This window comes from Takifugu flavidus, chromosome 9 (assembly GCF_003711565.1).
Source record: "Takifugu flavidus isolate HTHZ2018 chromosome 9, ASM371156v2, whole genome shotgun sequence".
Classification (NCBI taxonomy): Eukaryota; Metazoa; Chordata; class Actinopteri; order Tetraodontiformes; family Tetraodontidae; genus Takifugu; species Takifugu flavidus.
The window spans coordinates 7950102-8090168 of NC_079528.1; the positions used below are offsets into that span (position 1 = coordinate 7950102).

General features: G+C 50.1%; 8 protein-coding genes, 2 long non-coding RNA genes and 4 other non-coding genes across 14 annotated transcripts; 5 read left to right on the forward strand and 9 right to left on the reverse strand.

The window, feature by feature from the left end:
• Nucleotides 1-29566: 29566 nt before the first annotated feature.
• leprotl1 (leptin receptor overlapping transcript like 1) lies at nucleotides 29567-32566 on the reverse strand. Its single transcript, XM_057043557.1, has 4 exons — nucleotides 32398-32566; nucleotides 31714-31789; nucleotides 31334-31520; nucleotides 29567-31206 (listed from the first exon to the last, which is right to left on the reverse strand). Exons 1-4 carry the CDS (start codon nucleotides 32411-32413, stop codon nucleotides 31090-31092), a joined length of 396 nt encoding a protein of 131 aa, XP_056899537.1. The 5' UTR covers nucleotides 32414-32566; the 3' UTR covers nucleotides 29567-31089.
• Nucleotides 32436-37820, forward strand: srp72 (signal recognition particle 72). Its single transcript, XM_057043487.1, is given in 21 exon segments — nucleotides 32436-32568; nucleotides 33069-33182; nucleotides 33675-33795; nucleotides 33913-34033; nucleotides 34146-34289; nucleotides 34393-34504; nucleotides 34583-34614; nucleotides 34784-34908; nucleotides 34984-35041; nucleotides 35156-35287; nucleotides 35356-35484; nucleotides 35558-35630; nucleotides 35741-35805; nucleotides 35867-35962; nucleotides 36163-36266; nucleotides 36334-36411; nucleotides 36497-36634; nucleotides 36713-36750; nucleotides 36832-36991; nucleotides 37063-37165; nucleotides 37168-37820. Coding segments are annotated over 21 exon segments (2130 nt in total). The 5' UTR covers nucleotides 32436-32450; the 3' UTR covers nucleotides 37237-37820.
• A 433-nt stretch (nucleotides 37821-38253) lies between these two features.
• Nucleotides 38254-39474, forward strand: LOC130531472 (snRNA-activating protein complex subunit 1-like). Its single transcript, XM_057043520.1, has one exon. It carries the CDS (start codon nucleotides 38294-38296, stop codon nucleotides 39389-39391), a length of 1098 nt encoding a protein of 365 aa, XP_056899500.1. The 5' UTR covers nucleotides 38254-38293; the 3' UTR covers nucleotides 39392-39474.
• A 359-nt stretch (nucleotides 39475-39833) lies between these two features.
• arl9 (ADP-ribosylation factor-like 9) lies at nucleotides 39834-41974 on the forward strand. Its single transcript, XM_057043536.1, has 4 exons — nucleotides 39834-40199; nucleotides 40315-40492; nucleotides 40579-40754; nucleotides 40915-41974. Exons 1-4 carry the CDS (start codon nucleotides 39969-39971, stop codon nucleotides 41089-41091), a joined length of 762 nt encoding a protein of 253 aa, XP_056899516.1. The 5' UTR covers nucleotides 39834-39968; the 3' UTR covers nucleotides 41092-41974.
• Nucleotides 41975-47959: 5985 nt separating this feature from the next.
• hopx (HOP homeobox) lies at nucleotides 47960-51299 on the reverse strand. The gene is made up of 2 exons (XM_057043559.1): nucleotides 50978-51299; nucleotides 47960-48224 (listed from the first exon to the last, which is right to left on the reverse strand). Exons 1-2 carry the CDS (start codon nucleotides 51125-51127, stop codon nucleotides 48147-48149), a joined length of 228 nt encoding a protein of 75 aa, XP_056899539.1. The 5' UTR covers nucleotides 51128-51299; the 3' UTR covers nucleotides 47960-48146.
• Nucleotides 51300-56214: 4915 nt separating this feature from the next.
• Nucleotides 56215-68130, reverse strand: sec24b (SEC24 homolog B, COPII coat complex component). Its single transcript, XM_057043457.1, is given in 25 exon segments — nucleotides 56215-56941; nucleotides 57543-57646; nucleotides 57861-57953; nucleotides 58036-58140; nucleotides 58277-58414; nucleotides 58879-59054; nucleotides 59309-59419; nucleotides 59492-59665; nucleotides 59736-59894; nucleotides 59972-60095; nucleotides 60315-60521; nucleotides 61415-61470; nucleotides 61600-61718; nucleotides 62044-62156; nucleotides 62292-62401; nucleotides 62483-62609; nucleotides 62836-62938; nucleotides 63018-63202; nucleotides 63288-63451; nucleotides 63698-63778; nucleotides 65794-65922; nucleotides 66534-66674; nucleotides 66777-66998; nucleotides 67001-67375; nucleotides 67859-68130. Coding segments are annotated over 25 exon segments (3525 nt in total). The 5' UTR covers nucleotides 67953-68130; the 3' UTR covers nucleotides 56215-56826.
• Nucleotides 68131-69255: 1125 nt separating this feature from the next.
• On the reverse strand, nucleotides 69256-69327 carry trnad-guc (transfer RNA aspartic acid (anticodon GUC)). Its single transcript has one exon. It is a non-coding gene; the product is annotated as a tRNA-Asp (tRNA).
• A 728-nt stretch (nucleotides 69328-70055) lies between these two features.
• Nucleotides 70056-73200, reverse strand: LOC130531469 (uncharacterized). The gene is made up of 3 exons (XM_057043517.1): nucleotides 71222-73200; nucleotides 71053-71124; nucleotides 70056-70959 (listed from the first exon to the last, which is right to left on the reverse strand). Exons 1-3 carry the CDS (start codon nucleotides 71700-71702, stop codon nucleotides 70340-70342), a joined length of 1173 nt encoding a protein of 390 aa, XP_056899497.1. The 5' UTR covers nucleotides 71703-73200; the 3' UTR covers nucleotides 70056-70339.
• Nucleotides 73201-74174: 974 nt separating this feature from the next.
• On the forward strand, nucleotides 74175-74245 carry trnag-gcc (transfer RNA glycine (anticodon GCC)). The gene has a single exon. It is a non-coding gene; the product is annotated as a tRNA-Gly (tRNA).
• Nucleotides 74246-76618: 2373 nt separating this feature from the next.
• On the forward strand, nucleotides 76619-77540 carry LOC130531887 (uncharacterized). Its single transcript, XM_057044064.1, has 2 exons — nucleotides 76619-77277; nucleotides 77371-77540. Exons 1-2 carry the CDS (start codon nucleotides 76701-76703, stop codon nucleotides 77538-77540), a joined length of 747 nt encoding a protein of 248 aa, XP_056900044.1. The 5' UTR covers nucleotides 76619-76700.
• Nucleotides 77541-80576: 3036 nt separating this feature from the next.
• Nucleotides 80577-80648, reverse strand: trnad-guc (transfer RNA aspartic acid (anticodon GUC)). The gene has a single exon. It is a non-coding gene; the product is annotated as a tRNA-Asp (tRNA).
• An 813-nt stretch (nucleotides 80649-81461) lies between these two features.
• On the reverse strand, nucleotides 81462-81533 carry trnad-guc (transfer RNA aspartic acid (anticodon GUC)). Its single transcript has one exon. It is a non-coding gene; the product is annotated as a tRNA-Asp (tRNA).
• Nucleotides 81534-90129: 8596 nt separating this feature from the next.
• Nucleotides 90130-94990, reverse strand: LOC130531518 (uncharacterized). Its single transcript, XR_008952122.1, has 2 exons — nucleotides 93790-94990; nucleotides 90130-92426 (listed from the first exon to the last, which is right to left on the reverse strand). It is a non-coding gene; the product is annotated as an uncharacterized LOC130531518 (long non-coding RNA).
• A 10480-nt stretch (nucleotides 94991-105470) lies between these two features.
• LOC130531521 (uncharacterized) lies at nucleotides 105471-106749 on the reverse strand. Its single transcript, XR_008952125.1, has 2 exons — nucleotides 105806-106749; nucleotides 105471-105707 (listed from the first exon to the last, which is right to left on the reverse strand). It is a non-coding gene; the product is annotated as an uncharacterized LOC130531521 (long non-coding RNA).
• Nucleotides 106750-140067: the final 33318 nt, after the last annotated feature.

Consider the following 140067-nt stretch of genomic DNA (forward strand, 5'->3'; position numbering starts at 1 on the left):
CGTTTCCCACCGCTGTGAAATTGCACAGATTTAATCAGCGTCCCTCTGCGTTACAGATGTTTGAGCTCCTTCTGGATCTGCTGGAGTCGCTGGTGCGCCTGACAGCGTGGTTCCTTTATTCGCTGTGGAAACATCTGCCGGGTTATAATGTGGTAAGATCCGGGATTTATACTCCGACGGAGCTCAAAGAGGTCGCAGACAAATTGAGAGTCTTCGCTTGGCTTCTGTTCTGGCAGCACAGCGATGAAACGGCGCCGCGTTGGTCCGAGCGAGAAGGTTCCAGGTTCTCCCTGGGTCTGCACGGCTTCTCCAGAAGCCTCCCACATTCAAGACATTTGGGGGGAGTTGGTGACTCCAGATGACCTTCGGTGTGAATCTGAGTGTCGTTCCAGCAAAAAGTCTCCATCTCGAGCTTGGAGGCACCTGGGAAAAGCTCCAGCTTTCCCAAAGTTCTGGAAAATGTATTCAACTCATGCTGGTTACTTATCAGGCCCACGTTGGTGGTCCTTCACCTTCTCATCTTGGTGACCTTTCTTCTTAGAGCTCAGTTGTTTTGGACCTGGACCTCTTTGTCCAACCACTTTTTTTACTTGAACACAAACAATCTGAATCTTATAGAAATTAACTCACGCGGCATTTTTCAGATGGTTCAGGAATTCCAGGCGAGCTGGACTGAGGTACTTTTTTGGCGAAGAGATGAGACGATGGGAGGAGTTTTTCCCCTGGTGGAAACACGCTGAGGGTTTTATAGTCCTGCATGAATGAGGGAAGATGTTAATGTTGATAACTGGAGTCCGACTCTGACAGAGCAGGCAAGCTCCAGCTGTGGGCGAGTCCGCCGTCCGCCACCAGGAGAGTTTTGGGAACTGAAATCGACGTATTGCCGTGTGAAGGCAACGTGGGGAACCTCGTAACGTTGACGTGCTGGACGAGGCCCCTGCGGCAGACTTTAAGGATGCGACGCGCTGGGCTTGTAAACGATTATATGGACCATCAGGAACCCAAATCTGCGCTCAGTCAGACGGCCGCTGCCAGAGAGCGTCGGATCCTCCACCTCGTCCAAGAAACACAGGCTTGAAGGCCTCCAGCTTCCCTTCAGGTTCTCTAAAATAGATTTATTCAGTGTCAGATCCTGAGCGTCCTCCGCCTCAGCTATAGCTTGGACCTCCTAATTTGGGAGCCGTGGAGGCCGCGTCTGGCGTCCTGACATTTGAGGTTCCCGAGGCCGTGACCACCAGGGTAATCGCTCCCTCTCCTCTAAGACTGCAGCCATTGTCTGACACCGGCCGCGGTCGTAAGTCTTTGGCTAATCATGGCGAACGCATCCGCCTAGTTTATGAATCTTTGGCGCCGCCGCGTTTTGACATCATGTTTGAAAGCAGAATCTGAATTTAAAGGAGCCAAAGTGGAGGAAAACGGAGCCAAACCCAAACCGGAGCGTCCAGAATTCATTTTGTGCTCAATTGTTCTCAACAAAACTGGAGTACTGGACTGACCCGGACCGACCCTCCATCGGGCCAGTCCCTGCTAATGTTCTGTTCTGTTCTGTTCTGTTCTAGTCCACTCTCACAACCACGTGTCTAGCGCAGGCCTCTGTGATTAGCGTAGCTTTGCGTTAGCATGTGCCTGGAAGCAGGTATCCTGGCTCCCCGCCAGATGACACATAATTAACAGAGTGCTGTGTTTGCTTAACCCTCACACAGCCGAGCGGGAGGGGGGGGGGGGGGGGGGATCGGGTGCTGGAAGTGTTGCCGGTGATTGACAGCTGCGTCTCCGGCTAGCGCCGGCCGCCAGGTGCAGATGGTCGAACCTGATTTTCGTCTGCACGTCAGCATCTGCGGAGCGTCATTAACGGAGCTCCTCGCCGATGAAGTCACGGCAGCTGTTCCGGACTTCCTGTAAAACCGGCGATCGGGGGACGAGAAGGTGAACAAAGAAGGGGCAGAGTGAGGAGTGCAAGACGGGATTAAAGGGATCGCACGGAGGCGAGGATCACCTGTGGAACACCAACACCAAGGTGTCAACCCTATAAAGGAAGTTAGCTTAAACCAGGGGTGTCCAAACTTTTTGCAAAGAGGGCCAGATTTGATAACGTGAAGATGCCCGGGGGCCAGTAGATCCTTCTGATGTTTTTTTAACCAGAAAAGTTACATGCAAATGTACACTATTATAAAACAATTATCATTGTGACAATTCTCTTTATTTTTCAAATGGCAGTGTAACCAAATATAAGCCGCTCAGGCAGACGTGAACAACTCTAAAAACACAATTCTGCCTTTAATTCATATCTGGAGAGTCAGATAACATTGAACACTGAACTGTATGGAATACCTTAAATTTCCATGAGTTTGATAAATCTAATGCAAAGTTGTCTGTTATCATTCAAGTTTAAAACAAGTAAATTTTGCTCTTGTCTTTTACAAGATCTACAAGAAAGGAGGAATTACATTTTAGTGATTTATTTATTCTGTTAGTGCCAGCGGGCCATAAATAATACATTGTAAGACTGAAGGTGCGGGCCGTATGAAATCTTAACGAGGGCCGTGATTGGCCCCCGGGCCAGACTTTGGACAGCTCTGGCTTAAACCCAGTCACGACTGCTAGCAAAGCAACGGCTGCAGACTGAAGAGTTTCAGGCTGCTTCTGAGAAACTTCCTTGGAAATAACGTGACATCCCGTTACTGGTGCCAAGGCCATCGGAATGTGAGCGCAGCCCCAGTATTTGCCCCCCCCCGCCAGCCCCGACCCTCACGTCTCCACCTTTTGTCCCTCTAATCTGTCAGCTGCTTGAAGGGCTTCCACCACCTTCTGGTTTGCGGTCGGAGGGCTGCAGAGTGAGCTCACTCGCCAGCCTTTTTATTTTCAGAGTCCAGATGAGGTGAAAACAGATGGTTACCCCCCTCGCAGTGAAAGGAGGCGGAGCCCGCCATGACTCAGCACCCCCAAGTCCAGGTTCTGGTGGAGGTCGGGAGGAGTGGGGGGGGGGGGGGACTTTACCCCACAGAGGAACACGGGGGGATCAAATGTTGCGCAGAAGAGAGACTTTTTTAATTAAAATGTTCATCTCGGTCTGTTTTGGAAACTCTTGGAGTCGCTTTGAGTCGACACGGTTCTGTTTTGTCAGTCGGGGATTCGTTTGATGATGAACTCCGTCAAAAGTGCCTAATCTTTTGATTTTCATGCTATTTGTGATAAGCGCCTGGACATGCTAATGACGTCCTGAGAGATGGACACAGAAATGGGAGAGATGGTGTCCACGTTTGTGGAAGTGAAGACAAGCTGCGTTCTGTTGTAACAACATGTTAGCGCAGTTAGCTTCTTTTCCTCTTTTGAACCTTTGAACATGATGCTAAAACTCGCTGCTGTGTAGCATAGCATGCTAGCTTCTGTCCGTAGGTGAAAGGGGGAAACAACTAGGCGCCTAATTCACTGTTAAATAGGAAATGTAATTTTCATAATAACCCCAAAAATGTCGAACTTTTTGACATTAATCAGCCAGTGTTAGCGTTAGCATGTGGCGCCAGCTCAGAACAGGAGAGCGTTGAAGGCTGAACTCCAGCAGGTCTGCAGGCGAGGCAACACGATCCAAAAGCAGCGATGCGCAACTCGGCGGGACGATGATTAAACGAACGCGCCGCGACGATGTCCAGACGGTGAAGCGGCTCCGTGACGGGAAGCAGAGCCGCCGACTGAGACGCATTACATGATTGTGCTGGAGCAGAGACGCGGACGGTTCCGCAGCCCGAACCGGGACGACTCCGCCGTTCACACGCGGCCTCAACAACGAACCGTTACAGACGCAATCAGGAATTCCAGCTGCTTCCAACATCAGATCTTTCCCCCCCATCCGATGGATGGAGGATTTATTCCGTTATTTATTTATTTCCTTGTTTTAAGCATCGTTGCCTAAATCGCCGCAGGACTACGATCGCCGGATTCAGGCGTGTTCGGGCGCCATCGTCTACTTTTGGTTATTTTCTGATGCTCAGAACGGCGTGAGGCCGAAGCAGCGAGGCGGACGACGATTTCAAGTCTGAGACCGAATCAAACCCACTTTGGATCCTCTCAAGTGGAAGAAGAATGAAAGAAAAATAGGTCCAGAATCGACCTGAGGGCACCTGCTCAGCTGGAGACCAATCAATGGGCGCCGACCGTTGGCGACGGTGGCGAATCGCTGTGAAGCCATCAACGCGCACGGGCTCGTTTCACATCCCATAACAGCCGCCGTGACTCCGCGGCAGAAATATCTGCGCTCGACGTCCCCGGAGAGAATGGAAAACGGAGTTTCCAGGAGTCGGCGTTGATGTCATTGAGCGTCTACGCCAGGGTCCATCCATCCACATCGGGATGGAGACAGACGCGGGACTTAGAGCGAGAAATGGAGGTTTTCCGCCTTTCTGAACGCCGAGAAGTGACCGAGTTCTTCAGCCGAGGCTGTGTGGGAGGAGTCTTCAGGTGATTGTCGCCCTCAGGTTAGCTAGCGAGGCGAAAAGTACATCAACAAGGTTCCAGGTTCTCATCATTAGCTCCCTGTTCTCTGGAACGAGTGTGTTAGCGCGGACGCTAGTGCTCTGCAAACGGGCCTGGCGGTATTCCAGGGTTTATGTTTTAGCTAATCTGGAATTTGGCCATCCCTCCGAGCTGGATTACGCTGCGGCGCCGCAGGGAACCCGCGGAAGGGAACACGTGTCAGCTGGGACGGATGAGGTCAGGCAGACCCCTCTGGTGGGGATCTGAACGTCGGAGCGAGCGCTCCGGTCCGGAGTTAGCCGAGGGCAATAAATCGAATGAAAACGGAACCAACTCAAAGGGGAAACTATTCATCCCAGCCCCATAACTCTTCCCGCTCCTTCCCCCCATTATATTTTACGTCTGAGCTCCTTTTTTTTTTTTTTTTTAACGTTCTGATTGCATTAGCAGGCCTCAAAGAGACCTTGGAAGAACAAAGCTGCCATGGAAACGGGCCAGCTGGGAGGAGGGGGGACTCTGGTATCGCCGAGGGTCCTGATGAGAACAGGCTCGGCGTGAATTACTCCGCGCAGGTGCTGCTTTTACGGCCGTCGAGCGACGGAATTCATTTATCCCGAGATCCTCCCGCTTTTTTTTCCCTGTACTTTTTATTCCCCCCCCCCCCAAATATTTGTCCGGTTTTTATTGGCGATATCGGCGCGGTTGCAGTTGCAGCAGAGCACGTGCGCAAAGTTCACGGCCTTGGGGATAATATTTCTGTCACAATGGGTGCACAGGTAGTAAACGTGCACAGCGTGTCCGCGCACGTGGGTGGAAGGAAGAGAGTTTTTAATATAAATGGAGTCGCCTCGATTTCCTGTTTTATTGGAGGAGGTAAAAAAGAAATCTGTGTAAATTGACCGTGTTGGATTATTAGTGAATCAGCAAACTTGGGGGGGGGGCAGGATGTGGGGGGGGGGGGGGGGGGGGGGGGGGGGCAGGATGTGATTCCAGCATCATGAACCAGGATGAAAATGGGTTCATTTTTTTTGTTATTTTCTTTACGAGTCGTTCGTATTTTCCCACTTTTATCTCACAATGTCCTCATCAAATTATGTCCACCTTCACAAAGTTATGAATAAATTGGAAATAATGACACTAGAGCAGGTTTTTAGTCACTGCGTTGCTATAGCGACGGCTTCTGGTCTCAAGCTGCTTCTCCAACATCTCTTGTTGTTATTTTCTTGCATGAACTAACGTATATTAGTTAGCATATAAGTCCCTTTCACTTATAACTTAATCATTTAACCTAATCGCTAGCTAAGCTAGCTGGCTAGCTAGGGACGGGATCTCCACAGCAGCTCATCACTGTCCATCGGGAAATCGTGTGAGCGCCGGATCCCTTAATCTGCGATGCCGTGTTCAGCCTCGCCGCGGCCATCCGCTGAACCCGCCGGTTAGCATCCGCTAAAGGTTATTTCAGTGACAAGTGAAGCCATCTGCTCCTCAGAAAACTGCACAAAGCTTTAAATCAGATCAGACAGGAGAAGCTGGAGGACGTTAGCGAAAACCAGGAAAATCTTTTCTCTATAAAATATAATCCAATTTCTCCAGAAGTTTGTGGGAAAAGATGTTTTTTTTTGTTTTAGGCCCCACCTCCAGCTGGGTCTCTGACATGAAGTACGATGCTAACCGATTAAAGAATATCCTGATATTGACTGGAAATGGCTGCTACAGCAACAAAAAAGAGTCTGTCAGTGTTGGAACAAATGTCTTTAAAATAATCACGTTAAAAAACACGTGAGAAAAAATGACTAAGCTAATTACTTAGCTGTAATTAGCTTAGTCATTTTGCTAAAATAGTCCTGCAGACAAAGATTTGCTGTTGATCACGGACGTTGCCCTCCTCCCTCCCTCCTCCCTCCCTCCCTCCTTTCATCCATCCCTCCCTCCTTTCATCCATCCCTCCCTTCCTCCCTTCCTCCTTCCCTCCTTCCTTCCCTCCTCCCTCCTTCGCTCCCTCCCTCCCTTCCTCCCTCCCTCTGTCCTTGCCTCCCTCCCTCTTTCCCTCCTTCCCTCCCTCCTTCCTCCCTCCCTCACTCCTTCCCTCCCTCCCTCCTTCCCTCCCTCCTTCCCTCCCCCTCCCTCCCTTCCTCCCTCCCTCTGTCCTTCCCCTCCTCCCTCCCTCCCTCCCTCTCCCTCCCTCCTCCCTCCCTCCTTCCCTCCCTCACTCACTCACTCACTCCCTCCCTCCCTCCTTCCCTCCCTCCCTTCCTCCCTCCCTCTGTCCTTCCCTCCCTCCTTCCCTCCCTCCTCCCTCCTTCCTCCCTCCCTCCTCCTCCTTCCCTCCCTCCCTCCCTTCCTCCTCCCTCCCTTCCTCCCTCCTTCCCTTCTTCCTCCCTCCCTCTGTCCTTCCCTCCTTCCCTCCCTTCCTCCCTCCTCCCTCCTCCCTCCTCCCTCCCCCTTCCCTCCCTCCTTCCCTCCCTCCTTCCTCTCCCTCCCTCCTTCCCTCCCTCACTCACTCACGCCTTCCCTCCATCTCTCCCTCCCTCCTTCCTCCCTCCTTCCCTCCCTCCCTCCCTCCCTCCCTCCTCCCTCCTTCCTCCCTCCTCCCTCCTCCCTCCCTCACTCACTCACCTCACTCCCTCCCTCCCTCCTTCCCTCCCTCCCTCCTTCCTTCCCCTCCCTCCCTCCTTCCTCCTTCCTCCCCTCCTTCCCTCCCTCCCTCCTTCCCTCCCTCCCTCCCTCCCCCTCCCTCCCTCCTCCCTCCCTTCCTCCTTCCCTCCTTCCTCCCTCCCTCCCTCTCCCTCCTTCCCTCCCTCACTCCTCCCCTCCCTCCCTCGCTCCCTCCCTCCCTCCCTCCCTCCTCTCCCTCCCTCCCTCCCTCCTTCCCTCCCTCCCTTCCTCCCTCCTTCCCTCCCTCCCTCCTCCCTCCCTCCTTCCCTCCCTCCTCCCTCCCTCCCTCCCTCTCTCCCTCCCTCCCTCCCTTCCTCCTTCCCTCCTTCCTCCCTCCCTCCCCCTTCCCTCCCTCCCTCCCTCCTCCCTCCTCCCTTCCTCCCTCCCTCCTCCTTCCCTCCCTCCCTCCTCTCCCTCCCTCCCCTTCCCTCCCTCCCCCCTCCCTCCCTCCCTTCCTCCCGTAGCGATGACTTCATCAGAACCCGTCCGTTCCGTTCCATCACTCAGTGTCGTGGTTGCGGCGCAGAGTTCACGGACGTCCCGGACATGCTGTTGCTACGAAGAAGTCGAGGAAATTACGGCAATTATCGCTCAACCGGATCCTGGTCCTGTTTACGGCCTCACGGCCGGCGTTTCTCCTGGTTGCCTCCATCCAGAGGAGAGGGAGAGGAAGTATCAATAAGGCCTGAATAAATTATTTCTAATCGGTTGCAGAGAGCGCTAATGCTAGAGGGCGGGAGTCAGCGGGGGGGGTGAAGAGTGCGCTAGGTCATCGGTAGATGGTACTGTCACAGAGGCACAGAGCTAGCTTGAGCTAAACTCACCTTGCTAGCGTTGATCACTGTCAGCTGAGAGCTTGTTTCCAAAGGTTCTACCTCAACAACTCTTATTTTCCGTGGTGATATCAGTTTACTTCGTTATGTCTTCTGGATTTTCTGCAGCCGTTAGCATTTTGCAGCTAATTGTCTTGTTTTTGGTCGGTTGTCAGGTTGATGCGAACAGTGATTAATCTGAAAAATGATTCCTGCTTCGGTCCGGAATGAATCGGATTTAAAGGCGGCGTGTCCGCTGCTGTAGGGCCGCTTTAAAGGGAACAACATGTCCAGTGGAAACAGCTAACCCAGAAAAATTAGACTCATGGTTAAAGCGAACAACTGCCCCCGCTGCCAGAGGGGGTAATTACACTGTCTGCTCCACGCTAGCGACAGAGGTAGCATTTAATAAAAGGCCTGTGCTTATTTCATATTTTTTAAAGAAGACGTCTTTCAACGGCGGCTAATTTGTCGACTCCGACGGGCCGAGCGGCTCAACGGCGGGTTTGTTTATTTAGCATCGCGGCGCGCAGCCACATTCTCGCCAACCGCAAGATGAAATCTTGATTTGCAGTTATGCGCGGGGCTGCGCAGATAATTGGATATGGAATAGTTTCCATCCAAGTGGTAACCGGAGCCGAGGCCTGTGAACCGGGAGGAGGGCTGGACTCCTTCACTCCCCAGAATTTACGTGAGCTGCTGCTCCCAAACTGCGATTCCCCGATAATTTCTCCTCGTGTATTATTGTTGTCGGCTGGACTCGGACCAGCGCCAAGTGGCACCGTCCGCCGGGTTAAACGCTAGCCGTGGCAGATTTACGCTCCTTGAGCGGAAGCCCGGGCGGCTTCTGTCTGTCTATTTAATGTTATTCCCTGTTAGCCTTCCAGGTGGTGCTGGAGTCTTTCCCAGCAGTGAGGAGCAGGAATACACCCAGACAGGTCAGGCTGGACACACACACCTCCACCCTCCACAACAACACACACACCACAACACACTTACAGCCGCACAACAAAAACATTTGGTTGGGAAAGCCTTCAAAAACCCCTCTGGAGGGCAACTGTCGGGCTAACTTCTTCCATATGCCCTGGAACCGGTGCTGGAAGAGCATCCAGCGGCTCCTGATGCACCATCATCGGCTCTTTCGCAGAGGTGCCCGCGAACATCTGGAAAACCCGAAGTAAATCCACCTCATTTTCTTCCTCATCTGCTTTGATCTTGCTGCCTTTTATTCTGCGCTGACTCCGCCCACTGCGGCGCTCCGATGGGGAGGTTCTGGTGACATTTGATAACCTGCGTCAGTGCGCCTGGACCGAGGGCGACGCCACCTGGCCGACGCGGCGGTTAGCTTTGGCGGCTACACCGGGAGCTGGAACGACGCCTCACGCGTGGAATCGAGACGGCTTAAAGTGGCGAGACCGTTCGTGCTCCTGGTTCTGTCGGGCAGAGCGATGAGCTGAGGCTCAAAATGTCTGTCGCTATGGCAACCCAGGAGCGGCAGCTAACGCTGGCAAACCTTCACGCCCGGAAGGGGCGGGGCTTTGACACCAGAGGCTCGCGGTGAACTTGAACTACCAGGTCACCTTCAGGACGGGCCGACGGGGGTCGACGAGGTGAATCACTTCCCCGATGACCTCACGAGCGGCTCCTCTTCCGTAATAACGGAACGTCGCACAGTTTCATTTTTCCGGCTCCGTCTGCGGCCGCCGTTGCATCAAAGGCAACGAGAGACGAACACGAGCTGAACAAACACACGGGGGGACGTGAATGAAGAGAGAAGCCGGACCCGCTGAGGGTTCCTGTCCAACCCAAACAGACAGTGTGCCAGGGCCGGGGCCCCGGCCCATCCGTCCTGGAAGGGGACGTCATTCCAAACGCCTTTGATTCCCTACAGGTGGTAATAAGGGTGTAATTACAGAGGGATACCCTGCTGGTGCCCAGCAAACAGCCAGTTGGAGAACGGAACCAGTAGGCCGGTGTTTGTCTTCAGGGTAAACAATGGGTTCACCCACATTCTCAAATATTCCACAACTTTTCCTGGGAAAAAAAGGGGGATTTTTGCACAGAGCCTGGTGTTACAGCGATTTGAAAAAGCCCCCAGAACTCTGGAGCCGCCTCCCAGATGTGTCTGTTGGGAAGGAGTCTGAAATACCAGGAGGTGGTTGTGGAGCGTCTCCATTGGACAACAGTTGGTATTCCCAAGATTCCATTCAAAGCACACGGATGTCACTGTGCTCTCATCATCACCATCCCGTCCAGGGTCCAGTCAGGAGCGGTCTCCAGGTCCCACGATGAGCACGTCTCCATCCCCGTTGCTGATCGAGCTCTTCCGAGAACCTTCCCGTCCGTCCGCCTACTGATTGATCGTACGTGTAATTCCGTGTCCTGGTCCCTCGGCGTGGTCTCACGCACACGTCCACATTTCTGTCTTTTCTCCCCCTTTTCAATATATCTGGAGTGTTTTAAACACAGCTGCAAACAGGCGCAGATACAGACGCACACACACACACGCACACTCACCACACACACACACACACACACTCACCACACAACACACACCACAACACACACACACACACACACACACTCACTCACCACACACACACACACACACACACACACACACACACAACCACACACACACACACACACCACACACACACACACACACACACGGTATGTATCGGTATTTATTAGCAAATGTTTGGGTTCAAAGGCAGTGACTCATATCTACACCCTCCTCGTACACGTCCACCATCCGTCCGTCCGTCCGTCCGTCCGTCCCTCGCTGGGTTTCGTCAAACTTTTATGGTTTCCATGTGTGAATGAGGTAATTACACGCCGGCGTTCGCCGCCATCACGGTTATACGTCTCTTTGACTCTGGTTCACTCCCCAAAACGAGATACCGTCGGCGCTGAAACCGATCATCTGTCCTCCCCCTGACGGCCAACGACAGATTCTCTTTGGATTTAGCGTCTGTGCTAACAGATACTGTGGTGCAGCATCATAAGCTAAGCTAATAGCGTTGCAGCTTTTTTTCCCCAGGAAAGCCTTTCAGAGTAAACCGCAAAAGACTGACGGGCTTGAGGTTTGACTCCAACATTGTCCTCCGGCCACGGCAACAACAGCAACATCTGGACGGATGGGGAAAAACCTGTGGGAGAGACATCAACGACATGTGAAATCAGCTGGAAACGAGCAGACAGCTCATAATAAACAAAGGCTAATATGTCAGCCCGGCGTTGTTGAATGAACGTTTAAACATATTGCGCAATATTACTTTCAGCTTTCTTTCCGGTGCTGTAGCCAGGAAGCTATTAGCATAGCTTTGCCTAAAGACGGTGAGGGGCTAGCCTGTCTAGGGTCGACATTAAGACGCACGTTTAGGAACGTGACGTGTCTTGAACGCAACGTGCGGATTACAGCCTGGCTGGATTTACGGTCGGGAATATTTGTGGTTGGGATTTTCTCCACGGGTTGAAACGCTGGAGGTGATCGCCGACGTTTGTAGCGGGGACGTTTGCGCGGACGTCTCTAGCGTCCCAGGAGCGGAGGGCGGCGACGAGATGAAACGACACACGTCTCCTCTGTCTCCTCCGCGGGTCCGTCCCCCTCCGACGGGCCGCAGCCACCGAGGTAGCGGCTCCGCGGCGCTCCAATTCGGCCCATATGGGACGGACCACAGAGCTTCTCACGTCCTAAATCAAGGCTGCAGAAATCAGCCTCCTTTCACGCTTTCCTGGGGCCACACAAGGCGGGATGGCTTCGCCCCGCCGTTGAGGTCGGCTGTAAATCCCGCTGAGGTCAGAGGTCAAGTGTTTTCATCATCCAAAGGACTATCGTTTACAGGTCGCTATCGACGGCAGGCTCGGGAACTGGGCGCAGATTCAAGGCAGGAAGTGAAGAAGAGTCGGACTTAAGTGGCTGGTTGCCCGGCTGTGGGGTTCTGGCGCTGTTTCCACGTCCCGCCCTCGATACCGTCCGGTTCCACCCGGCTGCTGCGGGTTTGATAAGCTGGGAGGTTTTTGGGCCTGGACGGCCGATACTTCTCTCATCCGACCAGCCTATCAGAGGAGCCGGAATGTTCCCGTCATAGTAATCCCACACAAATGGTCCGATAGAACCCTGCGGTCTGGACCCGGACCCGGCACACACCAGTCACACCAGTCTCCCCCACATGAACTGGTGTCCTCTCGTTAGCATGTGAGGGATGTTTGTGTTGTTATTGTCTGTCCAGCCAGTGGGGACTAATGTAGCCGCTAGCAGTTTTATTTTTATTCTTTTCTGTGTCATTTCATGTTTCTGATTTAATTTTACGAGGACAAAAGCATGACGGAGGATATGTGGTCGTAGCTCAGAGAAACAATGCTGTTATTGAGGAAGTGGGGGGGGTTTACAAGGTCGGATGTTGTGTTTGTGGCTTTGTCATATTATAGATCACAAAAGCAACAAACTTGCTCCAAACCCGGGACATCAGATTCAGACAATCTGAATAAAGAAGCAGAAAAGCTTTAAAAAGGAGGAACGAATCTGCGGCTTCGTCTCAAACTCTCAGTTCTAAACGATGTTTCTCGCATGGAATTCTGTTCTGAGCGCTGTTTTTGGAATCGCCTTCCTTTGTAGAGCCAATAATGTGATAAATGACTTCCCTCACGCGTTCGCTGCCCTCGCAGGAGATTTCCTGCCCGACTCAAAATAACATTTTAGCATTTGGAGGCTCTTCGGGGTTAGCGATGCTGGCGTTAGCGATGCTGGCGTTAGCGATGCTGGCGTTAGCGATGCTGGCGTTAGCCCTGAAGATTGACGCTAATTGCTGGTGACGTTTCTAAGGGTTGGGAGACATATCAGAGCTGCCCCCCCCCCCCTTCCCACCGTCCCGTGACCCCCGCTCACTTAACGTATATCTGCTAATCGATCCCCAGCCGGCACCAGAACCCCCTTTATTAGGGGTGTGGAGGACGTTGCGCCATCGTTACCAACAGAGGGCTCATGTGGTGGCCTTAAATGACCCGAGGGGGGGGCAGAGGGGTTAATAAAAGCAACAAAGGATGAAACTGTAGATCGCTCAACGAATCGAATGTTTGTTTAGCGCTCGAATGGGCCCGCCAAGTTGCTGGGGGTCAAAGGTCACCGTCCGCCCAGAAGAAGGAGAGGAGGCGTGGAGGATCAGTTGGAGCGTGGCGCTCCGGTCCTCCGTTGCTTCGGCGGCGTCATCGTCGGTGTGGAACGTGTAAAATCTGTGATAAAGTGAGACTAAAGTCCGATTTCGAGGGGGGAAATGATCCGGGTGATAAACGGCTGCCAAGCTGAGAAGCTTTTTCCCCCCAAACGGGGAATCTCACCGCAAAAAAAAGCTGTTTTCGCTCACACGTTAAACAACTGTGACAAGGTAATATTTCAGCCCCACGATGATGATGGATGAAACGTCCACGAAGACGCCGCCGACGTCTGACCGGGTTCTGCGAGCCGTGAGTCGGGTTTCCAGAGGAACGCTGCCGGTTGTTCCAGTCAAAACCGCAAGAATCCGACCTGGAGCACCGACGGAGCCTCGGGGTTATCGGCCAACGGGGTCGGAGGCATCTGATTGGTCAATAAGACGGGGGCGGAGTTTGACACTTTGACCCGCTGCTCGTGCTTTGGGGGGGCTTCATGTGAGGTGTCGGGTTCATAGTCAGGCACATGTTGGCCTGATTATCACAACCAGAACTGGATAACGGGTCGGTAAACTTTCACCCAATTTTTGTCTGTTTTTAGGGGGGATTACCCATCAACCCCTGCAGCGTCACGCTTATCCTGTCTCCCTCCTGCCTCCTCAGGTCTGTTTGTTGCTCTTGGTCGGGCTTCTGCTCCGGACCCGTTCGACGGCCACCAGCTGGACTGTGGACCAGAATACACAAACGTCGCCGGTCGGGTTCCGGCCAGAGGTGCGAGGCAGGTCTGAGGGCCGTCAGGTAAAAAGTCTGCGGCTTCTTTCTGTTTAACTTTCCTCGGATAAAGCGTCGCGGACGTTCAGGAAGACCCTCCGTCGTGTGTATTTGTTCAGGGAGCTCAGACAGAACCGGAGGACGGCAGAACCTTGATTCAGAAGCTCCGGGGTCAGTTTAAGCAAACAAACACAAACTCGGGCCGGTTCTTCATCTAGAGGAGAACGTCTGAGGCCGAGCGAAAGTGCTCCGTTATGTTGGTCTATGAGGTCTTCAGGATGAACTGGTTTGTGCTGGAAACCGTTAAAAAAGCCCAACATGAGGCGCGGAGCTGTGCTTCTGGTCCTTAAACAATTAAATATTTTTTCCGACAGCGACATTTTCGCCGCTCAAATCCCCGAAACTACGACGTTCTCTTCCTCCCATCGTTGGCTCGCTGCCGTTTAATGTGGAAAAAAAACTGACCAGCACGTTAGCTGACATCAAAAGAGAGGTTCAGCAGAGGGAAAGTAAAGCTAATGTGGTTTGTGCTAAATGACCTAATCACGGCCTCTCGTTAAAGAACCCATGTTTGCAATTCAAGCGTCTTGTCATCTATAATCGTTTCCAGTCCCCCTTTTTCATGGTATTAATGTGGAGAGGTTAATTCTATGAACAATATTTTAGCTCTTTTTACTGGTACTTTCCTCTCCGCTTGGGGGAGGAGCAGCATTTGGTTTGCATTTGCTCGTTGTATAAAACGCTGCCTTGTTTATGGTGTTTATCACATTACGGCTACGCTAGCTCCCACCAACCAGTTCCGAGTGGTCGAGTCGAACCTAAAAATACAACCTTTAACACCCCGCAGGCTCGCTCTGGCCCCAAATACCAAATAAAGACCAAAACCTTCAAAAGAAAAAGGGCTCGTTTGGCCAGAGAATGAGGTCAGCTTTTCCCTCTCTGCCACAGAACTCCATTGTTGTCCTCCACTAATAAAATCTATATTAACGTGCTCTTTATTAACACGCAAAGTCCTTCCACGTAGCCTGTCAGTGCAGATCTGCTGTGCTATCATCAACATTCTCCAGACGTTATTCAGTTCCAACGTCGTCTTTAAAAAATAAGCCAGAATTTATTAATTAGTGAGTGAATGCTAATGTTGCTAACAGAGGTCGCTCAGTAATACCAATTAGTTCCTCTAGGGGCAGACGCTTCAGTCTTTTTCTGTAGTTATTTGCCTTTTTTGCTGCTAAAATGATGTGAACGTTTAAACTAAGACACCGGTTATGAGCTAATCTGGGTTTGGGTCTTTTTGTGGGATTATTTGACAACATAAATAATGCAGTTCGACGTGTCTCCGCGATGGCATCACCGGGTGAACCTCAGCCAGCAGCTTTGGTTTGAAAGGTCGCCTCCCCCTCGTGTCTCCGGGTGTTAAACACACCACATTTCGTGCGCCAGAAACCCCAAAAGCCGACGTGCGTTTAAAACAAAAAAAAAATCCGTCAAGTATTGTCATCAAATGAAGTTGTTTGCATTCAGTGGAAATCCATAAACTGTCATCTGGTCCAGCTTAAACCGCTTCTGCACCCAACCGGAGGAAAGGTCGGATACAGTTTCACTTTTATTTGACGCGGAGGGAACCCCGCGAGACATTTGGAACCTTCCAGCCTGCAATTTATTTGGAAATCACTGTGAAATTTGTGCCTTTTCCAGCTTTGATTCAGGGGGGTTAGAAAAGATCTGGAACGTTTTCACACATCATCTCTGATGGAGGAGAAGTTTAAGGCCACCCGCCTCCCTGGATCAGCCTCCATCTTTCCCCCTTTAATCTGCCATCTTCTCTAAAGCGCACCCACATAAGTGAACACTTATTCCTCCCAAATCAGGGGCCGGCTGGTCGCCATCACCACCGATTCATGTGGCCCCGCTTTTCCCATCACGGCCTGGTGACTCTGCTCGTTTTATTGTTTCCGGACTCCTTTTATGCTTCTGCATGAGTCGTTTTCCATCCGTGTCACCAAAGCAGGATTCTTTGAATGACCCGGTCGTAGGTCTGCAATTACGTACTTAACGTCTTTTAGACTATTTGCTTCCGAGTAGCTTATTCCGATCTTCTTTATTTGTGCAGCAGCTGTTAGAATAAAGATTGTCTCTAGGTGAAACGTACAAGCAACAGTGGCAGGTAAAACTCCCTTATAACAGGAAGAAACCTTGAGCAGGACCCTCCTGATGTTAACTATGTTAGCTGTGGTCCTGATCCCTTCTTGATCCTAAACGCTCCTTTTGACCGAAATAGAAAGTATTTCCCTATTTTTGTGTGTGCTCTGCTCAGTTTAAAGACTAAAACAAACACAATATTTATATTAGCGTCCCCAGAAAGCTGATCAAAACAGAGAAACAGACCAAACGATCACAGTTCTGAACGTATTCCTTCACAGCAGCCAGCCGTCCAATCAGAGGACTGCAGAGAGTCATGTGACTCCGCCCCCCCTTCCCCGGTCACAAATCAGCCCAGAATCCTCCTGAAACCATAAAAGCAGTATAATATAACCACAGCGTTGACTGTAAAGCCCAGTGTGGCACGGTCCTGTTTCTGTTGCGCTGCTTTTACACCGTCCAAATTTACCTATTTATTACGAATGCTGGGGAGAGGGTCGGTTTTCGTGGCCCCCCTGAAAACACTGCAGAAGCCGTGAAGACCAGAACCTTGTAAAACACACACATGCGCTCAGACTCAACTCCACACCCAGACCCGCGGCCCCCTCCGGCGAGGCCCTGACCTGTCTGGGGTTTCCTAGACAACCAGCATCCCCTGGCACCAATCTGTTTGGCTTAATTGACAATGAAATGTCTGGATGGGGGGAAAAAAATCAAATTTTAGACTCGGTCATAAAGGACTCTCTGAAAAAAGAGCCTGTGCAGATGAATGGCTGTGCTTTCTTCTTCTGCGGGGTTTTGTTTTTCTTCGGGGAGGCTCCGGAGTTTTTTGGACTTTGCCTCTGAGGCAATTTAATGGATGTGGAGAAACAGCGGCGCAGAAAATAGCATCGCAATATGTTTTCCTCGTGTCTTGGAGCCAAATTTAGGTCACCGGCACAAATCGGGCCTTCTGCGGCTTCTCTGGCGGGGCAGAACCCGAACAGCGAGGAGCCGTCTGTCCCCCGGGAAACATGCTAGCCGGCTCGTGACGCTGTCCGGGGTTGGACTAGACGCATATGGTGGGTGTGAGGACGGGACTCTGCCGCGTCCATCGGCGTTGTCCTAGCCTGACGGGGCGGCGGGTCTCGTCTCGCGCTCCGTTTGCTCACGCCGGCTTGTTTTGACAGCGTTGCTTCGGCTGTTTTGACAGCGGCTCACTTGCTCCAAACTCTGCAGCCATTCGGGTCTTTTTTTAATTTTCCGTTGTTTGTACGAGAATCGTCTGCTAATTAGCCCGCTGGCGTTCGTCCCTTTGGTTGTTTTAGTCTCCGGCGATGCTGAGCCAACCCGTGCTGGACTTGGAGGAGGGCGCCTCTGCCCGGTTCTGCACGTTCAGACCCAAAAGAGGACCTGGATGATTTAGAACCTTAAAAATCGACCTGGACCTGGATGCCACCTGTCTACAGGGTCTTCCTGACTCTCAGGATGGCCTCCAGCCTCCTCTGTGACCCTGAGGTCAGCACCACTTCACCACGTGGGTCCAGGTGGAAACCCAAGAAAAGTTCCCGGTTTTGTGGTAAATCAGCTGCTGTCACGCGGGGGTGAAGCTGTTAGATCTAATATTAGTGGCGTTTTCAGGCCGTCCGTGACCTCGGGTCCACGGCCGTCAGCAGAAAAACAAAGCCGTGTAACAGAATACTTTAATCTGGCTCCACTCTGGGCCTCCGTCACTCTCAGAACCACCTGTCAGTCATCGGACCAGCGTTTCAGGATTCACAAAGGAATACACAACTCCAAAACACAGCGAACGGAAGCGGAAGACACACGAGGGGCAGCTCAATTCCAACACCACCACGTCGACTCGGGAATTACCTGCTCACATAACGACGGACGCAGACGTAGCGATTGTTTACGGGACGATCCCGTCGGCCATCAGCCGGAATCCTGGAGGGAAACATGAAGAAGGACAGAGCAAAGAAGCCTAAGAAAACGCATCTGTGCATAATTAATGAGCCTAATGTAAATGTTTATATGTGACTGTCCCTTCAGAGATGCATAACGCATTACTGGCTGCCCCCCCCCCCCTCCCCCCACCCCCACACAAGTTCATGGAGAGTGTACGAAAGCAAAAACACACACGTGTCAGGCATCTATTCCTATTTACCTAACTACGAGCACATTTATCCGCTAATATCATCCATGGCTGCGCTGCAGACTGCGCTGATTCGAAACACACGTTTGGAAGTGTTGTTCCTGGATGTGAGGATGGTCTTTGGAGACGCTCCAGCAGGAGTTTGGGGTGAAAGCGAACCTTGGGCCTCCAACTGGGGACGAGCTGGGCCTCGATAACTGCTTTTGGGATGCTTTTACATTTGTTGTCATACCTCATTCTGGTGGAGGACCTGTGTGTGTGTGTGTGTGTGAGTGTGTGTAGCGTCTAGTATCTGTTGACAGCTGCAGACAGGTGGGAAACCTCACAATCACATCAGGCAGGGGCCGTGGGTGCGTGCACGTGCATTCTCCGGATGCGCGTGCACGTGTGTGTCCTACACGTTTGGCTCGGCTGAGGTGTAAAATGATCATAACACAACACATAACAGTTAGTCGTCGTGGCGACGCATCTGATGGTGGTTTACCTGCTCCCAAAGGTCGTGTGAGGAATAGTTGGAACCCGGTTTTTGCCTCTGAAATCCGATTTCACATCGGCGGATTCCTATAAATCTCTTTCGCTCGCAGTTTCCTCAAGAAAGAGGGCGTTCCAGGTCAAACGAGCGGGTTCGCCGTGGTTCCTGCAGAAGCTCTACCAGCAGCTTCTGAGTCTCCAACTTCAGACCTGCTTCCCACATTTCCCGCCTGTATTTTGGGAACGCGTCCGTCACTGCCTGCTGCGTTTCATATACATGAAAACTTGTCCCCTGAAGTGAAAATAACCCCAGGAGCAGTTCTCTGAATACAAGAAGCTTCTCAGGAACTCCTCTCATGAGTTTTATCCCCCTCACAGAACAGAAGAGTCATATTTGTGGGTATTGCGATTGTGCGCTTTTCCTGGTTGCTGTTTATGGGAGTCGTAAATATGGAGTGTGGAGATTATTGCCGATGGGTAGAAGACGCGGCTTTGCTCCGTCCCTGGGTGCTTGTTGGTGGAGCAGCCTCAAGTCCAGGCTCCACGGCTCCCATTTGATGTCACTCAGTTTGATGTTTTGTGCTTTTAAGTGCGACACTTTGCTGATTTCTGCGGGTTTGTCTGCTTTGAAGAGGGCGCGGAGGTCTAAAGTTGGCCTGGATTTCAGTCCCTTGATGCCCTTTAGGGGAGGGCGGCCTTTTCGTTAGCTTTGCCTGGTGTGAGGACGGGTGTCAGGTGTCAGGACGAGAGCGGCAACCACTTCCAGAGGCTGAACTGGGACGGACAGATGTGTTTCATCCAGGCGTCCTGCGGCAGAAGAATCCTCACCTGCAACCGTCAGCATCCGTCTTCACGTGGTCGGCGCTCACACGCAGGGGGAAGTGCGAAGCATTCGCTTTTCGTGTTATCTGTAACTCAGAGCCGGCCTCGTAAATGTCCGCCTCCCTGGGGGGTTATTTTACGCTGAGATAAAAGAAAATCATGAAAGTTATCTCAAGCCCGACTCACATTCCAGCTCGGAGGACTGTGCCGAGCGCTGCTCCGCTAATGGAAGACACATTGGAGAGACGCGTCCCCTGTGCCAAATGGGTTATTTGCTCATGTGACAATCCTGGTGCAACAGCGCCCCCTAGTGGTCGGGCAAACTGCCGGGACCGTGAAGTTATTGAAGTCATACTTCGCATTAACGTGGTCCACAGGTCTTCATTCTCCATCCCTGAGCGTCCAGCGCCCGTTGATCTGTTGGGGGGTCAAGGGTCTTCCTCAAGGACCCACGGCTGAGGTGTTGAGGACTGGATGGATTCAGGAGACCTGAGCAACAGGTTTCAATGCCCCAGCAGGGAAAATGGACCCACCCCCATTGTGTTTTTTTTTCTTTTTTACAGCACTAACATAACAGCTGGGTGTCTAAAACAGGCAGTGAATGAAGACAAGAGGCAAAAAGTCCAGGAAATAAATGGCCTGGCACACAAGAGGCATTTCAGGGGAAATAGATCGCAGATGTAGCTGCCCAAACCTAAAAAGGAAATGTTTACAACCTGGTGCACCTTGTACACCAAATTGGTGCCAGCAGTCAGGCCTGGGATCCCATTATTCTGGGATTACGTCAAAGCAAAGAATTCCACGATGGTCGAAAGTGCCTCCAAACACAAGCTGAAAGTCATCAGCTGGCTGGAGGAGACCTGAAGCAGAAGGCTTGTTGGTTCCCAGGGGTGTTGTTGTTGTTGTTGGCAACACAAACACAAGCGTATCCTCGTCATTTTCAGGACACACTGGATTTGTTCTCAGAGTTCCATGAAGAAACCACCTCAGTCACCAGCAGTCGGCGGGGAAAAAATCGCCATATTTCCATGAGAAAGATGAGAAATTCATCCATTTAGTTTGGAAAGAAAAGCATTTGGGGTCGTCAAGTCAGTCACGTAGAAGAATTCCTACCTGCTGTCAGATGGAATTACACCGTTTCTGAGGAACCGCCTGGAACCGGACTGTCGTTCTGTGATAACTACATCAAGCAATTACCATCGAATTCATGTCGGTATGTTAAAGCAAAGCAGCTGACTGTTGGTCTGCCAGGAACGTTCACAACGATGCTCCTCGTGCCCAGAAGGTTCTCATCCGCAGCTCATCGGATAATGATGATATAACAGGACCTCTGGAATCTCCTCGGGAGCCGGGGGCATCCTTTCAACGTCAGCCAGGCCAGAGTTCACGTTCCGTTCCACCGGAGCCGGACCTTTCAGCATCTCCCGCTCAAGGAGCGACGCGCAAACACGAAGCAGTGGCTCGTTCTTCCGCCGTTTCAGGAACCAGCCGCTGGTTTTCCTGGAAAAAAGGGACATTCCGGCGCAACCGTGCGAGGCGGCGCTTGGGAACGGGCAAATTATGGTTTGTGGGAGAGCAAACACGCATTCGTCAAAGGTGATAGTCAGCAAATTCTTTGTTTTTTTTATCCAGATTTCACAATTAAAGTATTTTTTGCGACGCGATGGAGTCATTTCTCGTCGGAGCGCCGCTGCAGACTAAACAGGGCGCCGCGGCCGCGGCTCGGCCCGTCGAGGTTTCCTCCAGGACACGTTTTGGAGGGAGGTGGCCTCCCGAGGAGGAACTCCCAGAGCGCCTGTGAGGTCCGGATGACAACATGATTTGCGGCGACAACTCTCCTTGTCTCGCATATTTGGCTCCATTTTTGAGGTTCTAAAGTTTTTATCTGCGCTTTCGTTTTTCGTCGAGGTTCCTTCGGGTGAGATCATCGAAAGTGGATTTAATAACTTGAAGATCAAATTAAACTTTCACACGCGTCCATCTGGAGCGCACATCTTCCTGGAACTCTCCCGCAATTAATCAAAACATTAGCTGGTGATATTGACAATCTAACAACAATGAAAAATGGCGGCGGCGGCGGCGGCCAACGAGCGCCGCCAGGGTAAATACGAGCTTGTTCCTCAACGTAAAACACATCTGTCTTCTAGAACATCGCTGCTGGGCTCCGTCAGACAGTAAAGGGAGGACGGTCCTCCCCTGAGACGGCCTCGGTTCTGTGTTCCACCTGTTCCACTGAGCGTCTCCGTCGTCATCCTTCGGTCACATGGCCAAGGAGGAGCGGAGGGCTTCACAGCTACAGGGACGATGAAGAGTCGCTCTGAGCTGTCAAATCATTTAATCGTCTCCATGGCAACTTTAAATACAGAATCCTCCCTCTCTGCCTTTGTCGTACCGAAGACAAATCTCATGTCAAACAGTGCAGACCATAATAACCGTGTTTCACGTGCCAGCCATCGTCACGCGCTGTTTCCAGATCTGTGTCCGGCTGCTCCTGGCAGGTTCCACCGGTGCCCAGCGGTTTCATAAACACCCCGACCCCAGAATGGGCTGCGGCTCCTGGAGCTGATCTCAGCAGCTTTGAGGAAATCCTGGAATTCCAGCCTGGCGTAGCGCTCAGTAGCGCCTCCTTCCTGAGTCACAGCACCTAAATTGAAGATGGCAGCCTTTGTTTCATCTCCCAGCTCGCTGCCAACCTCAGCTGCTCGTTCAGTGTGAAACTACATTAACTCCGTGTTGCTAAAGCAGCCGAGCCACCCACAATTACAATTAAAACAATTAAAAACAATTACAAAGGTTAATTGAGCAGAGACGTTTATAGCGTCGGTAACGAAACATTGTATATCTGAGGCTGTTGTTGAAAGTATGTGCAGATGTTGCCGAATTGCTGTATATGTGGTGCAACACTGCCCCCAGCGCCGCTGGTGGTACTGCAGCTCAGCTGCAGCTCAGCTTCTGATGTGAAAACTCCACCCAACTCTGTACAATATCTAAAAATAAATCTTCTAGAAAAAAAAAGACACTGGTAATTACCAATAATCCATTTGAAGTTACCAAGAAAATACGTGATTTTATTTTATCTTTATCTTTGATATATGGTGAGTTTAACTTTCCGACCCTAATAACATCACAAACACCTCGTGCTGTTTGTGCTGCTTTATCCTTTCCTGCCAAAATAAGAAAAGAAAGTACCTGAACTCCTCACGCTCCTCTGCCAGGTTTACATTTTCTCTTATCTTTGCTATCGCCGCGGTTCGCGGTCAGGAGTTCAGCTTTAAGGGTTGTTTAAGGTAAGAATTTCTGCCGGTAGCTGCCAAGACCCTCCTCTGCCGAGCAAGACCCTCAAAATCCTGACACCTAACCCTTGTGTGTGTTTACTCACACAGCTCTTAAACATTTATATACTCATCCAAACAGTGTCAGGAGGAGAAACCACATTATCCCCCTCTGGTTCGCATTAGCATGCGGCCGAGCCGTTTGCCTCTTCCACCGAGGGAGGGAAAATAACGTCCCGAAACGTCCACAGCAATCAATTTGACAAAACCAAACAGTAAATACAGTGTACACAGAGGACACGGCAGTAAACAGCAGCTGGAGGAGCTGGATTAAGCTCTGATCTCTGAGTCCGTCTCTCGCGTCGACTTTGTTTTTCGCTTTAAGCTTCGGCCCACAAACAACTGCCGGTTGGACAAATGCGCCGCGGCTGGAGACAGACAGATATTTCCCCACACGGAGTCGCGGCTCTCGTAAATATTTCCTGAACGCTCTCCATTCGCAGTGACGGAGCCTTTTCCAAACCCATGTGGTGCCATTTAGGGTCCATAGAAGCTACTTTTGTACAAGCGAGTGTCCCACAAGTCAAGACTCGCAGTCTCGGTTTTAACAGTTCTCCCTTTCTAACGCTCATATCCTGGTGTTAAATATCTATAATGTGTTTTCACTGGCTGTGGTGACGGAGGGCCATAAAAATGCTCTTCTTGTTACACCTATAATTGTTCTATTAATAACAGCTATAACTCCGGAGGCCCGCTCTTCATGGAAAGGTGAAACTGTATTTATTGTTTGAAGATGTGACCTGTTTCCAGCCGCCACACACTGTTAATCTCTGGCTACGCCTCTGCCAGCCCGTTTATGTCAGTCTGCAGGCGGGCCGGTGTCCCCGGGGCGCCGCCACAAATCCGGGGCCACACCTCTGTAACAGGATGGACGCCATCGCCGTGGTCATTACCCCTCCATCAACCCTGCAGCCGCACAAACCTCAAACGTACGCACGCACTTTTCTTCAGCGGCGCCGCTATTTTAGAGCCACTTCAAGGACCACCTCGAGTGCTACCTGAAGTCCAGACCTCAGATGGCGTTTTAGACCTTTATGATATTACTGCCGGAGCCAGATCCATCTGGTTCATGGACCATCAAGCTAGTTGGGGTGCTTTTGGAACATGCTAAGCATTTTCTCCTCCCTGATGTTTTTTATGTAAGAATAAAGCAGTCTAACAGAGGAGGGATGAAAGGAGCTGCTAAACATGCTACCAGTTTAGAGCCTCTAACCTAAACTATGCAACCTTTGAATTGAGACCGGGATTGTACACTTTACCAGTGGTTCTCAACTGGTGGGTCGCGACCCAAAAGTGGGCCGCGGGCCCGCTCTGGGTGGCCCGTGATGTCTTATTTCTGACAAAATAGTGCTGCTGAGGCACTAGCCATGGTAACCAGCATTTGATTGATGCTCATTGCTCATTTGTGATCCTCGGAGGTCAGAGGGCAGAGTGAAATGTGACCCGGAGTGCTCACATGCGCCAGAATATGTGGGACCGGTTGAGAGCCCTGCTCTCTACGAAGACTTTGTTTCTCAGCCTTTTATTTATACCAAAATGACTCGTCCAGAAGTTTCCACACCCTCATAATCCACGAAAGCTTTATATATTTGACACACATGCGGCAAAGTGAGTGTAAAAGAGGAAACTAAGCCGAGCGTGTCGGTTTCGTGCAAAGGCATCTTCCTTAATATCAGGGATTAACGTTGCTGCTCACTCACAGGATCACACGGGGACAGTTAATGAAATTCCGAGCTTCAGGAGATGACGAAGGTCCCGAAGTAAATCCCAGACCGAGAAAACTTCATCTGGCAAATTACAGGATGGAAACAAGAATTTAGCATTTTTAGCTGCAGTAAAGCCTCATAATTGATTTTAAGTCCTCGGCGCGAAATTTGCATCCCGCCTGCGACTGGCAGAGTTTTGGTTCGGATTAAGGAAAAAGGTTTTGGTTTTTATTAAATATGTAAAACGCAGCCGGCCTTCGTGACTCCGGCCCTCGTCGCCTTTATCAGCCCGTCATGGAAACTCCAGCTGTTGGTCAAACAAATTCAATTGGACGGGACATTTTTCCCCGTTTGTCTGAATTCAGAATCTCATTTTGTTAATGTGAAACGAACAAAAACATCCCACAAACTTCCTTTACTCCACAGATGCGTCTTCAAGTCCCGCCCCGGGAGTGCTGCTCCAGCCAATCAGAGAGCTCCGGAGGCAACTAACAGCCGATTTGCTTTCAGACCGTTGACGAAAGTTCCTGAAGATGCAACCGAGCAGAAAATGGGAGTTAAAAGATCTCAGATGTGGAAACGGTCAGAGCGCCTAAACAACATGTTTGTTGTGTCCTCTGCAGGCCAGCTGCTGCTGAGAAGATCCACTGGCACCACTACAGACGGAACATTCTCAGGTGGCCCTGTCCTGGTTGTAGGCGATGATTACAAGGTCTGGAGAACAGACAATTACAGGGGAACCAGGGGAACATGTGAGGAACACGTGTGAAGGCTGAAGCTGGTTCTCTGCAAGACAGGTGAGCAGTTGGTGGGAAACACATCCCTTCATCTTCATAGCAGAAGGTGGAACACGGCTCTCCTGGACAGGGGTTAGGGCTCGGGGCTGGTCCAACAGGAAGGACCAGTGTGTGAGGTCATCTCACGTCCTCTCTGTTCTCCTGCTGACCTCCCTCCATGTCCACTAGATTAAGGTTGCAGTGAAGGAGGATTCTCTTGTCTGCAGAGTGGGAACCATCTGATAGTTTTATGCCGGCTGCTTCCTCCAGCAGCTCCCGCTACTCCAGCCCCCCCTCCCCTCCCCCGAGCTGCAGAAACCTGCCTCATCTGCACCCAATCACAATAATTATCCCAAGAAATGTACTGCTGAGTCCGTGAGAGATGAAGGGAACGAGGCGCAGAGGCACCGTCGCCTCCCTCCTGTCCTGATTAGTCAAGGGAAGAAGATGCAGGGACGGAGACATCTGCAGCCTCCACAGAGAGATGGGGGGGGCAGATGTTTCTGCAGCCCAGGAAGGAACAACGACCTCTGAGGGTCCCGTCAGGCGTCCAAACCGCCCGTCCTGCTTCTCCAGGCGCTCAAAATTCCTCCTGTGGGACATTTTCAGAAACGTCCGTCAGAACTTTTACGCCAAACACACAGAACCTAAGTAAGGCAGCAGTGCACATCCTCCAGGAACCGGCAGCTCACAGGCACGTCTGTGTGGAGCTTCGGCCCCTGGGGGCCATGAACATTCATTAATGAACCCTGATATTACACAAACACCATCATCATCATCATCATCATCATCACTCACTCACAGGCCTCCCCTTATTAAAAAGACATCAAATAAGTCAGTAAATGTGTGTTTAGGTTCAGATTAGATGTTTCTTGTATTCATTAATCCGCCCTCGCACTGCTGTGACTTTGGCTGCACTTCCACTGATGAGAGAATCTAAATCTGCTCAGTTCTTGAGGTTTTGGAACGTTAAATCCCCCCAAACAAACATCAGCTGCAGCCGCCCTGAAGAAGTGTGGTCGGTCCGGCTTTACTGCCCCCTGGTGGCCGCTCCCAGAGGCGCCTTTAACCTAAATAGGTGGACAAAAAGCATTTTTCTGCCACTTTTCTGTCCTCCTGCTGCTCACGTCTTCATTTTGGGGTCGGTTCAAGACCGACTGTTTGGCTGAGTGCTTTATTGTTGGAGCTTTGATGGATGAAAAAGATGACAGGAGTTAGCAGCAAACAGGAAGTTAGCGGCTGATGTGACCTCACCGGCACTTTCTCAGACAGGCCTGATTACGATTCGGACTTTTCTGTCCGACCACATCAGAAGAGGTTTCTCTGGTTCCTCTGGGTTTTGGTAGCTCCACTCAGATGAGTTTTAAGCTTTTCCTAATAAACCTTTTCCAACTCTTCAGCCCCCAGCGCAACTTTTGAAAGCTCCTAAAAGCTCCAAATTTATCCAGCAGCTAAACTCCTTGAACACATTTCAAACAGTGGTCAGAAGACGGCGTTCCGAGGTGTGGACAGAGCCGCTCGGCCTCTGCGTCCCACCTCCAGGACGGCGGCTCAGACGTGCTGTAAATTCCTGGTGAACGGTGACGCCTGTAGCAGGGGCCAGAGTGGAAAATGTGTAAAAAGTAATGGGAGATGAGGAGAATTTGGATTTTAAAGCAAACAGGAGTCCAGACCTGATTTCTGGAGCTCGCCTTCTCTTCCTCTGTGGACTCGGAGCTTCTCTTCATCTGTCAGGGATCCGTTTGCACCCCCCTCCACTGAAAATATGCTAACTTGCGCCGCTGATGAAGCAGCGACGTCGCTGTTGGCGACAGGGTTGTTTGTTCAGATTGTCCTGAGACGGTCGAGCTTCTCCAACCACCTTCTCCTCACAGACAGGATGTTGCTTCTCTCCAGACCAGGACGCCATCAGTGAGAAAGCAGGAAATATTGCTGGCAGCGACTCCCAGACATGCTAATAATTGTTCTCATGAATTCTCGCTCTGACAGGTGTGTTTTGTTCTCCTGGAGACTTTTTTATTTCTGGAGTTGGACTCGTTGCCTTTTGATGGACTGGTTAAAACGGGGGCCAGTAAAACAGCGAGTATTGGAGGCCAAGTGTAAATAAAAAACCCTGACAGGCTGCAGGAATGTCTCACTAATGCCCAGACTCAACACACATTCATAAAAACCAGTGCCAACACAACCTGAGTTAGTGTGTGCGCTGGGGTGGGGGGCGTTTTTTGTTTTTTTTAATGGCTCACATACATAAATCTGAACTTTGTGGTTTTGGGTTTCGTGAAATTAATTGTTTGGAATCCAGCAGCAGACTCGTTGTTCGGCTCTGGCTTTTTTTTAATTATTTTTCGTATTTTTTTTGCTTCCCCTGAATTGGCTGGCTGACACAGTGACCTAAACTGGCCTGAGAAAAGCAGCATTCATCCATTACTTGTGATGCGGAGCGGCTGCCAGCACCGGGATGCTGCGCTGCACCGTTTCAGGGTGGCTGCACAACATCTGCAGCACTGACGCAAGAGACATCCTCCACATTCGTTCTAAAACCATTAAAGGCCGATTATTCATCTGCTCCCGACACCTTCTGTCCAATCCTGACACCTGCTGGTCACAGGAGCAATTACAACGTTTACGAAGACCAACTTTGACCTTTGTTGACACATTTTAACCATCAAACGTGTCGAATTGGAGCCGAGTTGACGATCACGCGTCCATCAATTGTGTCGGATTAACTGTCAGTTGTTAAACTGGTTCAGAAACCTTAAGACCGCACGAGTGTAAACCAGGTTCTTCCATAAATCGACCATCATCCAGTTTGACTTTGATCCAAAAGGAGTTCAGAGTGGTGGTTTTCATCACAAATTAAATGTTCGAGCTCACAACAGCCACAGGAAGGGAGCAAAATAACATATTCTGTGAATTACTCTGTAGAGTCGTTCAGCTCCTTCAGTGAGCAGCCAGAATCCCAGAAAAGGTTGGAGACCGTTGCCAAGAGCGTCACATTAACCAGTGTTTACTGGGAATTCCAGGATAATTTCAGTGAGAGGAGCACAAGCGAAGCGCCTGAGTGGTCAGATTTAAATGACCAGATTATAATTAGGGTCTAACTCACGGAAATCTGTATTTTCTATCAAACAAAAAGTCTATTTTCGTTCCATCAAACGTGCAGTTCCTACGGTGGCCGGTAGGGGGCGAGCAGACAAACAAACATACCAAATTTACGGTTTGATTATTCAGGCTGAGCTGCTCAGAGATTATTGGCTTTAATTATCCTTTTGTCTAATGAGACATCAGATCCTGTGAGGGACCCTGAGGCCAGCGGAGGGTCATGGAGGGTTGACCTTGGTGACCTTGGCTGCTCCTTCCCGCCAGAATAAACGATGGTTGGCTGGTTTCCTGGTCAAGTTCTTCAGAATCTCACGTCATGGCGAAATACCTCATGTTCTCACCTGCACAGGTGCGTTGGCTGTGTCACGCCTGTTGACCACTGAAGGTCACAGCAGGGCGCCACCAGCTCCCGGAACCCCACAGGAGGCCAGAACCCTGCGCAGCTTCCCGTCCTCCTCTCTGGAGCGGACCCAGTCGGCTCGGACCGCCAAACCACAGCTTTCATTAAAAAGCACAGCCCTGCTGAACGGGTTCTGGTGAGAGGTAATGAAAACGCGTGTTTCTGTCTCCGCAGCACCAAATAACCATCGTGTTTCAGACCGCAGCTCTGAAAGTGGAGGCTCGTCTGTCGGCCGCTGACAGTTCTGGCAGCGGTTCTCCTCTCCGGAGGCGGAAGGCGTTCCCAGCAGCGCCCACCTCATCACCGGACTGGGGGAATTTCATTTCCGTGACATCATCATCAGCCTTCGAACAGCCAGCAGCGTTTCTGTACGTTAGTTATTTCACCTCCGCGTCACCTTCGCGCTTGTTTTCGGCTGTTTTAGACTTGACCTGTGATAAATTAACCTCACCTGTCTTTGACCACGCCCCCTTTGTCCAGAACAATCGCTTCTGTCATGTTTTTTTAATTTAATCTGTTTTAAAAAAGGGACAATTTGAGTGTTTTATATTGTAGTTTCCGGCGGCTGCGGTTATATTTGACACCAGCAGGGGGAGACAAATCCCAGCAGCGCTTTCGGGGCGAGCAAACGTCATTCTGGCATCTTTAACCACAATAAAAACACCTCTACGGATATTTTATAGGATTTTTGACACTATTGAACCTTCAAAGCATATTGTGCTCGTAAACATTTCAAATCTCATCATACTCAGTGCTGCTACGTGCTTGCTGGCACACTTAAATGAAACTAACAAACTAAAGAATCACTGCACTCGTTCAACAGAGGATGTTTGAAAATGCTGTTTATTTTTAAAAAAAAGAGAGAGGAAAAAGGAAAAGAATCGACCCACCATGCTGAGCTCAGCCGCATGAACACAACAGTCGTAGATGCTGCACATCGACACAGAAGCATCAGAAATAAATAAATATCAAACATTCGCCAGAACCAGAGAGAACAGAGTCAGAAAGGGGACAAACCCGTCCGAGGTTCTCGGGAAGAACACTGAAACGGAAGGAAGTGTTTGTCGGTGAACTAAAGAGCTGCCGCGGTCGTTGGCGCCTCCGTAACCATCAGCACACGTTCGCTGCACATCGTTTCGTTCTTAATGTGGATCCTTAATGAGGAGCAAAACCCCTTTTAAAGGCCTCTCTCGCAGCTCCTCTAAGCTCCGCCCACTGGGATGGTGTCAAAGGTGAGCAATGAAATCTGTCTTCATTCGTCTGAATCTGGCTTCATCGTGTCGCGTTGATGCTAAAATGAACTTTAGAGGCGGTAGAAGCCTTTCAAAACCATCAATGAGCCAATTTTATCATGCTAAGCTATGCTAACTAATACTTCTATCTGCTCTGATCCAACAGCAAAGTCACGAATCTGACAAACAGGAAAAAGCCTCCGCTAATGAAGCCAAGCGGCTAACGGAGGAGCTGCAGAAGAACCTGCAGCACCAACGCTAATTCACAGGCTGTAAAAGAGCAGAAACACCTTCTAAAATAGCGACTGCCGAGGAGATCGAGGCCAAAACCGGATGTATTTCTGGAGACAAACGCGTCAATACTGAGATTCCCGTCACGCTAAAAAGCTTAGAGGCTGATGTAAAGCAGCCCGGGTCCTGTCCTCCAGCTAATCCTGCACGAGCTGCCAGCGACGGCGGACTCTCCAAGCCTTCCTGACCTGACGGGGCGGCGCTGATCCAGACTGGGACTGAGGTAAGAGCTGTCATGTGCAAACTAACGCGTCATCACCCGGCCAGGTGAACTGGTTCTGGGTGGAGACCAGAACCTTCGGCCCAGAGATGTGGGAGCAAAAACTAGAGTCACATTTGGGCTCGGAACAGGAAGCGGAGGAGGGGGCTGGTTTTCTGTGCTATCACGTTAGCAGGAAGCTCATTTTAAGAGGTGTTGGGAAACTCTTCGTCACGTCTCTGCACTCGGCTCATCGCTGGGACTCGAACCCACATCCATCCGTGCATCAGAGCAGCTTCCTCAGCTCATCCCTTAGTGTTTGTCAGCTTGTCCGATTCTAGTCTAACGTGACGTTTAGTGTTTGTTCATTAGCGCTCGTCAACACTGAACTGGTAAAACATACAAAATGAGTAAAAACCCAACACAAATCTGCAGTTTTTTTCCCTCCATCCCACATTTGTTGGTTGAACAAACGCAGGTGGTAGAAATAAAAGTATTGCACTGGTTTGGAGTGTCTATGGATGGGCCACCGCCGTATAAATAAAAAGAACCAAACAGTAATACCATAATAATATTCATTTTAACGCTAATAAAAACACCGTAAGCTAACGACTCCTCCTGCTCTTTTACCACTGCTGCCAGCTGAAGTCGTCGTTGGAGCCGAAGACCAGGAAGAAGCCCAGGATGGTCCCGAAGATGACTACGTTCCCCGTTAGCACGAGGGCACACGCCCCCCAGGCGATCTGCAACACATCAGTGATTCAGGTCAACACGGGGAGGGGGGGGGGGGGGTCAGACCCAAGTCAAGGACAACTAGTTCCCCTTTGTTCTGAAAGAGCTGCACTTGGTCCCACAGCGATGACGACTTACAACGTCAGCTCTGGCGAAGATGACGGGGAGGCCGAAGGCCGAGATGACGATGCCCGTTGTGAGGAAGATGGCCAGCTCCTTGCAGGCGTTGCTGGCCGAGTCTGTGTCATCCACCACTCTCCTGGAGATGCAGTACGGGATCGGGGAGAGGATGTAGAAGAAGAGGAGGAACAAAGGCCAGTATTTGCTGCAGACAGAGAAAATCCAGATGAATCCTCACACACGGGGTCTTCACCAACTCAGGGGTTCACACACGTATGTGAGCCTGATCTACAGACCGGAGCTGCAAGATTAGATCTGTCATGTCTGTTCCTAGACCAGTGTGTGTGTGAGTGTGTGTGTGCGTGCGTGTGTGTGTGTGTGTGTGTGTGTGTACTTACTCATACGCAGGCAGGGCACATCCCAGCATGAGAAACATGAGGCCAATGGCTCCTCCAAAGGACAGGCTGATGAGAGCTTTACAAAGACAGAAAGAGGGGAAATAATCCCAAGCATCCCTCTGAACAGTGCAGGAGAGCATCACCCTGGGAGCCCCCCCGAGCCCCCCCCACCACCACCACCACCCCCTCATCATGTGATGAATCTGCTGATTTCACGTGTTCACAGCCACGTTAACGGTGGAAACCCTCGACTGTGTCGCACGGAGCCGCAATAGACTCATATTAGCGGTTCAGCCTGCGTGTTTGCGTGTTTGCGCGTTTGCGTGCACGAGCGCAGCATCACACACGGCGCATGTGTTATTACTGAAGTCAGGTGCAGCTAGCATTAGCATCGTACATGTAACTACCACGCTGTTACATTATCAGGAAGGGCTGAACTGCTGCAATATGCTGGCGGGTTTGGCGCCGTGTGAGGTTAACATATGCAAACAGTGGCACTTTTCTATTTTAAGAAAGCTAAAATCTCAGCTAATGCTAGTGTCTACTGGTCGTAACACAAAGTACTTTACCGCTACCGCTAGCTAGCTAGACACCACAAACGCATATACTTCAGGGTTATTCTCAACCTAGCTGAGGTGGACTTGGTGTGATAAAAAAGTGGGGTGAAAAGTGTATCTGCTTTACCTTTGATCCCAGCCATTTCTCCCGGACAAAAGCTCGACACGCAGCCCCGACGAATGACAACAGAGTCCCGACGCTCAACTGTCGATCCCGACCAACCTCCAACCCTTCATGCTGCCTTCAAGTGCTGTCGGAAAACACAGCACCATCGTCGAATTGTAACACCAAATTGTAGTAAGAGATCTGAAATGTTAGGAGAATATCCCTCAGCTAGAAGCGTTAAAGCAGTCAAGTGTTTATGAGTCCTATTAACGTGTAAAAAGATTTTTTTCTAAAAATAAAAAAATGCTGTTTAATATAATATGGCGTTAATTGTTTTGCTGGTATTTTTATTGCATTGGAAGTGTTTTTCCTAAGTTTCTAGAGTACTTATTTCCATAATGATATGTTCCCTTCACATCATCACTGGCCGTATTTGACAATAAGCGTCGGCTGCGTCACTTAGCTTTACCCTATTCAGTCTCGTGGCCGCGAACGCATCACTTTAACGCCATCGCTACCTAAACATTCAGTCGGAGTCCAAAAATGCAAGGAAATGGACATCAACACCAAGCCAACGTCACGCTCAATATTCAATTGTTATATCTAAATTTGTATATGTTCAGGGTGAAAATAAAAACTCATATTATGTTAACCCGGATGTGCTTGCCATCCACTTCCGTTTTCCTGTCCAGACCAGTCAGCCAAGATGGCGAGCGCAGGGGTCTTGGTGGCCTCGCTGTGGACTGAAGTAAATCGCTGCGGACAGAGTGGCGACTACACGAGAGCCTTGAAAGCTTTGACTAAAAGTAAGGGTCCGTGGGGGACTTTGTTAATGCGAGGCACCTTCAAAATCGTCGTTCGACGCACATTTTGTCTCGGCTGTAGTTTGTAAAAATCCCCGGCTAAGCTAGGGCCAGCTGCATGACCAGCTGTTAGCGTGCCGCTAGGCTAACGGCGCTGACACTTACTTGTTGGCTCTTGACTACTCTGCCGAAGCATCTATTTCATAAAGCTACCTGGGGCTTTATACGTCCACCTGGGATCTTGTAAACTAGTGGCTGACTTGTACAAGTTATGAGGGAATTTTAAAAAGTTTGGCATTAGAAAGGGGCGACCCATTCTGATAAGTGACGTGTCCCTAGCTTCTCTGGGAACTTCTCGTCGGAGGCTCTTCGTGGCTCTCTCAGCGGGCACCAAACCTCAACACCTCACGCATTCCTTTCCTTGGCTTCCTTTGAAACGTTTCCTTTGACGCATGTTGCTGTTTTAATTGCTGCTGTGCGTCTCTTGTGTCGTAGTTTTGCATGAAAACAAAGATGACGTGACGGCCCTTCACTGTAAAGTCGTCTGCCTTGTTCAGAATGGGAGCTTCAAAGAGGCCCTGAATGTCATGAACACCTACTCCAAAGTTCTCGGCAGGTAAACTGTTGGTACTCACCCTCTGTGACATTTGGTTGGGACACTTTGCTGCATGTCATGTGAGGCACGACCCAAACTCCCCTAATATAATATGATTTTCATCGGTCGTTCCCTCAGCGATGTTGTGTTTGAGAAGGCGTACTGTGAATACCGGCTGAACAGAGTGGAAAGTTCTTTAAAAACCATCGAAAGTGCTCCCGAACAGACAGACAAGCTGAAGGAGCTCTATGGCCAAGTGGTAAGGCTCTTTTTTATTGGAATAATGCCGAGCGTGCGTGTGTGTGTGTGTGTGTGTGTGTGTGGACACAAACTGATGGGAACCAACGGGGACCGTCTCCGGGTTTGTGCAGCTCTACAGGCTGGAGCGCTACACTGAATGCAGATCGGTTTACACGGACCTGATCAGGAACTCTCAGGATGAGTATGAGGAGGAGAGAAAAACCAATCTGGCCGCTGTGGTGGCCTCAGTCAGTCAGTGGGAGAACGCTCCAGCGGTGAGCCTGGTGCCAAATTCATGCTTAAGTTCTGTATTTTGAGCGTCAGCTGGGATGTTTAAACACCTGGTGGGTTTTTATGTATTTATATTGTTTCCTCCAGGGGATTCTGGACCTCCCTGAGTCGACCTATGAGCTGTGTTACAACGCTGCCTGCGCTCTGATTGGCCAGGGGAAACTCCCAGAGGCCTTCAGCAAACTACAGCAAGCAGAGGGTCAGTGGTTCCCGTCTGTCGCCTTTCATCAGGTTATGAAGCAGCGTTAACAGGAATTCGCATCTCTTCCTTTCACAGAGTTTTGCAGAGTCTCATTGGCTGAGGACTCGGTGAGTGTTGCCCTTTTGGGGTTAGAAGTTTGGTTTTCTATGAGAAAAACAGCCCAAGCGAACGTGATGAGAGTGGCGTTAAAGGAGGGAGTGAAACGAATGTTCATCCTGCTTTTGTTCCATCCGAGCCTCCCAGAATTGACGCCGCGCTCCTTGATTGTCCTTGCAGGACGTGACGGAGGAGGACATCAATTCCGAGCTGGCCGTCATCCATTCTCAGATGGCGTACATCATGCAGCTCCAAGGTCGGGCGGACGAGGCGCTGCAGCTCTACAACCAGGTCATCAAGCTCAAGTGAGTGTCGGGTCGGTGGCGTTGAGACGTGTTTTGGCAAAAGCCGGGCTCCATTCAGCGTTGTGTCGCCTGCAGGCCGTCGGACGTGGGGCTGCTCGCCGTAACCGCAAACAACATCATCACAATAAACAAGGTGGGTGCCGGTGAAACGCGGCAATTATCATCCTGTAGCCAAACGCCTCCGCTTTATACGTCTGTGAGACTCGGAACGCGTCGCAGGTCACGGTTAAACTCTTGTTTTTCGCAGGACCAAAACGTGTTCGACTCAAAGAAAAAGGTCAAACTGACAAACACCGAAGGTGTCGAATACAAACTGGTGAGGAAGCAGCTCCAGGCCATCGAGTTCAACAAGGCCCTCCTGGCCATGTACACTAACCAGGTATGTCTGCCGCACGGCCGCCGGCGGGGCAGATTTCACCGCTGACGCCCTGTTGCTTGTTGCCCCAGGCTGACCAGTGCAGGAAGATGTCATCCAGTCTTCAGGCCCAGAATCCAGGTCACCCGCTGCCGGTACTGATCCAGGTGGCTCAGCTGTGCCGGGAGAAGCAGCACGGCCGAGCCATCGAGCTGCTCCAGGTAGACCCCCTGCTGGGTTAGCTTAGCACGCCGCTTTAAGGTCAGGCTAACGTGTTTGTCTCCGCTCCTCCAGCAATTCTCAGACAAACATCCGGAGAGCGCGTCTGGCATCAAGCTGACAATGGCACAACTCTATTTAGCACAAGGTGACCCGAGACTTTCAGATGGTCGTTTTAATTCACCCGGTCGCGTTTGAATGCTCCTCAGTTTGGCTTTTGGATCGGGGCTCGACGCTTTGCTGTGTTCTGCTCCTCAGGCCACGTAACGAAAGCGTGTGATGTCCTGCGGTCCATCGAAGAGTTCAAGCACAAAGCAGGAATGGTGGGTGTGAGAGACGCTTCCGGTGTGCGTGTCCAGGATCTAAACTGTCGTGGGTCTGTAGGTTTCAGCTCTGGTGACCATGTATTCCCACGAGGAGGACATCGACGGCGCCATTGAGGTTTTCAGACAAGCTATCGAGCATTACCAGTCGGAACAGGTTCGTGCCGCGGGTTTATGAACCCTCCACCATGATCCCGACAATTATTCAAATGTCTCTAATTCTGTTTGCTCACTCCATCTGAAAATGGGTCGCTAACAGGTGCTGCACTAGCTAGTTGTGTTAGCAAACTAAAAGAGTCTCGGGAGAATGTTACAGGTCCTCCACAGGTTAAATGTCGTGTGTTCTCTTCTCCACAGCCGGGGTCTGCTGCTCACCTGGCGCTGGTACGAGAAGCTGCCAATTTCAAGCTAAAATATGGGCGGAAGAAGGAAGCCATTAGTGACCTGGAGCAGCTGTGGAAGTGCGTAAGAGCAGAAGAATCTAGTGAACAGAAACATGTTAACTGACACCTTGGTTCTGTTCCACAGGCAGAACACTAAAGACGTTCACACTCTGGCTCAGCTCATCTCGGCGTATTCCCTGGTGGACACCGATAAAGCCAAATCGTATCCCTTTTCCTGCCGCCCCTTATCACAATCGGTTGAATTTTGTCGCCGTGATGTCAGTCGTTTCTTTAGCGCTCCGCTCCAGCCTCAGTAAACACCTCCCTTCTGCCGACACCATGGCTCTAAAGATCGATGTGGACGAGCTGGAGAGCTCCCACGGAGCCACCTACGTCAGGAAGAAGGCTGCCAAGGCCACAGGGGAGAATCCTCCCAAAGAACAGGGGTAACGCCTCCACTTGCGGGCGATTAGAGAACCGCCTGACTTTAGCATCGTTACGCTAACGGCCGCTTCTCTTTACAGCCAAGGGGAGATCAAAAAGAAGAGGAAGAAAAAGAAAGGTACGGGAGACCCAACGCAAACCTCCGGCTTCGGACGCTTGCTGTGTTTGATCCAGTAAGATTCCTCCTGATTTGTTTTAGGAAAACTGCCCAAAAACTGCGACCCCAAGGCGACCCCTGACCCCGAGAGGTGGCTCCCCATGAGGGAGCGCTCCTACTACAGAGGCAAGAAGAAGGGCAAGAAGAAGGAGCAGATAGGAAAAGGCACGCAGGGAGCGACGGGAGGAGCCTCATCGGACCTGTGAGTGACCACCGGCGCCGGCGTCGCTGCCGCTTCCTCCGCTGCCGATTTACTCTCTCCGTCTTTTCCAGGGACGCCAGTAAGACGGCCAGTAGCCCCCCGACCTCCCCCAGACCCGGATCTGGATCCACTACAGCGGCCGGCAGCAACGTGGTGCCGCCTCGGCAGCAGAACCTGCCGCTCCAGGAGCCACGCGGAAGAAGGCACCACCGAAGAAGAAGAAGGGCGGCAAAGGAGGCTGGTAACGGGACAGACGGCAGGAGGCAGAATGTAGTCCAGACGGGATGGAGAAACGAGCTTTTTTATGCTTTACTTTCACTGTTTTGTTTTTTTTTTTTTTAGGCCATTTAAAACATTTCCCTCTTTTCTTTATCGTCAATATTTAAAGGACCATTTTTTTCACATGACCTTTTGAGGTCACAACAAAACGAACTATATGAAACTAATAAAACCTCCACCCTCCATTAGCAGGACGAGAAGTACAGTTTCTGTATTTTCCCTCTTTTTGGCTGTCATCATCGTCATCATCGTCGTCGCGGTAACATCTGTTTTTCAGAAGTTTTAATAACAATTGCATTTATAACCCTCCGGTCGTCTCTCAGTTTCACTTATTCTGATCAACTTCGGTGAGTTGAAGTTCAGTTTAGTAGAATTGACTGAATATTTTCATTCTGAATCCTCCCCCAAAGATTTACAGGTCGGACTTTATTTATTTTGCAGCCCACGTGTTTGTCTAGATTTAATCAAAACTGATTTTAGTTGTGCATGTTTCATGACAGACAGATGTCCAATTTTCTTAAGTCTTAATAAAGCAGAAAAGTCCGAAAAACCTGACGTTTCATTCGTCACATCGTTGGCAATCTAAAAACTTTATGCCGTTTTTGTTCCACTGTGTCCAGTGAATAAGAGGGAAGGAAAATATTTACTTCAAAATATGCGGTTTCCTTTCAAAATAAAAGCACCTGTAATTTTGTCAAACAAAATCTCAGTGTCTATTCAGACAGTGTTAAAGTACCGGTAAATTAGCTGGTTTGTTTTGGGGGTTTTTTTTAAACTGTTGTTTTAACATCAGATTTATATTTTTGTACATCAATAAACAAATATATTATCTTGAGAAATCCTGGAATAAACCTACACGGTCCAAAATGACAAAAGCGATGGAATAACAGATTCGACCTAAGTGGTCAAATATCCGACACTGTGACGCTGCCCGCGAACGCATCGCGGTGGTTTTTTTTTTGATTGATTAGTTTCCAATAATCGAGGTCACCTGCTGGGAATCTCAGCCGCCGTTTGGTCGCCATGCCTCCGAAGAAGCTTCCCTACTCGGATTTCTTTGATGAGACTCTCACACGGGACGTTGAGGAGCTCCTGTCCCGGTTCCAGGGGGCGGACTCGGTCCGGTACTCGGACTTCTCGCTCATCTGGAGAGAGATGCGCTTCGCGGACGTGTTTTTAGGTATTTGCCGCTCTGGTGAGGCGAAGAGCTTCACCAGGGTGTCGCTGGCCACGGCCATGAAGTACTTCCTGCCTCCTTATAGCTTCCAGATCCGAGTCGGAGGGCTGTACCTGATGTTTGGGTTCTACCACACCCAGCTGGTGGTTCCACCTGTGAACATCCGCTTGGCCCTGAAGGACATTACTGCAGTGCAGAAGTTCCTCGTGGATTCCCTGGACGCTGGTCATTATGACATCGTTTATATTTATGAGAAGCTTGTTGCAGCCAGAGCCTTTCATTACACCGCCATGCCGCATCACCTCCACTTCCAGAAGCAGAAGAAACCAAAGAAGGACCCGGTGTGCTCCTCGTTTCTTGGAAGGACCTCTGCAGTTCATGATCTCTTGTCTTTGGACCTCCTGGAGGAGCTGAGCAACGTCCACATCCATTACACCAAGCTAAAGGAGAGCACGGTGGAGGTGGGCTCCAGCGTCAACATGAGCCAACGAGACTTGGTCCCCCCCCTGGAGAAGTGCATGAAGGAGTTTGTGACGTGGCAGCAGAAGACCTTCTCACAGGGCCAAAATGACCAAAACACGGATGATGAAGGTGATGAGAAGCAGGAGAAGAAGAAGAAGAGACAGAGCAAGGCAGAATCCAGCAGCAGGGTTAGTCTCCTCCAATCCATCAAGCAGAAAAGCTTCCAGAACTTGCCGGTGGCTTCAAAGTCCAGGAGGCACCGCCAGACCCAGGTGGTGGACTCACCTGGCTCCGGTGCAGAGCAGGTCCCAGAGGGGCGGAAGAAGTGGCAGAGGCCCCCGTCTCTGCGGGCTCGGACCTGGAAGAGCCTCGGTGTTCCAGAGGAGGAGACGAAGACCCAGGCCTGGCTCCTGAGTGCTCCGGAGGAGTGGGAGAGCAGGAGACTGAGAGGAACGTCCAAACGCCAGCACGCAGACGCCTGAATCTCCATTAAAGAAACATTTTGCTTTTCAAAACTTCTGTAAAAATTTTTTAGTTAAAATAAATGTATTTCTTATTCAGCACATTTCCACTTCTTTTGTTTAATTCACCCCCCCCCCCCCCCCCCCCCAAAAAAAATGGAACGATTTTCTAGAATTTGGACGTTTTTTCTAGAAAGTGAGTTAAGTGTTTTCATTCCACTTTTAATTTCAGTCATTTCATATAATAATGCAAACAAACCGTAACAATGCAAGGAAATATTTTTTTAAAAAAACAGAATTTCGGGGGACAATTATCATAAACCTAAGTTTGAAGGCAACATTTAAAACGTTTAAAATTCCATATAAAATGCAATTTAAGATTTTTTTAAACGCTTCGTCGCAGTGGCGCCACCTTGTGGTGGAGATCTAAAGCACAACAACAAATCTACGACCGGAAGTGTGACTCGGCGAACTTCCTGTCAGGTAATCCACTTGTTGAAGCGCACGAAGTGGGTGGAACTTCAACAGAATCCAGGCTATGTGAGTTAAAACCGGTCATTAAATCCTCAGTTTGGAAGCAGAACCGAACGCGAGCGCCATGTTCGGTCTGAAAGGAGCGGGTCTGGCCGGAGCCACCGTCGCTCTCGCGGGGGGAGTCGCCTATCTCGTCTGGGTCTACGCGACGTCTTCCCGGGGGAGGAGGGCGGTAAAACAGCCGGGGGGAGGAGGTGAAAGACCCAGAAGGAAAGGAGAGAGGAAGGAAGGAGAGGAGCCGCTCGTTGCCGCCGCTGCGGCACCTGTTGCCGCTTCAGCCCCGGAAAGCTCGGAGGTGAGACGGCGTCCGGAACCCGTGCACGACCTTTCAAAAGAACCGTTAAATCTGTTCGTTCTGCAGCGATTTAAGGAGGGGTTTTTCATCCGTTTTGTTCTTGCCTACGCTTTAGTCCAGACCCCTGAACTCATCTGCGACCCAGGTCCTGGTTCTGGGTCTGGATGGAGCCGGAAAAACCAGCCTGTTGCGCTACTGGTCCACCGGCAGCCTGGAGCAGGACGTCCATCCGAGCGAGGGCTTCAACGCCGTCTCCATCAACAGAGACGACGTCCACGTGGAGTTCCTGGAAAGTGAGCCAGGGACTTTGTGTTTGGATCAGAACCAGAGCAGGGTGTGTGTTTGACATCAGAAGTCACGTGACTCTTGTGTTCTTCAGTTGGAGGTAGAGAGGACCTGCGGCCCTACTGGCGGATGTACATGCCCAGGGCTCTGATGCTGGTGTTTGTGGTGGACGCCTCCCGCCCGCAGCTCTTCCCCGTCGCCAAGCAACACCTACACGAGCTGCTGGCGTCCGACCCCCGCCTGCCTTTAATGGTTCTGGCCAACAAACAGGTGAGCGTGACAGGGAACCACTCCATTCAGTCCGTTCAGCCTCCGTTTGTCTCGTGTGGAGATGAACGACGGTGAAATAACGTTTCCAGGAAGCAGGAAGCTCCGCGCTGCTCCCGAGTCACTCAAACACATCTTGTCTGTCTTGTCGCGCCTCTTTCAGGACCTCCCGGGGGCCTCCGGCATCACCGACCTCCACGACGCTCTCGGTCTGTCGGAGGTCGGGGAGCGCAGGTTGTTCCTCATCGGCACCCACGCCAAAAAGGGCCAAGCGGAGCCCGGCTCAGGCACGCGGGACGCCTGGGATCTGATCATCCAGCTGGTTGGGGACGCCAGATAATTCCCGTCTTTGCTCTCCGGTCACGCGTTCACTTGATTCTTTTTTTTTTTCTTCACTAAACTGGTGCCTACGGGAAGATGAACCCGCCTGTTTTCACAATTTCTCTCCACCAAAGAGTTCTTTGTTTTCCTTCCCTCCGTGTGTTCCGCTTCAACGTGTCTGTTACTGTATCTTGACGTAGAGCCGGTCCTGGTAGTCCGGCCAGGTTTCCTCTTGTACCAGGCAGACCAAGGACCTGGGACCCAGGGGAAACCGGCTGTCTGGTGAGACAGAACACCCGGTTCGGTGTGGGACCGGGTCACGGCTTCGCTTCAGACTGATTCAGGTCACCTCAGTTCACAGAAAAGTCTCTTAGAAGAGATTTTTGAGTCCCAGGAGATGTCAGATCTTCCCTAAATGTTGGACTGTGATTTTTCCTGAGGAATTGAAGCCACCTGAGACCTTTTGGTGCATTTTTGTCCCTAAAGTCCAAAGAAAAGCTGCAGATTCAGGTCAGTGGTGCCTTTGAAGGACACCTCCTCTCCTAATCTTTATTCCTAATCAGGGTCATGGAGCGTGCTGGACACCTTCCCAGTACTTGAACTGGTCTGGTCCGGAATAAACCACTCCCGACATTTCAGTTCCCGAAAGTTCAACATCTGAATTTTAGCTGTGAAACTGTTTTGAGGGTTTTTTTGTGTTTGTTTGTTTGTTTGTTTGCACTTAAATACGGAGCCTAAAATGGGAATTTACTTCCAATCAAAGGGAAACCTGTCGGCCTTTCCTCGATGTCCCTTTTGATGTTTGCACACCGTCTTTTATTTCATCTTAATTCCAGCTGTTTGAAAAAGCACATTTTACCAGGTGTGTTGTTTTCTTAATAAAAATGTCCCACCTGGTTGAACCCGCGTGTGTTTGTGTTGTTGTGCACCAACGTCACATCTTCAGGCCGCCACAGAACTTTCAGATCCGATCCCCAAGTTTTCCTGCTGACCTTCGAGTCCAGTTTCAGGGAGTCGCTAAGGCCTCCGTCTCCATAGCAACAGCCGGAGGTTACTGTGACACTCAGCAGGGGAGCCAGGAAACACGCGGGAAAACAAGGTAAACTCTGGGGTTTTGTGCCTTTAATGGCTTTTGATCTACTTCTCAATGCAACCTAATGGTTTTTGCTGATGCGTGCAGGGGTTCGGTCCAGATTTGGTCCATCAAATAGGTGAAATAACTTTATTTGAAAGAAAGTGCCGGGACCCGCTCGCGATCTTCGATGTTTCTATGCAGCGCGTGCGCAGCAGGGGGCGCTGTGGGGTTTGATGAGAGGTGAAATAAAGGCCGAGTTCTGCCCCAACACGCAAGAAGTCGATTCTTTTGTCAGAATAATGATGAATTATTTGAATTTCTTCAGTCTGAGCCTAAATATGATGTATTGAACAGCTGCACATCTGCATAGAAACGACAAACAACGTGTTTTTATTCAGGAATCAAAGTAATTGGCGCCTAATCTACAATGTTGATATCGGTTACGCGCCCTTAACGTTTCAAAATTCTTTACTCAGGGGGGTCCAGACCCAAGACCCAGTCCCCCAGGTTTGAATCCAGCCGGGTTTTCCGTCCTACCAGGCCAACTGAGGGAGGTGGGATCCAGGTGAAAGCGCGGTCGGCCTGTTAGGACGGAAAACCCGGCTGGACTTTGTCCTGGAGAACTGGGTCTTGGGTCTGGATCTGCATAAGACTCAGTTTCTTGCCAGAATCTTGGATCTGGCACAGCACAAACCCTCTGGGACAGAGGGTGAGGAGAACCCTTCCAGCTTCTCCAAACATCTGCTCGGGTCTCCTCCAGGTAACCGGAGCTTCTCTCATCACTGGTGATGTTCCATCAAACACAAGAGTTCTGACCTTCGTGTTCTGCTGGGCCCAACATCGAGCTGCTGCGTGCGAGTGCTGCGCTGGCCTGATGCCACAGCTGGAACCTTCATTTTAATGTTGTTTTCCCAGACAGGAAGTGCAGCTCTCGCAGCAAATAACCGTCATTCAGTGTAACTGGAGACGACGCCAGTCTGCTGCGAGGACGCGCGGTTTGTTAGCTAAATATTCAGCTGTGAGATCAATGTAATCTGCTGCTGTCTAATTACATCCTGCTGGGGTCTGTTAGTGGCTTTATAATCTACTTATGGGGACCGGCGGCTTCTGCTGTGCATCTTTACGCAAAATATCCAAAGCAAAGTTCAGAGGAACTCTGGACAGCAGAGCAGTAAAGCAGAACTCGTACAGTAGGTTAGAAATGTTGCGCTACAAATGCTGCCTGAATGCAGCTGGGCATTTCAAAATAAAAGCATGATCGAATCGCTTGAGCTTAAAAAGCCACAGAACGTCTCCATGGTTACCTTCTCTAATCTTGGCAATGCTGGGTGTCCTTTTATTAGTATTATTACAGCATTTCCTGAGCTTATTTTTGATAAATAAACACGTTCCTTAACTATTTTCTTCCATATTTCCTCTGAAGACATAAACAATGGGTTGAAGTCAGACATCTTGGAGCAGCTGACCTATTTTAGTCTTGAGTGGGACACTGAACTGTTTTGGTGCTCCTGCACAGTTTTCCACTCATCTATTGTTTACACTCACCCCTCTTCCTCCCCTCTTCCTCCCCTCTTCCTCCTCCTCCCTCGTCAAGACATTCTGTGACGCTCATAATGCTTTTAAAAATGACTTCCATTTTCCTGCAGGAAAGACAAGGAGGAGGCTTTCTACAGGGAGACCCAGCGTTCCTCCTCCGAGGGGGGGGGGTCATTGTCCGACTGTCAGCACCCAAAATCAGGAGCATCCAGGAAGTCGGGTAAAAGCCTGTGAGTGAATTCACCAGTTTCAGCTGCAGCAAAGCAACTTAACTGTGGAGGAACTGGTTTCAACGCTTCTAATCAGGTTTCACTTATTTTAAAATAAATGTGCTTAACAGCGCCGCCTCGTGGAGATTCATGGAAGCACACATGCAAAAAAAACGTGCCCATTGAGGGTCTCGTTATTTGCTGAATATTCGTATTTTTTAAGAAAACACACGCAGAGTCGCCCATTCCTGCTTAAAAATGCGCCGGCAGGAGCTGACGCAGGAACATCTGGAAGGTTCTTTCTGCAGGCCGCTCTGATCTGATGCACGATCTAAAGTGTCGTAGATAAATACATGAAAGCTGACTCCTCTCCGCTGGGCCAGGAAACCCACGTCGAGACGTCCGAAGCTGTTGTCAGACTGTGGCGGAGCGACGCGCAGAGACAATGGAGCCCATTGTCCAGAGGTCACGACCCCGGGGACGCAGACAGCCGCAGAAGTCTTTTTTAAACTTGAGGACAGGCTGGCGAAGGCAAACATCAAAGAAACGTGTCAAAACGGAAAAAAGGGATCACATTTCTCCACCTGACGTGAGGAACAAAGGTGCTTTCCAGGAGTTTATGTTCAGCTGAATTAGGTCCTGCTGTCAGACCTGCAGCACCTCCGGGTTCTGGAGGGAGACCCAGTGTGGTCACAGCGCCAATGGAGCAGCTCTCCAAACCCAAACGGACCCACCCGGGCTTCCAGAGCAACAGACAGGTTGGATCAAAGGAGATTTGGCTCAGTTAAAATGTAAAATAATGACAATGTGTTTCCAGATTCACAAGAAATTCTTGAAACAACAGTAAACACGGAGCAAATGAATAAATCACTTCCAACCCGCTCCTCGCATGACGCTACTTCCTGTTTTATTTTGTAGTTGTACATCACTTCCTGTCTGTCATTTTCCACCCTGATTACTTTCACCTGCCTCTTCAGAGACGGATGTGTTTCATGTTTCAGGTGTTTCGTGTTTCCGGTGTTTCTGGGTGTTTTCAAATGAATAAATCACTTCCTGAAAAGACTTTTTTTTTTCTTTTCGTCTTTTAGTTGCAGCCTGTTTAGATTTGTTGGATTGTTTACATAGTTCAGACTGTTTGCTCCTCTTCGCGCGCACACACCACACACACACACACCAAATCTTACATTTGATCATTAAGGAAAACTCTCAGACACATCTCAAGTTTGTTTGTTTCAACTCAGTTTGTCTTTATCCATGTTCAGATCCTCCCTTCCTCTCCTCTCCCCTCTCTCCTCTCCCCTCCTCCTCCTCTCCTCCTCCCCTCTCTCCTCTTTTTCCTCCTCTCCCTTCCTCTCCTCTCCTCTCTTTTCCTCCTTTCCTCCTCCTCTCCTCTCTTTTTCTCCTCTCCTCCTCTCCTCTCTTCCTCTCCTCTCCTCCTCTCCTCCTCTCCTCTCCCCTCCTCTCCTCTCCTCCTCTACTCCTTCCCTCCTCTCCTCCTCTCCTCTCCCCTCCTCCCCTCTCTCCTCTTTTTCCTCCTCTCCCTTCCTCTCCTCTCCTCCTCCTCTTCCTCTCCTCTCCCCTCTTCTCCTCTCCCCTCCTCTCCTCTCCCCTCCTCTCCTCCTCCCCTCCCCTCCTCCTCCCCTCCCACTCTAAACATCTACCTACGACCCTGCAGACCCTCCCATCCTTCGTCTCCGCCCCACCAGGACTTCGATCTCACGACTCCTCGGGCTGAAGCAGGACGCCGCCCGTCGCCCGCTCGAGCCGCCCGAGGACGCCATCTGGACGGTAACGCTCGTATTCATCCACCTCTTCCTATAAAACCTTTATTTGCATCCGGCTGAAGAGCAGGAAGATCCGCCTCGATGCTCCTGGGAGATAAACGAGTGAATATTTGATCTGAGACGTGTGATTTGTTGGTTTTAATGACGTGAACTCTCAGGTCTCCAGAACCACCGTCAGACCCAAGCAACCCTGCCGGGGCCACCGTCCACCACGGCAACCAGAGTGGCCCAGGACAGCCGGTCCGTTGCCACGGCAGCCAGGTCAGTGGTCAACCTGACGACCATGAGGTAGGAGGTCAAGCTTCAAGCACAGGTCAGAAGCAAACGTGTCACATGATCCTGACCTTCGCTCGTGGTCGCTGCTGCTGTTTTCACACCTTCTGTCGCGGTTCTGACTGGTGCTGCTGGACCCAGCTGGACCCTCACAGGTCCCAACGGGCCGTGTTTACGCCTGCTGCTGTGGGAGCGCCCACGTGGTTCCACTTCCTGGCTAAATGGCCCAAATCAGCAGAACCAGACGAGCACAGACTCTCAACCCTTTTTGACTGCAGCTAACGCTAAGCTAGCATGGTCCCCAGGGGTCAAAGGTCAGCCCCACAGAATCAGAACCTCCTCAGAGTTTCCTGTCAGTGTCGTGTTGTGACGTTCTTCTGGGCCTGGGGGTGCCGGAGCGGTCCGTGCACGTCCAGACGTCCTGTTCGTGTCTGCCCCAGTCCAAGTTCAGCTTCAGTGAGGCTGAAAGGAATTCTGGAGCCGAGGTTCTGATCGGATCAGCGCCACAGAAGTCAGGTGACTGCGAGCGATTCTGGCAGCCTGTAAATGGCAGATTCTTCCCGGGCCTGCAGAACCTCTCCTAGCGACACGCTAATGAGGCTCCATTCAGATTCTGCTCACAGTCCCACTCTTATGGAAGAGCCTCGTTCAGCGGAGAACGCGGATTCAGGCTCGCTGGACTTCCTGCCTCTGATCCACTTTCACAGGGAAGAACGGGAAAAACACGATTGGTCCTGGGAAAACACGCAACTTCCTGCGTGACGGAAGCGTTCCGGGTTGGTCCATCCTGACCAAAGTGTTCGCGTTCGCTCCTAATTCCTAATTCGGCACCTGTTTCCCAGGCTGGATCCCACTTTTTAACGTCTGTTTGCTGCATTTTTTCCTGGTGCCAAAACGTTCTGGAACGTTCCCGTCTGGATTCCGTGTCTGATATCCAGACGGTCAGATCATCGTTCCGGCTTTAGGAGCACATTTGTAGCATAAACAAATATGTTGCTCTTCCTGTCAAGGAGGGGAAAACACCCCCAGGCTCAGGAAGTGTGTGTGTGTGTGTGTGTGTGTGTGTGTGTGTGTGTGTGTGTGTGTGTGTGTGTGTGTGTGTGTAAGTAAACACAGCAGCCGTGTGCTTTATGAGCGGCTGAATTACCTGTCGGCTCTGCGCTGGTTTCTGTCCGCACGTTCCTCACAGAGCGTTTTGGCAGGAAAACCGTTTTTCCTTTCCCACCTTCTGCTCACAGGAGTTCCCTTTCTGACCAGACGCCCCCCTCGCTTCAGCTAGCACGTTCAGAAATGAAGAAATGAAAACGCACGTTTGTTTTCGAGGCCGCGTCGAAGGTGGCTTTTATTTTGAAAGGCTGCTGCCTTCCTGTCACCCAGGAGGCCCCTCGGGTCAACCAGCAGGTCACAAAAGAGACTCCTGTGCAGCTTTAGAACCAGATGAATGCCAGACTTCCAGCTTTTACTCTGTGCCGAGATCAACGGGCCAAACTGGGACAATGTGATGACGCCACCTGTCATTTGTTTGGCCCGTGGTTCTGTTCTGTCAGCCCCCCCCCCCCGTCCAACCCCCCCCACTCTACAGGACATGTTCCCCATTTGTCTCTGCGGCTGATTCCAGCAGCATCGACTGTGTTTTCAGCGTTTCCTTACGTCTTTTATGGTGCCGCTTCCTGCTGACACGTTTGTGTAAACAAGGCTGAAAACGTCACCCCCCCCCCCGTCCCCCGCGTCCCCCCCCGCGTCCCCTCAGTCGTGTCCAAAGTGCCACACATTTGAATAGAAGGCACTGTGATTAAGGAGTGGACCTGCTGTTAGCTTAGCCTCTGTCCCACATAACAGGACCGACCTCTGAGAAAGCCTGTAGCAACACGAGCTAACCCATCGCTAGTTTTTTCCAGGCTCCATTAACCCACACCCAAAAAAAGAGTAATGAGCTACAGTTGAGACACGAGCTGGCTACGCTAGCGCCAGAAGGCTACATCAGAAATAGAGTGAAAAGTTTGATGTGGATTCAGTTAAACTTAAGTTATACTTTTATTGCAAACACATTTGCTATAGAGGCAACAACAAACACCTTCACATTAGGACAGTCAGTTAAAATAGCTTCATAGATACAACAGAGATGTACACGGGATGGGGGGGGGGGGGTTATCCAGGAGAAGCCAGGTCCATACGGGGGTCCAGCAGGCGTCCGGCCTCAGTCCAGCACAGATCCCAGTTTGGCCGGAAGGCCCTCCGCCTGCCTCCACTGGGCGTTGCGCAGCTTGAACCATTCCTGGAGGCGGAGAACGGAGGCGTTAAAAACGGGTTTGTCAGCCTGAAACGTGAGCGCGATGAGGTAACGTAGCATCCTGAATGACAAGAATCCTCCGGAGAAGGTTTCTCAAGAACTAAACATCGGGTTTCTTACGGCGTTGCTCTCGTTCCCGGGAACTGGTCGCGTTTCCGAAGACAACAGCCGTTAAACAATCCCGCGTTGGGAACCTCCTCCGCCTGCTTACGCCATCATCACCAGCATTAAGTGCAAATGAGGCCGTGCTTTGCGTGTTAGCAATGCTAACTGAGCATGTTAGCCGTCAAGTGTTCAAAGGCCGACGTGCACTGAAACACTGGATTTGCGACACGCCAACATTTAGCATGCTATCATCGACGTCAGCTCACGTTTAGCTTATTAGCATGTCTGTGATTATCATTTTGCCCGATGAAAAGAGAAAATATTTGGCTGAAAGTTTCCAGGAAACCACAACAGACCAAAGTTTCCAGCGCAGAAACGAACTGGGCCCGTTTCTGTGGATCCGGTCCTTCGCCAGCGGCACCGGAAACTGACCACGCCATGACCACACCGTGCTCCTTGACACGCGCCCGGGACCCGACGCTGTTTTTCTACTTCCTGTTGCCAGGGGTTTCAAAACAACGCTGACATCAGCGCGCTAGCGGCGCGGGGGCACGAGGGATTCCGGAGAACAGTGTGGATAACGCGCTCCTGGCAGGAGCCGCCGCTGCTACACATGAGATTCCCATTTGCAGCCCTCTGGCTTTCCAACGGTAGATTAAATCAAGTCAGGAACGGGCTGCTCCGGGATCTGGGACGCCAGGCGGGCTGGACTCAAGGACGAGTCCCTCTGAAGTCTTTCTAACACCCCTCGCGCACGTGTTGGGCTGCCACAGCGGCACATTTACACTCCTCCTCCCAGCACAATGGGACTTGTGTCTTTTTCCTCTTTGACCGGATTACGTAAAGAGGGTCTTTGACTCGCTGCTTTCATCCCAGCGACGGCAAATAAACGGCGTTTGAGAGGAGCCCAGACGTGCTGCGGGGAGTCAGAGGTCCATTGTGACGGCTGCCAATGTGAAACAGGGAGCGGCAGCCGGGGCGTCGCTGCTCTAACCGGGGCTTTTGTTGGTAGATCCAAAACGCCAAGGTGGCGAGGCACCGGGACCTTTTCGTTTATGTCCTCCCCGGGACCAGAGTTCCTGTACCGGGACGGCTTGTTCCACCTTTTGTGGATCGAACATCAAACATTTTATGGAAATCTGGCCTCTTTTCCAGGGGCTCGGGAAGCTGGGGGACATGTGGGGGGGGGGCACGAGGGCTCGCGTTAGCATCGGTAGCTACATCAAATTTGCAACGAGGAAGAACGTCTTCCAGGAGGGGTTTTACGTCATTATCAGCGCAGCCAACAGGGGGCGTTTGTGCCCAAACATCATTCCTTCAGCACCAGTGGCGATTTGACCTTTAACCTGTCGTCTCAGGAGGGACCCGGCCTGCAGGGCCGGCCCCAGGAGGGGAAGTGAACGGGCAGAATTTACATGCTGGCTGGGGCCTCCGGCTGAATTTGACTCTCAAATCTTCATCGGAACGCAGAAAATCAGCCTTCAGTCCTGAAGTGAAGCCTGGACCTGAAGCTGTGGGAGTGACTCAACCTGCATAGCTTCAGCGTGAGCGAGGGGTCGCTTATCTGCAGCTCTGAGGCTTCACATCTGCCCCCCCCCCCCCCACAAACTGCCCCAGCAGCTGTCTGCAAAGCACCACCTGATTCTCCCGTTTCTGTCGGGGAGGTTTAGAAAGGTTTAGAAAGGTTTCTAAAGGCAAATGTCTGCACAGATAACAGGAGCACAACGAAAAATTCAGGTGTTTGTGTCTTTAAAAAAAAAACCCGACTTTGTTTCATACTGAAAAACTGTTTTCAGGGGAGAGAATTCAAACTTTCTCTGCTCGTGTGGGGAAATCTGACGCTTCTGCTGGGGCGGAGCCAGGTTTAAGGGGCGGGGCTCAACGTCCCGCGGGGGGAAAAAACTAAACACCCTCAAAAAGTGACAATAACGAGCGTGACTGCAGTTTTCCTCATCCAGGCCACGTGACTCTTTCTAAATTTCCCATCCGCAGGAGCGTCGGGATGTGCTCCAGCCGGGAGGCAGCTGTCAGAGGGCGCCCGCTCCACAGGTGACGTCGCCCGCTCCACAGGTGACGTCGCCCGCTCCACCGGTGACGTCACGCATACAGGTGACTTACTGCGACACACTTGGAAACATTTTCAGTCCCCACAGGCGAATCCGCACATTTACCCTGGAGCCGAGGCGGTTTTTCTGTTGGATGCGATCCTAATCTGGTATTTCACGGTGCACGTCCCGGCGTGCGTCGCGCTTTAGTGGCCCGTGAGCTCCACTTCGGGTCAACCTTCATGGTCCCACTGTGGTCCCGTCTCAGGGGGTCCACAGTGGCCCCCCTGAGACGGGTCCACAGTGGCCCCTCTTAGACGGGACCACAGTGGCCCCGCTGAGACGGGACCACAGTGGCCCCTCTGAGACGGGTCCACACTGGCCCCCCTGAGACGGGACCACAGTGGTCCGACGGGAAACTTCTAACACTCAGTGAGCTGCGTCGTTGCGCGAGCGGAGTTAAACGACTGGCGCGGGCGCGGGAAACGCACGCACCCGCTCCCGAGTTCTGTGACGTTAAAGCGGTCTGTTCCTCCGCACCAGCCCTCGTGTGTCCCGCTCCTGCGCGTGTGTGTCTCGGGTACTCACGAGGGTCTCCTCCTCTGTCAGTCCGCACTCTGCCGCGATCAGCATGAGCGTCATCCCTTCCGGATGCTTGCTGATCTTATTAAAATTTTCCTCCAGCACCGCGATCTGCTCCTTCGACAGATTCTGGTACTCCAGCGTCTTTGAAGCCATGTCCGCAACTTCCTTCTGGTCCGTTCTGGGTGGAAACTTTGGGCGCGGGTCGGAGCGGCGGCGGCGCGGTGCGGTGCGGTGCGGTGCGGTGCGCACAGGACGCGGCTGAAGCAGCTCTGCGGGACTGGGAGGGCTGGGAGAGCTGGGACGGAGGCTGTGCCCGTGTGTGGGTGGGCGTGTGCGCGTGGAGGTTTTACTTCTGTCAACACGGATACGTCACGAACGCAGCTCTCCTCCAATCAGAGCGCCGCCGAACATCTGCGCCTTTACTAGAACCCGGGACGCCCCCCCCCCCCCCCCCCCCCCCGCACATGTCCACCCAGTCCTTTCTCTAAAAACGAACCCTAAAACTCTCGGTTCCTCCAGAGATTTTGGGCGATTAAAAAGCCAGAAAACATGAGAGAATTGTAATTAATACGGGACGCAAAAGAAAACAAACTCAAACGGGAACGAAGGCGAATAATCGACGAGACTTTAACGATATTTACTTTAGAAGAGTGAAGAGGGTCGGGTTGGGGTTGGACAAAGGTGTGTGTGCGTGTGAGCGTGTGTGTGCGTGTGTGTGTGTGAGCGTGTATGTGTGTGAGCGTGAGCGTGTGTGTGTGTGTGTTCAGAAATCTTACGTAATCAACTGTGGTTTATTATTAATAGAGGAGCCGTTTGGCTCATTAAAACATCTGCACCGAATAGAAGCTTTAATTTCATCCTTTAAAGCAGCAGGTTCCGCCTTAATTTTAGCTGCTCTTGTTTTCATCTGGTCCTCAGCCTGGACAGACGGACAGGATATTGTCTTCGGCAGCAGCATGTTGACTTTGACATGTAAAAACACAAAATAAGGGTGCTGAAAACACACGTTGCTATTTTTGGCTCTTGATTGGACCATAATTATGTGTTGCTCCCACTGGCTGCAAAGCATGCTGGGGGATTTCCTCTTGTCTGGATCTGAGTGATAAATAAAGTCTAACCTGGAGCGTGAACATGTGACCCAGCCAGAAGCTGCACAGCTGCTCCGAGGCTTCAGTTTAGGGTTCAAGGGGAAAGAAGAGTTTCACCATAAATCCTGGAAACATGTTTGAGTCCAACTCTTCATCAGCCTCTCGTAGAGACGCCTGAAAGTAAAGTTACGCCGTCTTTCTTCTTGTGAAATTATCTAATCTGGCTGATTAGTTGGCTTAGGTTTAGTTTATGACGGACGTCTGTGTAGCGCAGAGGGAAACGTCTCGTTCTGTCCCGTCCTCTGATTGGCTGCCGCTGATTGTCCAGCTCGGACGTTATCAGGCTGCTCCAAAGGTCGCCATCATAAAGCCAATATTCCGCTGTTTGCAGAAGTCATTGAGAATGACCTCCGCCCTCTGACGTTAGCGCGTAGCTTAGCCGCCATCTCCTCAGACGGCCCTGTTGGTGTCCTCAGACCCGCTGCAGAGGGGAACGCTCCGACCACCTGAAACGTTCCCTCTCCCTTTGTTACGTGCGGGAACGGTGGTTCCACCACCCAAATTGATAAGTGAACATGTCTCATGTCTCATGTCTGCCCGCAGCGAGGAGGGCGGGGCCTGTTTCCCAAGACCATGTAATGTTGAACCTGAGTAATACGTGATTCCAAATAAAAAATTTGCAGGCGGTTACATCATGCCTGTGGCGGTGGAGGACTAGAGCGGCGCCCCTGGTGGCCAAACCTGATGTCAGACCTGCCTTTTTTTCCATCAGGACGTCATTGCTGTGGAGGGGCGGGGAGGCGACCGTCGGGGAACCCCGAGGTGATCTCACCGCCAAGAGTTTGAGTCACGAGGATGCCGCAGTGAGACACGGGTAACGTCACGGTAGGTGGAACGCCAGCGTGTGCTGAAGTGATGTTTCCACAGGTAATTACAGGTGTGAGGTGACGGCGTCTCATCGCTGCTGCTCCCGTCAGTCCTGAGAGTCGGGCGACCCGGGTGCCCCAGGGGCAGATGTGTTGGGTCCTGGGTCACAGACCGATGTCGCGGCGTCACTCAGACTCACCGTAACCTCTATGAGCTACCGTCTCCCGATGATCCGGATCGGGACTCTTTCACGTTAGGTTCTGTTTTTGTTGGACTCATTTTTTTTTAGTGGTGTTTCAGCCCGTGGGGGGGGGATGCTAAAGCTGTCGAGTGTGCAGAGATGACCCGAGTCCTTGACTTGGTTGCTCTTCATCCGGTCTTGTTTGGGCAGAGAGATATGCAGGGAATCATCCCAAGAATCACAGAAACGGGAGTGAATACCATCAGAAGTGTATAAATAGGCCCTCCCTGGTGGAGGAGGGTGTTCAGGAGAGGGAGCGCAGAAGAAAATCCCAAACAAACAGAGGTCTGTGTTCAGAGAACGGCCTCACGAGACAGTAAATCCACCAAGAATCAGATGTGCACAGACGGATATTAATATCTCGCACGTCTGTGGGAACAACCTCCGGCCGCTGCAGATGACTTCACAGATGCTTGTTTTCATTAGAGGGAGGTCGCAGGGGTTAAAGGTCATTATTGGCAGCAGATGGTGGTTCCAGAAACACCTGGGGCGAAGGGCTCGAGTCCCAGAGCTGCCCTGAGACCAGCAGCCCAGCGGCTGCCTGTACAGTAAGGTCAAACCGGTTCGACCTTGAGAGCCAGACCTCGAGCCAGAAGAGACCAACAGACAACTTGGGGTATTTTGAACTACAACTGACCCCCAACAACTGGGAGTTGGTGCTGCTGTTCCTGTAATGATCTTATACCAGATGGTTCTGATCCACCTTTGGTCCTCAGGACGGTCACAAAGCTGTCGAATTCTTCGGTGTGTCAAAGTGTTGCGAAATGACAGAAAGTTCAGGCCCATTAATCAGGCTTAAGGTTTGCACAAAAGATCCCACAAGTGGATCTATGCTGAGAACCTCCCGACCAGGAAGGAGCTCTTTCTTGTACTTCAAGTGGAATCCACTTGTCAACCTGCAGAATTTTCCCCTTGTGCTCCTCCACGCCGGCTCGCTGGAGACATTTCAAACCCGCCAGAAGGGGAAGCTGAGACCTGACGGCAGGAAACGCTGCGGACGGCCGCTATAAAGACAGGATCTCTTACGTAACTGGGTGGATTTACGCTTTCCACATCAAACACAGGGGCCCTCCGTGGGTACCGGGCTCCTCTGAAGAAGCCTGGTGCCAAACGCAACAGTTCGGAAGAAGGAGACGTGATCTTTTCAAGTTCAGCTGAAGTTTAAATCATGAATATTCCTGCAGAGATTCGTCCGTCCGTCCGTCTGTGGGTTATTCTGTCTCCCTTCTAGCTGTTTATGTCTCAGTTGGCTGCAGGATCTAGCTGTGTGAGGAGGTCGGAACCGGGCTATGGAGAGGTCACATGGTCTCATCGGTGTTCTCCAGACCGGTTCACCACCTCCTGACATCTGAAAAGCTCCGTCAGGAGATGGAGGCTGGCAGCGCAGGGCCGGCGTGTTGCTGCGTCCAAGCTGAACAAACAGGGGGGGGGGGTTTGTTTGTCGCCGGGCGTTTAAAGAGGAGCCGAGGCTCCGACAGACACCCGTCAGGAGAGCAGGATGCAGCTCTGCTCCGAGGAGACAAAACACGCCGACCACGTCTGATTAAACGCCTTTTCTGCTGCTCCTCAGAACCCTGCTGGAGAATCCAGACTGGCTGATTAAAAACAAGGCACATGTGGTTCCTCTCTGGCCCCAGGCGGGAATATTTCCCCTCCGTAACGACAGAAGATTTTTCTCTCCATGGATGACGAGTATCTGAACTATATCCGCTACAACAATACCCCATTGTTAGCCGGCAGGACAAACGCAGAAAGGGCTTTTGATTGAAGCCAAGAGACTCCCAGAGAGACTCCCACAGACTCCCAGATAACCTCAGAGAGCTCCAGACGTGACCGAGCACCTCAGGAGGTGAAGAGGATGATTGGGCAGATAAGACTCCTGGAAAAATGTTCCAACGGCTGTGGAATCTCTTTAAAGAAAAGCGTTCCCACTAAATAAATGGAGCTTTTCATTGGGGGTGAATCAATATACCGCCACCTGGTGGCCAATACTGCCACCAGAAACTGAAGAATGTGGATAACTTGGTTGTGGCCGAGGAGCTGGGTGTGTTGGCTTGTTTGTTACCCACGTTAACAGGCCGAACTGGTTCGGAGTGTTGACGAAGGGCGGGAAAAAGCTCCATGGTGGCACGTGGGTGAGAGCACGAGCACAAATCACATCGCATCAGCTGACTTTGACGTCTGTTAGAAGAGTGAGAGTTGTCCTGCTGGGCTTGAGCCCCCTCCTGGGGCTGTGGCCATGGTTCAGACGGTTATTAACACTCGTTCCCTTCTGCCAAGCAGCGGAGTGTTTGAGGTCTGGAGCTGTTTATCAGGGCAGAGACGGCGGTCACGCCACGTGGGAACCAGACATGTCTGCAAATGGAGCAGAGAGCAGTTGGGTGGCTGCTGGTGATTATCTTCACTTCTGTTGGCGAAAACAAGACGACGCTGTTCGGTTTCTGGGGTTCCGGTGGGATCTGCGCCACGGCGCGACCTCACTGGACCCGAAGCGTTTCTGAAGCGCCGCGCCGGGGAGCAAGATCACAAAATCACGCGAGAACTGCCACAAACTCCCGCGAGATCACGCGTTAAAAAAGGGGCGCTGGAATGATTATTTGTGGTTGAGCTCAACGTTCAAGTTCGTACCGCGTCTTCTTGTTTCCGTTTGAATCTTTTCTGGAAGGACGCGTTGAGTCAAACATTCCCACTTTCCTCGTCTGTCTTTCCCCAACCATTTTACAACTTATGTAACGTGATGTAATTTTAAAAAAAGTTTACAGTGCGTAGTCCAAATAATATGTTGTCAAGTTAGAAAAAAAGACATCTACCGGATGTTGTATGTCTATTTCCGGTTTGATGCGCTCTGAATATTGCAAATTGACGCAGAACTCGCGGTGGAAATGCGGCTATTCAGGGGTCTGGAGGTTATGATCTTTTATAACAATTTGCTGACAAATTTGAATATATCTACCTTAAATAGGTTTAGAATTACAAATGTCATAGAAAGCCTAAAATATTAAGAACCGAGCTGAAGGTCACTTTCACACCAGAAGACATTAACGTTCAGGTTTTGTTTTCTTTATTTAATAAGCTGCTTCATAAATTATCGCACATAAAAGATTCTTTAATTACAAAGTCGAGAGCATCAGGAGAAATGTTGACACAGGAGGAGCATGAGTGACATGGAGGGAAGAGCACGGGCGCGTTCTCGGTGTCCAACCACTGTCCATGTTCGTCTTCAGTAGCAGCAGAGGAGCTGGCATGCGTTTGTGTCACAGCACATGATAAAAAACCAGAAGCAGCGTCTGTTTCTGTTCTCCAGTGTTTTCAAAAGAACCTTAAAAAAAAACCAAGCGAGGGAGTAAATGAAGTCAAAAACAAACAGCACTAGCTACAAGTGAGGCTCACAAAATAAAACGCAAAAGTGGCTCAATTTCCCCCTCTTTGTCAGAAGGGATGGACTCGACGGCTAAACCAGGATGGGGAGAGCAGGAACGCAGCGAGGAGATGCTGAAGACCACTCCAGTCCCTCGCTGGTCTCTGCGTCTATTTGATCTTCTTCCTCCTCCACATCTGAGGTCAGATCACAGCCGACCAATCATCTTCCAGGGTGGAGATAGTTCTCACAAGACTGTTGGTTAAAGCTGCTCAGGCGTCCAGCGTTCTGTGGTGTTCTATTTGGACGCTTGCTGCTGGACCTGCTGCAGGAATTCCTGGTAGGATGCGGCCGACTCGGACCGATCCTCCACCAGGTGCTGGAAGAGCGTCGCCTCGGCTGAAGCATCGTCTCTGCAGGACAAAGCAGGGTTAGAACATCAGGAAGACGCCTTCAGAGCAGCACCATGAGGGTGAAGGACCTCATGGTGCCGCCCTTCCTCCTCGGCAGGGTGCCGCCTTCTCGTTGGGTGAGTAACGAAACAAATCCATCTGCGTATGTCAGATGTTAGGAATCCATCAGCTGATGAACTTTAGTCATCAGCTGCAGTTCCTCAAAGTTTCTGGCAGAAACCTGATGTCAGACACTGGTGTCATCTCTGCTGGGATCAAACTGGTCCCACCCTCATTCCTGAGGTGACGTGTAGCCCACACACACACTCACACACACTCACAGATGTTACTGAAATAGTTACTGGGGCTTGAGGACGCTGGACGAGACCACGGGAGCAGCGAGGAGACAGATTTAGCTGAGACAGGCGAGTGTATTGTGTGATTAAAAGAGCGCCCTCTGTTGTCAACAGGACGTTACTGCACATTTCTAAATGAGTTTCCTGAAGGGAATCATGGAGGAGGCATCATGAGGCCATCGCCCCCGAGGATGGAACAACAACGACAAGAGGCCTCCTGAGGAGAAGAGTGTGGTGAGTAAAAGTCAGACGTTCGTGGAACTTACTTGACCACATGGACGACGGAGCTGAAGGCTCGATTGTCCTGCAGCCAGTCCAGGAATGCTCGGACTCTCTCCGACAGCGGCGTCTGCAGCTCTGGGACGTGACTCTGGAATTCATAAAATGGAAGAGACGAGTCACAACATTAGAGGCAGCTTCTAGATGATCAGGACCAGGACTGCAGGCTGGAATCTGGGACTCATTTCTGAGGCCTTGACCCCTTCTGGAAAAACAGGAGGCGTTTGTTTCGGGAGCTTCACGCTCACAGCGTGGTCATGTGACCTTTCAACTGTGAGCCATTGTGGATGGAAATGTGTCCTCACCATGTTGGGTGGGATGGAAGCGTAGTTCGGACAGCCCAGGACGTCTCTGATGAACATCTCATTGCAACATTTGCCGATCCACAGATAGAAAACCTGCAGAAACGTAAACAAACCCGGTGTGAATTGCTGCGGAAGTTTATCGGTCTAATTCTGGCGTGTTTCTCTGGCAGCTTACGGAGCCACAGTCCATGAGGAAGGCTCCGTCTCTGCTCAGCCTCTCAGCAGACAGGTGCAGCAGGTGAGGCTGCGGAATCACCGAGTCATTCAGGTGCAGCGCCCCCTACAGACGACAGGCGGTACGGCAACAGTAAAGCTCCAACACTTCAGTGAATCTCCCCTCACATGTTTAAGGTTAAAACAGTTTCAGGTGCTCTCAGCTCGGCTCTGGCTGCTCGATGAACCTGTCCAGCTCCCACCTTGTCAGACATGTTGTCGAGGCGGTAGAGGTCAGGGTGAATCATCCGCATCAGCTGCTGCAGCGGCTGCGTCTTGAACTCGCACATGGCGAAGACGCGCTCGTCCAGCCGCGTGCTGGTTCCTGTCCTCAAAGCTTTCTGTTGAAAGATCGAATCAGACGGGTGTTTATTCTCATAACTGTTCCGACACGTCTCGTGTGACCACAAAAGGGTTGGACACAAACCCGAATCATTTCAATGGTGGGTTAAACTCCCTTAACGTTACTCAGGGCGCCGCTTTACAAAGAGCAAACGGTGCTTGAATAAGATGACGTAAAGTTCATCGTGCTGACACACCCTGAAAAACACGTCCTGACGCGATGAGTACAGACGCCGAACATCAAGTGTGTGTGACTAAACACATGTAATAACAGTGTTTACAGGGAGGCGACCAGAAACTGGGATTCAACCTGAAATCCTATTGTTGACTGGCTGTTTTTATCCCTAATGTAGCCTGTGGACCTTTCAGCCATCAGTTTTCTATTTGTGGTTCTCAGGTTGCTTGCGTGAGAGTGTGTGTGTGTGTGTGTGTGTAGAGCTAACCAGTATGTGAAGTAACACACCTGTTTGAGCAGAGCGAGAATGTAAACAGGAAAGAGACACATGGAGGCAGGGAGGACCAGGCCCGACTGCTGCAGGTTCGACACGCTACTCCTGTAGGCGCTCACCAAGTCCACCACTGCGTTCACCAGGGCGTCGCGAGCGTCCGACAAACTGGACGATACGGACCGGTCGATGGCTGCAAAAGATCCGTGAAGCCATTCTCAGGGTTACTGTGGACCCACGAGGTTAAATATCAAAACAAAAACACACATGACCCGCAGAAACCGGCGGAATCTCTGTTATTGCATCATAAAACCAGATGACTTCGCTCAACCGCCGTGTTTAGGATGGGCCGGACCTGTTTGTGTTCATTATTTCTGTGTGTTGCAGCAGTTTATGCAACTTTGGAAGGGAAGAAGTTCTTTTCTAAAGCAGACACAGACGCCTCACCCATGTTGGCGAGCAGACAGGTGATGGCCTGGACGTCAGCTCCCGCGTACACGTCGTTCAGCTGGTTAACCACGGGCAGACACATCGTATGGACCCGGATTCTCCGCTTTCCTTCAGGGACAGAGGGATTAGTCAGTAGAGGCTGCTCAAGTGTGCGGCAGCACCTGTCATGTGACCACGTACCTTTGCTGGAGGTGTAGAGCAGAGCAGCCTGGAAACAGGCCAGAGACGAGTCTGCCAGAGAGTCCTCGATGGACATCTGGACAGCGAAGGCCGAGTCCGGGTTGACGTTGGCCAAAGACAGCAGGTCCGTGGAGCGCACAAAGAAGTTGCCGTGGAACGTATGGATGGACAGACCTGAGGGAGACGGGAAGCAATGCTGAAACAAAAGTCTCGGCCTTCTCCCCTCCCAACAAAGCCTGTTCACCTTTAGTGCATCTTATTCTCATGACCGCCTCGAAGCCGATCTTCCTGGTGAGGTAGCGCTCCAGATCCCTCTGGAACTTCTCCAACTGGGCGGGATTGTGGATGAAGTGGAAGGAAGGGTAGTAAAAGACGCAGCCAGCCGAGTACCTGGAGATACAGGCTGGGGGAACCGGAGGTAGGAGGCTGTCAGAGCTCTGGTTGAAGCTACACAGACCTTAAGGTTAGAAACCTCCTTACACAGTGACGCGAAGTCGGCATATTGGGAGCTGAGCAGGAAAAGGTCGACGCCGATCTGCTGACCCGAGCAGTCCAGGGCCAGTTTCTTATAGAAGTCTGTGGCGGGGCCGAGGTGCTGAACTCCCTGGACAGACAGACTGGTTAGACGCGTCGGCGCTGTAGACAGGACACGCTGGACAACTCAGCTAAAGACTAACACACGAGGATATTAATCTGCCTCAACATGTCGGCCGACAAACAAAGTTACAAAGTAAAAAAGGGAAAAATTGTGCTAAAAGTGTCTCCGTTCAGTGTTCTGGATGCTGATGTTTATGAACGTTAACGATGAGGCTCCTCCCCTCACCTTTGTGCTTGAGCGCTGGTTGGGGTCTTCCCTGGACTGCAGCGCGCCGGCTCCCAGCGTCGGCAGCTGGGTCTGAAAGACGGTGATGCGGCCCCCCGTGGAGGACATGAGCTTGTAGGCAGCCTGCAGCGCCGGGCCCAGAGCGCTGCAGGTCTCAGTGCTCTGACTGAACATGGCTGGAAGTGACGTCAGCAGGTCCTTCACCAGCTGCAGGAGGGAGGAGGGACAGGAGAGGGACACGGGAGGGACAGGGGAGGGATAGGAGAGGGACAGGAGAGGGACAAGGGAGGGACAGGAGAGGGACAGGACAGGGACAGGAGAGGGACAAGGGAGGGACAGGGGAGGGATAAGGGAGGGACAGGAGAGAGACAAGGGAGGGACAGGGGAGGGACAGGAGAGGGACAGGAGAGGGATAAGGGAGGGACACGGGAGGGACAGGAGAGGGACACGGGAGGGATAAGGGAGGGACAGGAGAGGGACAAGGGAGGGACAGGAGAGGGACAGGGGAGGGACAGGAGAGGGACAGGAGAGGGATAAGGGAGGGACAAGGGAGGGATAGGACAGGGACAGGAGAGGGACAGGGGAGGGGTAAGGGAGGGACAAGGGAGGGATAGGACAGGGACAGGAGAGGGACAAGAGAGGGACAGGAGAGGGACAGGGGAGGGATAAGGGAGGAACAGGAGAGGGACAGGAGAGGGACACCAGAGGGATAAGGGAGGAACAGGAGAGGGACACGAGAGGGACAGGGGAGGGACAGGAGAGGAATAAGGGAGGGACAGGAGAGGGACAACGGGAGGGACAGGAGAGGATAAGGGAGGGACAAGGGAGGGATAGGAGAGGGAACAGGAGAGGGTCAGGGGAGGGGTAAGGGAGGGACAAGAGAGGGACAGGGGAGGGACAGGAGAGGGATAAGGGAGGAACAGGAGAGGGACAAGAGAGGGACAAGGGAGGAACAGGAGAGGGACAGGAGAGGGACACGGAGGGACAAGCGAGGGACAGGAGAGGGATAAGGGAGGGACAGGAGAGGGACAACAAAAATATGAATTAAAGCAACAAGAACTTGTCGGACAAATGAAGTTCCAAAGGAAGAGCAGGAGAACCTCTTTGCTTTGCTTCAGATTCACCATCAGGCTGTCATGACACGGGATGAAGACATCTTAGAAAAACAGAAGAAAAAAAACAACATAAAAACCTCCAAATCCCCTGAAACCTTTTACAACAAATGAATTCAATCCAAGACACGAAAGGCTCCTTCCTGGGGTTGTGATGTGAGGAGGAGACGTACCGTCGATGTCTGACACCACCAGCATCTGCGGCTGAGACAGCCCCTCCTGCAGGTTGTAGAAGTGGATGGTGCTGTCGAAGGTGAGGAAGCCGATCTTGGTGCGGCCGTCGCCAGGCAACCTGAGGCACAGGACAACCCCACATGAGCGTAACCCCCAAACCATACACAAGGCTTTCTTTCATATGGACCTGCAGGGACTTCGATTTCATTTTCTTTTCATCCTCAGGTGAAACATTTCATTTTGGGCAAAAACACCCGTATTTTCCGGCTGTTTAACCCTTATTAGTTATGTAACAGTTGGATCAATATTCATGTGACTGATGAAGCACTGGTGGAAAATAACAAGAAAAAGATGCTACAGCAGGGAAAATAAGCAGCAGGTGAAGTGAAGACCAGCAGTCCTAATTGTGTTCTACTAAAATATTGGATTAAAATGGTACTGACTTGTCCAGACTCTCCAGAAGGGAGTCGCAAAAGTACTTAAGGTAGCCGGCTTCAACAGCGTTGTGAGACACGTCGAGGGCAAACAGGTAGACGGCAGGTTGAGGAGGACGTAACTGAATGTACAGAAGGAAGAACAAACATACGGGAGGAAAACTAATGACTTAAAACGGCGAAAAATCTGAAAACGTTGCAGATTTTTAAGCAAGAAAGTCTTTGCTGCCCTCTAGCGGCGAGACGGGGAAGCTCACCATGTAGTCCGAGGAGGCGATGAACTCCACGGTGGAGTTCTGCACTTCCGGCCTCTTATGGGGCTCTCCGTATGACCTGGTGACTGGGTTGTACATGAACTCATCTGGGACTTTAGAAGGGAATAGGCAACAAGAATAAACCCACTGAAGTGAACGACGTACGCTTTATTTAACTCTAAACGGGTGCTTACCGTCATTGACCCGGTAACACAGGTTGCACTTCCAGCGCCGTTGGTCCAGGAAGGTGACAAAGGGGTTGATGTAAGTGCGACAGGAGCGACAGCGGACTATGGTGTTTGAGGTGATCACTGGTAGCTGCTGCAGGGTTGAAGAGCACGAATGAACGTCTATCCCAGACACACACTTAACATTTTGGTACATTTCTGGAACCACGTGGTCTCCGGATGAACATTCATCTCCTCTCACCTCAACAGGTTACAGGTAAGAAAATGAGGCAGAACGTGGAGAAAACAACTCCCAGCACTAGAGGAGCGTGGGCCCGATGTCTGGGTCCGAGGGATTCGTACAGAGCAGAATAACACACCTGTAAGTCTCTGAATGGGTGGAGGAGGAGGCCGAGGGGCAGCCTGGCCTTGTTCAGCAGAGCCTGAGTCTGGGGGATGCTGGTCAGCGTGCACCTGAACGTCCTGGCGGTCAGAAAAACGAGATTTTAAACACGACAGAGTCACAGTTCACGACGTTGGCACGAGGAGCTCAAGTACTGACTGTGGGCTGCAGTTGACCTTCTTGAGTTCGGGACTGAGGTTGGGCTCTGGGGCCTCCAGTGGTCTGGGGGGCAGCAGGTTCCTCTCCTGCAACAGGTTCACGGCCCTCAGAGCTTCCACCTCCAGCTCTGGGACGCCGCTCAGCCCCCCCAGGGCGGCCGACAGCTGGGACAGGTTGGGGAAAGGCTGCAGAGGCATTGGGCCGTCAGTGAAAGTGACCTTCATCACACAAAGGTCGGCTCATCACACGTGATTCCAGCTCCAGCCTCACCTGGGAGAACTGGTTATAGGTGGATGGGCCGTACAGCTCGTGACAGGCGGAGGGGTCGGCGTGGGAGGCCGGCGCCTGCCGATGGGCTGGCTGCATGCTGGGGTAACCGTAGCTACCGTAGGGTGCGTTCGGATTGGTCACATTATTGGAGGGAGGTATTGAATCTGGAATTAATAACATTTGTCTTGAAACCACATTTGGATTTTTCAGCATTTTCAGGTGATGAAATGATCATCACAGGCTTTTAGGTCAATGACAAGCGCATCTCATCAACTTTTAGAGCAGAAAAAGCCCTCAGCTCACATGTCTGTGGCTCGAATAGATCGCAGATTTGGAGTTATTGTGATTAGTTCACGTTTGGAGTCGGCAAGTTGAAACTACTAAAGAAAAAAAGAGAATGAGGAGCCCACCGGGGTAACTTCCCCCTTCCAGGGAATCATAGCTGTTGGGTACCGGAGAGGCGGTGCCGGTGGAGGAGGAGGTGTCGCCACCTGCTGGGCAGAGAGACACACGTAAACAGTCAAAATAAGAACGGGGAGGATTAAGAGAGCAAGAAACAAGACAACAACAAAGCTGTGGGGCTACAAGAGAAGAAACGGCCGAGGTTGTTGCCTGCTCGTGCACATCAGCTACTCCGTCAGGCTGCACAGAAATAGAGGAGAGAATGAAAGAGATGCAGCAGGATGAAAGAGATGTAGCTGGATGAAAGAGATGAAGCAGGATGAAAGGATGAAGCAGGATGGAAGAGATGCAGCAGGATGAAAGAGATGCAGCAGGATGAAAGGATGAAGCAGGATGAAAGAGATGCAGCAGGATGGAAGAGGTGCAGCAGGATGGAAGGATGAAGCAGGATGAAAGAGGTGCAGCAGGATGAAAGAGATGCAGCAGGATGAAAGAGATGCAGCAGGATGAAAGAGATGAAGCAGGATGAAAGAGATGAAGCAGGATGGAAGGATGAAGCAGGATGAAAGAGGTGCAGCAGGATGAAAGAGATGCAGCAGGATGAAGGATGAAGCAGGATGAAAGAGATGCAGCAGGATGAAAGAGATGCAGCAGGATGAAAGAGATGCAGCAGGATGGAAGGATGCAGCAGGATGAAAGAGATGAAGCAGGATGGAAGGATGCAGCAGGATGAAAGAGATGCAGCAGGATGAAAGAGATGCAGCAGGATGGAAGGATGCACTCGTGTCTGAGCGACGAGGACATGTGCCTGGAAGGGAGGTGGTCACACATGATGGAGGGATCAAATGAATGAACATGAACAAACATGAACGTGAACAAAAGTTTCACGTTTGGGCCTCTGTTCTCACGGGCACTCTAGTCTCTAACGTGCACGTGTCACAGTTCCAGCCAATTACCGGTAATGCTGCAGCACGGCAAGATGCATAAAAGCAGCAAATCCGAGAGCGGAAGTTAAGAGTCAAATCCTTGTTTTCTAAAATCGAAACGGCTCCTGGTTTATTAAAACAGGAAGTAAAGACCAGCACAGGTGGCGACCTTCGCGCAGAGCTCCGCCCCTCTGCTGCCACTTCCTGTTCTTCCTGTCATGGGGGTTGGGGCTGCAAACCCAGCCAAGGTTTCCTGAGCGTGGCGGCTCATTGGAGGAGCCAGGATCCACTAATCTGTAAATCTGAGCAACAGAGCGCGGGATTATCTCAGTGAGGAGGGAGAAACCAAGGTCAGCTTGGCCTCCTCAAGATCCTCCTGACACCATCTCAGCCTCTCCTCAGCAAACCCCATCGCCCCCCCCCTGCCGACCCAGAATTCAAGTGGAATCACGCCGCCTCGGACGGCTCCAGCCGCCCTCGCAGCAAAGTTCCGAGAACCATTAGGACTTCCCGTGAATCAGCCGGGACTGCGTCGTCATGACAACCGGCGTTTGTGGAGAAGGGAAGACGACTCGGAGGAAGGAACTACGGAGAACTCTCCCGACTGTAGCGAGGAGCCGGATCAGTAAAACCTGCGATCGCAAAGGTGCTTTTTTTTTTAAATGTCAGGAGGAGAAACGATGCGTCTGCCGAGTGAAGAAGATCAAAACACGCCAGCGTCTGTTTATCCTGACGGGCGCGAGTGGCTGCGAGCAGATTCTGGCGTCTCCTGAGGTCCAAACACCCCAGAGAGCTCCTGGTCCTCCTGAGCAGCTATATTTAATCCCTGCCAACCTTTGGCTGCTCGACGGGGGGGTCCTAGAGGGCCCTGATCACAGCAACGGGACAGGAGACACATGCGAGACCCAAAAACATAAAAACACCTGTAAAGAATTTCTGTGCTAACGTGTTAGCATCAGCTAGGACACATAAAAGAGCGAGTGTCTCCCTGCAGGACAACAAACACGAGCAGGTCCCAGCACAAGTGTCTGAGCGTCTCACACCAGCAGGGGGTCTAGTGGACGAGGGGAGAAGGTGACGAGCGGTGACATGAGGAGCGAGAGGCGATGAGAGAGGGAAGAGAGGAAGGGGGGGCGAGCACACAGGGGATGGTGGGGAAGGAAAAAGCCACAGCAGACCTGCTTCCTCATCCTCCTCCTCATCATCATCGTCATCAGAGCTGGATGACGAGGGGGCTGCGGCCAGGCCCGAGGTGGCAGCAGAGGCAGAGCTAGCGCCGCTATTAGCAACATATCCGTACGGAATTCCTGTTGGAAGGAGGGGGGGTGGGGGGTGGAGAGGCACATGAGAAAACTTCCAGCACGGTGTTATCAGCTGACACAGCAGTGGGGCTCGGGCACGCATGTGACGTGCACACGCAGCCCTGAAGAGGAGGCGGACACAGAGTCACAACCAGACCACAAATAAAACCAGAAACTTTGGAGAAACAAAGTCGAAGGTTAGTTTAACCCCCCCCACCCCAAAGAAAGACTCTGTAATACAAACACGGCGACTTCGGAGGGCTCTGGTGGGCGTTGGTGCCGGGAAAGTCGGCTGAAACGCAGGTGCAGCTGCTCCAGATGAGCCGAGAGGGAAATGTGGCGGTCGGCGTGCAGGCGGAGCGGCGCCGGGCTGGTCACCTGCTGCGTTCCGCCACGAAAGCCACGGATTTGCATAGACGCTCGCACCAGCGAGAGGCGACATCTGCTTCTCTCCCAGCGTGCAGCTGTGGCCACTGGAAACGCTTCACACCCCCCACTCCAAATATAGCCCCCACATTTGCACCAGAAACCCAAAAACATGCACCAGAGGGTGGAAACGGTTCTCGGAGGAAACCAAACCTGGTTCACTCAGCCAGAATAAAGCTCAGGCACGTTACCTTGATGGTGACCCGGTGAGGAATGGACCGAAGTGGAGGGGGTTCCAGAGGAGGCTCGTTCTCCATCCGTGGTGGCGCCGCTGTGAGGAACCACGCCGTACGAGTTACAGCCCGGAGCCGACTGGTGGTCGTACTGGTGCACTGTGGAGCAGAAGGACGGGGAATAACTGAAGGTGGGCAGGAGAACCAGCAGCAGCCGGCTGGATTTAAGATAGAGAAGCCACATCAATCACTCCGACGAACCTGCGCCACCTTGACCATTAACAGCCGGGGGGGCGGTGCCGTAGCCGTGCTGCACCACGACAGCGCAGTTTGGTTGGGGGGCGCCGTAATGGTGCAGGGGGGCAGCCATCTGGGTGGTCATTCCTCCCAGCCTGGAGCCACTCTGAGAGGAACCCAAGCTGCCGTACCCGCCACTTCCTGGAGCAGACGGGTACGCGGCGAGAGGAGCTCCGGGACCGCAGTGGACGCAGGCACCAAACTGGGCTGCCCGGAGGGAGCGTGATAGGCCCGCTGTCCGTAGTAGGAGCCCGGAGTGGCGTACGGTGGGAGCTGCTGGTTGTACTGGGCGCTGGAGGGTGGCAGGCTGGGCGAGGAGAGACTGGCATATGGCTGTGATGGAGGGGCACAACTCAAGGGAGCATTATAGGTAGAGGACGCTACATTATGCTGCAGGAGCTGGTGCTGCTGTTGATGGTTGCTATGGTAGTAATTAGCACTGTTCGTAAAAGATGCTTTGCTAGGAGCTGGAGTGGTTTGCAGAGGGACGGTGGGGCAGCATTGTTGCTGAGGTGGGGCACCATAGCAGCCGGAAGGTGGGTACTGGTACGTCTGGGTGGGACCTGTGAATAGGGACATGTTACACAGGAGCTTGCATGGTGATGTCAGGTCTGTTTCCATGCACTCCTCGAAGGGAACCAGCAGAAAGCTTCGCAGCAATTAAAGTTTAAACTTCGACATTTGACAGGCGAGGTTGTGATTACCAACACAAAGGTGACGATCGATAACAGATGCAAACGAGAACACACACTTAGCTAGTGTTTTATGTTAGCTTAAATGCTAGCTAGCAAGATGATAGATGCTTGGGCTTTCTGAAGCTCTTAGTAGCAAGTGTTAGCAACCGGCTAGCTTTAAGTTGAATTAAACGTGTTTTCACCCCCCTCCGTAATAAACACCGAACGCTTTTGCCTTGTGCCAATATCATAGTTAACAACATGTCCCTCTCCCCACCCCGAGAACGTCGTTTTGTCGGTCTGGCCAACTGTCAACAGACCTAGCATGCTAACGCTAGCGAAGCCGCTAATCGCATCATCCGGCCTGGTTACCGTTCTGGTACGGGGTCGCGGCTCCACCGTTCGCTGTCGCGTTCTGGCTGAAGCCGGCGGAGCTGTTCAGGTTCGGGAAGCCCGGCGACGACATCACTCGGTTCGACCCCGTCCCCCGGGTGACTGCTCGTGAGCTGAGCCCGGCTTGAGCTCAGAAGCACGGCAGGGAAGCTGCTCCTGGTCAGCGGAGACCGAGGCAGCCCGACCTGCTCCGCCCGGATGAGAGCTGCGGCTTCCAGCTGCGACGCTGAGGGGCTCAACGGCGGGGCCGGGCGCGCCCCCTAGCGGCGCGTCTGTGGAACCTACCGAAGATGACCACTATTTGGACTTTCCAGTTGAGGTTTGATTCCTATTTTGAAATCAAATCTACGATGGCAAATGCTTTGAATTCAGTGTCTGTCTGATCTACCAAAGATGAAAGCTAAGGCTTTGTTCATCAAGAAAACTACGGTTGCCTTGATGTCCACTAAGGGTGAGACACAATGATGCAGCATTTGAGTGTCTTTGACAGAGCTCAAGTGAACAGACAAAGTGAGGTAGACGGAGGATCCAAGCAAGGTAACCACTGGTAACCACTGGTAATCGCAGGGAGGTTCTGCTAATGAGAGGCTGGCGATGGGGATCAAAGGGGAAAGCAACTTCTTTGGCTGGGATTCGAACACGCGACTTCAGCCTATGGTGATGGGCTTGCTGCGTTGGGCCAGGATCACTCAGGCCCGACGAGTGAGAAGAATCAGCCAAATATTTGGGACATCGTAGTTCTTTGACAACAGTGATTATTGAAATGGCTTTGAAAGCATGAAGAAGTGAAGTTCAGGATCTGTTTAAATAAATGTATATGTGAGATTCTAGCCGCATGTGTGTGTGTGTGTGTGAGTGTGTGTGTGTGTGTGTGTGTGTGAGGGAGCAAATAAAGGATTTAAATCAAGAGAATTAAGATGAAAAAATAAAATAACTGGGTAACAAATGAAATAGCATGAAGTGAAGTCAGATATACATGAATGTGCTGTCGGATCAGAATCAGGACACATGTGTGACACTGAGAGGGAAACAAATATAAAAACACCAAAGGGAAACCGTGTAAATGCGTGTGGCCCTCACTGACCCGACAGCTGGGAGGGCGTCGATAGATGGACGGAACCACAGTTCCTGGGTCGGTTTTTCCTTCCATGTCTCGAAACGTTGAGCTCTGTGGTTGTTGATTTATTCATTCTATATCTAATCACATCACAATCCAAATACTTCAGATGTTACAAGAACAATTTCGGCAGAATTAAAATGTCATGTTCACCTGTCTGACTCGAGTGTATTAAAGCAGAACGAACTGAACAAATAAATGCTTCGGTCTGATTGGCTGGTTCCGTTTCAAACAAGTCTGAACGGCAGGTTAAAAGAAACTCCCCGTCGGGGAATCGAACCCCGGTCTTCCGCGTGACAGGCGGAGATACTGTCCACTATACTAACGAGGAACCTGCTCAGCTTAGACATCAACGTTACAAGGCCAATCAAGCCCAAACTTACCTTCAGCGAAGTTTACCAAAGAATGAACTTTCCGGAGAGAAGCCACTCTTCATATAAACGGTGGAACAGCGCCACAGGACGATAGTGGCCGGAAATATATTGCGTCCGTAGTGGTTTAGCACTACCATTGAAAATGAATGGGAAACGGTTTAGGGCCGTTTAGCTAAAAAAAACTCTCGATGCTCAGGTTCGGGCCAGTCGAGAATAGTTGTAACGGAGAACCAGCCAATCAGATCGAAGCTGCCAGAAGTCCTCAGAGGGAGAGTTCGAATCCAGCTTTGGGCATTATCAAGTCGAAGATATGTGTTTTAAAAATTCACAATAATAAAAATGTTTAAAGAGCATCGCAGTTTCTGTGAGTTTAATGAGCCACAAATGCTTGCTGCTCTTTTTAGGAGCACAGCAGTCTATTAAAGTGTAGTTTGTGTCATAGCTTAGTTTTAGTGACAAATTCTAAATTGCAAGTAGCAGATATGAACAGGGAAATGCTACGTTATCCCCTTATTCTGCTACAAATAATCTGATGAGATAGGTGGGGAGTTAATTCAGTTGGGGATAGACAGATGGAATATTAGTGTTGTTAGTATTATACATGAGTTCTTTAGATATTGTTTTCAATGCAGGACTCTGCCGCCTTTAGTTGGCTTTTGCAGAGACAGAAATGTTGACAACAGTATGGACCAAAGTGGGAAATTCAATTTTATTTAAACACAAACATACTCATAAAACATTAAATCTCAAACTATGTACAGGAGTTAAATATTAAATGTAAAACAATGTACAATAGTGCAACATTAAATCTCAGTGCAACATTAAATCTCAAAGTGTGTACAGGAGTGCAACATTAAATCTCAAAGTGTGTACAAGAGTGCAACATTAAATCTCAAAGTGTGTACAATAGTGCAACATTACATTTCATAACCATGTACAGTCGTGCAACATGCATTCCTGGCATGTAGTTCATTTTGTCCTTTCCTCCATCCATCTTCGTCTCTCTGCCTCAAAGAAAGGAGTGGCCCCAAACTCTTTCCAAGTCATCTCTCGGGCCATCCCCTTGTCCCGATATAGAGAAAAGACTTTGGATGGGCAGTAAATGTGTTTACATGCCACTCCAGGGAACCCTGTATGTATATGTGGGCTGTTTGGTCCCTGTTTAAGAGTCAAATGGCAGAACCTGCAGAGGCGATCAGGTGGCTGAGAGCCGAGTCTCTGTCTCCGAGCTTTTTCCTCCACACGCTTTTTGGTGGCCTCCAGCTCCCTCTGGAAAAACTCTGACGCGGCAAATTGTTCAAAGGGCATTCTGGGGTCAGAGAGTCCCTCAGCAGCATAAGTCTGATGCACCTTCCTTGAGCAGTAGAAGTCGCGAACAGGACCCTGCTGATAGAAAAAGTGGATGGAAGATCCATCAGTCCCATACCGAGACTTGGGCTGTCCACAGGCGAGACAGGGTTTCGTCTGTCTCATCTTCTGCTCTGGTCGCTGCTGCTGCTGCTCCATCTCTAGAATGCCCTGCACAATTTTTTCAATGGAGTCCTGCGTCAGAGGCGTGGGCAGGGCGGCTGCTGCTACTGGCATAGCATCTGCACACAGATGAAAAGAAAAACAATAGAAATCAGATACGGCATGGACTTTGTTTGTCTGACATGAAATAAATGTGGTAACGGTGTATTTACAGCTCTGGACTTGCAGATCAGAGTTATGGATGCTCAGCATCTCCCTTTCCATCTCTACGTCCTCCTCCATGGCTGTGTTAAAGACAAAAATACCGGCTACAGGTTATTAGTAGAAAAGAAAAAAACCTTTTCCCAAAGTTGAACTTGTCACATGAAGGAATTAGCATACCCAGGGGCTCAGCTGGGGCCTTCATGGGATGCTCAGCAGGTGTGGAAGATGTGGTGGACTGCTGCCTCTTCAGCAGGTAGTGCTGCAACCTGGACATTCGTGTACCTGGAACGCAGCGCTTGCCTGTGACAAAATGGGCATAGCCATCACCTCTGCTGTCCCAGATCTCCTTCCACCTGCTCTTGGCTCGGGCACCAAATCCAACCAGCTGGTCGTCTTCAGATGAGGCAGTCACTCCATCCCCTCTTCCGGCCTCATAAGTGAGAAGAGCCTGGATTTCTTGGAAACTGAGGGCATAACTCACAAATGACTGGAGGCTGTCCTTACTGTGGCTGTCAGCCATACAGAGACCTGCTGCCTCCTCGTTCTGCACATTCTTGATAAGATACACGGTGTATCCTACGTCATTGTGCAAAAGCCATCTGAATGACTTCCCTTTATATTTACCAAACTGCAGGACATAGTCTCCCAGCACCTCCATCTTATCTGAGGGATCCCCTCTTTGTCGGATGACGGCCAAAGCGTTCTGCAATACGAGGTAACAACAACAACAATAATAATAATAATAATACACCACCACACACAAACCCACAGAGACCGACAGACCAATAAGTTTACATTCTGATGTGTAGAATGACAATATTCATTCATAATTTAAGACTTTATAATAATTCTTTACATAGGGTGCTGAAGCACGTCGTTTACAACCCAACTACCGAGATTTCAGTGCCACGACAAGTAAATCGATTACTTGAATAGAAAATATGAACAAGTTCATTCATCACTTCTATGTTTTAAGACAAGCAACAGATAATATTGAATTAGAATCTCAATGCAACCTTGGCGTTTCATTGGAGCGATCTGGCTATACATAGTTTGTTCTGCACGTTCATATTTCACTGTAATTTGTCTTTAGCAGTCACCGAGGGTGGAATAAAATGTCGACAATGTTGGCGACGAGTTATGACCATAATACAATATGAAAAACTAGCTTGACAAGATATGAGTATATTGTAGCATGACAAATACATTATAATTTAGGGCCAATTATAACATGTTCCTTGCTAATTTAGGACAAAATTGGCCACAGCCTATGCACAATTACGAAAAGTTTCCTCATTAATTTAGTAGGAAATCAAGCCCAAACTTACCTTCAGCGAAGTTTACCAAAGAATGAACTTTCCGGAGAGGAGCCGCTCTTCATAGAAACAGCAGAACAGCGCCACAGGATGATAGCGGCCGGAAATATATTGCGTCCGTAGTGGTTTAGCACTACCATTGAAAATGAATGGGAAACGGTTTAGGGCCGTTTAGCTAAACAACTCTCGATCCCCGCGCGGAGGCCCGGGTTCGATTCCCGGCCAATGCAACTACTCTTTTCATTTTTAGCCATTGCGAGGTTCTTTCTTGATTCTTCTTCTCCCCCCTCTCTTACACACGTGTTCCTCGTTAGTATAGTGGACGGTATCTCCGTCTGTCAAGGGTAGTTACTTTTAACCATTGTCAGGTATCACATCACATCTACACGCTATAGAATAACTCATTATCCTCTTAGATGCTGCGCCCCTCTCTCATCTTTTTTTAACAACATTCTGCTCCATCTCTAGAATTCTCTGTACAATGTTTTTCAATGGAATCCTGCATCAGAGGTGTGGGCAGGGCAGCTGTGGGAGGAGTGACAACAGCTGTCTCCATGGTGACTACAGGAACGCTGGTTGTTTTGCTGCCCTCTGTCAAGGAGTACCACAGCCGTTGGGTCTCCAGGAGCTTCTCGCGGCTGGTGTTCAGAGAAGAACTGGTGTTCAACAGCTTTGCCAGATGATTCACATTGCGGGATATGTGAAACCTGGTTGTGGGGCGGAGCAAGCTGTTAGGATCGGCCTCAGACCGATGGACCATGTCACTTTAAACCTCAAAAATATGTACAGTAGTGCAACATTAAATCCCAAACTATGTACAGGAGTTAAATATTACTACAAATAAAATAATAATAATATATAATAATAACAATACACCACCACACACAAACCCACAGAAACCGACAGACCAATACGTTTAAATTCTGATGTGTAGAACAACAATATTCATTCAGAATTCAAGACTTTATAACAATTCTTTACTTACGTTGCTGAAGCACATCTTTTACAACCCAACTACCGAGATTTCAGTGCCACGACAAGTAAATCGGTTACTTGAACATAAAATATTAACAAGTTGATTCGTCACTATCGTGTAACTTAAGACAAGCAACAGATAATATTAAATTAGAATCTCAACGCAACCTTGGCGTTTCATTGGAGCGATCTCCCGATACATAGTTTGTTCTGCACGTTCATATTTCACTGTAATTTGTCTTTAGCAGTCACCGAGGGTGGAATAAAATATTCGACAAAGTTGGCGACGAGTTATGACCGTAATACAATAGGAAAAACTAGCTTGACAAGATATGAGTATATTGTAGCATGACAACTACATATAAATTTAGGGCCAATTATAACATGTTCCTTGCTAATTTAGGACAAAATTGACCACAGCCTATGGACAATTACGAAAAGTTTCCTCATTAATTTATGAGGAAATCAAGCCCAAACTTACCTCAGCGAAGTTTACCAGAGAATGAACTTTCCGGAGAGGAGCCACTCTTCATATAAACGGTGGAACAGCGCCACAGGATGATAGCGGCCGGAAATACATTGCGTCCGTAGTGGTTGAGCACTACCATTGAAAATGAATGGGAAACGGTTTAGGGCCGTTTAGCTAAAAAAAAACTCTCGATGCTCAGGTTCGGGCCAGTCGAGAATAGTGGTAGCTTTGGCACTATCAAATAGAACATATGTGTTTTTAAAAATTCACCATAATAAAAATGTTTAAAGAGCATCGCAGTTTCTGTAAGAGATTAAAAAGTGAGCGGTGGTCTCTGATCGACTTCTCAAATTTTCAGTGCGATTCTCACGCATTGGTGGTTCAGTGGTAGAATTCTCGCCTGCCACGCGGGAGGCCCGGGTTCGATTCCCGGCCAATGCAAATACTCTTTTCATTTTTAGCCATTGCGAGGTTCTTTCTTGATTCTTCTTCTCCCCCCTCTCTTACACACGTGTTCCTCGTTAGTATAGTGGACGGTATCTCCGTCTGTCAAGGGTAGTTATTTTTAACCATTGTCGGGTATCAACATCTACACGCTATAGAATAACTCATTATCCCATCTGGAGATGCTGCGCCTCTCTCTCATCTTTTTTTAACAACGTTCTGACTCGCATCAAAAAATTGACTAATATGTATGCATAAAAAGTGTATAAAATGTATAAAAATTTGCTCGTGTGGATAGATAAAAAGCGAGCGTTGGTCTCTGAGCGACCTGCAAATTTCAAGTGGTCGTGGTAGAATTCTCGCCCGCCACGCGGGAGGCCAATGGAAACCACAGCTACTCCACCACCATCACACTCAGCACCAGTGTGCCACAAGGCTGTGCGCTAAGCCCATTCTTCTACTCTCTCTTCACCCACGACTGCAGACCTTAACACCAGCAAGACCGAGGAGCTCACGGTGGACTTCAGGAAGGCAAGAGGCGAGCGTCTCCCCAGCTTCAAGTTCCTGGGGACCCACATCTCAGAGGCAGAAAAAGTAGATGGAAGACCCATCAGTCCCATACCGAGACTTGGGCTGTCCACAGGCGAGACAGGTTTTCTCCCGTCTCATCTTCTCCTCTGGACGGTGCTGCTGCTGCTCCATCTCTAGAATTCTCTGCACAATTTTTTCAATGGAATCCTGCATCAGAGGTGTGGGCAGGGCGGCTGTGGGAGGAGTGACAACAGCTGTCTCCATGGTGACTACAGGAACGCTGGTTGTTTTGCTGCCCTCTGTCAAGGAGTACCACAGCCGTTGGGTCTCCAGGAGCTTCTCGCGGCTGGTGTTCAGAGAAGAACTGGTGTTCAACAGCTTTGCCAGATGATTCACATTGCGGGATATGTGAAACCTGGTTGTGGGGCGGAGCAAGCTGTTAGGATCGGCCTCAGACCGATGGACCATGTCACTTTAAACCTCAAAAATATGTACAGTAGTGCAACATTAAATCCCAAACTATGTACAGGAGTTAAATATTACTACCAAATAATAATAATAATAATAATAATACACCACCACACACAAATCCACAGAAACCGACAGACCAATACGTTTAAATTCTGATGTGTAGAACAACAATATTCATTCAGAATTCAAGACTTTATAACAATTCTTTACTTACGTTGCTGAAGCACATCTTTTACAACCCAACTACCGAGATTTCAGTGTCACGACAAGTAAATCGGTTACTTGAACATAAAATATTAACAAGTTGATTCGTCACTATCGTGTAATTTAAGACAAGCAACAGATAATATTGAATTAGAATCTCAACGCAACCTTGGCGTTTCATTGGAGCGATCTCCCGATACATAGTTTGTTCTGCACGTTCATATTTCACTGTAATTTGTCTTTAGCAGTCACCGAGGGTGGAAGAAAATATTCGACAAAGTTGGCGACGAGTTATGAACGTAATACAATAGGAAAAACTAGCTTGGCAAGATATGAGTATATTGTAGCATGACAAATACATTATAATTTAGGGCCAATTATAACATGTTCCTTGCTAATTTAGGACAAAATTGACCACAGCCTATGCACAATTACGAAAAGTTTCCTCATTAATTTAGTAGGAAATCAAGCCCAAACTTACCTTCAGCGAAGTTTACCAAAGAATGAACTTTCCGGAGAGGAGCCGCTCTTCATATAAACGGTGAAACAGCGCCACAGGATGATAGCGGCCGGAAATATATTGCGTCCGTAGTGGTTTAGCACTACCATTGAAAATGAATGGGAAACGGTTTAGGGCCGTTTAGCTAAACAACTCTCGACGCTCGGTTTCCGGCCAGTCGAGAATAGTTGTAACGGAGAACCAGCCAATCAGATCGAAGCTTCCCGAAGACCTCGGAGGGAGAGTTCGAATCCAGCTTTGGGCATTATCAAATCGAAGATATGGGTTTTAAAAATTCACGATAATAAAAATGTTTAAAGAGCATCGCAGTTTCTGTGAGTTTAATGAGCCACAAATGCTTGCTGCTCTTTTTAGGAGCACAGCAGTCTATTAAACTGTAGTTTGTATCAAAGCATAGTTTTAGTGACAAATTCTAAATTGCAAGTAGCAGATATGAACAGGGAAAAGCTATGTTATCCCCTTAATCTGCTGCAAATAATCTGGAGATAGGTGGGGAACAAATTCAGTTGGGGATAGACAGATGGAATATTAGTGTTGTTAGTATTATACATGAGTTCTTTAGATATTGTTTTCAATGCAGGACTCTGCCGCCTTTAGTTGGCTTTTGCAAAGACAGAAATGTTGACAACAGTATGGACCAATGTGGGAAATTCAATTTTATTTAAAGACAAACACTCATAAAATATTAAATCTCAAACTACAAAGAGGGGGGATCCCTCAGATAAGATGGAGGTGCTGGGAGACTATGTCCTGCAGTTTGGTAAATATAAAGGGAAGTCATTCAGATGGCTTTTGCAGAATGACGTAGGATACACCGTGTATCTGATCAAGAATGGGCAGAACGAGGAGGCAGCAGGTCTCTGTATGACTGACAGCCACAGTAAGGACAGCCTACAGTCATTTGTGAGTTATGCCCTCAGTTTCCAAGAAATCCAGGCTCTTCTCACTTATGACGGCAGAAGAGGGGATGGAGTGACTGCCTCATCTGAAGACGACCAGCTGGTTGGATTTGGTGCCCGAGCCAAGAGCACGTGGAAGGAGTTCTGGGACAGCAGAGGTGATGGCTATGCCGATTTTGTCACAGGAAAGCACTGCGTTCCAGGTACACGAATGTTCAGGTTGCAGCAGTACCTGCTGAAGAGGCAGCAGTCCACCACATCTTGCACACCTGCTGAGCATCCCATGAAGGCCCCAGCTGAGCCCCTGGGTATGCCAATTCCTTCATGTGACAAGTTCAAGGAGGACGTAGAGATGGAAAGGGAGATGCTGAGCATCCATAACTCTGATCTGCAAGTCCAGAGCTGTAAATACACTGTTACCACATTTATTTCATGTCAGACAAACAAAGTCCATGCCGTATCTGATTTAGTGTTTTTCTTTTCACCTCTGTGTGCAGATGCTATGCCAGTAGCAGCAGCCGCCATGCCCACGCCTCTGACGCAGGACTCCATTGAAAAAATTGTGCAGGGCATTGTAGAGATGCAGCAGCAGCACCGACCAGAGCAGAAGATGAGACAGACGAAAACCTCTCGCCTGTGGACAGCCCAAGTCTCGGTATGGGACTGATGGATCTTCCATCTTCCTTTCTGCAGTCGTGGGTGAAGAGAGAGTAGAAGAATGGGCTTAGCGCACAGCCTTGTGGTACACTGGTGCTGAGTGTGATGGTGGTGGAGTAGCTGTGGTTTCCATTGGCCTCCCGAGAATTCTACCACTACCGCTTGAAATTTGCTCGAAAAAGCTCAAAGGTCGCTCAGAGACCACCGCTCACTTTTTATCCATCCACACGGGCAAACAGTTAAAACAAGACACACCTTGGGGCTTAACACTGCTTTGGGGAGGGGGTTGTGTGCTCCTATTGTAGCTACCAGAACCACATCCTCTACCAACACCAGACTTACCCCAGGGCGGGTGGTCCCACACTCCAGCATAGCGGTACCTCTTGGAGCCTTTGTGTGCAGCGACGAAGTTCTCCACCGTGGTGGCGGCCTCTGCTGCTGTTGCTGGGTTCCGTTCTTTGACCCAGGTCCTCACCTCCGGATAGAGAGTGCGCAGGTATTGCTCCAGCACCATGGTCTCCATGAGGGCCTTTTTGCTGCAGCTGTCGTACTTCACCCATTTACAAAAAAGGTCTTTCAGGCGTATGTACAGTTCTTGTGTTTCGTCTTGGCTGGTATCTAGAGCTCTGAATTGTGAGCGGTACGTCTCTGCATTAATGTCATATTTCTTTAGTATGGCTTCTTTTAGTTTGTCAAAGTCCGTGTTGTTTTCAGGGTCCATTGCAATGAAAGCACTCCTGGCTTTGCCTGTTATTGCCCAGTCTGCCTTTGGCTACTCACAGGCTGCTGCCAGCTTCTCAAAGGTCGTCAGGTAATGGTCTATGTTGTCTGCATCTCCCAGCTTTGCCATCTTCAGCTTGTATGGTGTCTTACCCCCTCTGGTGGTGGCTGCAGGCAGTTCTATTGTAGCCCCATGAGAGGGAACTGGAGTGGTCTTCCTCTCTCGCACTGTCTCCACATCCAGCTGTAGCTGGGTCACCTGATGGGCAAGGTCTGCATACTGCTGGGCTTGCTGGGCTGACTCTCTCTCCAGCTTGTCATCTCTGGCTCGCTACACCATCATAAAGGACTCAAACATTTTTGCCAGCCGGTCCAGGGATGACTCAGTGGGGTTGGCTACTGTCGCTACTGCAACGTCCCCAACTGCTGCTGCTGCTACTGCCTCGTCACAGGCCTTCCTCGTCGCCATCTTTGTAATCTTCTGTCTCACTCCAGACACAACATGTCGCAAGGATGATCGGCAGTGGAGGAGACAGGGAGGTGGAAGCTTCTTTCTGCCAAAAATGTGTTTTTATTTACCAAAAAAAGTGGCATCAGAAGATGCCAGGCTAAATCCATACGAAAACATACAGACCCTGCACACTTTTACATACCACAACTTTGACTCTTTTCTCCAACAATTTCTTTTTTTCTCCAAAATAACAACCAACCAACTCAACAACCAAAAACCAACTCAACAACCAACCCCGTCTGGGGCCTACTACAGGGCTTATATAGCTGTAGCCCCTCCCACAGGTGAAACCAATTATCAAAATTATTACGCTAACTAATGCATGTCGAAACTCAAAACAACAACCGAAAAGAAAATACAAAATATGCGTAAAACGTCCAAAACAAATTTCCACCACTAACAACCACCCAGTGCACAGTAAAATACATGTTCAATGTACCCCAATAAAACACCCCCGCTAAAATAGATTGTGCCGTAGCAGCCCGCGAAACCCCTCCATATATACAATCATGGACCAGTCCTTCGGGTTCCCCAAACGGCGAAGTATGTCCTGCTGATGAGCTATTGAAATATTGGTGCTTTTGATAAATGACAAACAAACCTTGACTTTTTTTTAAACCGCCATAGTGTGGGTGTGATTCTTTGGGCAATGTTAAACAGACGGGAGGTGATACGGTGAGGCAACATGAAGTGCGTTGTTAACTTGGGTGGAAATAATTGTAACGTAAATGCCGGTTGGCCATGCCGTGCATGTCGGCTACAATGTATTCCAATAAGAAGCTATGGTAAAAAGTGGTGTGTGTGAAATGCTTCAACCGAGTAAACCAAGACAGAACGGAATGGAAATGAAATGCAAACGTGTGTGCGTAAGTGGCACGGCTCACTCCGTGACAGTTGCACTATTGTACGTAGTTTGAGATTTAATGTTTTATGAGTGTGTTTGTGTTTAAATAAAATTGAATTTCCCACTTTGGTCCATACTGTTGTCAACATTTCTGTCTTCGCAAAAGCCAACTCAAGGCGACAGAGTCCTGAATTGAAAACAATATCTAAAGAACTCAAGTATCATACTAACAACACTAATATTCCATCTGTCTATCCCCAACTGAATTAGTTCAAACTACACTTTAATAGACTGCTGTGCTCCTAAAACGAGCAGCATTTGTGGCTCAAAAAACTCACAGAAACTGCGATGCTCTTTAAAGAATTTTTCAAACACATATCTTCGATTTGATAATGTCCAAAGCTGGATTCGAACTCGCCCTCTGAGGTCTTCGGGAAGCTTAAATATGATTGGCTGGTTCTCCGTTACAACTATTCTCGACTGGCCCGCGGGAGTTCCGGGTTCGATTCCCGGTAAATGCAAGAATTATTTTCATTTTTAACCATTGCGAGGTTCTTCCTTGATTCTTCTTCTCCCCCCTCTCTTACACATGTGTTCCTCGTTAGTATAGTGGACGGTATCTCCATCTGTCACGTGTAGTTATTTTTAACCATTGTCGGGTATCAACATCTACACGCTATAGAATAACTCATTATCCCATCTGGAGATGCTGCGCCTCTCTCTCATATTCTATTCATTTTTATAATTTCTATCCACTCATTTTTCAAATCACACCTGATAAATGTGATCAAAGAATCAAAACTGTGTCGCCTGTGGACAGCACAAGTCTCGGTATGGGACTGATAGATCTTCCATCCACTTTTTCAGAACATTCCTAAAAGAAGATGTGTGAGAGGCGCAGCAGCTCCAGATGGGATATTGAGCTATTCTACTGTGTGTAGATGTTGACACCGGACAACAGTTAAAAGTGACTCCCCGTCGGGGAATCGAACCCCGGTCTTCCGCGTGACAGGCGGAGATACTGTCCACTATACTAACGAGGAACTTGCACAGGTAACACGTCAACCTTCCTGTTGGCAAGGACAACCGAGCTCCTGCTGCAGCGGGACAGAAACCAGACGGAACATTGGCCGATCCTGTTGGCTATTCTAGCATGCTAATGATCTGGGTGGTCACCTGAGAGTCGTTGGTAGGGTCGTTCACCTAGTTTCAGTCGAGGTGTCTCCCCTTTGTCTGCTGGCTCACAAGGTGGTGAGTGTCCAGGTCTCCTGAAATGGTGTGAATGTTTGGTTTGTTGTTGGAAGGAGTGGAGGACTGCATTGTATGTGGGTGATTGGAAGTGCCTTTGCCAACCACCTCTGTTTAAGGACAGTTTTATAAAAAAAGTTTAAACTGTAGCCACGTAGGACACTATGCTAGTGTGTTGTTGTGTAAATGTAGTGCTGGAGGCAGGACTGGTTCTCTGAGATGTGGTTCCCCAGGAACTTGAAGCTGGGGAGACGCTCGATAGCCATCCAGTTGATGTGGATGGGATGGCGCGTAAGTGGACTGCTGAGTTCTGACCTGAAGTAGCTTTGGTGTCCATTGGCCATCCACGTGGCAGGCAAGAATTCTAGCACTAAAGCTTGAAATTTGCATGAAAAAGCTCAAAGGTCGCTCAGAGACCACCGCTCACTTTTAATCCATCCACACGGGCAAATTTTTATACATTTTATATGCATACACATTAGTCAATTTGTTGATGCGAGTCAGAACGTTCCGAAAAGAAGATGAGAGAGAGGCGCAGCAGCTCCAGATGGGATATTGAGCTCTTCTACTGTGTGTACATGTTGACACCGGACAACAGTTAAAAGTGACTCCCCGTCGGGGAATCGAACCCCGGTCTTCCGCGTGACAGGCGGAGATACTGTCCACTATACTAACGAGGAACTTGCACGTCAACCTTCCTGTCGGCAAGGCCAACCGAGCTCAGCCCTGGGTAGGAGCGCACAGAAACCAGGGCCCAGTATTTCAGAAATAATCCTACAGGATTAATCCAGGTGGATTGGATTTTTCTCTGATCTGATCCAAAATCGGGTTTTTCAAAGCAGAATTTATCCTGAAGATTTGAATCTGAATTTGAATCTGGATCGTTTTGATCCTGAAAATCAAGATTATAATGATCCCACCTCAGAGGTGGATTTGGAAATGATCCTATGTATGAAGAAATAGTAATTTCTCACAAATGTTGTCTCGAAGACAGTTATTTTGAGTCATTCTCATCACAATGTGACTTCAAACACTAAAAATCAAAATTATATAGTTGATCACAGCAGTCTTGTCATTTTAAAGCATTTTGTTAGCATGTGTGTCACACAAATACTTGTGTAATTTTACATTCCATATAAAAGGGACTATTATGCTTCAAGTTGTAAATAGAAACAAGGTTTTTGAAAATATAGTGATGTACCAAAATAAACATATACATTTCGCAAGACAGCATTTATTGTAACAAAAATATGACCGTTAAAATAAAAAAAGAACTGAAAACTTGCTCTCAGGATTCCATTGGAACACAAAATAAATAACTTTTGTGTAAAGTGATTCACATTAATTGTTTTTCAAGCAATTTAATTTGCAGTTTCACCTGTTCTTGTTTAAATTTTGTTAAATTAATCTGTTCATTGGTGAGGACAAGCTGTTGTTGCGCTCGCTCTGTTTCAACTTTCAGCATTTTAAGTAGGCATGATCCTGTGTATGACTCTTTGGCCTTTTGCCCCGGCACATCAAAGGTGGTGGTTGTGGTGAGGGTGTAACCCTCACCACATCAGCAGCTTGGGTCAAGGTCTGGCTGGTGGACAGTTCAGGTTTGTCTTTGTCGTGCCACCCATGAACAAACACTTTCTTCTTGTATAATGACCCTATATCTGTTTGTTCAAATAGATTTGTTACATTGACATTCTAACGTTGTAGCTTTTAATTCGGCCAAAACTATAAAACTTGAGCTCCGTCCTGCAGTACCACCAGCAGACGGCGGGTGGCAGTATAATACCACAATTGAACGGTGGACGGTGTTATAGGGCGTAAAAGAAGAGGAGAGGACTGAGAAAGATGAAGATTTTCAGAGTTTTGCGACTGCTGCTGCTTCAGATTTTGGACTGAGAGAAGAAAAATGAGAAATAATCAATTTAAAGTGGACAGAGAATGGGGGAACAATGACATCACCTGTCCATAAACCTGTAGCAACTTTAGAGCGCCTCCATCTTCACCATTCACTCACTAAAGATGATATCACACAGGCAGCTCTTCATCCTCCCACAACGTTGGCGGCACACTGCGACCATCACGGTTGAGGCTCTCGCCTTCTGAGTTCTGGTGGTCGACCGTCCTGACCTTCCGTCTCTGCAGCAACAGATTGTTTTTCGTCGATGATTCCCGGAACTCCTGAAAGAGGCTCCAGCTGAGTTTCCCGGTAACACAGTTACTGCTTTAACCGGAGTCAGAAAGCTCAGCTGATGTGATCAGCCTGAACCCCCCCCCCCCACCCTCCAGACAAGAGCGCGACGCCTTCAGGGACACGACTCTTCTGCTGAAAATCGAACCAGTCGTTCATGACTGCTGCGATGACGCTGGATTATGTTTCAAACACAAGCAAGCTCCCTTCAAAGGTTGTTTAAATGATATTGGGCTGAGGAGAGTCGTGGAGGAGCTGTGGAGAAGCCGCACTGACAGCAGCCTCTGTCAATAAGTGATGTTCTCCATCTCCACGTTGCTTCGCCAACATTGAGTCTTAAAATTCAAATGATAAAGCGGAGCCTCAGAAGCTCAGCGGAGTTTGTGCTGACATCTCACCACGACTGTCTGGTTTTAAAGTTTAAACACAGACGTTCTCTGGCTCACTTTCTGAATATTTTAACGAGAACTTCACAGGAGACGGATGAAGGTGAGAGGCTGCTGCCACCAGATTAAACAGAAAGCATTAAAATGCTCAGGTGTGGCGGTTTTAATCCCACAGCCGGATTTCCAGATAAGCCCGCCTTTAGTCACCGCCGACTTTAAAGGATCCAAGTAGCCGGATTCACAAAGTTTTAATCAGGCCAAAAGTGTGGTAGAACAAACTCGTGTCCTGGACAATACGGGAAAGTGTTTTCTTCTAATGACGCCTCTCAGCAACTGAGGCTTCAGCTAAGCTAAGCTACAGCTAGCTCAGGATCCAGGGTGACCTCATCAACCAGGAAAGACTAAAAGTTTCTGTGTCCAGTTTTTAGTTTAAACTAAATCCTTTAAGCTCAAAGCGCCCATTTAAAGTAACCGCTAACCTATGCTAATGCCCTGTTAGCGCTGCAGGACTCTGAGTTGGCGGCTCGCCGCGCTGCTCAGGAGTCTGGAGGCCTGTCAGCGTTCACACCTGCTCTCCGAACAGGGTTTTATATCAAAAACTCCCACAAGATGTTCAGGAAATTGTTTCTGTAAGTTATGACAAATCTGCATCGAAGAGCGATTCAAAATCTGGGGACATGTTAGAACATATGCTAATGACGCGCAGCGCTAAACAATTAGCAACCTGTCTCCTCTCATCAGCTGTAGCGAAAGCTCGCTAAGGAAACCACCTTCATGGCTAATATTTGCTAATTCGCTTCTATCCAATAGTAGCTATCATGTGAAATGATCTCGACCAACTCTGACACGGAGGCAGGTCATGTGACCGAGGGGCGACGCCGTGCCAGTAGCCGGCTGAACCTTCCGCAGAGGGAGCGCGGCTACGACACCATCCAAGCTCCGTTTATCTCACCAAACATGATGCTTGCTGCATGATCCGGAGTTCAACCATGGCTAAAGCAACAGTGCTGCGTCGCTCCGCAGCTGCTCTCATCTCGCCGCCGCCCTCATGAATAATAAACGCCAGCGCTGAATTATTAAAGCAGGTTTTTTCTCTCACATCTGCAGGAACTATTATATTCTAATGGCTGATGCTTCCCTTTAATCTGCCAGATTAGATGGATCCACTCTCCTGCCCACACTGGCGGAGGCTGATTACGCCCAGATAATCTGGAGTCGTCTTCAAAGGTCAGATTAAACCTCACATCTGAATAAAAAGGCAGGATTGGTTCTGTTAGCGGCACAAATGTCACCCCCCCCCCCCCCACCAGGTGGATGGTGCCCCCTCCATCTGTGAAAGGTCGAGGGACCGAGGCAACGCTCCGTTATCCATTTATCTCAGCGGCGCCTCCAGAACCGGTTGATCCTCTCCCGAGACGCCTGGAGCAGAATTCTGGGTGTTGGTTCAAAAATTAGTCAGAAAATATAGAAACACAACGACAAAAGAATTGAATTTATTGCTGACAGAAACACACACACACACACACACACACTCACACACACACACATTTTCGTGATTTTCCTCTTAATTATCCACTTGTTGAGCACAAGCCGACTTTAACTTGAGTGAAGTTTCTCTCCCAGCAGCTCTGAGTCCTTCAACTCCGCCGATTCGGAGTAATTTTTTTCCGTTTTATCGAAGCGAACGAGGAGGAGACGGGATGCAGCCTGGGAGAGATACCAGCAGAGGATTATGGGAGTTTGGGAGTAAACAGGAAAGAAGACGAAGCGCAAGGTTCTTAATTTTATGCCACCTTTAATTGAAGTGTGCAACAGGAAGTGGAGGATTAGTCCTGAGGTCAAAGATCAGCGCTCATTTCCATAAAGCGCTGCCGTGTTCACACCGGCCCATTTAGCCCCACGCACGGCTGTCAGGGGTCAGAGGTCGCAGCGCGATAAGACCTCGGGTCCTCCTCTGATCGGGAAAATACGACACGTCCAACGTGCTTCCACTTTCATGGCATGTTGGAGAAGTCAAAGGTGGAGAGCAAAATTAGCATTCATGTTGTGGACGTCTGGGCTCTGCGGCTCCGCTAGCTTAACCGCGGAGAAACGGAGACATTAGCCCACCAAGTGTCCAGCGTCTTCCTCCACTGGACTGGGAGCAGCTGGTTTTGTGCCACAGGGGTCCCGTAGAGGCGGCCTGAGCCACAGGTGACCCAGGTGACCCAGGTGTCCTCCGTCCTCCAGACGTCTGACAGACTGAAACGGGCCTTGTTTCTTCTTGGCTCTGCAGCTTCGTCGCGATGTTCCATCACTTTTCTGGGTTTAAACGAACATCCTCGTCTATTTCACGCACTCGCTGAACATTTCGCTGAGCGACGTGGGCGGCAGCACGTGCACGACCTCGTTAACCGCCCTCAGAGAGACACTTCACCCGCTGGGAAAAAACCTTTTTCCCCTTTAGACGTGAATAACGTTAACGATGTGTGTTGAGGTCTGCAGGTCCAAACACGCTAAATCTGGATTAAAACGCCGTTTTCACATTTTTAGCGATTTTTGCACTCGGGATTCTAATTTGTCTGCTGTGAAAATGAAGATTAGGCAGGAGGACAGCGTGATCAGGAAGGTGCAGGAATAATTAATTCCAAACTAATCAGTCAATGTTGATTATTGGTGAGGTTTTCTGTCGTTTATGGAACTTGGAATTAGCTTTCTTTCCTTTCACTTCCCTCTCTTTCCAATGGTTCCAGGTTTCCAGTTTTCTCGTCCTCGATACTGACGGATTGATTTCTCCCGTTTCTTCGTTATTTAATGCTCGTTAAGTATCAGGACCTGATCCAAACACCGGTGGAACCTCTGCTGTCGATTTGTTTCATCCCACAAGTGCTTTCTCATCTTTCTCCTCCGTTCTTTCTGCAGCATTTCCTGCTTTGATCCTTCCGTGTCTCCGGCTTCCGTTCTTCTTTATCCCATCTTTACCTCCTTTTCCTCAACCTTTTATGTCCTACACTTCCTTCTCCGTCTCATCAGGTCATTCTCCCCTGTTTCGTTCTCTGACTCCCACCCCGAGCAGAGCATCTGTCTCTCTAGGACATCTACATTCCGCGATTCCTTTTCCCACCTTCTTTTTCTTCCTCTTTTAGATGTTTCTTCCCACTTGTGTGGGTCAGGTGAGACTTTCGGAACCTTCTCCCCGGGTCCAGGTTCCAGCTGGGGGCGCCTTCATCTCGCCTCGCGGATCATTCTGAGAGGGGCAGAAAGTGCTTCGTATCTCCCATCAGCTTCTCCCTCTAATGAAAAACCTCCTGCTCTCGTATGATTTTGAGGAGAAGTGAAGGCGACGTGCGGCTCAGCTGCAGCAGGAATCCTGACAGAGGTGGATTTATTTAGCGGAGCAGGTGCGCCGTCCTCGCCGTCGACGCCAAGATGAATGTGTCCACGCTGTTTGTTTAAGGGTTAAAGAACTGAAAATAAAGCTGGTGCATCTTTATTATCTCTCACCGAGGATCCAAACAAAGAAAAACTTAGAAACGGAGAAATGGGAACCAGCCTTGAGCTCGTCTGTGCTAACATCTGCGCCTTAAATCTTCATTAACCGTCAACACCACAGAAGCCAGGAAGGAGACAAGGAAACAAGATGTACGGACTCATTTCTACATGCTAACTCATGCTAAACTCTTCTGACATGGCGCTGATCTGTGTGTTTTCTCCGTGATGGTTCCTCAAACGAGAACCTTCTCCCGCTGCCTCATAACTCGGGTTTTGTGTAACTCTGCGAATTTCCTGAGAAGATCAGAGGATCTGTTTAATATCTTTGATAAGAATTAAACAGAAGAGAGGAGCAAAAGTGTCCTCTGAGGGTTCCTATCAGGAACCATCTGGATGGAGTTTCAGCCCTTTTCCCTGCAGACCTCGCTATGAAACTTTAATTAACGTGGAGCGAGTGTGATCACGCTGCTGAACAACAACAGTCCTGCTCGGGGAAACCTCCCATGGTGGCGGAGGAATGAGAGGAGCTAATTAAATCAGCTCGCCGTTTCCTCCCGGTGACCCTCCGAGACGTCCGAGGAGACGGAGCTGAGAATTAAACATGGACGCGGCCGGTTTGACCCGCCAAGTCTCCAGGTGACATCAAGCACCAGCAGGAATACGTCCAGACCAATAACCTGTGAAGCGGAGCTCACATCTCAAGTTTGATGTTTTCTGGGAACTTCTGCTGCTTTTTTTTTTTCCCTTCAAAATGTCAAAAACTGGGCGACATTTTGAGCAGCAGGTCCCAGCTGCGTTTATTCCGTTCAAAGGGAAGAAAACAGAAAAGGCTGTCAACGGCCGTCAAGGTCGGCAAACGCAAACCTCCGAGAGAACCTGCCGGTTCACGGACGGGCGGGGCGGAAGACCAGGAACCGACGGAAGATTGGGAACGTTGTCAGCGTTCCGAAAACAGACGAATAACGGGACAAATGTTGCTTTTCCTGGGTTGAAGATTCGAGAGGAGTCCGGATGACGCCCGGGAACGCCACCAATCCGAAACCCCCTGCAATATGGCGGCGGCGTAATTAGCTTGTCTCTGATTTCTGAGCTGCTTTGATGAACTTTTGAGCATGAAGGGAAAAGCCTGGAGGGGGACTCTGATCAGCCGATACGCAGACGACGCCGGCGTTTGTCTTCTGATCTCGACGGAAATGATCCTGAATGTAAATTCCTGTTTCACGCGGTTACATCATGAAGGAAAAGCATCGGCCTCACAAAGAAAACATCCATTTCTTAAATCCCGTTAAAAATATCCGCCAGCACGAGGAAAGATGACACCTCCCAGGTAGTTTCACCGGTACCTTCGGTGGCACCATCTCAACCTCTCTGTTCTGTTCTGCTGGGGGATCATTAATGTGGGGCCGTCCGGCCAAACAAGGCTGTTCTTCTGGAATATCCTGCACGCCGCACATGGAAATGTTTAGCATGGCGCTCGCAGCGATAGCATCAAACCCGGTCTGTAATAAATACGCTTGAAAGATTGGCGGCTTATCGCTGGCGGCTCCACTCGGCTTTATTTTACCTGCAGATTAACGCCAGAGATGGTTTCGCTCCCTATCAGGCGTCTGTTTGGAGCACAGGAAACACGCCGTTTCCCATAATCCTTTGATTCCTGCTGAATATCTGAGAAGAAGGTCGGGATTTGGCCCCTGCACATGTCAAACTCACGGAGACGGCGAGTGTTTCTCCGGCGTGATTCCAGCTACGTCCTCCAGAAAGCTCTGAAGCTCTGGATGTTTGTGACCATACAACACCTCACCTGTCCCCGCTGCCTTTGTCATCTTCACTAAGCTCCTCTTTACCTACAATAATGACGCAAACATGGCCGAAGACCTCCTGCTCGCACCTTTCTGTCTGATGTCTGTACCTCACCTCTTCAGGTCTGAAGGTCCCTGGCTCACTTTTGGGGATCTGATGTCACTCCAGACACAAGTCATCTGGACGTGGAGCTCCCACACAGCCGACCCGGGATCCATCATCGCTCGGACCGTCTGCTGGATGCATATTTCATTCATGTCGTCTGCGGCGAGACTCGATCAATCCTCGATCAATCCTCCATGAATAATAAAAAAACAGCTCTACTGAAACCCGGAGCTCATTTACATCCATAAAGCATCGCGGCGGCTAGCACACGCGTCCGTGCACTGGTGTCGGCGCTGGAAAACAAACTTAACAGAGGACAAATAAACAAATGATTCAAAGAAAATTCAAAGAAGATTCAAAGCGATCCGTGCGTCCATTTCCTGTAACCCTGAAAATCCAAATTCCTCCTCAATAATGGATTCAACCAAATGGTCGTTTAGCTAACGAGCGTCCAAACCTTCAGTATGATTAGCGACATTGACTCGGTGGGCTTCCAGTGATTAAAGCCTGAAGAAATGAATTATCCCCCAGTAAATCCAGTCAGGAGCCAAATGTCAGAAATGTATTTGGAGTAATTACAAAATAACCCTGATATTAAGAAACAATTAAGAAATCATGCTAATTTCAAATAATTGTGTCACTGACAACAGCAGTCCAGCCTGAACTTTCTCACCTGTACGCAACTTTGATGTTAATTACTGTGTAGCTTTGTAGCTCCGCCTCCTCCCACCTACCAATCAGGTGGACGGGAGCGTTTCAGCATCCAGGTCTCCACCAGCGAACAGCAGCTTCGACCATTCGGCATCAGAAATGTCAGTGAGCCTAAAAGGCCTCCTGTCCAGAACCTCTGTGGGTCTGGAGGAGGAGCGATGCAGGAGTTACCTGGACAGGTAACGTACAGCTAGGTTTGGCTAGCTTTGACATTTCAGATATTCTCTACAGTCGAATGCACCTTCCTTCAGGTAGCAGGTATGCAGGTAGATCAGGGGTGCTCAGTACCTCGATCGCGATCTAGCGGTCGATCGCCAAGGTTCTATCGGAAGATCACGTGACAATAAAAACAAGAGGTCATTGATTGATCTCCATGGCAGCCGGTCACATGACATCTGAAGTTTGTTGACACTTGGGTCACTGTGCAAATAACAGCTCTAAGCTAACAAGCTAATGAGTTTGTTACCGCGATTTTTTCACTTTTGTTTTTTTTTCTGTTACTCGTAAGAAAGGGTATAAAAATGAGTGGTGGAGCTGGACCGGGTAAGAGGAATAAAACGTATCACTTTTGAAAAAGTGTGAACATCCTGAGGTAGATGATGAATTAAGAAGTGAAACTGGTGAAATTAGACTTTTATAGTGCTCTTTTAACAAGAAATTGAGAAAAAAAAAAAAAGCACAACATCTCCCCCTGGAGGCCGCCCGCAATACATCTTATAAGCCCCGCCCCCAACTACCAAACCAACAGAAACGACCTGTTTTAGGTGAATAAAGTCATCGCTAATGTCAGTAATCTTTTACAGCAGGTGGAGCCCAGTGGTTTTTCCAATTTCCAGAGCGGTCGGTGACAAACGCGCTCCCGCTGCGACGGAGGTGGCGAGAGATTTGTGATTAAACGGCCATTTTGTCATGTGACACGACGCGATGCATCAGCGCGACTCAGTTCATCATCACGATGCTTCTGAAACGGCTTATTTATCGCTCGGTGGCTAAACCCGCGACAAGCTGCTGATGCTCGTCCGAGGAGCGCTTTATTATTTTTTCTCTTTGTATGATGGATCACCAGACGTGCAAATCTTAGCTGCAACAATCACGAATCCCTCACCGCCGTCTGACAGGTTTCATCTCCCAGCAGCCCCGCGGATAATTTATCAGGAGGAAACATCTCAAACAAGGACCTGCAGCCTTAAACAGGAAGCAGCTGAGCTTTCAAACAGGAAGTCCGCACACGTTCCCGATCTTTAATTAGCGTCTCTGTTCCTGCGACCCGCTGCAGGGACCTCCTGATTGGGCCCTCTGCCCTGCTCACTGACCTGACCTGAAGTCTGAGCGTTAGCTCGCCATTGAGCCTCACCTGCACAGGTCAGGGGGGAGTTCATCTGCCACACGGTGGGTTTCTCTTCGTTCCTGCTGGTGCCAAACTCTCTTTTTATTTCTGTTTTCTGTAAATTAGAAGTGATTCCTGCAGGTTTTCCTCATCGGTGACAGAAAAACTGAGTCGTTCCATTTCTGGGATTAAAAAGTTCCACTTCCTGTTTGGGAAGCGCTTGTTTTGTCTGTTATGGAGTGGAGTGGCCCCGCCCCCAAAATCCCAACTGACCAATCAGAATGAACAAATAAATTAGAATTACGCAACATGAGGAACAGCATTCACTTCTCGTGATATTTTAACTTTTACCAGATCCTTTATTTACCAAATTTAAATATTATATGTAGATAAACACACAAAAACCCGCCGTTGCGGTCAAGGGTGAAAAAAAAAAAAATTATAATTATAATTATTATCATTTTGTACTTTGTTACAACGTGAAGTTTATTTCATTTTTTGTCGTGATTTCAGGAACCCGTGAAGAACCAACGCTGTGACCAAAATTTTATTTTTGATCGATGAATCTGGAGCCTCTCGCCGTTACTGAGGCATGCTGGGAGATTATGGCAGGCTGGGGGGGGGGGGGGGGGTCCTCTATATGAATGGGGCCTGGCAGGCCTTAATGCAGCTGTCAGGCGTCCTGGTCCAGCGATGCGATTTCCCCTCGCTCCGCCACCACAGAGATTAGACCACGTTTAAATGAGCTGCAGCCACGGGGAACGGCGCCGGGGGAAACGCCTGTCGCCGCGGCAACATGAGCCACCGTTTGCTGTGCCATTAATCTCACCATTGAGATCGCATCCAATTTGTCCTCATCCGACAAAAACGAAGCCGTAAAACTTCCACCTGCACATTCCAGGCTGTCCCGCAGCGGGACGCTAATGTGTGGACACCAGGAGTCTCTGCCGCCAGGAGCCGGGAGGGTCTGAATGTGTCCCCGTCCTGCTTGGCCGGGACAGTCCACTGTCCATTTATCTGACACCTTCATCGACAGCGCAATTTCATGTGAACCCAACAGAGGAAACGAACTAGCAAAGATGATCTTAGGACAGATTCGCGCTTCAGGACATCCAGACGTTGGTGTTGCTACAATATGCTGAGTCAGCAACACGTTTCTGTCCCAGAAGATCATTAGCAGGGTTATAACACCGCCCAAAATCGGTGTTGCTGACTGGAATAATCCAAAGGTAGAGCTGAAGCACTGCCCCCCTGGTCTGGAGGGTTATTACATCTCCCAGAGCTCCCAGAGTTCCCAGTGTTCCCAGAGCTCCGCCCGTTTCGTCCTTGCTGCCTGTTACATGTTCATCTCTGACAGTTTGTTGGATTAAACGCGGCTCAGATGACCAAGCGGGTCTCAGATTAGGACGATGCTCCTCAGCATGTTGGTGTCGGTCTCAGGGGCCCCAGAACCAGCCAAAGGTTTTAATGGGCAGAAGAGGGACATGGGTCGGGTTCCCAGTCCAGAAGCATTGTGGGACTGGGAGCTGGGACTGGGCCGTCTCTCCACAGGGATCAAATCCCATCTTCACTCCGTTTAAATCCTCATCTGCGAAGAAGTGAATGAAAATAAAAATTAGACATGAGAAGGAACCACAAAAACAAAACTGTCCAGAACCTTTTTTAGTCCCTGTGGACAGAAAAGTCCATCACCACCAAAACATCAGGAGGGTTTGCTCTGAATTCTTTAGTTGAAAAGGATTTTTCCTACTTTGAAAAGGAAAAAAATATTAAAACACCCGGAAGCTGAAAGTTCTGAAGTCCTCCTGGATGTGCAGGTAAACGAGTGTGTGTGGAGGGTTTGATGATGTTCATGGAATTTAGGGCAGTTTGATGAGCAGCAGGGTGGAGAGTGGAGGACGCGGCTCCTGGGACGCCGCCGCACAACGTCTCCACGTTCTTCACCTTCTCCAGCCTCTCTGAGTGTAAAAAGAGAAAGACTCGCTTTCATCTGGATGTTCCTTTGATGTGAAAGGTCACTTTGAGTCTTTGTTCAGAGACACTTTGCTAGCGCTAGCAGCAATGACTCTCTCCTCTCTCCAAGCTATCACGAGTAACGTGGCTTTAAACGCATCGTTAATGTCGTCCCACATCTGGAACTTACTGGGTCCATTTGAGTGATCTTGGCAACATCTGGTGATCTTTTCATCAAACTTAGTGTCCTCACAACCTGCAGCTCTGTGTTAGCAGACAGCTGCGCCCTAGCAACAGTTGCTAACCATTCTGAAGGTTGCAGGACGCGAGGCAACGCGAGTTTCAACACGCAGGTTCTCCAACTTTAAGGTTTTAAAGAAAGAGCAAAAGTTTTTGGATTTGTGGCATCACACCGAGCGTGCGTGCGTTTGAGCCAGCGCGGCAACAGGAAGTGTTTCAGGGGAAGTTCTCGTCTGTCAGATTAGTTAATTAGTGGAAAAGCGGTGGAAGGTTGACTTTAAAGCCTCGGCTGATGTGAGCGGCGTGAACAGGTGAAGCGCTTCCTCCAGCTGTGAGAACCGCCAACCTGAGCGCTACCATGCTAACGCGGGATTAGCCGCGGGCTTCTGTCGGCCCGGTTCCCCAGGTGTTCTCAGGCATTAACAGGGTGACGTTTACCATCAAACACACGTCAGTCGTTCCGTATTTCACCGTTTCCAGATGAAAAGGTAATCGCAGATGTTTAAAGAACTTTTTACTTCTATTTATTTAATTCAATGGAATCTTTTTACTGCAATATTTTTTTTTTCTGCCAGAGTCTTTATAAATAAAATACGATTTTCAGGGCCGGATATTGATCATCCGTCGCATTAAACACCTTAATTATGCAGCCGAGTTCATTTTTACTGATGAATAAAAGAAAAATCTAAAAATGGGGTCCGGTTCTAAATTCAAACGTCAGCAGAAGAAAGAAAAAAAACACAAAAAAGTGTAATTACGTGGAGGCCGATGTGGGATTGATTCGTGACTGCAGGATATCCTCAAACACGGTCCTTAACGATGAAGACGGAGGAAGAGGAACGTTTAAAAATGCAGAAATAATTACACGTATGCGGCAGCTAATTAAGCCGCAGTGAACTCTGAGGCCTCCTGTTCACCGTTCAACACCGGGGATCCTGAGGCCCCTCCCCCAAATGGACCGATGACATCACACATAATAAAAGAAATTAAAACATTAAAGAGGAAGAGAGTCGGGCTCCGTTTCTATTTCAAAGTCGTCATATTAATCGTGTCGGGGGGGAGAAAGAGAAATGTCTGCAGAGAAGCATGAATATTTTTATAATTTAATGGCTGTAATTTATATCTGCACGCGGCTGAAACAGCCCATCAAGGTCCAGCCTGACTAATAACCAGCCGGGTCTCATCTGTGACTGTAATTATAGCAACTTCCCACGCAAATGAGCAGCGAAACAACACAGAGATGCGCAAAAGAAGCGAAACGCAAAGTTGAACTTCCGCTGGATTCAAAGCGGAATATTCCTGGGAAACGGCGATTTTCCCGCAGCTGCCGAGGAAGTGTCCGGCGGGCTCCGACCCACCTCCAACCGGGCTACAAAAACCACTAAAGTGGGAAGTTCGGGGCCCGGTTTTGCTGTGGCTGGATTCCTTTTACAGGAAAGTAGAGAAAGAGAGAAGAGGAAGATGTGATGAAGAGCAGCGCAGCTTTAAGATGACTTTGTCAAATCTGCGGCGTGGATTAGCCAAACCCCCCCGACTGCTGAACATCCTTTCTTCTTCTTTGGCTCCTCTAAGCTGCGGATACTCGCGGTGGCCTTATCAGCCACCGTAGATTTAACAAAACCCTCCAAAGCGTCGACTTACAGGCTGCAGGAGAGGCGGCGAAGATGGCCGCCATTGTGCTGCCATAAAGCTGCAGGAGGCGGCGAGCCCCGCCCCTTCGCCCCCTCCTCCGGCCTCGCCGTTTAATCCCGGGCGTCGTTCATCTGAGGTGGCGTTTGAGTTCCCTTCAGTGATTATTGGCTGAAGTTCAGACGTTTAATTCCAGCTGAACTTTTTCAATGAAGCCTTTAGTGTTTCAAAGGTCTTTTCGATTATTCGACGGTGTTTTTACGATTTTAGTCTGAGGAGAAAAAAGCAGGAGAAAGTGAGCAGCAGCAATTAGCCCGAGGTTGAAAAGTTGTCGCCGTCTTTTTGTTTGGTTGCGTCTTTCAGAAGGGTTCAAACGGAGGAGGAGGCCCGACGTTCTTCTGCGTTCTCTCCGTCCTGCAGAATCCGTCCGAACTCGGGCAGAGTCTCAGTTCTGCCCTTTAGCTCTTGTTAGCATGTTCACATCAAGCGGAGGGCCGTCCCGATTCTTCGGAATCTTAAGGGGAGGAGCTACAAAGCTCAGGAAACAAAGACAAACTGAGATCTTACAGGATAAATCGCTTAAATATTTTGCGTTATTACTTGTATTCTGCTGATGTAGCAACAACGTTTGATGGCGTAGCGGCGTTTGATGACGTAGCGGCGAAGTTTGATGGCGTAGCAGCGACGTTTGATGGCGAGCAGCGACGTTTGATGGCGTAGCGGCGAAGTTGATGGCGTAGCAGCGACATTTGATGGCGTAGCAGCGTTTGATGGCGTAGCAGCGGCGTTTGATGGCGTAGCGGCGTTGATGACGTAGCGGTGTTTTGATGACGTAGCGGCAGCATTTGATGGCGTAGCGGCGTTTGATGACGTAGCGGCAGCGTTTGATGGCGTAGCGGCGTTTGATGACGTAGCGGTGTTTGATGACGTAGCGGCAGCGTTTGATGGCGTAGCGGCGTTTGATGATGTAGCGCTGGTCGGGTGGAGTCTCGCTTCCTCACAGAGTGTTTTCACCCCTTCACTTGCAGATTTAATGGTTTGTTTGATGGCGTAGCAGCGGCGTTTGATGGCGGCGTTTGATGGCGTAGCAGCGGCGTTTGATGACGTAGCGGCGTTTGATGACGTAGCGGTGTTTGATGACGTAGCGGCAGCGTTTGATGGCGTAGCGGCAGCGTTTGATGGCGTAGCGGCGTTTGATGACGTAGCGGCAGCGTTTGATGCTGTAGCGGCGTTTGATGACGTAGCGGCAGCGTTTGATGGCGTAGCAGCAGCGTTTGATGCCGTAGCGGCGTTTGATGACGTAGCGGCAGCGTTTGATGGCGTAGCGGCGTTGATGATGTAGCGCTGGTCGGGTGGAGTCTCGCTTCCTCACAGAGTGTTTTCACCCCTTCACTTGCAGATTTGATGGTTTTGTTGAGGTTCAGATTTGATCGTTCATAAATCTGCAGGCTAACAGTGAAAAAGAAAAGGCAAGAAAAGGAACAAAAGTTAGCTTCTGCTGCTTCATCACACAGTTTTTCCTGGTTTGTCGGGAAGGACTCCAACTCTTTTCTAGGCTTTCTTATCAACTCTAATGATGAAATAACTTTGATCACCTGTCGGTTATTCCTGACGTCATCGTGCGTGTTGACTCGACAGTTAGCGCCCGTCATCAAGCTGCTCACTAGCTTGATCCTCACTAGCTTGTAGCCACTGTAGCTCGTAAAGTAAGAAAACAAGTTTTAGAAGTTGATGTTCCCTGCCTGCCTGTTTGGGTAGTTTTGACTTAGTTTTAACATAAAGATGCAAGTCAGCGCCTCAGACACACGTCAGGATTCTGGAATTCTGAGCTGGGAAAAGTTCTGGTGGAGTTGTTGGATTCGCGCCAGCAGAGTGGTGGAACAGTTATGTGAATATTTTATGTTTTACAGCTTTGATGGTTTCTAAATGTGCTCATCAGTCTAATGACGCTGACGCGTCTCCACAAGAGTCTCGGGGGGGTCGAGGACGATGAAGACAAGCAGATGGCAGAAATAAGACGGGAAAAGCAGCAGAGAATGTTTTTACAATAGGAAGAGACCAGAACTGCTGCAGGAAATTAGACGATTCTTCATCACAATCAGACCTGTCGAAAGCCATGTAGAGGCCGCCGCCCACAAAGAGGCCGCCGCCCATGAGGAGGCCGCCATCCATGAAGAGGCCGCCGCCTATGAGGAGGGCACCGCCCATGTAGAGGCTGCCGCCCACGAAGAGGCCGCCACCCATGAGGAGGCCGCCGCCCATGAGGAGGCCGCCGCCCATGAGGAGGGCACCGCCCAGGAGGAGGCCACCGCCCAGGAGGAGGGCACCGCCCATGTAGAGGCTGCCGCCCACGAAGAGGCCGCCGCCCATGAGGAGGCCGCCGCCCATGAGGAGGCCGCCGCCCATGAGGAGGGCACCGCCCAGGAGGAGGCCGCCGCCCAGGAGGAGGCCGCCGCCCAGGAGGAGGCCACCGCCCATGAGGAGGCCGCCGCCCAGGAGGAGGCCGCCGCCCATGAGGAGGCCGCCGCCCAGGAGGGCACTGCTGACGTGTGTTTTCTCCAATCCTGCATCACCTCAACAACAAATATTACCTGAGCCTCGACCACATCAGCAGCCTCCAAATCTCATTAAGTCAGAGATGGTGGAGGAAGCAATTGTTTTTATGTTGGCTCTCTCTCACTCTCACACACACACACACACACACACACACACACACACACACACACACACTTTCTCACACACACACACGGTCTTATTTTTACTCTCTACGGTGTCACAGAGTAAAAATAAGAGCCGGTGTGGCTCCGCGGGCGCCGCCGGCTCTGTGACCGTACGTCCTCATCAAATCATTACTTTTATTAACGGTCAGATGGATTTTTAATAGAATCGTTTTATTATGTCATTTCTCATTTTGAACCCCACAGTGAAATTCAATCCCCCTCTTTTGTTGATGTTGTTCATCTCTCTTTTCATATTTCGTGGCATTTATGGCTGCGGGGCCTCGACGCCGCCGTCAGACATTTCTACATTTTGGTCGACATGCAGGAGACGAGGGAGGAGGGACGTTATTGGTTTTCTATTTGTTCCTGATAATTTGTTTTTAGAGAACATCAAGTCCTGTTTCCTGGGTGTGTGTTCACACGGACGCTGGCTTGTTTCATTTTGTAGCGTTTTGTGTGTGTGTGTGTGTGTGTGTGTGTGTGTGTGGGGGGGGGGTCTATTGCAACACACAGTAAAAACATGTCACAAAGACTTCATGAAAGAGGAAGTACAGACAAACGGAGCAGACGAGTGGAAGAGCTCTTGCAGCTAGCGGCTGTGCTAACGTAAGCTAGCATTTAATCTAAAATGACGCCATCTTCAACCTTCAGCACGGAACGTTCAGGGGAACTTCTTTTTTCTCAGAGGAAGAGAACATGCAGTGCTCAGCAGGTTCTGCACCTTTCAGAACAAAACCTGTCAATTTTAATTCTGAACCAGCACCGACAGATTATTCTGGCCTCCCTGCCTCCGCTCGCAGCTGTTAGCTGATGTTAGCAGCTAGCACTCAATTATAAAATATAAATATGTGTGTAAAATATGAAAAAACAGACACTTCTGCCGTCTCTTTAACATTTGCTTTCGTAACATAAGAAATATTGGAATTATCGAAAAGATCGCATGACTTATTTTAGCAATTTTCCTCCATCGTTCAAATAGTGTCAGTTTTAAAAAACACGAAAGTTTTTATTAAAAGCCTTAAATTTGGAACATTAGATATCGTGGACGTCATTCATTCATTCACTCACTCACTCATTCATTCATTTTTATACGGCGTCTGTTACAATCAAAATTGTTTTGGCCTGACATAAAAGGTGTTAGCGACCTGTACCTGTTAACAACTTGTACCTGTTAGCAACTTGTACCTGTTAACAACTTGTACCTGTTAGCAACTTGTACCTGTTAGCAACTTGTACCTGTTAGCAACCTGTAGCATTATTTACTGTTGACGAGGTATTTTTTGCTGATTTGGTTTTGAGGCAAATAATAAACCTTGGTTGTGTGACTGTGATGTCGTGTGTGTGTGTGTTCTCTGATTTGTAACAAGCAGCATGATAAAAGAGGGAAGTAATTGGATTTTTCTTCCCTCTCTCGCCCACCAACTCTGATGTGTTTGGGGAAAAGGTGCTCTCATGCTAACCTTTGATTAATGGTTTCTCCACTCTAGCCGAGCTGAAAAAGGGCTAAACTATCCTGAGGATGAAGCTTTTGCCGGAGACGTTTATCCGTCCACCATCTCTGTCCCTCAAAAGTGGGCCTGCACCGTCTGTTGGCTCCGTTTGTCCCCAAACGACAATGAGGTGGTTTATTTTGTTAGAGTTCGTGGTCGACCTGCTGACCTCCGTGTCTGATCCGGCTCATTAACTCTTAGAATCTGAAACTGAAAGCAGCTTTAATCAATTTAAAGGAAATCAGGGCAAACTAGATCAGACAAGCTACCGTGGAACCCTCGAGAGTGATCGGACCACACGCAAGGAAGACTTGCTATTGTACTGATGCTAACAGTAGGCATCGTTAGCTGGCTAGCACAAATAGGGTCGGCCTCTCCAAATGCAGCCCCTAGTTAAAGAACTCTTGGAGTTCCACAGAACATCTCCCACGATGCCGACGACACTGTGTTGTTCTCTGGCCTAAACGTTAGCGTGGTTAGCATGTCTGCAGCGGGCACTGTGGCCACGTGTCTCCCGCGTTGACGAGCTAGTTGTTAAGTTTCCATCCTGAGCTTCAGCTCAACTCTCCACGATGGCCTTTTTTTTGGGGGGGGGGGCGGTGTTTTGTTTTCTGGAGCTTCAATCCCCGACCTGCTCCGTCTCCTGCGGCGGCTGATACTAACGGGGCCGCTCATCTGGCTCCGCTCTTTAATATTTCATCCGCAGCGATATGATGTGCGAGGCCCGGCTGCCTCACCTGCGGCCCGGCTGAGAAAACTGAGGAATACAGACAAGAAGAGTTTTATTATTCTTATATGAGCGCGCTCACTCTGCCGGTTTCATCTGTGAATTATTGAAGCGGCGCTACCTGCAGCCGGCATTCCGTTCACATCCAGCAGCTCATTAATTAATCACAGCACCGAGCTCAGAACTATGGATTTTAATATAGTGAATCATTTATGAGAAAGCTTTATTATAACTGTCTATAAACACCTGATGCATCAGCGAGGCAGAACTTTGAGCTCGACTCCAACTCACTTGCCGCCTTTTTAGTTTGCCTTAACGAGCCCGGCGCCGTGACCTTCAGCCCGGGCGAAGCATTAGCTTAAAAATGGTTGGCGAACTTGTGGCGTTTGGCCGGCCTGTGACCTCGCCGGTAATTATTTTCCTGCTTCTGAGCAGGGAAACAACATCCTTTAGCTGGAAACGGCCGCCGTGTTTATCTCCGATCCGCCGTGATCTGGAACACGTGGCCGGTTTAGACGCGGCGCCGCTGGAACTTGGACCAAACTTTACAGAAGGAAACAGAACTCGTCACATCTGAAGCTCAGCTGCTGTCTGGGTTTGTTGCTTCTGTAACGAGTCGCTCATTTTTGGACATCGGGAGCAGCTTGAACCATCATCAGATCCACATTAGGACGAACTCGGTGTCCAAAGATCACGTTTGAACTTCGGGTATTAGCGGAGCGATTCCGGATCAAATTGCTCTGCTAATCTAAGCTAACAAAGCTGTAAAACTCGGCGGACAGGTGAACTTCTGGAGTTCATCCTCTGTACTTCCTGCCTTTGGAAGGGGTGAAATGCATTGTGGGATACCTAGCAGGGTTTTCTGTCATATCACATCCTTCTATAATGACGGGATACCTTCAGATTGTACTTGAGCGGTAACTCGTGACGGTAGCGAGAAGCCGAGTGCGGACAAGTGCGCATCCTGGGAAGCTGCGACCGTTTTCGTTGACTGCTTCCTGTTGCGCAGCTGCTTTGAACTGTGGGTAATTGCTCTGGCTCTCAGAACACTCCCACTCACCGGTTTCTGACTTCAGGCTGATGACGGCGGCGACCTGTTTGGATCCTCAAGGTTCCGCTCTCATTATTCCAAAGGTTCCCCCACCCCACCTGCTCGGCTCGCTCCACAGGATTAAAGCGTGCGGCGGTGGCTGTTGGACGGCTACAACAAGCAGCTGGGAATTTCAGCGCGAGATTAAAAGGCCGTTCGACTCGGCGGCGCCGCCTCAGGCGTGCTCGGATCGGCGGCTGTCGGCGAAGTCCGTCCTGACAAAGCTTCGCTGAACTCGGCCTCTGATGTTTACATGCACAAGCTAGCGACACCTACTGGTGTGAAGCCTGCTCACATGCCCAGAGTGAGTGGTTGGTGGGCGGGACACTGGTGGGCGGGGCCAGGTGGGCGGGACAATGGTGGGCGGGGCCCACGTGGACTGGACCCTGGTGGCCAGGACTATTGTAGTCGGGACCGTGGTGGGCAGGGTCATAGTAGGCGGGATCCATGATGGGCGGAGTAATTGTGGGCGGGGTTGTGTGGGCGGGGTCCGGTGGGCGGGACAATGGTGGGCGGGGCCCACGTGGACTGGACCCTGGTGGCCAGGACTATTGTGTCGGGACCATGGTGGGCGGGGTCATAGTGGGCGGGATCCATGATGGGCGGAGTAATTGTGGGCGGGGTTGTGGTGGGCGGGGTCATGGTGGGCGGCAGTGTGTCGGGTTTGGTTTATTTTTATTTGACATTTGCGCCTCTATTGAAGAGAATGCGGCAGAATCAAGTTTGATCTGAGGACGTTCCGAGCTCCTCCTTGGCCCTGTGGGCTGGTTGGATGTCCCTCATCCCCCTCATCTTCCTCCTCCTCCTCCTCCTCCTCCTCACCTGATTATTGAAACTGTCCTCTGGGTGGGAACATAAAGCAATAACACACAAAAGCTAATTGGGTTAAACAACAAGCACATTGGCCTCCATACAAGAGGAGGAATCAAATCGAGCGGCGAGGCGGCAATATGAGAGCGGAATTACAACATTAGTTTTCATCAGTGTCCCCCCAGCAGCTAGGGGGGGCTGCCGCCCCGCCACCACTCCAATCCAATTGTGAAAAACCGCATTAGCGCTCCGGCTGTTTGCCGTTTTCTTCTCCTGCGACTAAACTTGTGGATGGTGTTTGGAAGAGCCGCGGCTGTAATATCGTTTATCTTCAGAGAAAAGGCGGGTTTATATTGTTGTTGTTATTAAAGACGGAGAGTCGGAAGAAAACAAACGTTCGGAACGGCACAAAAATGATGTTCAAAGATTTTCCCTCCGTCTTTGATGCGTCCGTCTTTGCTGACTGATATCGTCACCGCAGCCGAGGACTAATTTGTTTCCGAGAGAAAAATAAAAAGAGCAGACCAAAATAATGTGGAACATCAGGCGCCAGCGCTGGCAGCGGTTGCTAGGAGACCGCCCACTTCGGAGAAAAATGTTCTAATTCAGAAGAATCAAGTCAGCCCGGAGCACTGATGGAAAAGGGGCGGAGTCTAAATACATAGCTTGGTTCTACTGGGATGGAGACGATGACTGACTGGTTCAACTGGGATGGAGAGGATGACTGACTGGTTCTACTGGGACAGAGAGGATGACTGACTGGTTCTACTGGGACGGAGAGGATGACTGACTGGTTCTACTGGGACAGAGAGGATGACTGACTGGTTCTACTGGGACAGAGAGGATGACTGACTGGTTCTACTCATCACCATTAGATCTGTTTAAAATCATCCTTCATCATCATTGACGTGCTGACAAAGCTTATGTAGCAAAAACAAAACAAACATGAATAATTAGGAGATTATTTCACACCCACCCACACACACACACACACACTCTTTAAAGTCATGGTTCGGCCCAGAGGCAGGTCACCAAAAACAATTCTGTACAATAAGTTATTAATAGTTGATGTTGGTGGCCGCTGTGCATTATTTAACAATAATGATAACGTCTGTTCTATTATAGATTAAAGCACTCCCAACACCCACACACACACACACACCCACCCACCCCCCACACACACCCACCCACCCACACACCCCCCCCCCACCCACACACAACACCACACCCACCCACCCACCCACCCACCCACCCACACACACACCCACCCACCCACACCACCACACACACACACCCACCCACCCACCCACCCACCCACACACACACCACCCACCACACACCCACCCCCCACACACACCACAACACACACCACACACACACACACCCACCCACCACACACACCACCCACACACACACCCACCCGCACACACTCTTTTTAAATTAAACCTTTCAAAAGACAAAAATAGGCCCTTCAGTCAGCTGCTTCACTTATCAGGCTGCAGCACATTTACCATGAGCAGGTGTGTGTAAACACACCACTGAAGAAGAACCTCAGACGGATGAAGGTGCCGTTTATTTTTGCAGCATCAGTGATGTACAAACGAAGCGACCGCAACAAGGACGACCGGGACCCGCTACATGCTACGTGCTAACGGCTTTATTTCAGAGCAGAAATGCAGCTTTGCTACGTTTTCTTTCCCCACAGCCAAACTCAACCTGATGTTGTTTCTGTGGTCAGACGGGGGCCGAAGAGCCGCACACGCGGGTTTCTCTTCAGTCTGGACCCTGAACACCTGAAAACATTTCCATCTGTGTGATTTCGGCCTTGTTCGGCTGTAATTTAGCATCCGAGCAGAATCTGGGACACAGCCGGTGGTGCCGTAATGTGCCGCTAAAGTGCAGTAGCTGGGTCCATTAAGGTGGGTGTGCTGTTTGCTGTGCAATTAGGAGCAGAGCGGCTCCTCGCCGCGGTTAGCCCCGATGTGAACGTGGTCAGAGTGCTGCTGTGAAATCACCATCATCTTCATCATCGTCGTCACGAAGAAGCAGCAGCCTGTCTGACCATGTTTAGCATCCAGGATGTTGTTTATTAGCAACCGACAGCAGAACCCAGGGGGAAATTTTACTTACAGAAATGGATGATTGCTAAAAACTAATAGCTTATTACCCATAATTCATATTTTAACATGTTAATCAACTCTGAGATAAAAAAAAAAAAAAGGTTTAAAGCTTTTAGCGTCTTGATTATTTGAACTGAGGTTTACCGACATGCAGCGCTGACGCTAATGACCGCTAATGCTAATGAACGCGTGCTACGGTCAGCAGCATTAGTTAGCTTTGTTTATTACATCCAACATGCAGCCGCAGGAACCGCTGCAGAAGGTTATTTAATATTCAACGTCACAAAGTCATTTTCCCCGGAGAAGCCGAAGACACACGACCCGAATGTCGGAACCAGAATTTTTTTTGTGTACATTTGGCGTGCAGGGCGGATCTATATTTTGCCAAAAGCCCTGCAGGATTGCTGCATGTTTACGTTCCATAAAGGAAATGTTCCAAGCTTTATGAAGTTTAATAAGTTTGGGAGCTCTGGGCAACAGCCAGAGACTGTTGAATAATGAAGGCAGCAGCCGTTAATCCTCACAGGAAGCTCGTTCCTGCTGAGCCTGAGCTGGAATATGAATGTGAGCAAATCAGGACCAGCGGACGTCGCTTCGGACCTGCACACACACGCACGCACACACACACACACACACACACACACGCACGCACACACACGGTGAAGGGTTTCACCTGTACAGAAACTGGACACCAGCACGCGTTGTTCCTTTTCCACTCTCCTCCTCATTCAGATGCTGTGAGGATTCAGAGCTGCAGGAGATCAGAAGATCAGATCAGGATAGGTTCTAACGGGTCCAGTTGGCTGAGTCCGGATGGATGGAGCACAGGAAAAGACCAAAGCAGCTTCAGTCCTCAACCCAGAGATCAGTGAGTGTCATCGGCATATCGGGGTGGACGGAAGCTGATTTAAAGACACCCGACTGGTCGTCGGCTTCGTGCCTGATGATGAGTGGGGACCAAGAATGGAGCCCTGTGGAATTCCAAGCCCAAGTTTTCCTTGTTTGTGACAGTTCTTTGATTCGGCCGTGCGTCACCTGCGTCGTCCCCGAGACATTTTTGCCTGGATCCGGAACATAAAGAATGTTGATTTAGCAGCTGTGATGCTGCTGCAGTCTGGTAGAAGTGAAGGTCAGTTTAGCATGAATGAATAGTCCCTTTAGCCAAAGCCGTCCCCAGAGGGCTCTCTGGATAGCTGCCCTTTCCATCCCGAAACCGTCCTCTTTTTAAATGCCATTTCCTTCCTGGAATGTTCTTCTTTTGATGCCTGTAATTTTCCACTCACCTCTCCGTCCTCGCTCTTGTCTCCTGCAATTAAAGCTCCAACCTGCCTGAATGGAAATTAACAAAATAAAGGCCTCACAATAAAAACCTCCAGGGCAAAAAAGGTTCCATTTAACCTGCGACAAAAGAACATTTTATTGTTTATGTGACCTCCGCGTTTTCCTTTGAGTCGCTCGCCTGCAGCCTTTCAGCAAACACAGAAAAATATAATCACGAAGCTGGAAACAAAAGGACGCGTTTGATTAAATCAGGACGGAACGAGAATCAGCCAGCAGCCATTGTTAGAGCCCGTGTGTGTGTGTGTGGTGTGTGTGTGTGTGTGTGTGTGTGTGTGTGTCTGTCTGCATGGAACTAGCATGTTGTTCTTTTAATTAGCACAATTGCAGCAGCGCTAATACACCTGAAATGTGGAGCATACTATTGACGTGTGTGTGTGTGTGTGTGTGTGTTATGTTTTTAATAATAGAATTATTCTTATGTGAACTGTTTGAGGCCTTTTGGCTCTGAGGTTAATCCAAAAATCCAGAGATAATCTGCTTTGGGGGAATCAGCAGCGCATCGAAACCTGAGAACTTTTAGAGCAGCATAAATATTTAATCAGGTTTTAATGTGAATACTCGAAGCTTTCCATAGTGAAATCACACCACCACGGTGGCGGCGGCGGCGGCGGCGGTCCCCGGGAGTCCGCGCGGCCGTCAGGTTGCAGGAAGTGTTGGTTGCCACGGAGACGCTCTCCCAGCGTTGCATGAAAAACTTCTCTTTAGGAGTTCACCTGGCCGACCTTCTGCTTCAGCAGCTCCACTCAGCTCTGAGAGGAGAAACACAACGACATTAAATCAGCCCGGTCCAACTTTAGCAGGAAACAGAACCAGAATCTGGTTCAACAGGTTGGTTTTCAGCACCGACCGATCCTTCACCGAGGAGCCCTCCACCTCTGGTTCTGCCTGCAGGTCCTGGCGGTTCCATTAGAGCATTTCTGATGTTTCTTTGTTCAGATTCAGTTCAGAACCCAGAAGCTTCTGCTGGTCTGAGGTCGGACCCGCCGCTAATCTGAGCCACGTCCGGGAAATTCCCTCCTTTTCTTCTGCTTTCCAAACCGACGTGTTTCAGCCTGATTAAATTACCCAGAAGCCCCTTGGCACGCTGTTGCATGGTGATCAGGTGTCGCTTCTCAGTCTGCCTACTTCTCAAGTACACAAGTGCGCTCCAGGATGTGTACCTGCTCCGCCCGTATCCCACAATGCCTTTCACCTCAGCCAGGAGCAGCACTGGCGGCTGGTCCGTACTTCACGTCCAGGTGGGATCTCCAGAAGTTCCCGAGTCCGTAGCGACCTGCTGTGCATTGAGACACGGTGCTACCTCATTAAAATGCCCCAAACGTCACGAGCACGCCCCCACGAGCACGCCCCCCCCCATCCACATCCCATAAAAAACAGAACAGTACAGACCCACCGTGGCTGCAGTTTCCACGGAGACTGAATAGACACAAACGACTTTAAATAGGAAACACCAACAGGAAGTGGAAGCTAGCTCGGCCTAACCAGCTGCTCGTTAGCCACTTCCTGCCTCTCCGGCAGCCACTAATTGCTTTGTTTGTGCGAACCCGTTGAATTATTGCTCAGCCCTTCACGTGCACTTCCGATTGGACGTCACCATGAAGGTGAAGTGCTCTCGGCTCTTCATCAAGGATCATCATCATCGTTGCGGTTGTCGTGTGTTTAAAGACAAAAAAAAACATCTTTCGGTCATTTTCAGAACTTTAACCGTATTTTTAAGCGTCAAGTTTTCCAAATGAAATGCTTAAAGTTTAAGAGCACCATCTGCTTCTTTGTGCTTTAGTCTTTCCTTCTCTATAGACAGTCATTTTCTCTTTTTTCCCAGTTGTAAAGAGAAAATGATAGAAATTATAGATGTAATAAACCGATAACATGTCAGTGCATTGAAAATGTATCACGTGGATGCTCGAGTCTGGTAAAAGTAGCCGTTTGACAGATTTTAGCCTTTATGCTAAGATATGATAACTATTTGCCAGCTGTGTGTGATAAAATAATCCTGTTTCCATTGTTCGTTATTTCTGTATTAAACACAAAGACCTTGTTTCATGTGGTTTTTATATAAATAGCGTTTATATGCTAACACACGGTAGTCACATTAATCATATGTGTGACAATTGTCAGCTAATCCTTTTGTTTTCTCCCAGCTGCCTGTGAAGTGGCCCTGCTGCTGCTTGTTGCCATATTTCCCTCTTCTGGCTGAATTTTAATTAGCGCTACATTCTTGTCGATTCACATTTTAATGAACAAAACCTCGTGCGCGTCGCTGCCATGCCTATCGCTGGCGTCGATCGCACATTAGAAAAGGAAACTTAATTAAAATGATATCACAAAAAAGGCTGTCGGGCTAAACTCTTCTTTTCAATTACACATTTCTTTGTCGGTTTAAAACTCCAAATCAGCAAATATCCCAACGGCGGCTTCGTGGGCGCTAGCTTTTTCGTGCTAACATTTCAACGAACGCATACGGCATAATTAGACGTGGCTCAGCAGGAATATCAAAATCCCTCATATTTAGACTACAATCACTGTAGGCCAACACATGGACAGTACCTGTGATGCTAAGCTATGCTACACAAATGTGGGCATTTCACATCCAGCTTGAGTATTTGATCTTGGGAACAGATGAGTGTTCTCCTGCAGGTTGTCTTTTCATTTTCTGCAGTAATAAAACACCTGCAGTGCAACATTAAAGTGATATTATAAGAAGCAAGAGCGAGAGCTGATTGGTGGACGGGGCTTCGCAGCGGTTTCCCCTCCTCGGGGTTTGATGTGGCAGAGACGAGCTCATTTCAGGGCCGACTAATTTCTCCATTATAGGTGACAATTATCACACTGTGACTGAGAACAGAGGGATGGAGGGATGGATGGAGGGAGAGATGAGCAGTGCCGCAAGGTTAGCGCTTTTTGGAGATGTTTTCCACCAAAACTCTCCAAAATTCACAATAACGCTGAATGTCGCATGAAGACAGCTGGACAAGGTAGAAAAAGAGCATTCATCCCGCTTAGCTCCAGTTTTTGAGTGCTGCTGGTGGCAGCAGGGCCACATTAGCCACCAATGCTAACAGAACGGCGCAGCCTTCGTCCGAGGTCGTCTCTCAAAATGTGGGCGAGCGAAAAGTAGTTTTTTCTACATTTAGTATCCATGGAAACAAGTACAACTTTATAAACCCTCAAATAACTTTAAAAGATAAATGTACGCTTGATCCACGTATCCCCTCTTCCCTTAGTGGTGAAGACTTCATGAGCTTCTTCACTGATAAAGTTCTAGCTACCAGAGAGAAAGCTAACCAGGCCATCCCAACAACTGGACCATCACCAGATGTGCTGACTGTGGGAACATACAGGGTCTCCAACGAGCCCTTAAACTCCTTCAGCCCTATATATTTTTCTGAGGCGTCTTCGCTAATTCAGAAATCCCAGTCCACCACATGTCCTTTAGATCCCATCCCAACACACCTGTTGAAGGATGTTTTACCATTGATAGGCAGTTCTATCCTGGACCAGATCAATGGTTCTTTCGTGACAGGTTATGGACCCCGGTCCTACAAGGTGGCAGTGATTAAGCCGTTGCTTAAAAAAACATCACTGGATCCTGACGTATTAGCAAATTATAGGCCGATATCCAACCTTCCTTTGATCTCTAAAGTTCTAGAGAAGGTGGTGGTGACTCAGTTACTGGAGCACCTGCAGAGGAACAGCCTGTTTGAGATGTTTCAGTCAGGCTTTAGAGCTCATCACAGTACAGAAACAGCACTTCGTAAAGTTACTAATGATCTTCTCATAGCTTCAGATCATGGACTGGTCTCTATGCTGGTTCTGCTGGACCTCAGTGCTGCTTTTGATCCAGTTGATCACAGCATCCTGTTCCATAGACTGGAACATGTGATTGGGATTAAAGGGACAACACTAGACTGGTTTAGATCATACTTATCTGATAGATACCAGTTTGCTCATGTCCATGGTCCTCATACAGTAGGGTTAGCCATGGAGTTCCTCAAGGTTCTGTACTTGGACCAATCCTCTTCACCTTGTACATGCTTCCCTTAGGGAACATTATTTGGCAGCATGGGATAAATTTTCATTGTTATGCTGATGACACTCAGCTTTATTTATCCATGAAACCAGAGGAGACAGAGAAGTTAGTGAAGCTCCAGACCTGTCTTAAAGACATAAAGTCCTGGATGTCTTCAAATTTTCTCCTCCTGAGGTCATGGTGTTTGGTCCTGAACCTCTCAGGGATAGATTAGATCACATGATCACTCTAGATGGTATCTCATTAACATCTAGTCTCTCTGTGAGGAATCTAGGAGTAACTTTTGACCAAAATCTCTCCTTCAACTCACACATTAAAACAGTCTCTAGAAGTGCCTTTTTTCACCTGAGGAACATCACAAAGATCAGGAAGCTGCTGACCCACCATGATGCTGAAAAGTTAGTCCATGCTTTTGTTACTTCCAGGCTGGACTACTGTAACTCTTTATTATCAGGGTGTCCAAACAACTCTTTAAGAAGCCTCCAGCTGATCCAAAATGCTGCAGCCAGAGTTCTGACAGGTATTGACCACAGAGGTCACATAACTCCTGGACTGGCGTCGCTTCATTGGCTGCCCATTAAATTTAGAATAATTTTTAAAACCCTCCTCCTGACCTACAAGGTCCTCAGAGGCCGAGCTCCATCCTACCTGGAGGAGCTAGTGATACCTTACCAGCCCAATAGACCGCTCCGCTCTCAGAATGCTGGTCTACTTGTGGTTCCCAGAGTCTCTAGGAGTAGAATGGGGGGCCGAGCATTTAGCTACCAGGCCCCCCTGCTGTGGAACCAGCTCCCTCTCCAGGTAGGGGAGGCTGACTCCATCGCTACTTTTAAGATTAGGCTTAAAACCTTCCTCTTTGAAAAAGCTTATTGTTACTAATTCAGTAGTTCCAGTTACTATCATAGACAGACAAATTATCACACTTAGGGGGTCGTCTAATCGTTAGGTCACATCTTAGTTATGCTGTTATAGGCCGAGGCTGCCGGGGTCCAGAAACATGATCACCTGACAGACCTCTGTCACCCCACTGGGTCATGGTCTCCTCTCCTCTCCTCTCCCCTCCCCTCCCCTCCCCTCTCCTCTCCTCCTCCTCTCCTCTCCTCTCCTCTCCTCTCCTCTCCTCTCCTTCCCTCCCTCTCCTCTCCTCTCCTCTCCTCTCCTCTCCTCTCTCTCCTTTCCTCTCCTCTCCTCTCCCCCTACATGAGCCTGGTCCTGCTCAAGGTTTCTTCCTGTTAAAGTTTTTCCTGCCACTGTTGCTTGTTGGGGGTCAGGCCCTGGGATTCTGGACAGACGCTATATAAATAAAGATTGATTGATGTAAGAGTTTTAATTAAACACACTTTTAACGGAATATTTTGCTCCTGTTGGATAATGTGGACGTGGCGACGCTTCAACCGGCCACCAGGTGGCGCTGGTAAATGTCTTTGATGTAAATAAACCACTTTCAAAATGAAATTATTCAAATTTGGAGCTGAAATAATAAAAAATAAATGACAACATCTGTTCGTTTGTGTTCGTTTGCAGAATCGTGTTTCCTGTCGCCAGAAAAACAAACTTCCTCTCTGCTCCAAACAGGAAACTCTCCCAGGACGCAGTGCAAAATTTGTCTCCATTAGTAATGTAGGTTATAAAGAGAGAGCATTGCATTGTGGGTAAGACCCAGTGAAACCTTCCTGGAAGCCTCATACAGGGATCCAATTAAAACCTGCACGGCGGTGGCGGTGGCGTGCGGGGGCGGGGCTGCTGGTAAGAAGCCCTCGCCGCTCCCTGAACAGCTTGTTCTGCTGATTTCAGCAAACACCATAAATCAGAGCGATTCTCTGCATCTGTTACATAAGCAACCCCCCCCCCCCCCACCCCCACCCCCCCTTCCTGGACTCAGCTGTTTAACAGAAACAGACAGGAAGTGAGCCCCTCCCCTCTGGCGTGAGGACGTAGGAAGTGAGAGGTGCCCCCGATCAACCCTAACAACACACTAGCACAGATCAGGGATCCCAAGGATCAGTCTGAGGATCAATTTAAGGGTCAGTCCAAGGATCAATTTAAGGATCAGTCCAAGGATCAGTCTGAGGATCAATTTAAGGGTCAGTCCAAGGCTCAATTCAAGGATCAGTCCAAGGATCAATCTAGGATCAATTCAAGGATCAGTCCAAGGATCACTCTAAGGCTCAATTTAAGGATCAATCCGAGGATCAATTTAAGGATCAGTCCACGGATCAATTTAAGGATCAGTCCAAGGATCAATCCTAGGATCAATTTAAGGATCAGTCCAAGGATCAATCCTAGGATCAATTTAAGGATCAGTCCAAGGATCAGTCCAAGGATCCGTTGCCAATCTCCGTCTGTGACAAACAAACCTCAAACCCTGTGTGTGTGTGTGTGTGTGTGTGTGTGTGTGTGTGTGTGTGTGTGTGTGCACAGGCCTCTGAGCACCAGATGTATCAACCTACAGGAACACGCCCATGTTTAGTCATGTTCTAGTCTCCGCCCCTTTCCCCGCCCCTTTCCCCGCCACTGTGGCGTGACCCCACTGACGGCCCAATTATTCCCCTGGCTGAATTACAGCGTGTAAATTCTGACCCGGCAGAGACGCACCCCCCCACGGTGAAATATGCCAGCTCCTCCATGTAGCAGCCCCCCCCCCCCCCCCCCGCTGTGGCCCCTCCTGCACAGTTCAGCCCCGGATGCATCAGACGGCGTGAAGAACGACCCGCTAGCTTCTCATCAGTCTCTGCTGCTGTTATTTGTCATTTTTCTTCCTTCTCTTGGCGTCACAGCTGAGCCGAGGATGGCTGGAGGCGAGGGGGGGGGGGGGGGTCAGAGGTCACCGGGGGAGCGGGAACGTTGATGAGAAGAAAAGAAAACAGCCTCCGGGTCGGACTGTGAGGCCGCCGCCACCAGGAGCAACACGACCTGTTGAAGGTCCAACAAACATCTGACAGCGGGGGCGTCGCCATCCTCCTCTCCATCTTCCCCCCACCCTCCTCTTCCTCACCTCCTCTTCATCTCCCCACCCTCCTCTTCCTCACCCTCCTCCCTTTCCTCCTCCTCATCCTCTTCCTCATCCTCCTCATCCTCCTCCTTTCCTCCTCCTCATCCTCTTCATCCTCCTCTTCATCTTCCTCACCCTCCTCTTCCTCATCCCTTTCCTCCTCATCCTCCTCTTCATCTTCCTCATCCTCAGCTTCCTCCTCCTCATCCTCCTCTTCATCTTCCCCCCCCTCCTCTTCCTCACCTCCTCTTCATCTTCCCCACCCTCCTCTTCCTCACCCTCCTCCCTTTCCTCCTCTTCCTCTTCCTCATCCTCCTCATCCTCCTCCCTTTCCTCCTCATCCTCTTCATCCTCCTCTTCATCTTCCTCACCCTCCTCTTCCTCATCCCTTTCCTCCTCATCCTCCTCTTCATCTTCCTCATCCTCAGCTTCCTCCTCCTCATCTTCCCCACCCTCCTCTTCCTCCTCCCCATCCTCTTCCTCCTCCCCTTCCTCCTCCTCCTCCTCATCCTCTTCATCCTCCTCTTCATCTTCCCCCCCCTCCTCTTCCTCATCCTCCTCCTCATCTTCCTCACCCTCCTCTTCCTCACCTCCTCTTCATCTTCCTCATCCTCCTCCCTTTCCTCCTCCTCCTCCTCTTCCTCACCCTCCTCTTCCTCCTCCTCATCCTCCTCCTCATCTTCCTCACCCTCCTTTCTCATCCCCCTCTTCCTCCCCCCTTCCTCCTCCACTTCCTCACCATCCTCACCCCCCTCTTCATCTTCCCCACCCTCCTCTTCCTCCTCCTCCTCCCTTTCCTCCTCATCCTCTTCCTCCTCCTCCTCCCTTTCCTCCTCATCCTCTTCCTCATCCTCCTCCCTTTCCTCCTCATCCTCCTCCTCATCTTCCTCACCCTCCTCTTCCTCCTTCCCTTCCTCCTCCTCACCATCCTCTTCCTCATACTCCTCCCTTTCCTCCTCATCCTCCTCTTAATCTTCCTCATCCTCCTTTCTCATCCCCCTCTTCCTCCCCCCTTCCTCCTCCACTTCCTCACCATCCTCTTCCTCCCGTTCCTCATCAGAGACAAAGGTTAATTCTAATTTAAACTAATGACTGTCTCATCATAAATAATTGCCATATTATTTATATATTATATATTTATATTTTATCGTTGCTTTTAAAAAAAAACAATGGTTAATTATTGCTAGGATGTAACAAGAAAGAAAATCATCTAAATTAAATGTAACATTAGAAACAAACAAAGCAGATCAAAATGAGGAAAACATATAAAAAATGTAGAAGTTTAATACGATTTATTTTAAAAAAAAATCAGCAGAATGAAAAGCGCTTAAACGATCTTCATCCAGGAGATTCTGTTGGATCACCGGGCTGATTTAATCTGCTGGTGTGAATCTTGATGGATCTGATGGAGGGATGAGACCAAGAGGACAGAAGACGGATCATCTCTTCATCATCCATTTATCCTCCATCCCTTCTGGAACCGGCTGGAATCGTCTTAACTTCGGCTTCACGTTGATTCCCGCCGAACACCGAACGGCGTTTTCGGATCGGAGGACCTTTCCACGTCCCCGACGGACGACGGTCCGCTGGGAGCCGGGTCCACATCCCAGAACAAAGTTCCTGGTTCAGAACCACCTCCGCTGGGAAAATGTTCCCGTCTGCTGGATTAAAACAGGTGACATTTCTACAAAGTTTTCCGGCAGGTCTTTAAAGGAGTGATTTAACTCCTCGGAATGAAGGAATGAAAGGAATCTGCTCAGTTTGATGGTTCAACGTTCCTTCCGAAGGAGGCGGAGGCTTGACTTAACTCCGCTCCTGCTATTAATCCTCCTTAACAAAGTCTCAACGGCGGCTTTGAGAGACCCTCCAGCAGCGGCGCTAACGACGATGGCGGCGATGAAGGCGACGATGAAGAGGCTCTGCTGACCCCATGAAGTCTCTCCAGGATCTGAAAAGAGTCTTTTGAAAAGCCACTTTTCCATGGTCAGTGAAGGCAGCGCAGAGACCTGCGAGTGGGCGGCTAGCCAGAGTTAGCATTAGCGTTGTATCAATCCGTAATCTGACAGTTTAGTAAGTCTTTTAAACCTAAAAAAGCTCTTTTGTTTTAGGTGAAATATTTCTCAAGACTCAAATCTAACGGAGAGACAGGTTTTTGGAGAGTATCACAGCAGACGGCAGCGCTTTGCTCTCCCTTCTTCACGTGTTCGCAGACTTTTTCTGACTCGTGTCCCGGTGGAGGAGTTAAAAAGGCATTAAAGAGACCCTCAATATTTAAGGAAGAGTTCAAATAATGACATCATCCATCTCCATGGTGACGAGTAGCAGCGAGGGTATAATTAACAGCAGAAAGGTGGAGAACAAATCACGCTGAAGCCGCTAACCTGTTTATTAAGATGAGTGTGTGTGTGTGTGTGTGAGGGTGAGTGTGAGTGTGTTCCTGTACTTGCTACATACAGAGTACCAATATACTCGTTCTACTAGCAAAGTGAGGACATTTTAGCTGGTCCTCACAATGTCAAAGGACTGTTTGAGTGTTAAAACTTGGTTTTAAGACTGAGGTCAGAACTGGCTGTAGGTCAGAGGGTTAGTTGGGGTTGGGCTCATAAACAGGACTGCGATGTCCTCACAAAGATAGAAATACAAGAATGTGTGTGTGAGGGAATTTCACACAGTTCAAAAACTGGCAAAGGTAAAATTCTGGATGTGTTTTACAGAAGCCTCCGTTCCAATAAACGGCGGTGTGAGAAGAATCGTGGCTGAGGTCGGGTTTGGAACCCTCAGTTTTATGAGGTGGTTTCAGAAGTGGTTCTGTTTCTGCTCCTGATCTCTAACAGAGTTTCCATCGATCCCGAACATCTGAGATGTTTGTCTGGATACCAGCTGATAAAAACACGCATGAAATATTCATGTCAAATTAAATTGTTTCTTCTTAAACTTTCTTTTTCGCCCTCTTGGGAGAGAAGAGAAAGTCAATTCCTCCTCCTCCCAACCACAAGAACGACGTGGGCGAAGTTCAGCGGGTGTTGATGATTCCTAATGTTTAACCTGTTTGCCTTTTAACTTGAAGCACTTTGCTCAGTTCTGAAGCACTTTTGAAGAGCAACTCTAAAGCTCATCATCTTTATGGAAAATGCTTCAAAAAAAGATTTCATCTGTGCAAGTAAAGCAGGAGTCCTGAGTCTGGTGTCATGTGACCAGCCTGTCCAGGTCATGTGACCAGGCTGCCCCGGTCATGTGACCAGCCTGTCCAGGCCAGAGCCGCCCAGTGGACAGGTGGAGAACTGTAGCGACTGGAAACCTTGATGGAATCCAGAAAAAGCAGAGAATGCTAAAATAAGCAACTAATAAGCAACTGGGAATTATTTTTTAGTGTGTAGCGTGCTAGCATTAGCATTGAGATCTAATATTTAGAAACAAGTGCAGACGTAATGTTTGTTCACAGGATTTGACGACAGTAAAATAAAACGAACCGTTTTTACAGTGTCAGAATCACTCAGGTTACAAACCTTTGATTCTGGGATGGAACATCTCCCCATATGGGACGTCTGGTTCTGCAGCGTGAAGAACCCAAGAAGTCCAGTTCTGGAAGGAATTATGGGCATGAAAATGTCCTGGTTAATGACAGTCAGATGATCCAGTAGCAGCAGAAGGTTCCTCTGATGATCTTCTACCGTTTTTAAGGCAACATTAAGCGCTGCAGTGCCACGCCCGGCCTGTAGGGGGCAGCCGAGCTCTGAGCTGAGTTTTTGCTGAACAAAACCCCGATTGCTTTTTATTGGAGCCGATGTAAATGTGATTTATGTGCCGCGTCTCCGACAAACAGTCCCACATCGTTTATCTTTAAGTGAGGCTTTTTTCCATCCATTAATTCCTGAGAAATCTCGGAGCAACGTGTCAGGAAGCAGCTGCAGCAGTGAGGGATTATGGGAAATAACAGGAGCCAAAGTGGTTCAATTAGTCTGTCAATTTCTGTCTCCGACCTGGAAACAATTTCTACCTCTGTTGCCGAAGTTTTTGGAGCATCAGCTCGATGTTCTTAACACTTCCCAACTCCCATTTTATCCACAAACGTCTCCTGTTTCAGGATCTGCTTACACGATTAATTACATAAACGGAATAAAAACAGAATAATTGGCTCTGGAGGAGATAAGAAATAGCTGTAGCCTCAAATTAATCACTCACGAAGGGCAGATATTTAAAATATCTCGCTGGACGTGGATTAAAAACCTCTGAAATCAGGATGAGTCGGACAATTTACGCCGCGTCTTTGTTTTTAGCAATGCTAGCTATCGTGCCTCAAATCTGTCCTGGTTCTGACAGGAGATAAAGTCAAATTTCTTTATGGATCCCATCCGACATGTTTTAATAGTTTTAGATAATAGCTGCTCACTGCAGGCTCAGTGGACGCTTTTGAATACTCATTAGTGTCTGCCACTTCCTGTCCACCATTTCCTGTCCAGCACTTCCTGTCTACCACTTCCTGTCCACCTGTCCATCGTCTGAATCCTCCTGCCTGCAAACCACCAATGAACATGAACACCCTGATACCCCCGGTGGCCGACTGCGGTATAATTCTCAAGTTCCTCACACACTTTTCAGGCCATTAGCATGTTAGCTTAATGCTTTAGTAGCATACCATGCTAATGTGTGCCAAGTACAATAAGAGTACATCTTCCTGGAGGTCTTTGCAAGGTTCAAATCAGTTTGGAGGAGGAAGAGGAGGAGGAGGAGGAGGAGGAGGAGCCCTTTAAACCCTCAGCACCGTTTCAGTGCTTGTTCAGTGTCACAACATCATCTCGCGGTACCACGTCAGGGCCGGCGTGGTTGGCGTGGTAACTGACTGCGGCGGAAATACCAGCCGCCAATCATCTGAGCTGTGACCTTTCTGAGTTGTTCCTCCTCTGAGGAGCAGAGAGGAGGTGAAGCTTCAGTGCTGCTTGAAAAAAAAACCACTTGCTTTCCTTCAAACTCCACAAAATGCAGCAGAAACTGGACTTAAAGGTGGAAAATCGCCGTAAAAAGCGAACAAAACCTTGAACTCCTAGTTCCTGCGAACTTCCTGTGAACTTCCTGCGTCTCCTCGTTCGGGGAGCGTTCCTCACGCCTGGTCAGGGCTCTGGTGACGGCAGGTGACTGCTCACACCTGGAGGGGCGGCACCCTGGAGGTGAAGCGTTCCCTTCGTCGGTCCCGGCTGGGTCTCGACAGCACGGAGGCGGCGTGGACGACCACGAGGCTCCCGAGGTTCCGACGGGAGGCGACAATCAAGGATGTGAGACAAAAGCGACTGTGAGAAATGATACATCTATTAATGTCTTTATTGATGATTAGAGCCTCACAGGTGCTGGTGGTGGGGGCGGCGCCGCCTCCAGGGGGCAGTGTTTCACCACCGTGACGAGCACAAACGCTCCGAGATCCTCGTTCCCAGATGAAAGTATTCGGATATAAAAAGTTTGTGGTGAGAGTTGAGGGAAAAAACCACCGACAAACAGGGTTTTTGGGGTCTGAAAGGACGACCCAAACTTCACTTCCTGTTCTGGCTCTCCTGAAAATAAACTATTTTGTGCTGAAGCTGAAGCTGAAGCGGGGGTGGGGGAGGGGACGGGAAGAGCCCGGAGATGATGGGAACGTGGGGGGGAGAAGCTCCGCGAGATCAAAACCTTCAAAATGATCCAGAGCTAACGGTTCTGCTCTCGTTCTAGTCTGAGCCCGACACCTGCGAACGGGTCAGACCGGCCCAGGTAAAGGTTCTGGGGGGAACCTACAGACCACCAGGGACCCAGGAACAGCTGTGGTTCCTGTCTGAAGACAGAGATCCGCGTTTGGATGCTGTGTGTGAAGTCTGCCGATCAGAACCCACCCACACACACACACCCACCCACCCACACACACACCCACCCACACACACACACACACACACACACACACAGGTAGAGAACAGAGACGCCTGCCTTTGTTCCACCTTGTCGCGGACTCATCACGAGCTCATTGTGTGGAGACAAAACCGGCAGAACTCATTGATCTGTGCGTCAGATTCCTGCGGTGCGCCACAAACACACATCCATTGTTTGCCGGGACAATATGGCAGAGAATGATGAGCTGTGTTAGCGATAGCAGCGGCGCCGATAAACAACGGTCTGCATAACAATGGCCCCGCGGCCGCGGAGAGGAGCCCGGCGGAAAAAAACCCGGCACCGGCAGAGTTCGCCGGGAGACGTTAGCAGCCGCGGCGCAACGCAATAATTAGCTAAATACTCCGAGGCCATAAAAATTCCGTCCTCGGCTAAAAGGACCGGAGTGTCGGTTTCAGTGCTAATTAAGTGGCGAAGGCTTCTTACAAGAGTAAAAATTAATCCCTTTTCTAAATCCTATATAATTTAATGTGAGAGAAGTCCCATAAATAAGAGGCTGAGGCTTTGCCGGGCGAGGGTTTGATACGGGTGATTAGGTGAGCTCGGCGTGAACAAGCCCATTAGGATTGTAGGGTGTCACCACAACAGCTGCGGGCAGCGGCCCTAATCCACTCCTCGCCATTTTCCCTCTGACTGGGGCGGCGAGGACGAGCAGCCATTGATTGATTTTTATCCCGTTAAAGAGATGGAGCCAGATAAATGCGGAGGTAATGAGGGGCAATTACCAGCCATGATAAGCTTTATTATGGAGGGAAAGTGTCCCCGTGTCTCGGAGAGCGCGCACGCGTTTCCAGGATGACGGGCGATCAAAGCGGCGCCGCTCAGGTCAGACAAACTCAACCAGTTTATTTCCCGTCAACGCGGGTGATCGGAGGGGCCCTGGGAGAGTCAGTCACTCTCCGCGGCGCAGCTAGCTCGCGCTCGCTAACGTTTGTCTCCCCTATCAAAGCAAATCTTGAATTAAATCTATTTTAACCGTTTCCATCACGCTCGAAAAAAGACAGAAAAAGAGCCTCTAAGTGAATAAAATAGAAATCGGATTTTTCCAAATGAACCAGGAAGAAGGCTAGCGTAGCGCGCGTCGACGCGCTCCGTTTCCTTCCCATGTCGGAATTCTCCGGGGACCACCTGCTGATGTTCGTCCCGTGATGACTGTTGTTATCAGAGTCCCTCAGGAGAACTAACGAGATCAGACGCGCGTCTTGATCACCTGGTTAAAAGTCTGATCAGGCTCCTGACGGCTGATGATTCCTGGGAAGCGCTAATGGAACGTTCTGATCCCACAAAGGTGGATTAGAAACCAAAGCGTCTTTCGGCAGAATCGCGTCGTGTCTGTAGCTTCCTCTGAAGGTTCAGATCTCTTCTGTGGTTCCTGATGTTTGTGACAGGAGGAAGTCAATGAAGCCGTCGCGCCGTCGGCGCCCTTAATTGGCTCATCTGAGAAGAGCGGAAACGGTTTTGAAGGTGCTGAACGCGGCGGCAGGGAGCAGGTGAAACGCCATCTGTGGACGGAGAAAACCCCGGATCCGTCCTGAACGGTCACGGTTTCGTACCCGCAACCAACGGTAGAAGCGGGAATTTCACGGCCGGAGCTACGGTCCTCAGAGGAATTCGTTTTGTTCGTCAGCTCCTGTCGTAGCCAGCGTGTTGCTAAACCGTGTTGCTAAAGCACGCAGGGTTGAGCTGAATTATCAACAACACTTCTTGTCTCCCGTGACAACAGGACATAAATCCTCTTAATGGCTCCTCGATGCTAAAATTCAATTAGCGTTCACATGTTGGTCTCCATGACAACCATCACAGTCAGCTAAATTATCTTAGCTAGTTTGGTGTTACCGAATATTAATAACCTTATAAATGACATGGACGGTTAGCCATTGCAACATGCTAGTGAGTAAAAAAAGAAAACTTCGATTGAAGCTAGCGGATGCTTGGCTAGTTACAGATGTATCCGCTAACATTAGCTGGTCGTGTCTGGCGATCAGTGCAGACTTTTAGCAATTTAATCACTGTCCATTTTTACGTAACCTAAACACATCTAGGCGTGAGAAGTGACTCGGCTAACCAGCAGTGATGCTAACGTTAGCCTCAGCAGTCAAAGAACGGGAGCGTGTCTGCCGACCGACATTCGTCATCGCGCTGAGCACAAAAGTCTGCAGCTTCCCCGAGAACCAACGGGAGCCGAGAGCGGAAAAGGAAAAATGAATAATTGCCCACACAAAGGTGGGACAGTTATTACTATTGTTATTACTATTGTTATTACTACTGCAGAGGGAGGGGAGGGATACGTCCCATCTTCTCTGTAGCCAGTTTGCTAGCACACATTTACCCAGAGTCTATATGTCTGCGGCTGTTTCACGTGCACGTGTGTGAGCGCCTTTAAAAGGAGAAACTACTCCAGTTGGTTTATTACCCTCACGCCTGCACTCAGGCCGGGCAGGGAGCAATTAATCACATTTTAGCTTTGGGTGAGAACGCTGATTTCCATCTCGGTGCAGGAAGTGTCATATTTTTGGAGCTGGAAATCCATCCTGCAGCCGCGGTGCACTTTTGCTCTGAGGCATCCGGCTCCCCGCTGAGACCGGCGCCGTAAAATAATGTGAGAGGAGCTGAAGCAGGAGCGGCTGCTGCTCAGCTGGACGCTGGAAACGAAGCCGCCGTTGTTCCTGATGCGGCGCGTCAATATTCCCGACCGGTGGATCGCAGCCACACGCAGGTGGAACGCTTCTTCAGAGGGTTGCTGGTTTCAGTCCCACCAAAAATGACCCAAAACCAAGCAAAATGAACGCGACCGTTCGTAACCGGCGATCATCTCAGCTAGCTTAAGCGCTTCTCTGCCTGTAGGAGAAGACGTCCAGCCCAGAAATCCCACGTCCGCCTTCACCAACGCTCGTCAACGTGCCGTTAAAAAGACTCCCGGGTCCGACTCCTTCATGTTGGGCGGTTTAATCAATCACCGGTTTAATGCTAAAAGGTGTTAGCTTCCAGGCTATTCATCCATTTGAATATTCTGCTTTGTGATGTAAGAAGCTTTTAGGACTCGCTGCCACATCGCGCGCCCATCTCACACTTTTCTTTTCATCTGCTTTCAATACATTTTCTGGAAGAGCGGCGACGTTGCCAAACGCTCACGGGTAAAAGCCGCTTCGTTTGCGTGTTTGTTCCTGTCTTCTTGTCTTCTGCTGCTACTTTTAATTAACTGCTCTGATTGAGGGCTGAAAGGAGGAAAACCTTGAAGAGTTCTGAATGTGACGCGCCTTTTATTTCAGACTTCTCCCATTAGAAGTTCATTAAAAACCCAGTTGTGGATAATAAATGCTTTCTAGCCATTAGCGGGACGTCACCTCGGCTTTGAGTGGCGCCGTTATTGTGCGGCGCGCCCTTGGTTTTCCACAGAAAAGAACCTCCAAACATTAAACTGAAAAAGTACAAAAGGAGGTTTTTATTTCCATGTTTATCACCTTGAGGCAGATCAAGAGCCCGTGAACACATAAAGCATCATCAAAAGCCGGCAGACAAACCCAAACAGGGACCACAACACCCGAACGTCCCCTTCTTCCCGTCTGCGCCGCAGTGAAAGCACAGTTGTTGTGGCGTCGTATCGTCTTTTTGACAACCAGTAATTTTTTATATTTTCATCTATCGCTCCCAAAATAGAAGTCAGGGAAAATTGCTGCCGCGTTCCGGCTCCCGCGAAACGACTTAAAATGTATTTTTGCTGGTATAAGATGTGGAAATTAAACTTTCTTTTTGTAGCTCTGTTGTGCAGAACACAACAAAAAAACACCCAGAGCAGAGAAGAAGAAATAAATGTTCTTTTCCTTCCTGTTCCGAAAAACAACTTTAGCTCAAATTTAGCGAAATTTTCCTCCTGCGAGTTGAAGAAATCCGGAAAATCTTTTGTTTGCTGTGTAAATTGATGTTGCAATCACGGAAAGTTGGACGAGCTCGGAGGGAGAAATTCCAGGTCTCACTTCCGATTCCACTGTGAGGCGGCGTCGCTGCCCCCTAGTGGCGATCCTGTGCAGCACAAAGTCTCGATCGCGGGTCAAATTTAACAAAATGGCACTTCGAGGACCTTTAGTGGTCCTCACAATTCCAGAGGTTCAGGATCGGGCTTTGGGACGTAGGTACAGCCAGACATGTCCACAGAAGTCCTGACAAAGATAGAACAACAATGTGTGTGTGTGTGTGTGTGTGTGTGTTGGATGTGCGCCATCCGTGCAGCAGCAGTTTATTCACATATTCGACCTCCAGCTCTCAACAGCAACAACCCGGCGGATGTTCCCGCCGGCTCCGCTACCGCCGCTGTCGTAGATTGGAAGATTACGGGTCGCGACACCTCCGCTAACGTTCGTCTCACGTCTCTCGCAAGGTCACGAAGACGCTCCAGCGTCTCCCGGAATATCCGACATTTGCTCCTCTCGCCAGTTTCTCCGAAGCGTTTCGCTGCAGCCGGAGAAAACTGCTGAAACGGGAGCTTCTGTTCTGTCCACAACCGAACGGACGGATGGACGGACGGATGGGACGGACGGATGGGACGGACGGAGGGGACGGATGGAGGGGACGGACGGATGGGACAGACGGAGGGGACGGATGGAGGGGACGGATGGAGGGGACGGATGGATGGACGGATGGACGGAGGGGACGGACGGAGGGGACGGACGGATGGACAGACGGATGGACGGGCGGATGGACGGAGGGGACGGACGGAGGGGATGGACGGAGGGGACGGACAGAGGGGACGGACGGATGGACGGGCGGATGGACGGGCGGATGGATGGAGGGGACGGACGGAGGGGATGGACGGAGGGGACGGACGGACGGGCGGACGGACGGAGGGGACGGGCGGATGGGACGGACGGATGGACGGAGGGGACGAGGCTTGGACAGTTCAGCAGATCCTGGGGGTGTGAATGAGGAGCCTTGACCTTTGACCCCCCAGGTGAAAGACAGGGCGCTAATGTCAACGTCTCTGGCGGAGAAGTCAAAAGCGAGCAAACCCACTTCCTGTTTCCCCACCAGGTTATCAGCTCCTTTGGCGTCACCGTGGCAACAAAGTGCTGCTCCTGCTTTTATGATTCAGCCGCACAGCCAAACGTCTGAATTCAGCCCCTCCAGGGCGTCGTCCAGCGGATCAACGCCATCGAGGCGGCGCGAGAGCCGCCATCGGCTAACGAACGCACGGACGACCTAATCATCGGTCGTTCACCGAGCGGCTTTGATCTGCAACGCGTGTCAAAGGGGAGCAAACATCAAAAGACAAAACAGACCAATCAAAAGAATGTGGCGCGTCAATTAGGCTCCGCCCCCAAACAGAGTCAGGGAAGCGAGAACGTGGAGGCCGTTCGGTCGGATCTCCTGATTGGACCGGCGGCTCTGTGCTGCCAGCAGGAGCGTTGGCGTTGGCGTCAAGGACGGAGACGATAAAAGCACTTTTGTTGCTGAATGTTTGTTTTTTGGGAACCAAAAACAGGTTGAAGCAGCCAAACAACCAGCAGCTGGTCAAAGTTTCACCTTCAGACCCCAAATTAAACCGTTTAGTTGCATTTAAGCGTCTGAAAAGGTGGCGAGGAGCTAAAAAGCTGCGGAGGAACCTTCTGAAAGCTCCACAGCTGATCGGAGCTCCCATTTAATGAGGAGAATCAATCAAATTAAAGCCTCCAGAGGCGGAGCCAGTGGCCACACCCACCGCATCTTATATCTTTCATTTGTTTTATCAGGTGGCGTCAATTAATACCTGAAAGAGTTGAAACTGATGAATTTCAACATTTGATTTGTTCGGGGGCAACAAGAGACGAAAAATTTAGGTTAATTCAGGGATTTTTGTTTTAAAACAGGTGAATGAACGAATGAAACCACAAAAAGTGGCGCAGGTGAGCCTCGTTAGCCTCGTTAGCCTCGTTAGCTTCACCTGTGTCTGGTCCTCCTCCTGCTCAGAGCTTCTTTAAAAACCAGCCACGTGCGCTCAGAGCTGCTGGAAACGAGGGCGAATGATGACTTGTTTGGTTCTGGGCAGAAACGTTTCACCTTGTGAGCGCTGAGAACATCCCGGTCCATCAGCCCGGAGCGACCGGCGTCCGCCCACGCAGCCGGAGCCGCACAATCACGGTAGCAGACCGGCGAAAAAAAGGGGATTAAACAGGAAGCGGGAGGGATGCGGCCACGCTGAAAAAGTGCTCAGCTGATTAAACACACAGGCAAATTCCAACCAAACGTTCCCAGTTTGATGAATGAAGTCGGGAGCAGGAAAACCATCACCCATCCATTGGAAATGTGCATAAACCCAGTGGGAATGCTAACAGCGGCTAATGGTTGCTGCACACTCAAGACTGCTCCCGTTTGCTCTCATTGGCTGTCGCCGACGCCACCGTGTGGTGTTAGCATTTGCTGCTAACCTGTTCGTGAACAAATCAATGTCCTTGATGCAGGAACACGACACGCCGCCGCCGCCGCCGCCGCCGCCGCCGCGAAGCCAAAGCCTCTTTGAAATGAGAGAAGGTACAAGAAAGTTCAGCTGGAGGTAGAAGCAGTTTAGCAACATTAAGAGAAGCTATGAGGCGTGTGAAGCGTGTCAGTTAGGGAGGAAAAATCAGGAAAAGCTACTTAGAGCTGAGCGGCGGCACTTAGGCCCAATTAGAATGCATATTTAAAGTGGAGTTAAACCTGGTGAAATATTCATGACGTTCCCCACCGAGGAGCAGCAGGAGGGGAGGCAGCGTCGCCGGTGGCCTCCGGGGGGCGCCCTGCTCACACTGAGCAGCCCAGGAGAAGCTCACAGAGGCGACGGAGACCAGGCCGCCGACATGGACCCGCAGGTGACCCGTCATACACAAATGCATGATGGGAATTCTGACACCACACCGAATCAGCACGTAGCGAGCGTTCCCGGGAAGACAAATCCCGTTTCCTCCTATGGAGCGTTTGCACCACCGTTGATTAGGACAACACGGAGGACGCCCCGGGCGTCACGACACCTCCCGGTCAGGTGTCGTTAGCGAAGCCCCGAGGAGACTCAAATATGACGCCATAAGCATTGAAAATGCGGATGCTAGTCGCGGCTTCACACCGAGTCGGACGCGATAACGAGCTCCGGCCGTGTGAACTCGTCAGCATCGCCACAAACTCCGAAGTCCGAAATCGGATCCGAAATTGGTGATCATGCCGAAAGTGACAGCGGCGGCCCTGAAGGTGTTAGCTAACACTAGCTGTTAGCAGGCTAGCGGGGACCTTTCCAGGAGATGCGTAGCTTCAGCGGATGTTGCTCAGGGTTTTTCAGTCCTGGCGTCTGATTGGCTGGTCTTCAGCGGCGTGGCGGCTGGCGGAGGTGTCGACCTCGCCCGGCAGGTGCCTCCATCAGCACCGAGGAGGAAGAAAGCGGAGCGTAATATCATCTCCCCGGCTGTGAGAACTTCTCAAGGTCCGTCGCTCGGAGCCTTTATTGCGGTAAATGCAGAGTGCCGGCGGATCGCTAACGCGTCCTTGGCCGTCGGCCGGGAGGGAAAAGCAGAGCCGGAACACTTTGCTGTGATCCGCTTCACTTTTCCCGGTGAAGTTTTTGGTTCTGGGCTCAGATCGACTGTGATTTAAAGAGGAATTAAATCCGTCGGACGTCGCGGCGCCACCAGCTACCTCCGAGGAGCCACTTCATCACGGCTTCCACGGCAGTTGGTGGCGAGCAGGCACCAGATGTCTCGCCATCCGCCGCCGATTAATCCGCCTTCTGGTCTCAGGCCGCCGGCTCCGAGGCTCCGAGGCTCCGAGGCTCCGAGGCTCCGCTGCAGCGAGAGGAGGTGAAGGTGGGACGGTCGCTCCATCGGGGGGGGGGGGGGCTGCTTCCAGGTTTTGCCTTCACCTCAGCAGATGGCCGATTCCTCGCCAGTACGGAGCTCAGCGCACACACACACACACACACACACACACAACACACACACACACACACAACACACACACACACACACACAGTAAAAGAGAAAAATCAGCTGTATAATTTTAGTAATAAAATGGGTGAAATCCTCCCACAGAGGGTGGATCAGGTATGTGTGAGCAGGGCTGTTATACACACGGAACCACGGCGGCGGCGGCGGCGTTGAAGCCTGACAGCAGCTCTTAATTCACCTATTTGATGCGGTGCAACCAACGCGCTGCTGCATCCATCGGGAGGTCGTGGTGGTGCATGCTGGGAAATCTCCACTGAGCTTTAGGAACCCCGTTCCGTTCCTGCTGATGACACGTTGACATGCTGGCTGAAACCGGAACATTCCGCTTGGAGAAGCGTCCCGATGGACTCAGGCTGGTCCCCACTCAACGGGTCTTTCAGCTAATTAGTTTTCCACGTTTACGTCATGGAACAATCCAACAAAGTGCCGCTTAGCAATTAACGGTTGGCGTGTCAGGTGAGGAAGGTGAGCCCATCCCGGAAAAACGGCTGCTTCTCTTTAACCGGCTTGTTTCGGAATGTTCTCCGTCCTCGTTGTGACGAACCTTCAGCTCAGCAGAACCTGGTGGCCTTGTTCTGCACCAGCTTCTGGGCTCCGGCTGAAGCTCGCCCGCTTTGGTTCCTCCGTCCTTCGGGAATCAAATCAGGGTGGAATCCGTCGGACGCTGAGTGTCCGTCTGTCCGTTTCTTCCTGAACATCCGAGGAACCCGGAATGACGGGATGAAGCGCATCGGCGTCACACACATTCGCTCATTTTCTAAATTTACCTTCGCGACACAAACATCTTCCATCTTGGGCCAAATGGGAATGTTGACAAAGCCGCACACACACACACACACACACACACACACACACACACACACCACACACACACACACTTGTGTGTAATTCTGCAGAAGATCGACGGTCTCAGACGTTTAATCTGCTGCCTTCATGTGTGGAGTTTTTTTTTTTTTTAAACTCATTACCCAGTGATCCTATTGGCTGTTAATCTCTGAAGCTCCATTCATTCAGTTCAGATCAATACTGTAGCTACAGAGGCCTCGAGAGCAGAATGATCACTTATCTGTGTGTGTGTGTGTGTGTGTGTGTGTGTGTGTGTGGTGTGTGGGTGTGTGTGCTCCCGTTTCTCGTCTAAACCGCTTTTGTGCCCCTTTCAGATTTTAATATTTACTTCTTTTGATTTCACTTCCCGTCTGTTTGTGATTCCTGGAGCTGCCGGAGTTCAGCAGCCACGTGCACGAACCTCCCACGGCCGCTCAGAGAGGCTCGGCGGGGGCGAGATGAGCCGTGACGTCGAAAAACGGCAAACAAATGTAGATTCGAGCGACGAGCTGAAGGAGAAGATCAACGTTCCGCCGTTGACGCTCTCCCACCTCCAGTTTGTTTCCCTCTTCCCTCCTCATCCCGTGGCTCCAACGGCTCCGTCCACGGGCGGACACGGATTTAAATCCTGCTGCAACACAAGGAAGAACGCCAATCATCTGAACTGGTGCATGCTGGGTAATGGCAGTAATCAGAGAGGAACCTTAATCAGAATTCCTGATGGAGATGTTTTCCAGTCCCCTCACCTTCCCTGAGCTCCCGCCTGGGTTCTGTTGCCTGATTCAGCCTGAAAACGGGTCCCAGAGGACTCGGCAGCAGGCCGACGGGCGCGGCCCAGGGAATGCTGGGAAAGAAAATCAGTTTGATTTAGAAAATGAGGCCGGGACGAGATGAAGCCATTATGTGAGCAGGAGGTCGAGGTCGAAGCAGAAAGTGTCGATATCTCGGCCGCAATTACGGCTTCATAAACGGGCGCCGCCCTGCCGAGGCGGCGCCGCACCATCAATCTGTCCTGGCGGCGGCGCCTTAGCCCCCGCTGCTACCTGCGTCCTGGAGGATCCCGCTCAGAAATTGATAATCCCATTGAGCTGGTTATAAGGAGGGGAGCGTTAAACAGGACGGCATCGCCGTGGCGACGGGCCGTTTACTGAGCAGCGGCTTTAACAGACTCACGGGTGCTTTTTTTATTTTTAAATTTAAGGTTCGGCGCCAGTCTGTGTGACAACAGGAAGTCTTCCCAGCATCTCCTCATTACACCGACAGTTTCAGCGCCTGGAACCAAAAAAAACCGGCGCTCTAGCTGCAGAGTGGGCGGGGCCTCTGCTCGAGCAGGTCTGCTGCTAAAGGTTGCATCAAACCTTGACTCGCTATGATGGCTAACTGCTAGCATAACAGGTTCTGGACGACACCTGGACGCGAGGGGAGGCCTGGCACCAGGTGACCTGTCGACCTTTCCAGGAAGCTAAAGACAATGGGAGTGTTTGACGCCTCGTTAGCATCCGTTTCCCCCCCTGCGCTCCCCTCGCGGCCCCGTTTTAATCTCATCTTTTATTGTCCGCCCGTTTTCATTACTCGGGAGGCTGGCTGCTCTGCTCCTGCATGAGTTTATGAACAGTGGCACCTCTAATCCAGAGGAAGAAGCTCTTGAGAGCGCGGTGATCAGCGCGCGTGGCGGCGGCAGAGGGGAAGCAGCTGATGTAATTTCACATTTGTAATAATCTGGGAAGTCTTTAATGCGATTCAAAGACAGGCTTGTCAGAAGGAATATCACGGAGTTTATATGAGGTGATGGGCTGTGGAGAGCGGGGAGGGGGGGCCGCCGCCGCCGCCTGCCGCCGCCGCCGTGGACGGGTCCATCCAGCTGATTGGAAGCGTGCAGCGGTAATTGAGGGCTCTGTTGTTGCCTTGTCCACAAATATATTTCTCATTACTGCGAATGCTGCAGCGTGTTCACTGCAGTAAACGGTGGCAACAGGAGCTGTAATGACATGTGTGCTGTCAGACCCCCCCACCCCCCCCACCCCTGTTCAAATAAACACTGAAAAGGGGGCCTGCAGGGGGGCCACAGGGCCGTGCCCTCATGCCGGAGCCAGAAGATGCTACAGCTCTCAGGAAGGTCCCCCAGGTGGCCCCTTAGCGGATGAAGGCGACAATGGGAAATTTCCGTGTTCCGTGTTGAGCCTGACCCCCCCCCCACCCCCATCAGTGGCAGGAAACACTCCCCTTTAACAGGAAGAAACCTTGAGCAGGACCACGTTCTGCTCTTTTTACCGAAGAGGTAAAAAGGTCCCGGGGTCGGATCCGTGGTGCGTTCAGGGCCTCCCTCCACGCCGCGGGACACTAAGAGCCTCTTCATGTATCATTTACAGTATTTGCTCCCGATGTTCAGCCCTGCGTGTTTTCCTGCTGCTCCTCGTCTGCTGGCGCTCGGTGTCGGGGGGGGTCGACTACAGTAATCAAAGAGCGATCAGCCCCGCCCCCAGAGCAGCTCCTAGCATCCCCGCAGCAGGACAAAAGAGGGGCTTCTCCGAGTGGAGCCGAAGATGGAAGACGGTGCTCCTTTAACGCCTCTTCTCCGTCTGCAGGTTCTCCGAGCTCGGAGTGGGCCTGAAGGCATCGCGCTGTCGTCTCGCAGGTGCCTGATTTAAAGGCTCATTTATCGTCCCACCTGCGGGGTCGACACCTGTACGCTCAGCGAGTCGTGTCGGACGATTGTGACGGAGCAGATCGGCTCCTGATGGAGGTGTGAGGAGGTGGCGGAGCCCCCCCCCCCCCCCCCCCGCCTCCACTCGGCAGAGGAACTTCAGCTGGTGTCAGAGAGGACTTTTCCCCTCCGGAGGCGGCGGCGTTCCAGGCGGCGTCTGTTTGTGGAAGCTCTGAACTCTGACCGAGCACATTTCTGCCTTTCTGCCAGCGATTATTCGCCAGCTTTTACACCCCCGCCCCCGGCTGACGGACGGGGTCGACCTCAGCCGCTGAAACGATGTGGTCCTGGGGAGATAATTGGCGAGCAGCGAGGTCGTGTTTGATGGAAACACGCTTTGCAAATTTATCTGTGGGGGGGGGCGAGATGTCACAGTCAAACACTGTGTTTAGAGCTTCCTTTCTCTTCTGCTCCAGCCCTCTCAGTCTCACGCTCACACACACACACACTCCCTCACATTCATTTCCCAGCCTCTGACCTAAACCCAGTTCTAATCTCAACCTTAAACTGTCTCAACCCTCAAACAGGCCTTTGAAGTTGTGGCCCCAGTAAAATGGTCCTGCTCTGCAAACATGGCTCCATTTAGCTCTCAGAATGAGGATTTTGGTGCTCAGTAAGTCATAAATGCGAGCACACACACACACACACACACACACACACACACACACACACACACACACACACACACGCACACACACTCCCATTTTGGCAGGACGGAGATATTCCGAGCCCATTAAGCAGCATATGGTCAAAGCTCCGTGTCTTGGAATCAAACAGAGTTCACGATATCAACGTTCCACAACGTTCCACTGGAGAACGGAGGAACCTCGAGGTCAGGATTTGATAGCCATTCGAAGGAAAATGTGTTTTTCTTGCTGGAGCCTGTTTGATTATCCAGAGGGTCCGTGGAGATGCTCGACCCCCTCGACCGGAGTTCAGAAGTACTTACGATCCTCCGTTGTGCAACGCGCTCCGAGTGGAAAACCGATTCCAGGGTTTTGGAACGCGAGGAGTAATTATTGCTGGTAAATATTCGCCCAGTCGGAGATTCTTGTTCTTGAGCTGGAAACATCGTCACAAGGACGAGGCTCAACAGAACCATCAACAAAGGAACGATGCACCAGAGCTTTGTGCTGGATCCACCGTGTCCCCGGCAGCGAAGGCACCACGGTCAGATTAGCATTATCGGTAGCGATGTAGCCAAGGAGAACGGCCCGCGAAGCAGCCAAGAACGAGAAGATCCAATAAGAGATTCCGAGGAGCGATCTGGTCCGTTTGTCTCCTTTCACGTCGCTGACGTGTGAGAGTTTCTATATAAAATATGGCCCCAAGCTTCGTTAGCACGTCTTCCTCCCTGACATGCTAAAAAAAAACCAGGAGCCAATTAAAAGCGGGGAGAAATGTAAATGGTGGAGCTGAAATCCACTCTGGATTTGTCCTTAAAGCCTTCCCATCTTCAGCTGCAGGCCTCGGCCGCCTCTTAAGTATCTTATCTCGCCATTTCCATTCACACTCGCTGGTTCCCATTGAAGTGGAGAATCCATTCCCATATTGTGCTATTGTGTCGTTGTGGCAGATGAATATAAATTGCATCAATTTCCAGTGATAAATGCAGAGACATTTGTGCCGTGGATGCAGCATTAGTAAATAATTGGGAGGAAATGTCAGGGACGCATTACAATATGCAGCCGTATATTAATGTGTTTACGTCTTGCTATTGTGTCGGAGGCCGGATGCGGCTCAGATTCAGGAAAACAGCCTCAGAAAAATGGTGACACTCAGCTGACTGTTATCTGGAAAAAGGCTGTTTTCGCTGGAGGCGGATATCATTAGGCTCTTCTCGGCTCAGACCGCCTTTGTGGCGGCGTTATGGAAATCTTCCAGCGTGTCGATTTAAAGTTTGAAAGTTGCTTGATTGACTCGTTGGACCCATCGCGGGCTGATCTCACCATTAAACCAGATTCATTTGGGATGAATTCACCTTAACACCGACAACCGGTGGCTGGTGTGCTGGCGTTAGCATGCTAACAGGCTAGCCCGGTGATCTAGAATGCTCTACAGAAACCATACGTCTAGGCGCGATGCTACGTCCCCCTTCACAGGTTAGCAGCAGCATCTTGAAGGCAGCCCTGACATGAATAAAGAGCATCAAACAACAGAATCAGGACCTGATCAGGACCAGATCAGGTCCTATCTGGACCAGATCAGGTTGGTCCTCACAGAACTGCAAAAAGCCACTAAAGGGACAGAAGTGAAGTCAGATCTAAAGGACATCGTTGCTGCAGTGGGAAAGCGGCTAAGAGGCATTTATCCATTAGCATAATTCAGATCAAACCAGCAGCATCAACCAGCCCCCCCCCCCCCCCACCACAGATAAGCTAATTGAGGCCACTGCCGGCCTGAGGAACGCAGCCACGTCCCCCCTCTGAGATCAGAGCTTCATTAGGGGACGACGGGAGGAAAAACTACAGGAAATGAACATGTAGGAAAGAGGAAGTTTGGGGGACAGTTGGAATTGGCTGGAAGGACTGTGTTAGCTCAGAGTTAGCTCAGAGTTAGCTCAGAGGTAGCTCAGAGTTAGCTCAGAGGCAGCTCAGCGTTAGCTCAGAGGCCAGTGCACTAGTGGGGGGGGCTGACCAACTGAATTAACTCTTCATGTGCATGAAATGAACGTGGCGACGGAGACGAGGAGACGAGGCCCCTCATTAAAATTAAATTGCTCATTAAAGCTAATTGACAATTTAAAGAATCTGGGGAATCAGCTCACGTCCTACTCACAATCCCACTTTGTGTCAATCACAGGGGGCAGGAAATGACCCCAAACACAAACTACCCCCACGCGTTACCCCACGATCGTGTTCTGTAGTGTATGCCTGGTTGTGGGGACCAATCACTTGGTCACACACACACACACACACACACACACACACACACACACACACACACACACACACACACACGCTCAGAACATCAACCTTCAGATCAGTTTAGCTTCCAGCCAAAACAAGCTCGGGCCCTATTAACAAACAAGTGAACACACCACCGCCACCGGCGCCGCTGCCCCACATCACCCATAATGTATCGCCAACGTGGCCGACGGCTCGCCGCGGGTGGCGCCGGCGTCACACCAGGGGGAGGAGGAGGAGGAGGAGGAGGAGGAGATGAAGACGTGTGTGTCATGAGGCGATGGCTTGCACGGCCACACGGGGTCCATCAACCCTAAAAGGGGGCGTGGCCTGTCTGAGGGCGTGGAGGGTTCAGTGGATGCCGTCTCTGAAGCCTCTTTCCACGCTTCCCGCGCACACGGGGGCGGGTCTAACAGGTTTCCCGCCAAATTAACGAGCGTGTTCTGGGAGCCTAATTACTCGCCGGCGTGCGCGAACGTGCGATCAACGAGCTCCCGGCGGCGGCGCTCACCTCGGTGAGCGTTCGCTAAATGACGCGATTACTCACGTGGGCGGGAAAACATGACAAGCAATAATTGGCGCTCACAGGATTTACTTATTAGTCTGATGTATCGATCCGTCCACCTCCGAGCCGCCGTTTCCTGGTTGTTATCGGCAGAAGATTCTCGTTTGAGACACACTGTTGCATCATGGGACGGCGGCTCATTAATTCGTTAAAAATCACCTTTTTTACCCGTTTTTGTTTGCATCGAACCACTATTTTCAGTGGGCGACATCAGATTATTCCACCATCTGCGGCGGCGGCGGCCTGGAGCGGTGACAACTTCCTGTCCGTTAATTGATGCTGGAATCGCTTCGGAAATGAAAGAAAGTTTGAAAATAACGGTGCAAAAATAACGTTCGAGACGTCAAATGCGGAGCAAAGGCGCGAGCAGCCGTCACGGCCGCCCCAGAACTGCCAGATCCAGAACCAGCATCAAACCCGCTCCAGTTTAGACGCTTTTACGGAGCGCCGGGGTTAGAACACACGTCAAGCTGGGGGGGGAGGAGGGGGGGCTGTCTCGGCGCCGCCGCCGCCGTCCGTCAGGTCGAGACCTTCTGGGGGGGCCAGGAGGTGGGGAAGGTGTCGGAACATCCTCCGCTCGTCATGGCGACGGCCCTCTCTCCGCGGGGGGGCGCATTAGATCAGACTGGGGTGTTCCGTCTGACTGACAGGTCGTGTTCGCTTCATCAAAGCAGATCTTTAACGAAGTTCTTTAAGTTGCGCTTTGATCTTGATCCGCGTTGGTCATTTGTGCCTCAATTTAAAAGCCCTTTATTCGTCCCGGGGGGGCAATTTAGTTGGTCGAATCTTTCCCTCCATTTTTCTGGGTACGACCGGCATCGCCGTCCCGCCGCCGTCGCGGTTTCAGACTTTTAACCTTTTAAGTTCAGCCGGAACTTGAAACCTCCAGCTGGGTGATTCCACAGATTTGACTGTTTAATTACGACAGGAAGTCGCTAATGCGGATTTAAGGCTAATGAGAAGACAAATGTGGAATCATCGACCCCCCCCCACACACACACACACACACACACACACACACACTCACACCACACACACACACACACACTCACACACACACTCACACACACACTCTCAACATAATCAAAACAAGCGGGAACGTCGGCTTGTTCCCTGCGTGTAATTATCAAGTCAGACTTAGGAGCAACTTTTTTTTAATTTTATTTTTTTTCGTATTCATCATTTATTTAATTTAGCTTTCGGAGGCGTCGCTGTTTCTCGCTGTTCGGGATTCTGTTCCCACATTAGCCTAATAATCCATAATTGCATTTTAAAGAGGTGATAGATTATAAATTCGCATAATGAAGAGCGCCACCTCGTTTATGGAATAAATCTCTGTCAGAGTAACGTTGGTTCTTAGCAACGCTCCTTCACAGCACAGGAATTAATTCAAATCAATTGAACCTGTCGTATAAATTAAGTCCTAAATTATTAAATTATATGACGGCGCTCGACAAAAGCAGCAATTAATGGAGTGTTTTCGAGGAATCTGGTTTTCCGATTGTGTTTCGTCTCCCTGATAGTTGGGAGGGAACGCTCGTTTTAGCCTCCAGACCAGCCAAAATCACCCACAGCACATTATTGCCTAGCTTAGCATCTAGCTAGCACCGACGTCGTGCTAGGGAAACGCGCACATAGAAACCTGCTAATTTGGGATGCTAGCCACCCTCATCTATCCTCATCATTGTTGGAACTGATCACGTCAAAGCTGAATTTAACAACAGCTGAGCTATTTTCATGCTAATCGGAAGCTGCGATCACGTGTTGCTAACTTTATCTCACGTGCGCGAGCGATGTAAGAAGAAATCTGCATGGACACAGCCGGCGTCCCAGAATGCCCTGCAGCAGCAGCAGCAGCCGCTGAGTTGGCTAACCTGGTTTTTGTGGCGTTATGGGAAACCTCAGGAGGTGTCGGCGCACTTCCTGTTGGGATCCAAACGCCGGCCGGACCATTTGTTGGCTGCGTACGTGCACTGATGTACAGGAAGTGGATTATCGAAGTCAGGCGGGAGGTGAAAGGCAGGAAGTGGAGCCTGTCAGGCAGAGCTAAGCTGATTTGGGTGGCGGGATTGATTACAGGCTAATGTTCTCTTCTGCGCGGATCCGCGCGCGCATCGATTGTGGTCGGCCGGTTCTGAACGCCGAGAGGAAACGCGTTGGGTTTCAGTCCAATTCCAGCGAACGCGCCAAAGCACCACGTGTGTTTCCTGTCGCCTCCTCGCACGTCGGTGCGTTTTTTTCTCCCTGCGACAGGTGTTTGAATCCGGTGAGAAAGGCGACGACGTTGCGCTAATTAAACACCGATGCTAACGCGGCCGAGCGGCGCCGCAGATGCGGCGTCACGGTTGAGCCGCCGTGATGGACGGCCGGGGCAGGAAGTGAGGGCGCGCGCGCGGCTGTTCTACCCGCGAGGACGCTCGTAGACAATCTCCACCCCCGGCTCGGTACGCTAACCCCGGCGCTAACCCCGACCCTAAAGCTGCTAATCGCTCGCTTTATTGCTCGCCAGTTTTCCAGCTGGGGCACATTTGGCGGGAGGCCTTCGGAACGCCGCCCCGGCAGCGTTCCTGCTGAGGTTCAGGTTCTTATCGCACAACGTTTGTTTATTGTCATCTTAAGTCAGGATCGGAGCGCTAAACGTCGGCGCGCCGGTCTGTTTGTTGGCGTCTCCAGTGTAAAGCTGCTGCCTGTAGTCTTTTCACGCCGACAGAATGGGATAATCTTCTCCTACACCGGGATAATCTCTTCCAATTCGGCAATAATCAGGCAGACATCTTGTCCTCCGCTGACCCAGAAGCCTTTTTTCTTCTTCTTCCTTTAAAAAAGTGTCAAAATGATGCACGTCTGATCATCAGAGCGGCGCCTCGGGCGCATTGTTCCCCAAATCCCTCCAGAAACGGAGCGAGCGGGAAGAGACAGGCTGGGATATAAATGCTGGAGAACGTCGGCCGGCCGGGAGAAATCCCGCTTCTTTATTTGTTTCCTGAGGGATTTAGCGTTAGCTGTGGATTTCCACCCCCTCCATCACGATGCCGTTCCCCCTAAAACAATTCCTGGCACTTGTTGACGTGGAGACGGGGCCTCCCTCTCCTCCTCCTCTTCCTCCTCCTCCTCCTCCTCGTCCACCCCCCCTCTCTCTCCTCCTCCCTGTGGTAGCGGGCCTCGCTCGCCCGCTCGGGTTGGCACAGATGGGGACTGGAGCAGATGTTTTATCCGGCACTTTTCTCCTCCTCTTCCTCAGCTCCCCTCATCTCTCCTGCTGCCGAATGGATCCCGGCTGGGAGTTAATGAGGTGATTTGCATCCGTCCAAAGCTGTTTGCTGTTGATTGTTTTGAGGGAGAAACAGCGGCAGAAGAGAAGGAAAATCACTCTTTCTTCCCTGAAATGTGCAGAAAGCTGCAATTCCGAAGAAATCCGCCTCTTTTGGACGCTGCATGTTTGTTTCCTGCCGAGCTGAAATGGTACTCGTTAGCGTCCTGGCTTTGCTAAGCTAACCACAGCCGAGCCAGTGGGCTGATACTAAAGTTTGAACATTTCTATAGTTTTGTATGATCAATTTTTAACATCTTTGTGCTTTATTTTCGAATGTTTGCTGATTTTTCCCCCCAATTAGCATATTAAACTCATTAGCCAGCATTTAATTTGGAATATTTGCTGAATCATCTTGTGGTCGGCACCTTGTGAGGGTTCATTCTTTAACCTGTTGGACGCAAAAACGTGTCAAAACATTTTAATTATCCGACCCAAAATCTCCCGAACACACAAACAGGAAGTGAGGCAGGAAACAGCTGAGCTCCGGTTCTGTCCGGGTCCACATTCACCAGAATCTGCTCGTTTGGGCCTCAGACGGAGCAGCTGCGGCGGCGTTCTTCACCTTCAGTATTATTAAATGCTAGCATGCATGATGAATTCTGCTAATGAACAGGAAGTTGCACCAACTAGCGGAGCTAGCAGTTAGCGCGCTCTGTGGCTTGTGAATAATCGGACTTCTGCAATCCAACCTTTTCCTGGTTCCACTGGAGTGAATCGACCTGAAACGGTTTAACGTTGCTGTGATCAGATTAAGTTAATGGATCATCTGTGTCACATGACATCTGCAGAAATGTTTTTAATGAGCAAAATATCACCAAAACGCCTGCTAACGAATGAGCTGCTCCTATTTACAGGCACGTCTACAAACATCAGCTTGAGCAACTTTGATGCCATTTCCACAGATTATTGCTAACAAGGATTGTTGGCCAGCAGGGGGCGCTGGAGAGCAGCTGTCAGGCTAACAGGGCTAACTAAGCTTAGCCTCTATAGGTTTTAGTAAATCGGGGACGTAAACATTTTCACACCCGCTGAAACGTGGTTCTCCCTCTGAGCTTCTTTAACATGCAGCTAACAGATGGGCAGGTGGTGAACCGTTTCCAGGCGCTACGCCACGCCCGTGCCCCCTGCTGGGACCTCGCTGTAGACACCGACTGTCTTCACACACCCTGTGGACGCAGATGAGAGTAAGCGGGACATCTGGGCTGGTCGGGAGTCAGGAAGCCTACTGATGAATTAGCAGCTGGGAGCGTAGCTGAAGCTATCACTCAGAAGGAACTGCTAGCATAAACCAGAGCAGCCAGGCTTCACTGAGGCCTGTAAATGTGAGTTCGAGATTGGATTCCGCTGAGGGGCGATCAGACCGAAAACACCCAACAGTTGAGTCCGCAAAGACCAAGAAAGAGACAGGAAGTAGAGTGGTGCCGAACATCTGGAGCTGGACCGCTGTCCTGATGTCTTCACCAGGTTCAAGTGATGCTAACGCAGATGAGCACAAACTGTCTGGCTGACACTGAAGCGAGGGAATGCTTAAAAAAGCAGAAATATAACGCACAATTACAACAATCACGTCAACACACAAACGTCCACGACGGACAACAGCGACCCGTTCGTCCACGGGCAGGAACATCTGGGGCCGCTCGTCGAGGGTCTCGATCCTTCGTCACGGCTGGATTTTTACACAAAAACATGGACGTAAAATGGCGACGCTCTGCCAGCGCAGTCGTTGAAAATGCTACGTTTTAGCCAAACATCTGGTGAGCCCCCCCGCTAACGCAGGATGTTCCACTCAGGGAAACTGGGAACTCTGGAGGGAGTTGTGTGGACCACATTGGACCAGTGTCCTGCTAGCTTAGGCTGCCAAACATAGCGCTAATGCTATCAATGACACAAATATCAAAGACAACAGTAGTGACCAGCAGTCATATTTAATAAAATATTTTTGGGGGTAGTTTTATCAGCTTGTAGCTGCCAGCTCTGCTAGCTCTGCTCCCCCGACTCCTGGAAACAGAATCAGACAACATGTTTGTCTTGCTAAAATCAAGCTAATCCATCAATACGTGTCCATTTGTCTCATGTCTTTAGGATGCAGCGCTAATTAAAGCTGGACTGCTAAAAGCACTGGAGGTCGATAACCTGAACAGCTTGCTGTGTGTGCGTGTGTGTGTGTGTATGTGTGCGTGTGTGTGTGTATGTGTGTGTGTGTGTGTGTGTGTGCGTGTGTGTTTATTGAATTTAAACTGTCTCCCAGCTCGTTGCTAAGCAGAGGCACAATATGGCTGCTATGCGCTAACTAGCAGCACCAGCGGGCACAAGCATCCTGATCGCAGGCGAACACGAACGAACGTCACGCCAACATTTCCACCCCGAACCTCACGGTGGCGCCGCGCCTCATCCGTGTTCGGAGCGTCTCCGCCGGCTGACGGATGACGGCAGAAGCCGACCAATCAGGACCGGAACTACTTGTCCCCTCACAATTCCGCGTGTCCATAATCCTAATCCGGCCAGTTAAGCTGTTCCCGTCTTCACGGAGACCTTCCAGTGCTGCTGTGACATGAATCTGGTTTCCAGTGGAACGTCCTGTCTGGAGAACAGATGAATAATTCAGAGGCTTCAGAATAAAAGTGTCCTGTCACAGGATAAAGTGTACTTACAGGAAGTGTCGGCAGGCGTCTCGGGGAACACGGCTTTGTTCTGGGATTTGTGACAACAACACGCGACGGCTGCTGCCTTATTCATGAGCCTCTTCTCCGGGTTCTCCCGCTCGTGTCCCTGGTCATCCATCATTGAAGCCCCGGTCAATAAATTATAGCGCTGAAAGATTCATTCAGACAAAAACTAGCGGCTCCGTTCATGATCGTCTCTAATTCAGCAGGACGTTTTCGCCCAAATCTCTCTGGAGCCTCCGGCGCTGTAAAAAAATCAGGTGGCCTCCATCACCATCAGTGAGGCGACGTGATTGGACCAGAGACACAGGCCACACCCCCGGGGCGTGGTCACCATGGACCTCCCTATGTCATTTGTGAAATGCTAGCCAACGCTTGCTGCTGCTAGCTGCTACCAGCCACTGTCGATGTATTGAACACCAGCTAATGTAGACAAACGGCAGGATGGGCGTGGCCACCAGCGCCGGACAGGTGTGACCAGGAAATACAACCAACCATGAGCTTTAGTTCAGGTGGAATCACAATGACCGATGGCGTCTTTGTTCTTTCCTCTCGTGGTCCATCAAAAAAGCAAACAGAAGCTTTGATGTCGCAGTTCAAAGGCTAACAATGCTAGCTCCTCTCTGGAACGTTGGATCATCTTGACTGTGATGATCAGACATTTGTGACACGTTCAAACTCTCCGGTTGGATGAAATAAATTCATTTCAAAGTTAAATGTCTCCCTAAATATCCTTAAATCTCTTTAATTACTGAGCAGGAACATCAGAGTTTGATGGATTAAAGAGAGAAAATCGCAGAAAAGAAGCCAAAGAGGATTTTTTTTTGGTTCTTGGTTGGTTTTGGGTCACATCATTAACTGTCTGCTGCTCAAAATTAGTGAATTCATTTTTACACGTGGATGAAATGAAAGAACAAAGTTTCCTTCTGCTGCTAGCATGATTATTTCATGCGGAGGCTCCTCTGCGGAGCTTCGCTCCACATCTTCCTGCTTTTCTCCTCTTTAGTTCACTCATATGAGGCGACGTTTCCTTTTCCTTTAAAAACTTCCGACTTTAGAGCAGAAATGGGAGTTTGCTGCTGAATTCCAAGAAAGCAGGAAAAAAAGGGTTTTAAGAAGCTGCAGCTATAAATAAATGAGCGTGAACGTTTGACGACATTTCCGTGTTTCGCCCTAATTATCACGCAAAAGTTCGTCTTCTGTCTCCGACAAAAGGAAGTGGACGCCAGTCCAGGGAACACGGGTTCTGCTGCCGGGACAC

Bases quoted from the DNA above. Each gene is read 5' to 3' on its own strand.
- LOC130531472 (XM_057043520.1), top strand. From the start codon at position 38,294: ATGCCTCCGAAGAAGCTTCCCTACTCGGATTTCTTTGATGAGACTCTC.
- arl9 (XM_057043536.1), top strand. From the start codon at position 39,969: ATGTTCGGTCTGAAAGGAGCGGGTCTGGCCGGAGCCACCGTCGCTCTC. The intron at 40,200-40,314 runs GTGAGACGGCGT...CCTACGCTTTAG, and splicing joins CAGCCCCGGAAAGCTCGGAG to TCCAGACCCCTGAACTCATC. The intron at 40,493-40,578 runs GTGAGCCAGGGA...TGTGTTCTTCAG, and splicing joins CCACGTGGAGTTCCTGGAAA to TTGGAGGTAGAGAGGACCTG.
- LOC130531469 (XM_057043517.1), bottom strand. From the start codon at position 71,702: ATGGAGGTGCTGGGAGACTATGTCCTGCAGTTTGGTAAATATAAAGGG. The intron at 71,125-71,221 runs GTATGCTAATTC...TCTTTAACACAG, and splicing joins GGCCCCAGCTGAGCCCCTGG to CCATGGAGGAGGACGTAGAG. The intron at 70,960-71,052 runs GTAAATACACCG...ATCTGTGTGCAG, and splicing joins TGATCTGCAAGTCCAGAGCT to ATGCTATGCCAGTAGCAGCA.
- leprotl1 (XM_057043557.1), bottom strand. The intron at 31,521-31,713 runs GTAAGTACACAC...CTCTGTCTGCAG, and splicing joins TGTGCCCTGCCTGCGTATGA to CAAATACTGGCCTTTGTTCC. The intron at 31,207-31,333 runs GTAAGTCGTCAT...GATGTGTTGCAG, and splicing joins TCTTCGCCAGAGCTGACGTT to ATCGCCTGGGGGGCGTGTGC.
- hopx (XM_057043559.1), bottom strand. From the start codon at position 51,127: ATGGCTTCAAAGACGCTGGAGTACCAGAATCTGTCGAAGGAGCAGATC. The intron at 48,225-50,977 runs GTGAGTACCCGA...CTCCGCCTCCAG, and splicing joins TGACAGAGGAGGAGACCCTC to GAATGGTTCAAGCTGCGCAA.
- LOC130531887 (XM_057044064.1), top strand. From the start codon at position 76,701: ATGGAGGTGCTGGGAGACTATGTCCTGCAGTTTGGTAAATATAAAGGG. The intron at 77,278-77,370 runs GTAAATACACTG...CTCTGTGTGCAG, and splicing joins TGATCTGCAAGTCCAGAGCT to ATGCTATGCCAGTAGCAGCA.